The 141275-nt window shown below is 52.4% G+C and overlaps 8 protein-coding genes across 14 annotated transcripts; 6 read left to right on the forward strand and 2 right to left on the reverse strand.

The window, feature by feature from the left end:
• The first annotated feature begins 24703 nt into the window (after positions 1–24703).
• LOC119098185 (coiled-coil domain-containing protein 85C-A-like) lies at positions 24704–30066 on the forward strand. Its single transcript, XM_037221115.1, is given in 6 exon segments — positions 24704–25242; positions 26882–27022; positions 27024–27128; positions 27676–27928; positions 28449–28699; positions 29056–30066. Coding segments are annotated over 6 exon segments (1326 nt in total). The 5' UTR covers positions 24704–24705; the 3' UTR covers positions 29095–30066.
• A 4537-nt stretch (positions 30067–34603) lies between these two features.
• Positions 34604–38187, forward strand: LOC119099966 (40S ribosomal protein S19-like). Its single transcript, XM_037223080.1, has 2 exons — positions 34604–34624; positions 37725–38187. Exons 1-2 carry the CDS (start codon positions 34604–34606, stop codon positions 38136–38138), a joined length of 435 nt encoding a protein of 144 aa, XP_037078975.1. The 3' UTR covers positions 38139–38187.
• Positions 38188–55902: 17715 nt separating this feature from the next.
• LOC119098196 (protein UBASH3A homolog) lies at positions 55903–72982 on the forward strand. 2 transcript variants are annotated; one of them, XM_037221133.1, is made up of 13 exons: positions 55903–55958; positions 56218–56334; positions 57864–58104; positions 58436–58631; positions 61016–61185; positions 61687–61895; positions 62125–62329; positions 62644–62785; positions 65175–65297; positions 65875–65967; positions 69288–69530; positions 69908–70015; positions 71867–72982. In XM_037221133.1, exons 2-13 carry the CDS (start codon positions 56228–56230, stop codon positions 71992–71994), a joined length of 1965 nt encoding a protein of 654 aa, XP_037077028.1. In that variant the 5' UTR covers positions 55903–55958; positions 56218–56227; the 3' UTR covers positions 71995–72982. The 2 variants fall into 2 exon arrangements, with proteins under 2 accessions (XP_037077028.1, XP_037077021.1); XM_037221126.1 differs by lacking the exon at positions 55903–55958 and adding an exon at positions 56036–56086.
• A 2446-nt stretch (positions 72983–75428) lies between these two features.
• On the reverse strand, positions 75429–84793 carry LOC119099972 (menin-like). Its single transcript, XM_037223092.1, is given in 16 exon segments — positions 75429–75542; positions 75807–75857; positions 75924–75955; positions 76516–76726; positions 77662–77743; positions 78062–78180; positions 78702–78790; positions 79108–79243; positions 79784–79887; positions 80667–80679; positions 80681–80701; positions 80703–80821; positions 81199–81437; positions 81965–81996; positions 82054–82187; positions 84648–84793. Coding segments are annotated over 15 exon segments (1470 nt in total). The 5' UTR covers positions 82162–82187; positions 84648–84793.
• Positions 84794–85111: 318 nt separating this feature from the next.
• spn-A (RAD51 recombinase homolog spn-A) lies at positions 85112–91055 on the forward strand. 2 transcript variants are annotated; one of them, XM_037228488.1, is made up of 7 exons: positions 85112–85188; positions 86270–86408; positions 86665–86802; positions 87084–87252; positions 88141–88390; positions 88896–89147; positions 90272–91055. In XM_037228488.1, the coding sequence occupies exons 2-7, from the start codon at positions 86325–86327 to the stop codon at positions 90393–90395; spliced, it is 1017 nt and encodes a 338-aa protein (XP_037084383.1). In that variant the 5' UTR covers positions 85112–85188; positions 86270–86324; the 3' UTR covers positions 90396–91055. The 2 variants fall into 2 exon arrangements, with proteins under 2 accessions (XP_037084383.1, XP_037084390.1); XM_037228495.1 differs by lacking the exon at positions 85112–85188 and adding an exon at positions 85195–85393.
• A 950-nt stretch (positions 91056–92005) lies between these two features.
• Positions 92006–96828, forward strand: Rpn12 (regulatory particle non-ATPase 12). Its single transcript, XM_037229918.1, has 6 exons — positions 92006–92239; positions 93823–93943; positions 94327–94502; positions 95027–95222; positions 95717–95902; positions 96444–96828. The coding sequence occupies exons 2-6, from the start codon at positions 93836–93838 to the stop codon at positions 96579–96581; spliced, it is 804 nt and encodes a 267-aa protein (XP_037085813.1). The 5' UTR covers positions 92006–92239; positions 93823–93835; the 3' UTR covers positions 96582–96828.
• On the reverse strand, positions 96818–105990 carry Rpt4 (Regulatory particle triple-A ATPase 4). Of its 2 annotated transcripts, none has more exons than XM_037229901.1 (9): positions 105928–105990; positions 102091–102221; positions 101681–101800; positions 101115–101350; positions 100511–100660; positions 98956–99089; positions 98501–98591; positions 97821–97983; positions 96818–97336 (listed from the first exon to the last, which is right to left on the reverse strand). In XM_037229901.1, exons 2-9 carry the CDS (start codon positions 102179–102181, stop codon positions 97146–97148), a joined length of 1176 nt encoding a protein of 391 aa, XP_037085796.1. In that variant the 5' UTR covers positions 102182–102221; positions 105928–105990; the 3' UTR covers positions 96818–97145. The 2 variants fall into 2 exon arrangements, with proteins under 2 accessions (XP_037085796.1, XP_037085803.1); XM_037229908.1 differs by having other exon boundaries at positions 105869–105963.
• A 127-nt stretch (positions 105991–106117) lies between these two features.
• On the forward strand, positions 106118–116645 carry Fibp (acidic fibroblast growth factor intracellular-binding protein). 4 transcript variants are annotated; one of them, XM_037236512.1, is made up of 10 exons: positions 106148–106166; positions 106743–106773; positions 107671–107801; positions 108375–108570; positions 110020–110139; positions 111075–111182; positions 112497–112703; positions 114513–114658; positions 116096–116210; positions 116526–116645. In XM_037236512.1, the coding sequence occupies exons 3-10, from the start codon at positions 107747–107749 to the stop codon at positions 116602–116604; spliced, it is 1026 nt and encodes a 341-aa protein (XP_037092407.1). In that variant the 5' UTR covers positions 106148–106166; positions 106743–106773; positions 107671–107746; the 3' UTR covers positions 116605–116645. The 4 variants fall into 4 exon arrangements, with proteins under 4 accessions (XP_037092390.1, XP_037092414.1, XP_037092407.1 ...); XM_037236495.1 differs by lacking the exon at positions 106743–106773 and having other exon boundaries at positions 106118–106166; XM_037236519.1 differs by lacking the exon at positions 106743–106773 and having other exon boundaries at positions 106118–106166; positions 107671–107797; positions 108372–108570.
• Positions 116646–141275: the final 24630 nt, after the last annotated feature.

The raw sequence follows: 141275 nt of genomic DNA on the forward strand, positions 1-141275 counted from the left end.
GCACACACACACACATACACACACAAGCCCACACACACACACACACACACACACACACCACACACACACACACACACACACACACACACACACACAACACATACACACACACCGACACACACCACACCACACACACACACACACACACACACACACACACACACACCACACACACACACACACACACACACACACACATTCATATATATATATATATATATATATATATATATAGATATATATATATATATATACTGTATTCATACCATGTGCATGCATGCGTGCAGACATGCCTGTTTTCCACCCAGATTTCATTCCATATGAGCTCTAAGCTTTGATGTTAGTGTTTTCCCGTGCTCGCGCACGCTCCCGGTGCCGCCTGTGTGTGCACTCCTGGCCGTTCTGTTGCTGCTGTGGGCCGCATATGTGCGCGTGCGTGGCCGGCAGCGCCGACAGCCGAACAGTGTCATTATTCCTAAGCACCGCCATCACAGCGTAGTTGGGGCCCATGCGGAGTGCCTGCGCGACAGCCAACGGCACCAACAGCCAATGAAACTGGCCTCAAACCGAGAGGCTTTGATTGTGAGATTGGTTCTGGCCTGAATCAGCCGGCTTGTGCGTGATAAATGGTGATCCACTTCCGGACAGCGAGTGTCGCCGTCAAGTGGCCACAGTCCGAAGACTGGAAAGTGCGCGCGTTGAGCCAAGATGTCTCGAATACGGCAGGGAAAATGTTGTGTACTTAATCGCACTTAAAGTCTGGAAAGTGCTAAAGGAAACGGCTTGCCATTCAATCACACCACCTGTGTGAAGCATGTGACGAATAAATCCAAATAGTTTGATGGAGAGATGACGTGAACAAGGCGACTGTTTGGACAAACTGTCATGTGGTCTATATGCAGCTTGTGTGCCTATCTTGGACACGATATCTATATTGGACACGGTCACCCAAACGGTATCACTGTATCATTCACCGGTCCAAGATGCTCCGAAGGCAAAATGAAATTGCTGTAACTGTTCTGTGGCTTGAAGTACAAAAATTGCAGTCAGTTCCCTTCATATATGTTATTTTGTCTCGTTCATTCTCATTTATCAGTTACCTTCCTCGCCCTGTCTGATCATAAAATGTTGTGCGACGGGGGGTGGGGAAGTGAGGTAATAAAAAGCATAAATATTACCGCCATGCAAATGATACGGAACCCGCAGGGCCAGGTGTCACTGATAATGTATTAACTGGATGTTAAGAATGTGATGCGATTTTATTTCCCAACGAAAGAAGAATTGGCGCCAAGTAAAACACCGGAAGCGTGCTATTGGTTTTAACAAAATTACCGCATATTTTAGTGCCACCACCCAGTAGCTTGTTTTGCCACTCAACCACATTTGCGAATAAGAGCACCTGCGCGGCGTGCAATGAGTGACGTCGCACAACGCGTGAGTGCTATCGATACACCATGGAGCCAAACATCTTTGGGAACCCGAGAGAACGGGCTTTACGAATGCAATGTAACGTCCGTATTTTATGAGAGTTTAGGACGGAAAGGGTACCATGTATGTCACTCTCGAGCGCTGTAATTCCCAAATCACATTGCTTGGAAATCAATTTTGAGCTAAGTCACGGTTACTCAATCTATGCCCTAGCCATGTCTGACAATTTCAAGTGACGAAATTGACGAATTGGGAACGTGTAACGTTTTTGGTAATTTTATATGAAAGTATTAAAACCACAAATATTTTGGATGTAAATTGGTCGGTAAATTGTACTACACGCCTTTGTAACGTTCACGAGCCAATCTATTTTGTTCTAGCCTGTAGCTGGTTGCATTCGTGACAAGTTTCGCAAGCGTAGCACCGGCCATTTCAAGGTAAACTACTAGCCCACCTATTGAAAGAACGGTATTAATATCGCAATTTTGATCCGTGGACGGAACATTCACCTGCGCCTTTCAGTTGGCTTTACGTCTTTCTCTGCTCTGGTTTCCTCTGCAGCTGATCCTCAAAGCAAACCAACGCGGCCGGAACCATAGCTGGCGTCCGAGCTCGCCACGGCGATGTGTTATACGATCGCCCGCTCCGTCCTTCGTCAAATTTTGCCCGTCTCAGTTCGACGCCGGGCGTTAAGATCTTGGCCTGGCTTTTGATCGCGTTACGCAGGTCTTTGATTCTCTTTGCAATTATCACATATTATGTCCGCCGTGGCAAGTGCATGGGGGAGGATGTAGTTTGTTAGTTTTGCAATTTTACGGAAAAATATGATTGCTCTGAAAGTTTGCATGTGACTGCTGTCAAATTCAGACGGCTGTACTTCTAGTTAAAAATTGGTTGAAATGTGAGTCTTGATGTGTTCAATAAGTAAGTTGAAAGTTTTTACTTAGCAAATTATCGGCCTTCACTGTACCAGGAGGTACTGGGTAGACCTTTCGGTGTAGCTATCTGCGTTTCAGACAGCCACAGCTGCAGTGCTGTGCACTGAATGTCATCCGACTAGAGAGTCTGGATGGCTGGAATGCTTGTGATGTTCGTGGAATTCTCGTGATTCTTGAAACTCGTTTTAAGTAATATTTCAAGTTATACCCCGTGTGCGTCCTGGTAACCCTCTGGGTTAGCCGCTCGTCTTTCGTGCAGCTCTACGCATATTGCCGTTAATCGGGTGGCAGGATAACGGAGCCAGAATTGCTTATTAACATGCGCTCGGGTAGGAGAGGCCAAATTGACCACTCCCCTCGAGAGTTCTTGCGGAATGATTTCCGAATGGCGCGGCGCAGTCGCGCCCAAATTTTGCCGAGCTGTAGAAAATTGAATAGCAGGTCTTTTGGGACAACAAACTTATACACACCTTGTAAGGCTACTGACCTGCGGCAGGTCGAAGTCAAGCAATGGATTCTGCGAAATAATTCCTAGGGGATCATTCAATCTGATGCACCAACAGGGCGTAAAGTGAAGCAATGCATGCAAGATAGTTTCTGAGGCAACACACCATTTGGATTAACACATTAAATTGACCTAAGATCAGGTATGAATGTCAGACCAAAGTCAAAACAAATGGCTTCAAAACCTTATAGATTTTTGTATATAGTAGTTTCTGATGTTCATTTTAAATTATTGATGGCGGAAACCGTATTAAACAGCTTTCATTAACTCTTTAAACGTGAGAATGGGTCACTGACCTCAAATGACCCAGGTCAACATTTTGTTGTTAAGGAATATAGCGCCTAGCATAATTTTTGACGCTTGTTCAAATACAAAACAAAAACAGTGCTGTAGGATTTTGGCCACCATGACCTTCTGAAGGTCAAACAAGGGCACTGACCTTAAATGGGCACCGGTGACCTTTTGCTAAGGACAGGCATCTAAGCTCGCCGTGGCAGCATGAGAAGGTCTGGGAGCACTGAGGACGACAATCTAGAGTTTGACCTTGTTTAACGTCGTTTGACCCAAAGCCATCAACTAAGAACCTCAAATTTTGACACGAGTTCACGAACTGGCCAATACACCCCGTGAATTTGTTGCCTAGATCTTTTACTTTTGGGGGTCTCAGCGAGTCAAATTACCCCCCCCCCCCCCCAAACGAAGGGCATTCAATCGGCCACCCGGGTGCGTGTCAAATAGCAGTGTTTGTACAGATTCGAATTATTTTCCCTATCTTGCGCGTCTTAGCTTTAACGGTATATTTGTCTGAACCTTGCTCACTAGTGCTAATGAGCACGGCTTGGAAACGTCGAGTTTTCTCAATACCACCAACGCTTCCTTGAGACGTTCTCTGACCAGCATCTGCTAAAAATGTCTGATAAAATATTGGAGGTCAATTTATTCAGCGTAATAACTGTCAATTGATAGTTAAGAAAACTAAGAGCTGAGGGTCTTTATTGCCAAAATCAAGTGTACCATCGCGTACTGGGCCAGAGCTTCCTACAACAGACATTCACTCAACGGGGCCGGTCAAATGATGCATTCAATATGCATTCATTATGCATTCAATTGTGGCGCACGATTACATGAAACCCGGGAGCATGATAACCTAAGTAAAGCAAGCAGAGTGCGACGGCACCCTCCCCTGGTGTTTAGCCAGTAAACGAGGCGGAGCAGTGAAATAATAACCGGTGAATTGCTTGTCATTGAAGGAAACAGGTAGTGCCAGATGTAAGTCTTTAAGGAAATTGGTGACTTCATGTGTGACGACAACGACACGAGCTTGAAGAATAAATGTAACATTTACGTTCAAGCAACCACAGCGGAGACACTGAGTAGGTAGAGACATTTAATGAAACTAGATAATCATATAAAGCATTATCAAGCCAACAGCAAACCCACCGCCACTTCCAGTGATCTGTCAAGATGCCCGGTAGGCTCTTTTGAAGTTATTAGCTGTAAGGGAGCGAGATGGCCGGGCCGGGCTCGTGCCGCTCGAACTGAGAGCTGTCCCATCTTTCAGGTCAGACTCGTTCAGGTCAAACTCGTTCAGGTCAGGCTCGTTCAAGTCGGGCTCGTTCAGGTCAGGCTCGTTCAAGTCAGACTCGTTCAAGTCAGACTCGTTCAGGGAGGACTTGTTCAGTTCAAACTCGTTCAGGTCAGGTTCGTTCAAGTCAGACCCGTTCAGGTCAGGCTCGTTCAGTTCAGACTCGTTGGACCCCGAGGCCTTGCTTGCAGTTATTGGACGTCTGGTCGTGTGAAACGTAATTTTAGGTGAACCCTGGCGTGGTATTCAGTGCGGACTAAAAAAAGACGGTTCTTTTTATTTTTCTCTGTTCCCGGCCTCTGGTCACAGAATGTTTAACATGAGTTAACACCTATAGAACTGCCCACCGCAACTGATAACATTAAGAAAGTGCCGCTTCCATATGAGCAGGGGGAACGAACCCTTGTCAGCAGCATTACGCATAGATGTTATGGAACGGGTATAAGCCTAGAAACTTTAGGCACACCGCATCGCATAATTTCGCCTCTTCTAAGCGTATGGAGGTTTCAGTCTCTGCACACCAGTTACGTCATGATTGACAAACAAATTTACAAAGCACAGACGTTACCACGGTACGGCATCACATCCGTGATAACAGTTGTAAGCCATGCTGAGCATGTTCAATTTCAGAATTCGATTCGGAGGGTGATGATAAAAAGTAAAGGCAAATTAACATGTCGGTCAAAAACACCTGAGCGTACTATTTTTCTTCAAGCGCCTTCTGTGATGCAAAATGGTTAAAAATAGCTATTGTTCCTCGCGTTATTCGATTGCGTTGTAAGATATCTTGCACTATTGAAAGGTGACGGTAAAGTGAACATCTTAGGCGGTCTATGTCATAAACCCCGATACAGCTGAAAGATGTCAATCAGCGACTCAGACCACCATTTTAAAAATTATATCTTTATTTTTATATTCACCAGCGCAACCGGGTAGTTCGTCTGTTCGCTAAACACATGATTGCTTATTTATTTTTTTCCATTCGGTGGCTCGTTCAGTGCAGGCTGGCAACTAACGTGATACCCGACATGAGAAGTACACAGGTGCCTGGATTTCGTGGGTCGATTTTGGTCTCGTAGAAGCATTCCATCACTGATATCCAAGTAAGTGATGATCATCTTTCGGAAGTACTCGTCAAACACATGCGGCAAGTTGGGGGCCATGACCTGCTGCACACATGTAGGATCGTATGAGCGAACTCAGGGGCGTGCGTTTGGGCGTTGCCATTGACCTCCCTGAGGCGTCATCTTCCCTGGGTCATGTGTCCCAAGAATGAGGGGCGGCCTGTACCCTGGCACTGGAGCCGAAGGTCCACTGAGAAAGTTGACGCCAGGGGCTCACAATCTGCAATGAGGTCATGGCTTTCTTGGAGTGTCCTTTGCGCGTCCGGTGTTCCCAGTATCACCGTCAGCGTTAAGGGTTTTCCTCCACCATGCCTTGTCTCGTCAAAAGATAACTGAACAGTGCTCGTCGTAGAGTTGTCATCAGAATTACAAAAAAAACGTTACAATGGCTTAAAGCAGTGTCCTCGCGACACGTTCCCATTTCAAATGGGCTACGGAAAATGACCGTGTGACCACCTGCACGCCATCTGTTGCTTGGGCTTTGAAGCGTGCGTTTCACCTCAAAGGCTATAGGTGTAGGCAAGCGCGGTGAAGTGCCACTGGGTTTTTCCATCATGAGCGACCACTTGGCCATGCGTGAAGATAAACGAGGATTAAAACCTTCGAATGCAGTACAGGTCCTACTTAAAATTCCCACACAGCTTATTTTCCACACAAATAGCAAGAGCCAACTTGTTGAAAGAGATCATCCAGACGCTTTGTGGGTCGGAAGTATATAACAAGAGCTATCATCCAGATACTATTTATGTAGCATTTAGGTAGTTTGCAATCCAAAAACCTTGCTTTATCCAGTCACAGAGCAACTTGACGAGCCTCTCCCTAGGAGCACATCTAGATCAATTGGGAGCATGAGGCGACGCTGTTACATAGAAAGAGATTATGGACGTTATTGATTCCACTGGACGTGAAGGGGCGGGGATGGATGCATGCCCTGCCATCTAAACAAGAACAGTTCGCCAGCGGTTTTGCACAGAAGAATGGCCCAGTACAGGTATCCCCACCCCCACGTACACACATACCTAATCATCAGCCAGGACCTACACCGTTGGCCATAGTCACGGCACTAATCATCACAGCAAGAATCAAAGCCCCGTTAGGTAGCCCAATAACTGATGGCAGTCTGTCCGATTCCTTCCGACCTCCTTTATGTTTTCGACCGCCGTGCTACATGCAGGAGTCGTGACCATGCGGCTCCCAGTCTGCAGAATCCACGCTTGGGACCGCCACCATCGCACCAGCAGATGGCGCGGGTGTAGGGTCAGCGATGAAGCCTCCGACTCCGTAAGCGCATCTAACGAAAGCCTCCAGTTGTGTGTAAATGAGACGTGCTGCACATCAGTTGAAATAGCAGCACACGTCTTTGGTTACTTGAAATGAGTGCATTAAATACCATTTATCTGTTATTGAGCAAGGCAATGTATAGAAATTGAAATGTACCTACAATACATGCATTTCAAGAAAATAATTGTTAACTGGAGCCTCGAAACTCGACAATAGATGGCAGTACAAAGCATGTGTGTGTTAACGGCTTTGTGTGTGTTAAGTTCAGGTGATAGAAGTTTGCTTGCAGTGAACGTACAAGAGCGTTCTGGAAAATTGAACGGCTACATATACTTTCGGCGCCTTTTGCGATGACAGCGGTGCTGATCGTTAAGGCTAGATGACCCCGGCTTCATCTCCAGTGCCTTGGCCGCCTCGAGACCTCGGGGGTTTCACGAAAGGCGACTGTCTCAAAACCCCTCGCCAAACCGTAGGCGTAGGAGCGTTTCAAAAAGTGGGGGAGGGGCCAGGCTCAGAGCAAACTTCAGGTAGTTTTTCTGGAAAACAAGCCCCATCACCTGGAGAGAGGAGGGAGAGAGAGGTAGAGATGGGGGTCGTTATCGCTCTTTATACAAATGTCATGGCTGCGGCGATACATATGCATCTAGAGCCATTTTCACTGGTGCACAATCCAGCCTATTCGACTCATCTGTGTCATTCGGCAATTAAGGCTATTCAGTTTCGCAAGATTAATCGTTCATTTCAATTTTGTCTTTCCTGGGGAGGCGAAATTCCACGAGAGGGTAAGCATTTTGGGTCATTGAGGAGGCATCTATCTCCACAAGATAGATGCCAAAATGCGGCCCTGAACATAGGCTGGTGAGAATTTCGAAAGTGAATCGACGGCTCACGGTGCGACGGCTTTTCATGCGACTTCATTTCGCCGGCTGTTTTTTCAAGAGATAAGACTTGCCGCAGCGTTTTCGGTGGAAATTAATTCGGAAGCTTGAAAGTGCCAACAACAATGTGACAAAAGCCATAAACTGAAAATTATCCTTAAAAACCCAAGCCACAGAATGAAGGTCCTTCTGTCGCATATTCTTTATCTGGGCCCTGTTCCCGTCCGCCGCCGGCGGCCGCCGCCCTGGACCGGCTGTCTCCCGCATGACTGACCGCGAACTGATCATGTGGCTGCTTTGCTGCATATTTCAGCATCAGCATTGCTACTAATTGGTGTATAAAACATATGTTGGACGCCTGCAACATTTATTCGGAATCGCCTTTCACTACACCACACCGCCGCAGGAAAAAGCCTCCAGGAAGCTCCCTGCCTTAGGTATGAATGGGCTCAGTGGACACTGAATTGCCCATCATTCTACGTAAATGACTATCTGCTTTTTTGTGTGGGCAGGGGCAAAGCCGGAGGATTGCCAAGGGGGAACACTGGGTTGACAAGAGCCCCTTTTATGGTGCCCCCCCCAAAAAAAATTATCCCGATATAGCTTACTTGTTAACAAGGAACGCGGTTTTCCTCGATTCATTACTATTTTTACTTGTAACCAGAAAAGAAACTAGAAGCTAACGTGGGTTTAATTTTGTTTATATCTTGAAGCCAATACGCTGCAGAAATCAGGCGTTGAACAATCGCATGGAATCAATGGATCCTTTTTAAACGGATAGAATGCAGAAGCTTTGTCAGATTTTTTATCTGGGTTCTGCAGACGTTAAGGACATCGCGAAGGTACATTGTAGATCGACATGTTTGATTCATATTTGAAGATGAAAATGTGACTGCAGATCGAGTGGTCAACAATGTGTTTTAACAAGACCAGGCCGTGATTGGAAATGCTCAACATTCAGTCGGGATCGACTAGTGATACAATTTATGTAACGTGGTTTTTTTCATGCGCGCTCGCAAATAGCACTAGAAATATCGACACCAGGCGTGGCAGTCTCCATTGTGCGCAGAGCGCTAGCCTAGTGGCTCAATTTTAGCTGTGGCCCATCGGTGGGCGAAAATTATGACGCTTCTGAAAAAATCCACTTTCAACACTTAAGCCGATTAGTGATGAGAATTATGTGACGTAACTTTGAGCATCCACACTTCGCAAATCTTAGAAAAAAAACACCTGGACGCTAGGCGTTGCAGTCTCCGCAGCCCGCACAGCGTCGGCCCTGCAATAACACTGAGTTGTGACCAACTGGTGGACGAAAATGATGACGCTTCTGATAGCAGCTCTTTTGAACACTTCATGACATCAAACATACATTTAAAAGGCAGTCTGGGCTGATATTTCACGTGTGCGATTTTTAGATGGATGAGAAGAACGAATTGGCCCTTAAAGCACCGCGAAGTGGTGCTGGAATCTTGTGGTGGGACTGGAAGAGTAAAGTAGAATCTCTATGTTTTGTGTTTCTGTACTTATTAATTTGTCCAGAAGACAGATAAACACGACGCGCACGGTCTGGTGGCACTTGCAGTGGCCGACGCCGTTCGGTTTTACCGAAGCTGCAACCCAGGCCATCGCTGTCCCTGCTCTCGAGGTTGCGGGCAGGCATGTTCGAACTTTTGATGTCATTTGTTTCACCAATCCATCATGAAAAATAAACGTTCTCAGGCAAACATGGGATGACCTTGTTCCTTTGTTTCCTTTTTATCTTATTTCGACCCAATCTCTTCAACAGTGATGAGACCCCCACTTTACTCGACAATAATCAGACCCCTTGTTTCCTTCCTGCCAAAGGGACCATTGAGTAGAACACCAGGGGCACATCATTGTTTCCGGTCAATGGCTGGAGGACAATTTTGCCCGACCGTGAAGTGTTTTCTAGCTATCATTCTGGCGACACGGGGCGGGATCTCCTAGTCGATCCGGTGGCCATTGGAAGGATATACCATATCACATTGCTCCCCTCCCTGACACGGGAGGCCTTCTGACCCGTGCAGTTGGCCTCGGATCAGCACATGAACCATTATTGGCGGTTTCAGGAACAGCATCCCTGATCGCTGCAGGCTGTCCACTAATTGTCACATAGACTCTAGATCCACGTTTTTCTGCGTTTTTCGGATACTGAGGATTTACCTGAACGTAGATTGTAGATGAAATGGGGTCTAAAAGCTTGTGTTAGCATGATTAATCCATGTTCATCTTAAAATGTTAGAGATCCAATCGGAATTGATTGCTGATAAAAAACTATGTCCCATGGTTTCGAACATGCGCGCTCGCAAGTCATAGCAACAACAGCCTCGACGCCCGGCGTTGCATTCTCCGCAGGGCTCGCGGCGTCGGCCCTGCGGCTGTGACATTAAGTGATGGCTAATGAGCAAACGGAAACGACGACGCAACTTGCGGGAGATGGCTGGTGAACTAGATTAATCGGCATGTACGTTCAAGGCAGTGCAAAAGTAAGGTTAACACAACCTTCATCTGAAAAGTGGCGCGCCAGTTAACACTGCTGCCCCCCCCCCCCTTGAAAAGTAGGGGCATGGCCTCCCCTGGTCCCTCTGGTCCCACTCCCATGGCTAAAACAAAAGGCTTCTCCCGGCCCTCCCTCAAAACAATACCGAGACCAGCAAATCCGACCAAAGCCAAGCGGTAAAAACATATATGGCGCAATGCCTGTGCCTCTCCATTGACGAAATTTCGTATTGGCCCTTTCGGCGAGGGGCCACTGAAACCTTTCTTTCGTGTATCATGATATACATTTTCTACAGTACCAGCTTCGAGCAGGCGCTTGAAAGGACACCGCGACTTTAGTTTCAAGGGGCACCACAATCTTCTCGTCTTCCATTCTGATGAGATCCCGGATCGGCCCCTTCGGCGGGGGGGGGGGGATACCAAAACCTTCATTTCGAGAGTCATAATCTTTATTTTCAAATGACATCCAGCTGCAGAGGAGCACCACTTAGGGATCCAAACACTCCGTTCTCCCCAGTTTCAAAATGATGGCAAATGCCACGGGGCCCCGAAATAGCCCTCAAATCTTTATTTTCACGATGAGCCAAATTTCAACGGCGTCGCCACAGGGGCACGCAACTCCGACCATTAGGCCACGAGGTTCCCGAAGGCCCCGGGTAGTCTTTGGGTCCCTTGGGGTTGACGATCAAGGGCTCGATTGGAGGGTCCGAAGGGCAGGCCGGAGGTCATGTGAATGCACCGCTGTCGGTATGACAGGGAATGTCTTGTACCGGTCGGAGACCCACTGGGACAGTGACGGCCTCTATTTCAGTCAGCTGACTAAGACCACCAATACCGAGCGGTCGGTTCTGTGCCAGTCTGGGCCTTAGTTGGCCCCTTCCCCAAGCAAGGGCAAGGCCAGGGCCTGCAAATGTCACGTAGAAGGCCTTTCGCGTCGATGGGAGCCCTTTAACAGTGGAGAGCCCTTTATGCTGGTCAGGACCCATAATGCCTGACAGGTGACCTCATGTCAGCAATCAGTCCAAGATCGGCCAGGGGCACATTTGCTGAATAGGGGCAGATGGTATCCAGATGGAAAAGGGGTCTCTTGCGCTGGTCAAAAACATCGTGACAGCGAGAGGAGATATGAGAAAAGACGATGCCAGGGCTCGCATTTACAATTAAATAGTTGAAAGACCTTGTGCCAGCCGGAGGCCTAAGTACTGAACAAAGGAGCTCTCCTTACCAATTCACCTCATCTCACTTTTTCAATGTGTGCGTTTGAGGGGGGGGGGGGGGGGTCGGTGGTGCTGGTGGCTTGGTGTTTAAATGAAAGAAATGTTCTACCTCTCACGATATTAAGTAAATATCAGATGTGACGTAATAAGCTCACTTATATTTACTGCTGTACTTTTTAGGGCAAAAGTTGCTCTAGACAACATAGCTTCTTTGTTCAGTAAATATGTTCCTCAATGTACCATCGCTTGATTGCGTCATCGTACCTTACACAACATTAGTTGGAAAACATGTGACGGCTGTTATATCTGGAACTGTGTTCAGGAACGCCAGATATGAACGGCTCGACAACTGTAGTTTGTTTGTCCTTGATCGCTGCGTGGTTCATGGAATGGCATGATTTAAATGACGTTATCATTGCGTCATGAATGCCTGGTTGACCTTGAAATAGTCCCCACGAAATGGTCTGCGCATCTTCGTGGACAGGTAGCTCCGAAGCTAAAATGGCTTAGGTCTTAAGAACAGAAGAGTTGTGGACTGCACCGAATGATAATGAAGATGGCTATTTCAGTTCAAAACCTTATACAAAGGTGGAATACTCCCTTTAAGGGCGCGTAGGCGTCGAGGCCATTTTGCGCCCACAAAGGTGGAAGCGAGGGGTAGTAATGTTATCTAGCTCTCTCACCATTGTTTTATATTCAAGTTGCATTTAGCCTGCTTGCATTGACAATACATGATGGCTTTTTAGTTTGTCACACCTTCCTCAAAATTTACGGGATAAAACTGCTTCATGTGTTAAATGGCAACATTTTATCCTATCATATACGAAGAATAAAGACATTTAGTGGCAAGTTCTGGGTTACTCTAGTGTCAAAGGCCCCGCTGTCTTCTCATACAGCATTGCCTCTTTTACATGCCTAATCACAGTTCCCTCAGCATACATGGCACGGGCAAAAATACCGTTGTTTCATGTAACTTTCACGAAACTATCGCTACTGTGCTTTCTGGTTGATAATTTTTGGCATTGCTTGAAATGTTGCGAGTTTACCGGCGTTTGCCGAAAGTAACAATTGTTACGCTATTTGCCTGACCGATATATCATTTTTACGCGTTTTCTGAAACATTAGAAAAACATCGCGTGCTTCCGGAAAGGCTCGACTAAACCGAAATAGGTTCAGCACTAACCGAGTCAGTGACCGAGCCAGTATTTTTCAGTGTGCTCTTTCCCATTAGAAATTTGTATTATATATATATATATATATATATATATATATATATATATATATATTCATTTATATTATATCACTCCTCTCTCTCTCCCTCTCTCTCTCCCTCTCTCTCTCCCTCTCTCTCCCTCTCCCTCTCCCTCTCTCTCTCTCTCTCTCTCCCTCTCTCTCTCTCTCTCTTTCTCTCTCTCTTCCTCTCTCTCTAACTTACACTAACTCCTCATGCGTCCACAATGCGGAACTCAACGGTTTCAAATATACGATCTATTTAGAGTTAATCTGCAGCAGTTCCCCGGCACGTTCAAGTATGTGCCGCCAGTCACTGCTGCTAACAACGACAATCAGAAAGCCATGAGTTTGCAGGAGGCATTTCTGAACGGTTCTGGTTTCAGGAACAGTGGTTCACCAGGTCGAGCAGGGGCAGAACAGTGCAGTGTCATGCACGATAAGTGTCACGCAGCGCGTGCACTGCGTTTGTTTAGGTGTCACAGTTCCGCACCCTATAGACGAGCAGACTGGGACAAAAGATGGAGTTTGTCTGTCCTACACCAACAACGTTAGAAGAAAATTGCTGCTCTCCATCGTTGAACGCTGCTTGTGTTGAGCCACGAAGCAAATTTGAGTGTGCCTCAAACTTGCATTAGCCTTCTCATTTTTAGTCTGCTGGCCTATTACTATTTTAGACTACCACTTCACGTATTTCGTCACGGTGTTTTGCCTGGAACTGTGCCGGGAACCTTTTACGCGTCATCCCAATGTATTGACACGGTCATGGCGCATAATCGTGAAGACGCTTTGCCCTCCCGCCAATTGGCATCTGTCATGCAAAATAATCGGCCGCCTGAAGAACCCAATCGCAGTCGCACACTACATGCTGGAGCGGAAAGGCTGAACCACTCGGACAAGACTGCAGGAACCCGTATAAATATAAGCATGTGGTCAATATATAACACAATGAGTGACGGACGAATCCCAAGCCTGCAACAACTGAGAACCACTTGGTCGACGTCTGAGGCCCTTAGTGCAGTTGGTTCTGTCCTACGAGGCAAAGGTTACTGAACAGTATTAGGCATTTAATTGAATATAATACATTTAAATAAACATAAAACAACAACCCAAAACGTTCTCTGCACGCTTTAGTCAACCTTCATTTAGGGTACGTCATCACTTAACTCTGGGAAGTATATATATATATATATATATATATATATATATATAATATATATATAATATATATATATAATATATATATTGACCATAAAAGAGAACGGCATTTTGTGCTTTGAGTGGTTTCTGGTTTTGCGTTTCGATCTTTTAAACGTTACCTTTAGGCATCGTCTGTTAGATTGAAAAATAGTTCACAACGAGACATGTGTCATCTTTTTACATATGCGTGGCTTAACGGATGCAACTGCTGTCCATTCTTGAAAACTATCTCCAGCTTCTGTTTTACTTTTTCATTTCCCGATAAGACGTCGTGGCCAAATAGTGCAATGTGCTGCAGTCTGCAGAGCCCGTAACATCGCAGCATAACACCAAAACATTTGGATGATTGCATAAAACTCGATCAAAGTCAACAAAACACGCCGTTCAAGTAGTTAAAGCATGCAACATGAATGAAAACAACAGAAAAAAACTCAAGCAAACATGGGATGAACGTTGAGATTGAAAAGTGTGACTTGCTCAGTTAAACGTCCGGGAATTTGGCAATTTATTCGGCGATTTTTTTCAGTGACGAATTCTGATTTGTCTAAAACAGGTCTCAAGATCAGTTATGGCACGAGAACATTGAAAAAAGACATTTATGCATCAATATCATGTGACCTTCAGGGCCCAGCTAGATTAAAGGACGGGGAACTCCATATCACCAAAAAAATACCGGCCGATTTTAGATTTGCAGACATGAGAAAATGCCGGTCGAATTCTAATTTTACAATATCAAAATATTCACAGGACCTAGAACTAGTGTCCGAAGTAGTCCTGACCAGTCAAGGCCAAATGACAGGGTCAAACGCGGGCGGAAAAGCGAATAACTCCATATGAGCATAAAACACCGGTCGATTTTAAGCTTTTCATTACCAGAATACCTACCACAGAAAGAAATAGCGTCCGTCAAAAAGTTCTGACTACTCAAGGTCAGGTCGCGATTCAAGGTCAAACTATATATATATATATATATATATATATATATATATATATATATAGATAGATAGATGGATAGATAGATAGATAGATAGATACATAGAATATTCACCACAGAAAGAACTAGCGTCCGCCAAAAAGTCCTGACCTCTCAGGGTCACTCCTCAAGGTCAAACGCGGACACAAAGCACGGGAACCCAACAGCATGAAAAATCACTTGTCGATTTAGCTTTGCAAGCATCAACATATATTTTAGTTTGTACTTTTTTGCTTCTTGCCGGACGCTAGTAGTTGCGCTTGTTCATGTGGTGATGCTCGCCAATTTAAAATCCGCCGATAATTTTTCAAAATAAGATGTAGTCTCCGTCCTTCTGAGTCCCAATTTGGACTTGAAGGATGACCTTGAGAGTTCAGGACTTTGTTCCGGATGCTAGGTTTCTCTATGGTGGTGCTGGTAAATCTAAAATCGGTCAGGAATTTTTGGGTGATGTGTAGCTCCCTGTCCTTTGAGGCCGCATTTGACTTTGAAGGGTAGCTTTTAGAGGGCAGGACCTTTAGGACGGGTGCTATTTCTCTTGCTTGTCAATGTTTTGATGTTTACAAACTTAAAATCTGCCGGCCACTTTTGTGGTGATATGGAGTTCCCTGTCCTGTGACCTCGCTTTGGACCTTAAATGTCACACGTTATTGCAAAATCAACGTCATTCTCGATATTTCCATGCCATAACTGTCCTTGAGACTTGTTTTTAGATAAATCGGAGCTAAATGAAAGAAAGAATCGCGGGGAAAAATTGTGAACACTCAATTGGACATGACAACGCAGGTTTGGTTTATGTTTTGCCAGACTGTAAAGCAATAACCCGGGCTTTCTTTAGAATTGAGATAACATGAGCTTCTCTTTATAATTCCTACGTGTACTTGGGTTCCAGAAAGTTAGGGGCTAAGCTCGCCGTTGGGTTGGGACAAACTGGACATTTGAGAGGGGCAGTGTTCCGCCAAAAATGATAAAATTGGACACCCATATATACATATATATATATATATATATATATATATATATATATATATATATATATATATATATACATGAATATCGTGTTCATCACCCAGATGAGGAAACAATGGTCACCGCTGAAGGTGCCCGTCGCTCGATAAATTTTTCAGATAACTATTAAGATTTCAGTCAGATAGCGTCATGCTTATAATCTTACGGAAGTTGCTTGAAAAGCTGTCACATGTGAAACGCCAACGTTTTCGTAAAATACCGAGCTACGCTAAGCGCCTATGACAGATAAAGATGCTCACCTTTTTTAGAAAAGTGTGCACCTTCGTCCCACATACGATACCTGATCAAGTCGACTACGTCAAAGGAGGGGGAAATTGATACTCGGTGGACGAATTCATGCCTAATGCAGGCAGGGACGCAGCCAGAGCGTTGGCAAGGGAGGACAGGGTTCATAAAGGGCCCCCTGATAGTATTAGTGCTCCCAAGAAACCCCCGCATATGGCCCATTTATTGTTGAGGGCATGTTTGTCTTGGATGTATATATATATATATATATATATATATATATATATATATATATATATATATATATGTATATATATGTATATATATATATATATATATTCTTCAACTGGAATGTAGGTCAGACGCTACCGCGAGATCAGTTCAGTCTTAGGTTTATAGTGGATGAAGTGACAAAATCACGCCTTAAATAACTGCATGAAATAAATTGCCGGCGCTCTTCATTTTACGATGATCCAGTGGGCTTTTTTACACCGAGAGAACTCAAAAACTTCGTCAGAACTTTTACCGTGGGATGTACATAAATAACAAGGATTTCGCGAATGTAGATTGAAGATCAAAATGGGTCCAACGATTTGCATTAGCATGGCCAGGCCATATTTGCCTGGATACTTTCAACATTCATTAGAATTAATGAGTGCTACAAATTGTGTAACGCAGTTTTGAGCATGTGCGCTCGCATATCTTAGCCACAAAAACCTCGACGCCAAGCGTCTGCTGTCTCCTCAGGCCGCGCAGCGTCAGGCCCGCCCCTGTCATTAAGCCGTGGCCAAAGGACGGAACGAAAATAGTGACGCATCTGAAAGAAGTACCTTTGAACGCTGTTGGACACCAGATCGTACATTTATAGATATTCCTGGCGTTTATTTCACCTGTGCGGTTTTTAGATTGATGACAAAAGCGTATTGGTCTTCACAGCATTGCGAAGTGGTGGTGGAACCTGGTTATGGAACTGGAAGGATGAATATAAGGTTTCGTTTGCCGTGTTGCTGTAACCGCTAATCTGTCCAAAAAACAACCTCATAGTTGTAAAAATAAGATTCGCCCAGCGTAATCTTTGAACGGTACGAAGTTCATTTTGAAAGGACATTCAGAAATATTTCACCATGGTCACTATTGCACGCTCGGCACCCTGCCTCTTGGCGTTACTCGCAGCGACCAACGCCGTTCGGTTTTGCAAAAACTGCGAACCAAGCCATCGCTATCCTTGCTCCTCAAGATTGCGAGCGTGTTATTGAGGTTTAATGACGCACTCAGCTACTGCGGCTACATATGGCGTCGCCAGGCTCTCACCCTGGCGGGGAGGCGGGCACCGCGGGAAATCGAACCTCGTACCTTGTGGTTTCCCAGACTGCTGCAGTGGTTAACGCCGGCGCGTCAATCATTACGCTATCGGCACCCGGCGCGCAGGCTCAAACATTTTGAATGGTAGTTGTTTTACTAGTCAATTCTGCAAAAGTGATGAACTTTCTCAGGAAAACATGGGATGAGCTGATGCTTTATGAACCCATCCCGACCCACTCCATTTAACACTAATGACGCCCTTTATTTCTTTTCGGTACAGGGCCCCTTGAGTACAACACCAAAACACTACACCCGGCGGGCCCCCAATGCTTTTCGGGCCGCCTCAAACACTACCTCTGGCCGACTCGGGACCCCTTCACAACACAGGGCCCCTGTTAGGCGCCGTGGAGCCCCTAGCAATGTACCTCGCTGGCTCCGGCTTTGCCCTGTTTGGGAAATGGGCCCCGAGGCCCTTGTCGCCATGGAGCCGACTGCGCGTTACTAGTGGTGTCTGATCGAAATATTGACCCTTATCGACTCAGTAGGCCCCTGATCACCGCGCCGGGCCCTCTGACTGGCACTTGAGTGCCAGGCCCTGCGGGCCGGGGCCCCTAAATGAGACCTCTGGCTGGCTCTTCGTACCCTTAATCGTAGGTTCCGAGGGTCCCCAGAACCTAAGGAGGGGGGGGGGGGGGAGGACGTGCTCGTGCTCCTTGTCCCCCCCCCCCATGCCTGCGCTACTGAATGCAGGCAGTTTATGGAAAGCTTGCTTTCTGCCGTTTTGGTGCCAGGGGAGACAATTCGAAAATAAGTGATGTAGCAGGTGTCTGCTTTACTCACCAATGAGTAGTAGTAGTGATTCATAAAAAAGCAGCAGAGCAGTCACCCGATCAGTTTGCAGCCAGTTATGCGGTGGACAGCCGGTCCAGGGCAGTGGCCGCCGACGGCGAGCGGGAGCAGAGCTCAGACAAGTACTATTCGAAAGGGGTTCCTTCAGTCTGCGACAATATTGTTACAGGTGAAGCCCCTGTTTTATGGCTTTCACATAGTTTTCGGCAGGTAGCGTGTGAGCCTTGCAATTGGTGGTGCCTAAAATGCTGCGACAAAATCATACATCTCGAAAAACGATCTGCGAAATCCAGGCGCACAAAAACTCTGGACCCGCTTTGGGCCATTGGTTCACATCTGATATTTGGATCAGCCTGTGAAAATGCCGGACATATGAATTGTGGGGGCAGATGTCTTCCCAATGACCGAAAACGCATACCAGCTCGTGGAATTTCGCCTCTCCAGGAGAACTGATGTGGAAACGGACGAAAAATTGTAGGAAACTAGCTGGTCTTATTTTGTAAGTGCCGTGGACGAGTCGAAAATGCAAGATTGCGCACTAGCAGGCAACAATTGTAGGTGTATAGCTGGCATATTGATCATGCCATTTATTTATTTCCCAAATGTTTTAAGTGAATTAAGAGGGAACAAACTTCTTAATCTCCACATCTCCCGCTCCTTGGTTGCCGGGATCATTTTCCAGTAAAAGCTCCCCAAGTATGTCCTGACCCTGCCACCACTCAAACGTTTCGAAACGTTTCTACGCCTATAACTGTCCCCGACCGTAAATGAGCGATCACACCCGCCTGCAACGAACCCTTATGTCACAAAGATCGTATACGATTGGCACTCCCTCCCCCTCCCCCCCCCCCCGACTGTAACTTACTGTAACTCGCTCTGCAAATGACTGTCCCCCTCTCGACGGTAACTGACTGTGGTTCCCTCTGCAGCTGACTGTCACCTCCCGACTGACCCGACGGTGATTCCCTGACCTGATGGTCACCCCTCCCGACTGGACCCAAACGGCATTCCTCCCCCGACTCGACAGTCTTTCCACGCTGTGCACGATTTTCACCCCATACTGAATTCTCCTATTTTCCTGACCGCCACCGCTCCCGACTGTGCCCGATGGGCATCCTCCTCCGGTTGTGCCTGACCATCAATCCTCCCTCATCCCACCTGACGGTCATCCATCCCCGAATGCACAGGACCATTATCCCTGGCCCTTCCCTGACCTACGTGGCCGTCGTCCCTAGATATTTCCAGACTGTTCGTGACCAATCACCGCGACCTCGCTGTTCCCAGTATCCCTCCCTGACTGTGTACGACCGTTCCTCGTGCCATCACGGCCGTCCCTGATCGTCATCCCTTCGTGGAGTTCGTTTCCGTCCCGTCCGGCGCCACGCTGGCCGCCGGTCGTCCCGTTACGCGGCGGCGGCCGTTCTTGCCCGCTGCATTCCAGTCTATGCCCCGCGGCGCCGCGCCGTCGCCGCGAGAGAGCGCCGCGCGCGCCGCCATGTCGGCTCCAGCGAGCGGACGCGCGCGCCCGGCGTCGCAGCAGGCCCGGCCCGGCGGCGGAAGGTCACGGCTGCTGTGCTGACGGCGTGTTGCACGGCATCGGTGTTTTGGTGGGCGAGACGCGGGGTCCGAAGCGCCACGCCGGCCGTTGGCGAGCGCCCCAGCGGGTTTTGAACGGAGCAGAGCCACAGGTGAGCGGCGGACGTTGTTCCGCGCGCCAGCAGGGGCGCTGGTGAAGTTTCTGGAGCGGGTTGTCCTTTGTGAGCTATGTGGACTGAGGCGCTGTGGAGCTCTGACAGGGGGCGTTATAAGTGGCTGGCACATTGTTAACCACAGCGTGGCATCGACTTGCGTGGATAGCTTGAGTCAGTCTTTAATGTGTTGTGCAGATGTGCAAGTCTTAGCGTGCTGTGCCCATCGTTGCTTGTTTTTCCACCATATTGCCGTTCGACTTCGTGACTTGCGCGATCGTGAATGGCACACCAGTTGTCTGGGTGCAGTTGAGTGTCCATCTATTGGAGCAGCATCCGGCCCCGCTGGTGGGGGTGTGCAGACGAAAGTATGGCAGACATTGTGGATTAGAGAGCGATAAGGGGAAAGTGCCTGTTTTGCTGGCATTCTTGGACTGGCAAACACGCCATTTGTCGGGTATTTCTAGTGAGGTAATTAGCAGCCTGATCTGACGGGCCTCCCGTCGAGTTGAGCTCGGACGGGCGAGTCCGGAGAGACGGACCGGAACGGAGAGAGTCTGCAGCGCCTGGGGCAGTTTTGTCGGCGCCCCGGGCAGGACCTGCCCTCCCGTGAGAGAGAAGGCGCCGCCGTGTGCACTGGTACTGCTCTCGCCTTTGAGCGGTGAGAGCGTGAGCAATGCGGTCTGTGAGCGGTGAGATTTTAAGCAGCGGGGTCTGTGAGCGGTGGGAGTGAGAGCAGCGCTATCTGTGAGCAATGGGAATGTGAACAGTGCTGTCTGTGAGTGGTAGGAGTGTGTGCAGCGCTGTCTGTGAGCGGCGAGAGCGTGAGTAGCGTGGTCTGTGAGCAATGGGAGTGTGAGCAGCGCTGTCTGAGCGGCGGGAGTGTGAGCAGCGCTGTCTGTGATCGGTGAGAATGTGAGCGGCGGGAGCGTGAGCAGCGCTGCCCGTGAGCGGTGGGAGTATGAGCAGCGCTGTCTGTGATCGGCGAGAGCGTGAGCAGCGTGGTCTGTGAGCGATGAGAGTGTGAACAGCGCTGTCTGAGCAGCGGGAGTGTGAGCAGCGCTGTTTGTGATTGGTGAGAATGTGAGCGGCGGGAGCGTGAGCAGCGCTCTGTGAGCGGCGGGAGCGTGAGCAGCGCTCTGTGAGCGGCGGGAGTGTGAGCAGCGCCGCCTGTGAGCGGTGGGAGTGTGAAGCAGTGACGCCTGGGAGACGGCGGGCCGGGCCGGGCCGGCGCCGGCGCGGCCGGGCCGGTCGGGGTCGGCCTGCTTCTCGCCGGGATCTGGTGACCGGACGCCGCGGCCTGGCTGACCCACTTCGGTCGGAGGCTCGCGATCCTGGCGAACCTGACGTCCGGCTGCGGGAGGCGCCGCCGATCAGCGCCCAGACACGGCGGCCATCTGCGGGCCGCGCGCGCTGTGTGACCTGTTGGACACGGGGCGGGCGAGAACGGTTGTGGGAGTACGGAAGGGGGGGGGGGGAGGAGAGTCATGTCCGGGTTAGAACTACTAAGCCAACGGTGCTCGCAGACGGGACAGAACCGCTGGAGTACGATGAGTCACGGACGTCATGGAGTCGGGGACTCAGGTGGTACTAGCATGGGGAGAGGCACGGAGGTAATGAAGGATAGGTACCCGACGAAAATAACCCCATACAAAATCAGCGAATTTTGACCCATTTTATTCAAAGGGCGTCAATCTCTGTTATCCAGTCATGCTTACGGGCGCTTGAATTGAGGCGCCCCGTAGACTGAAGACGAAGGGCCCTCCTACCTTTCCCGGGCAAGGGTCCCGTGGGTAGAGAACTAGGCGACTGGTCACCTTTCGTAGTCAGGGGCTGAAAGGGCCTTTCCTTCCTACTTGCCGGCTACCATTCTGGTAACACAGAGACGGTAGGTTCCTGATCGAGCCGGAGGCCGTCAGAGGCGATGTATTTTTATATATCGGTCACCTCTCTGACATGGGAGCCCTGCGGCTGCGGCAGTAGTTGGCCCCGGATCGACGCAGTAGCCCTCACAGGGTCAGAGTGTCCTAAAATGAGCAGAGGTATCCCAGCTCGCCTTATCGGCTCCCTGGCCGGGACGGGCATTGGGCCCTCAGTTCGTTTCTTTGCCCGTTGGACTGGCACAGCGCCCTTTCATTATCTCAATGTGTGCCTTTTCACCGTCATTCATCATAGCTCCTTGAATTGCCAGAGGGCCCCGACCAAAGTTCAGAAAATGGGCCGCGGACCGATTTGAAGTCCCTGGCGAATACAGGATCCCCCGTCTGGCACCGTTGACCCCCTGACCGACACATGGACACATCAATGGTTCATTGGCTTCGACGAATGTGAGAGGTCTTGTGACTGACATTAGCGGGCTCCGCTCTTGTCCCGGCGTTGGAAATAAGGCCCCCCAGGCCGACAGGGCCCACTGTTCGGTATAGTTGGTTCATGACTGACACAGGGGCCCTGATTACCCCAGGGCGACCCGATCTGTGCAAAAGGTCTTTCGCCTGAGCCAGGGGAGGTCACGGGTGTGGCGCGATGAATCACGAATTCGCAGCCCGCAGGCAACACGGGGCGTGACAGCCGGGGAGGAATTCGTTGGGGTGCGCTGCATTCGTAGACACGGTCGGAGGCCTGCCAACCAACCGCAGCGCCGCGTGCAGCGAAGACTTTCAGTTTCTTGTGGGTTGCGAATAGGAGAAATTCAACAAAAATATACCATGACAATGAGAACCACTTGCAGCGTTGCGATAAACTGAGTACCGAGCATTGTTCTTGGCGTGTAACGAGGGCTACTTGTGTAAAAAGCGAGCATGGCCAGACATCTTGGGCATGGCATTTGCAATCAGTATGTGATCGCAGCAGGCGTTGTGCAAGCAAGGTGCAGAAGTTTGTATGTTTGCAATACAATAAGTAGCGGCGAGCATGCCATCCTTGGACAGCCAATCACGTGTAATCATCCGCCATTGCATCAGTTCGGAGGTCGGTGGAAGGGGTGAATGTGCACTTGGCTCGAGAGGCAGCCCGATGAGACTCGGTGCCCCCTCGGCCTTCCACCGAACCCTTTCACCTCACCCTCCGGGCGTAGATCTGGTCAGAGGCCGACCCGAAGCGCCTCGGACGTGCCAGGCCCGTGCTCTCCACGGACCAGCGGATCTGATTCCGCAGCGTCGGTCACTAGATCTGGTGAGGGGAGCAGCGGAGTCGGCCCCATGGCGCGAGACCTGCTGTGTACATCGCCAGGTGTCGCGAGGGGGTTTGTTTGTTGTTGCAGCATAGGCGTCGATGCCCAGGTGTTGGCCTGGTATGGACGGGTGGACCTGTTCCCAAGTCCTGTGTAAGGTCAGCTCTGTCGGTCCTCAGGTCACGTGGTGCGCTGTTGCGCCGGTAGCCGGCTGTCGTGTGGTAGGACGTGTGCTGGTGTGTGCCGGTGTAACGTCGGTCCTCATGTTTGGTCGAGGAGCGGAACGCTCAGTCGGCCCCAGTCTCCGAGCCACTGCGCCGCTGTCGCCGACGTGCCGCTGTGTTGGTGTCCAAAGTCGGCTTGGTGGGGGGGGGGGGGGGGGGGGGGGGGGGGGGGGTAGACTGTCGCCGTCAGAGTGCCCTTAGATAGAGTGCAGGTCATTGTGAACACTTCAGCGGATCTTGCCATCACGTTTGACCAAATTCAAACCCAGGCGTCACTGTTTCCTGCAGTACCAATGCGTAAAATGCATTAATTTCAACTCGTTTACGAAGAGGTCTATTACACTCGTGAATTGTAGGTGACAACAGTTCTTTGTTTATGTTGGGCGATTTATCGCAACTGGATCTCAGTTAGGGACCCATATACAATTTATTACGATTCGACGACAAAGTGTCGTGCCTCGTGTCAGCGCTGTTGCATTCAGACGTGGCATCTGACCCGCTGTCTTGTTCCGCTGAGCTGACGCCGCTGCAGATAGACGTGACCTCTGACCCGCTGTCTCAGTTCGCTGAGCTGACACGTCTGCAGTCAGACGTGACACCTGGCCTACTGTTTCGGCCCGCTGTGCTGACGCTGCTGCGATCAGGCGTGACCTCAGACCCGCTGTGTTGGTCCGCTGAACTGACGCTGCTGCGGTCAGTCGTGCCCTGTGACCTGCTGTCTCGGTCCGCTGAGCTGACGCCGCTGCAGCAGACGTGACCCCTGACATGTCCCTGTCGGCCGCAGCGCGCCGATGGCCTCCCGGGACGATGTGTACCGGCGCATTCCGAGTGGCGCCGCCATCCACCAGCAGCCGGCGCCGCCGGCGGGCGGCGAGCTGACCAAGCCGGTCGACGGCTCGCCCTCCAAGCTCTACTACCCGGCGCAGGACCCGCGGCGGCGCGCGCGGCCCGCCGACTCCAAGATCCCGCAGCCGCCGCACAAGGCGTACGCCGGCCGCGACCCGAGCCCCGACAAGCCGGCGCACGGGCACCGGCCGGTGCACAAGCAGTACCAGAGCCAGCCGCAGGTGTTCGGCTACGCGCCCCCGCTCGGCTTCCCCAAGACCAACCCGATGGCCACGCCCGGCGACAGCAAGCGTTACCAGCCGAGCTCGTACGAGCTGCCGGAGCGGGCGGCGCCGAAGCGTGACCCGCGCGAGGACCGGCCGCGCACGTGTCCTCCCGAGCGGACGGGCCCGCCGTCGGCCGAGCTGCTGGGTCCCCCGCCACCCGGCCGGCCCGGCCCGCCCGGTCCGCCCGCCAGGATCGGCCCGCCCGACCGGCTGGGCCCGCCCGAGAGAATGGGCCCTCCGGATCGCGTGGGCCCGCCGGAGCGCATGGGCCCGCCGGAGCGCATGGGCCCGCCGGAGCGCATGGGTCCCCCGGAGCGCATAGGCCCACCGGAGCGGCTGGGCCCACCGGAACGCATGGGCCCACCGGAACGCATAGGCCCGCCAGAGAGACTTGGCCCGCCCGAGAGAATTGGCCCCCCGGAGAGGCTTGGCCCGCCTGACAGCCGCGAGCGGCTAGGCCCGCCGGACAGCCGCGAGCGGCTGGGGGCTCCGACGTCGGACCGACCGGCCGGCGAGCCGCAGAAGTCCTCCTCGGCGTCGAGCAGGTACCCGGCGGCGCCGGAGCCGGCGCTGTCCGGCTCGGCCGAGCCGCGCCCGCCCAGCTACCCGACGCAGCTGGGGCCGCGGCTCTCTGACGACGAGCTGCTGCGTGGCTCGCCGCGCGACCTGCTGGCCCGGTACCGGCACGCCGAGGCCGAGATCGCCCGGCTCATGATGGAGCATGGCCATGCGCTGCGCGAGCTGCACCGTCAGATCCAGGCGCAGGTCAGTGGGCGGCGTCAGCGGCGCCGGCGGCGGGCGGCGGGCGGCGGACAGCGCCCGCCGCGGCAGTGATGCACGTAAGGCGCGCAAAGGGCGACGGGGAAGGTCGTTTGGAGGTTAAATCTTTCCGAGCAGCACTTCTGGAGTACCGATAGCGTAGTAGTAGTTAATCTGCTCGTCTGGGAAGCCAGAGGTACGGGGTTCGACCCCTGCGGGGCCCTCCGTTCCTGCCAACGCAAAAGACGCGCGATGCCACGTAGCCTATGCAGCTGAGTGCGTCGCAAAGCCACAGTAGCAAACTGCTGGGGAATCCTTACCAGGTCACTTTCGCATCAACCACCTGCGGCAAAAGATTGCTGCCCACCTGAAAACACGCTTGGTTTCTGAGGGCGCTCGACAGCACAGCGAGGAACACCCGAGATGGGGCCCACTCCGTGTAGCAGGACCATCTGACCGACGGAGTCGTGACCTAGTTACGGAATAGTCACGTGGACGTGTTTTCGTCACTTAGACGAAACCAAAAAAACCTCTGGGGCCATGCCCCCCCCCCCCCTCTCCTCCCCTTTCCTGCAGATGGTCGGGCCCCGGTACTTTTTGGGCACGTTAAGACGTCGGAATGGATCCTGGAACGGAAGAAAAAGAAGAGAAATGTCACCTTCAGGTATCAGTATAGGGTCCTGAATTGCGGAAGGTCCTCCGAATCCAAAAGCAGGGCTCTGTAGCGACAAACACTGGCTCCATTGACTGGCCCCCGTAACCCAATTTAGCCCCTTCCTGGATTAAATGATGACTGCACCACCGCGTGGTCTGGACGTCACGTGCATGGCCTGAATGCCGACGGGCTGGACGCTTGAGACAAAGTACATTCATATAGGGGGAGATAGTTGGGTGGCTGCAGGACAGTGTATCAGAGCGTACGCAAAAGTCCCACCGAGTCCCATGGTCCCTGGTTCCAAAGGGTGTCCACAGGACATGTTTGAAATGTACTGTGGAGCAGGTAAATATCCCGTCAGCTGAAATGCTCCTAGGTAAGCATGTTTACAATCTACTTTGATCACTCATTCGTGTCTTTCCCCGGAGCCACCCCTGCTGACCCTGCCGACACGGGTGTGCCCTGTGGCCGTAACGCCCTACACGGCGCTGTGCTGTGCTGCTGGCCCTGTGACGCCGCACACGGCACCGTGCTGTGCTGCTGGCCCTGTGACACCCCACACGGCACTGTGCTATTCTGCTCGCCCTGTGACCCCCACACGCCGCTGTGCTGTGCTGCTCGCCCTGTGACGTCCCACACGGCACTGTGCTGTGCTGCCCGCCCTACACGGCGCTGTGCTGTGCTGCTCGCCCTGTGACGCCGCACGCGGCGCTGTGCTGTGCTGCTCGCCCTGTGACGTCCCGCACGGCGCTGTGCTGTGCTGCTCGCCTTGTAACGCCCTACACGTCGCTGTGCTGTGCTGCTGGCCCTTTGACGTTCCATGCGGCGCTGTGCTGTGCGACTCGCCCTGTGACCCCCACACGCCGCTGTGCTGTGCTGCTCGCCCTGTAACGCCCTACGCGGCGCTGTGCTGCGCAGCTCGCCCTTTGACGCCTCACACGCGGCGCTGTGCAGTGCTGCTCGCCCTGTGACACACGCTGCGCTCAGCAGGCGGTGGAGCAGCGCTCGGTGCAGCAGGTGCACCGGCGACTGCAGGACGAGAGCCAGGAGCTACGCGATCTCTGCTGCTTCCTCGACGACGACCGCCAGAAAGGGCGAAAGCTGGCGCGCGAGTGGCAGCGGTTCGGTCGCTTACACTGCCAGTGTCATGCGCCAGGAAGTGTCCGCTTACCAGAGCAAGCTGCGCCAGCTGGACACCAAACAGCAAGAGCTGGTCAAGGACAACCTGGAGCTCAAGGTCAGACGACGACCTGCGGCAGCTGGGCTGCTCCGCCCACGGTTCGCTGTATGGCCGTGGTTGTAGTAGGCAGGTCGCTGTAGAAATTGGGTGGTGTTGTTGCTTGGTGCGTAATTCTGACCTAACGAACGGCAATACCGGCCATGTGTCTGCGTCGCTTGAGGGTTTAAGCTAGTGGGAAGGGCGTGAACACTGTGGACATGTATAGCGTTAGGCACGCGTGGCTTTTTCGATCCCAGTGCTACCTTTCATTTGTAAGGGTTTTGAAGCTTGCCTGTAGATCCCCGTCATTTGTTTCCTTGGGCGACTCAGTGGACGACGTATTCTCTTTTCCGTCGATTTAAGAGCTGTGTCTGTAAGTATCCATCCGGCGATGTATGGCGTCCCCTGCAGCAGCGGTTCCGTTACTCCTCCGCCCCTGATCCCGCCTCTGACCCCGCCTCTGACCCCGCCCCTGACCCGTCTCAGACCCCGCCTCTGACCCCACCTCTGATTTCGCCTCTGACCCTGCCCCTGACCCCGTCTCAGACCCCGCCTCTGACTGCAGGAGCTGTGCCTCTACCTGGACGAGGAGCGGCAGGGCCACGGCTCGCTCTGCAGCAACTGCGGCGCGGCGCTAAACCAGCCGCGCGACGACGGCGACGGTAGCAGCAGCAGCACGGCCGCCGACGAGCCGGGCCTCTCGGCGCACGTGTACCTGCCGCCGCCCCCGGCGGCCGACAACGAGCGGCCGCGCCGCACTGAGAGCAGAGAGCGCCTGCTCGAGGAGAGCATCCAGCGACAGCGCAGCCTGCTCAACGGTGAGGCTGCGTCAGCCGAGTCGGGGCGGGCGGGGCAGGCGGGAGGGCCGACTGGCGGAGAGGAGGAACGGGGTGCCAGAGAGGTGGCGGATATCTGAGTGAGGTAGACGGGGGTCTGAGTGAGGTAGACGGGGGTCTGAGTCAGGTGGCCGGGTGTCTGAGAGAGGTGGTCGAGTGTCTGGGTAACGTGGCTGAGTGTCGGAGCGAGGTGGATGAGTGTCTGACAGAGGTGATGGAGTGTATGTTAAGGTTGGTGTGGGCGCTGTCTGGAACTTGTTTAGGCCACGCGCCGAGCACGCGATTGGTAATGATGGGTTTCGGGTTTGGGGGCGCCCCGCCGCCTGCGATCATGCGCGAAGCGCTTGGTAGTGGAATGTCCAGAAAGTAAATACGGAAATGAGGATATGAAGTGTACGTACCAGTTTCTGCAGCGCGGCCTGTACCGAGGCACCTGATCGGACTTGCGTCGTCGGCCAGCGGTCCCGTCCACGCTAACCTGCCAATCCCTGTGTGTGTGCAGAGCATATCCTGCAGTACATCCGCGGCCTGGAGCGTCGCCTGGAGGTGGCCGAGGAGGGCGGCGGCGGCGGCGGCGGTGACGGCGGACCCGTCAGCCGGCCCGACGCCGTCGTGCAGGCCATGCGCGTGCTGGAGGTGCAGGAGCACCTCGAGTGGGAGTCGGCCTCGCTGGAGCGGCCGCCGCAGGAGCAGGAGGAGGGCACGCCGCGGATGGAGGACCCCGAGAAGGCGCTCCTCCGTCAAATGTGCAATGTGAGTACCGCGGCGACTACAGCCCACAATTCATCGGCAGCGATGCCCTCTTGAAGCTGTAGGCGTAGAATCGCTGTGGAAATCGACTTAGAAACGGTTCGCCCACCCGTCTTACGTGCTAAGGACCTTTCTCCGTCGTAATGGTCTCCCCAGTCGCGCCAGATATGCAGTCTATATGTAGTCAGCACGTCTGTGAAGTATGCATAACGCACACCGTTCATCTATGAGTAATCATTATTATCTTCTAGACGGAATCTAGCAGGCCCACAGACTCGGTGCACTGTAGCGATGGACCCTGGCATGGAATGGTTCGACGGAACTCCCTCACTTCTCGCTCATAAGATTCTGCTTCTCAGGTCGTGTGGAGGAAGCTGGAAGACGTCCCCAACTCGTGATGAGGAAGCCACCACCCCTGTTGTTGGGGTCAACGCGCCTAAATACGAGCCCCTGGTCCGAGACAGCCTGTTGCCAGCGGCCGCCTGCTATCAGGCTGCAGTACGTGTAGTGGGCGCAAAATGACCCCGGAAGTCGGCGCGCCCTAAAGCCCCAATCATCATCACCAGGAGTTGGGTGCATCACCGCCGGCGCGCCAATGATTGCGCTGATTTATCCGCACAAATCTCCGTGAATGGTGCAGTGTGAGCTGTGGCAGCTCGAGAGCGGCTGCTTATGGTCCGTCCGCGACTACATGCCGTCCGGTATGGTGACTGTTAATTAGTGTTGGTATGCGCGATGCCCATCAGGCTCATGCAAATACGAGTGTTGGTATTTGTGCATGTTGAATTTAGTGGTGCAACGCCACTGAGTAATGCTGATGAAGGCAGAAAATTAGTACAAATTAATATTTTACGTAATGTCTGTGCATTTGCTGTTGAATGGAGGGCGTCCAGCGGGATGAATGGTGTGAAGAGCGTTTGGATATAATTCGAAAGCGATGGCGCAAACCGACGTGGATTTTCAGTGGCGAAATAGGTTAAGATTAGGCTCGTCAGGTGACAATCTGGCCCATTGATGATATTCTGCGCAAGGTCGTGTCTGCGGGGGTAAAGTACGTATTGTTTTGAGGACGCGGCGACGAACTCTGTGGCTTGCAATGCTGATGTCGGGCGACAGGCTGGCTGGCACAGGCCATGTTGCCGGTCTCACCGCGTACCAGCCGGTTTCGCGGACATGAGACGAGCGCTGCCGCGGAAGCAGACGTCTCCAACTGTTGATTCATTCGTATCGCGGTGTTCGATGTGTTGCGTTGGATGTCTGCTGTTGACGTTGAAGAGTAGCAGACAAGTTGTAACCTGTTCCTGTAATTATCGCGTAGGGTGAGTAAATATGCAGATGTACAAATGCTATAATACAAGACTCAGCTGTAAGACAGCCTTTCCGGCAGAACACGGACGGATCAGGATAAGGCCGAGCGGCAGATGACTGTCGACACGTCACCACACTTCTGCCAGATGTGCCTGGTTCAGACTCCGGAACACAGACTGGAAACAGGCTGATTCGTTAGGGCTGCCCAACCGCCGGTGGCTGAGTGTGTTCGCCGCGGATCTCATGCCATGATTGGCGCAAAGCCCCTCGTTAACGGGTCGGAACAGAAGGGTCAGAAGTCGAAGAGATCACGGCAGCTATCGGTGGTCACTGCTCCAGTTGTGAACGCCAGGACTTCCTGTCCAAACCACATTTCTTGCGTCGAGAACCGGTGAATCGCCCGCAGTCTCCGTACACCAATCGGGACATGTATTTTATCATTAAATGGTGGTCGACGGGTGCTTGAGACGTAAGCACTCAGGACATATCCAGGATCTTGCTACATAGGGAGGAGCAGGGGGGGGGGGGGGTCGCCAACCTTTGAAAACAACGGGTTATATTCGGGCGGAACTCGTTTTCCCTATTTTGCGGGGGTGACGGGAAGTAAGACAGGCGACTCCACTAGAGGGGGCGGGGCACGTTCCCGTCCATCCTAAAAAGGAGTTCAGCCCCTCCCCCCATCCTGGCAAAGCATTGCATGATTTCTTTCTCTTAATGTAACCAACCAGGTGCGTTCATGTCTATTCATAACTTTCCAGCTTTATTTTCATGATGTACTACGAACAGCTTGTATTTGCAGCTTGCGGTACCGAGTATTTCCTAAGCAGTACCTGTTTCGCGTGCTCTGAACCCAACACACGGCAGGAACGTCGCCAGGAATGCCTTCATACCTTTGTATGCTTTCGCCATTTACAATGGGTTGTATGCAGGAATACAGCCAGAGCCTTAGTAAGGGGAGGCCACAGGGTTGATAAAGGGCCACGTGTTGGCACCCCACCCCACCAAAAAAGATCGACAGATTGACCAACTTTATTTCTAACGGGCGCGATTTCGGTCATTTCATTTTCATTCTTATCTTCTTCATCTTGAACGGAAGCCAGAAAAGCTGCTGGAAGAAGCAATTTTCTCTGTTGTTTTTTTGTCAATAAACTGGGAAAATCAGGCGTTAGATGACTGCATGGAATAAACCACCGACATTTTTAACTGTGTAGTTGATAAGTGGACTTCGAGAAAGGAAAGTTAGGAGAATTGGAGAAAGCCGACAGAACTCGGAGCCAGAGGCTTCGCCATAATTTTTTTCGGATATAGAGATATTGAGAGTTCTGTAACTTCGTCTGACAATGGAGCGAAAGGTGATCAAACATTTGTATTAACAAGGCCAACCCATGTCCCTCTGGGAATGTTCAACCTTCAGTCAGAAGCGTCAAGTAAAGAAGTTATTGCCATCGTTTTAAATATGCGCGCTCCGAAGCCGAAGCAAAAATCGATGTCGGGCGTTGTAGTCTCCTGGTTCAGCGCGGGGATGCAGCGCCGCGCTGCCGACGCTGGCCGACGCGCCGGTCCCGTCGCTGACACCAGGCGGTCATCAACGGGCGGCCCAAAACAGTAAGCATCTGAAAACGATACCGTTGAACGCTTTATGACATTAGCTCATGCAGTTAGAAGGCAGTCGTGGCGAGCGTTTCATCTGCGTGATTTTCATATTTGATTTGTATTTATAACAGGAGCGGACCAGCATTGGCAGCTCTGCGAACTGGTGCCATAATCTGGTGGTGAAACTGGAAAAATAAAGGTAGAATATCCATTTTTCGTGTTGCTGTAACTGCTGAGCTGTTCAGAGGAGACGGCTTCAAATTATACAGCTGAAGGTCCAATGTCTGGATAGTACGCATTGATTTTGAAAGACTTTCAGAAGCATTATTTCGCGACGGTCGTTCTCGCACCCTGCGCCCGTTGCCTGGTGCTCAGTGCAGCGGTCAGCACCGGTCGATTTTACGGACATTGTGACCCGGATCATAGTTGTTCTTTCTACTAAGTTGAGAACGCGCGGGGTCAAAAGATTGCATGTTTTCTGTTTCACAAGTAGATTCTGCAAAAGGGAGGACGGTCTAGGCAAATATGACACAGCCTTTTCTTGCTGTTCATTCCCGAGAAATGGCCTCCAGGGCTCATACCGCCACAGAGTCAGCTGTTCGGTGCTGGTAGCCTCTGGCCGACACGGGACCCCTTACCAACACGAGACTCCATGCCAAGCACTGTGGGCCCTGACCGACACACGGGCCCCTCATCGACTCAGGGGCCCAACCATTGTAAATTGCGAGCCCAGCATTGCCCCTAATTGGGAAGTGGGCACTCAGGCCCAGGCCGTCTGTTTGGTACTGGTGATGTCTGGCCGACAAAGAGGCCCTCATCGGCGCAGGGGCCGCCATCGGCGCAAAGAGCCGTTTGAATGGCATTTGGGGGCCCGGTTCGATGGCCCCGCACCCCTATTACAACCCGCGACAAGGCCCCTAATGAACGGGCGGGGGGGGGGGAGGGCGCATGCCCCTGTGCCTTCCCGGCCTGCGCCGCTGTTTGTATAGCGGGAACCCGAACGTCGTCAGAATTATCCTCGGGGAATATATCACCTGAAGATGTACAAAGGTGTTCACCATAAATAGCTCCCGTGATCGAGCACGGAAGGCAATGAGCCCCTCGGCTATCTCCGTACCAGTGGGTCCCATGGTCAAAGGGGATTCTAGGGTTGTGTCTATAGTATGACACGCCCCTCGCCCTGAACCATCGCCACCATGGGGTAACCTCTCTGGGAACGAAAATCGCTGTCAGGAACGTCATTTTAGGTGCTTTCAGGGTATTGGGTTAGCATTGGAAAGGGGAGCCTGAGCCGTCCCGTCCCCAGTGCTATCTTGACCGCCTTCCAAGTGCCAAATACTCCCCTGAGCCCCCCTCAATGCTCCCCTGTATTTCCTCAATGCAAACAAGCCAAATAAGAACACCGAGTGAGAAAATATAAAAAAACTTCCAGAAAGACATCCAGACTTGTGTTCAACTCCATCTTTTCAGTTCCATACTGGTACTGGTTCAGCTCAGCTCCATGGCTTGAAGAATGGGTTATCTGTAGTCAACTTTGCTGTTTTGGGGCATTTTTGGTGACCTTGGCCTGACCTTGGATCTTGGACCTGACCCAAGGTCAGCATTTTATGTAAAGCACATATTATCGTCCATGGTGCATGATGGTCAAGGGTTTCGTGCAGACCAGTCTCCTAGGCCTTCGACCGAACTGAAGGTAACCATGTTCTGGGAAAGACAGGCTTTTGACCATAACGCGATTGGTAACGGATTTGTGTCGGTGGGTGTCATGGACGGGGAGCACGCGGCTTTCTGCAACCAACTCAGGTGCTTTTAGGGTATTTGGTTCACGTTACCCACGGCCACTATATTCTGGATCACGAAGGATATTGACCACGGCGCATGGAAGGGCAAAAGTGTTACCCTCAGAGCGTGGAATTGTCTGATCTGATTTACCCAATTTGTAATATTTTCTTGATCTTTTACCTGACCGGAGGTCATTTCTTCTTTCTGGAGGTTCTGGGGCAAGTCAGTTATCGACAAAGTGGAATCGAATGGTGAAGGTTTGCTGCCGACCGGCCGCATAGGCTCCGAACAGGGGTTGTTGGCCGTTTAGTCCCTCCGGCCCCCTCCCCAAAACAAATGCGTTTGACACAGATGCGCCACTTTGACCATTAATTTTTGACAACAGATACGGAATATTTTTCAGTCCTAGTTTAACATTTGGTTTTCTACCACCAAAAATCCCAGTTCAGTATATTAAGCCAAAAGTTTCTTCCAAATCTTGACCATAAAGGTGTCATTTGTACGTTTTGAATCAACTTACTGGTTATCTTTAGCCACAAAGAAATATTTTATAGCTCCTTAATCAACAAAGTAACCATAACTCCGTATATAACGTTCCGATTGCCCGACTTAAGTTAAATATAATGCAGCAACGCTGTCAGTATTTGCCGCTCTTCCTTTTGTGTGCAGGGTCCGCAGGCAGGCGAGGCACGTTTGTACTCGGAGTGATAGTTAAATGTGTTGGTGGCTTATGCCCCGCATTGTGTCATGTATACTATTGCCAGTGCATAAGTCTTTCTCCTCAAACAGTTATTTGCATTTTATGTGGGACCGTAACTGTTGGAGCATCATTTTGTGGTGTTTGTGGAAGTGGTAAAAGTCCGTAGTTGGGTTGGCAAATGCGACCGTCACCGCATATTACCTTTTAGCGTCATCTTATAGATTGGCCAACACCTTGCAACAGATTAAATCTGTCTCAGTGTTTTGTTGTGGTGAGGTCAGCATGTATCTCAGTGCAAAGTGCTTGCTGAAATGGATGCTAGTTGGTGTTTTTCGTGTCCATTTCGTGCATCCAATCTGAGGGATCTACTGGACACACTGTTAATAGGCAACATGAGGATCTTTGGGAAGTTAGGTAGCTGTTCTGTATTTCAGTTTTGGAAGTGTGTCACTGTAGATTTTGGAGATGGCAAGAACTGCTGCCTAGCCACTATTGAACTCAAAATGAAATAAAATTGGTCGCCAATGTGTCACTTTGCTGGCAATGTGAGGTTATTTGAAATATTTGTTGTAGATGCAATGCTTTCATTACCACTGTGGTTGCTAGCAATGCACAATTGGTTACCAGAAGTGCAGTCCTCTGAATGTATACACCACCAGATTCATAGGGAAAATCTGTGTGTGGCCTAATGCTCATGTGTCAAACTTGGGCCCATGTGTGTCAAACTTAGGCCTGTGTGTTTCAAACTTAGGCTTGGCTGAAATATGCTTGGTTGTCAGATTATGCTATGATAAGGCATTTTAGTAGCATAATAGCCTGAAGTGCTGTTGTAGCACCATTCCTTGAAACATTGACTCATATGCTCGGAAATCTGTAGTAACCATGCACTAACCTCAGAACACTGGTATTAAAGTTGACAGGCACTTTAAGTTTTGCTGAGGTGCTCCTGACATGCTGAACATGTTCAGCATGTGGCTTTTTTGCAGCTTGACTAGAAGTACTGTTTTTTTGTCATCTGGTGTACATGATTATCAGAACTGTTTTTTCGGTCATCCGGTGTACATGATTATCAGACCTGCATAGGATGCTTGATAGTTATGACAGAATATGAAATTTGTCTAGGTATCATAAATTGGTATAGCCAGAAATTGTCTATATGAGATAAATGTTCTGTACACAAAATGTTTACAAGAGTGGGTTTTGCCTATAACCCCCAAGATTTGTTGATGTCTGAATGTAGGGGGTTGGTGCTGATACATTCTTGGACCATATTTGAATTAGACATGTGCCCGAAGCTCTAAAAAGTCTGAGGTCCCAAGGCACCATGGCTATGGGGCCCTATAGGATCCAGGATTCATGTTTACAACCTGGGCACATATGGTTTTGAATGATTTTCCTAATACTTCTATTTATGAGTTTTTGGTGTGTATAATACCTTGCTCATTGTTCCATGTTGCATGTATACTTTGCCCAACATAATAATGCTGTACCATTATTATTTGTGTGCAGCCTACCTGTTTCATTGTCCTTTACACACTTGTAGTTGTTTATTTGGGCTTCTTGGTGAGTTGACTATGGTGGCCATGCCACGGCCAGACTGTACACACTGTCTTGTTCCCCACTGAAAAAATCATGCAAATTATAGGTGGTGGTGCAAAATGACACAATGACATGATGACAGTAAACAAATGGTCTGGTATATTCGCAGTAGGATCACAAGAAATTTCATTCTTTCACATCATCAGTTATTCAGATAGCATCATCACATCATTCTAGATGTCACACACACCCTATCTTTTCTTTGCCTTTTGGTGTTAACAGTCACCAGACAACAAAAATCTTACCAAAGATAATGTTTGGGTTACACTAAATGCCTCTGGACGTGTCAAATCTTTTGGCTGGTTGATCAAGGTTTCAGAGTAATACATGTTGTAACAGGATAGATTACAAAGCAGTCAGTGTTATTGCCTAAGACTAGGCCTGCTGGTGATGAAAAGATGTCATGTGTTGCCCAAAACATGTGTTGCTGTTTCCATTGTGTGTAGATGTGTGGGTATATGCAAATGTCCAATTCAATTCAAGTGTTGTTCTGTGCGGCATAGTTCTAGCCAGTTTTTTGTGGAGCATTGAAATGCAGGGATTGTGGTGGCTAGCGCTGGATATATTTTAAAAATTCTATAAAGGAAATATAGTCCACCTCCATTTGATAGATTTCTGACATCAAAGGTCATGCTGAGCAGATTTGAATCTTGACCCCACCATAAGTGTCTGAAACTTGGGCATTTCTTGGTGTTTTTAGCACCAATACATTTTGTTCTCCACAAATATATATTGGAAGGAATTTTAAAAAATTGTTCTCTGTTGGTGATGTTAGATTGAGGCAAGCTGTTCCTGAAACCTCGACAGCAGCGCACGCCACACTCACAACTTAATGAGGGACACTGCTGGTGGGTTACAGCAAATCTCTACCATATCACACACCATGTTTCCTTGCAATGCACTGGTTCCCAGGTCCGCTGCTGCTCGCCAGCACACGTTCAACCCACCTACCATCCAGCAATGACGCCCGGTCTGGGTCCGCACTCAAAACATCCACAGCATTTCTTGACAGGCTAGGGAGAAGCACAGAGAACATCTTGTATGTGTCACAATTCAATGTTTCTGGGTTGCACATAGGAGTCATTGTAACACAATAAAACTGATACAAAAGTATGTGATGTCATGCTAACATGTACCTCCATGTATAGACTGAATTAATCATTATTGGTGAATAAATTATTTTACTTCTCGTAAAATAGCATTTTATTAAAGTTGCATTTAAAACTCAAAAATGGATATTGTATAAAATAAAATGCATACTTATGGTGGGCACCATACATTTGATAAACTCCTGTTCATCAGGATTTGATTCAAGAGTTATGCATGCCACATTGCCTTGCATTTTATGCACCACCTGCTTAACCATATCCAAGCTTGAGCAACAACTAGACATGTTGCCCCAGTGAGAGTTAAATTGGAAGTTCACGCCATGATTTGGACTGCCAGTGGGGGTTGGTAGGCAGGTGCTCTTATCCCGCTGATTTGGCGAGGGGCGGACCCATCCACTGGTCAGTGCCAAATGATGCAGTTGAAGAGGAGACATGAAAAGTGACTATAGTGACTTGTGCAGTTGGTCTGTGAGATTTGCTGGAGCTATTTTTCAGAATGAAAGCCATCTTTTCAGTGTAAGAAATGCAAGTAGATTGGTGGCTATATCCCATCAGAGGATTTCCCAGCCAGTGATGTGTACTGCTTGTCCATAATGTTGCTTCGATTTTAACAATGTGTTCTGTCTTCCAGATGCCTTGCACAGGGGTGAAAGATGTTGATCAGCAGCAGTTTGTCATTGACATGGCTGCATTCCTGAAGAAGTAAGTTTTATTCATGTACTTGCCCCTGTACTAGTTATGAAATAATGTTTGTACTGCTTAAGTTTCATTTTAAAATCATGGGCTGCCACTTTTTGTGGTGCAAGTCACTGACGTCCCCATTGCAAATAGTATGTATGTGTTCAACATAGTTTAGAATTCATCTGTTCATTGCACCTGCTCATATGCTGGGGTTGGCTGTGAGTGCTTGCCTAACTGACATTTCTGCTCTCTGCAGTCGGGCAAGGTGAAGGTTCCCGACTGGGCCGACATTGTCAAGACGTCGATCGCGCGCGAGCTGGCACCCTACGACCGCGACTGGTTCTACATCCGGACGGCGTCCATCGCGCGCCACCTGTACATGCGCCCCAACGCCGGCATCGGCGCACTGCGCAAGATCTTCGGCGGCCGCAAGCGCAACGGCGTGCGACCGAACCACTTCCAGGTGTGCCACGGCAACCATCTGCGGAAGGCAGTGCAGCAGCTGGAGGCGCTGAGGATGGTGGAGAAGACGCCCGAGGGCGGCCGGCGGCTCACCAACCAGGGCCGCCGCGACCTGGACCGCATCGCCTCCCAGGTGTACCGCAAGATGGCCTCCCTCCACGTGCCCACCCAGCCGGTTGTGATCACGGCGCCGGCCACTGAGGATTGATCTGCGCTGTTCCGACCTGGTGAGAGCTGTAATACATGCGCTCGCGAGACTCCCGAGTGTAAACGGCCGGCGGGGGAAGCATATGAGGATTTCACTGCAGTCATGCGCGATTCCGTCATCTGTGGGCTACGCCTGGTCATGTTATATGGCCAACCGCAAACAATGTAAGGGCTTGGTTTGCTGCACTGCGACAAAGAGCAACTCGAATATTCCCTTCCAAGAGCCTAACCCTCCAGTCGCAAAGACGATAAACGTGTCCGCCAATGATCCGCTAAAAATCATTCTAATATCATTTTGGAACATGAAAACAGCCATCCATCAAGCCTTGCTAGTGGTGCTGCTGGTGGTTGACGGCGATCAATTCTTGGTCGAGTGCGTGTACCAAAGCATCTGTTTTACAAGGCGGCGACGGTGTTCGCCAATGTCGCGAAGACGATAAACGTAGTGAGCGTAGTACATGCCATTAAGACACATGATGTGGCTTTGGGTGAGCAAAATGGTACCAGACGGGCAACAATTTGCGTTTAGATGCTACTTCAGCGGTCGCGACAAACTTCTCATTTTTGTTCACGAGTGCGAGGACATATAGGCGTGAGCGGCTTGAACTAACGATGTGTCATCAGACTTAACCTCTATAGATACCGCCCCTTGCGATCTCACGCTGCGAAGCGCGGATGCTTCGTTACCAAATTTAAGAAGGCAGCATGTGCTCACGGTGGAACTTCAAAACGGATCCTCAGAGCACATAGCCTTCTTTGACGGATGCCTGGCGGCTTATGCGGATGGTTCCAAGGCGGGTGCATGTGTAGGCTGCGTTTTTGCATTTGGCTCCGTAACATGGTCCTTCACGCTACGTGCACACACGCCAGTTTTCTCGTCAAAGCTCGAAGCCAAAGCTTTCTTTTATAGAAGTGTGGTATAGTGAATTACATTTGATTTTTTCGGACTCCCTGAGCAACCTCCTGGCTGTCTGCGACTTTTACACGTCTAGCCCACTGGTCCAGGACATTCAGTCGCGTCTTGTCACTGGGTCAGGCAGGAAAAGTGGTCGTACCGTGTTGGATCCTGAATCACGTAGGGATCTGCGGAAATGCTCTTGCCTACGCAGCAGCAAAGTGCGCTACGAATGGCACACGCATTCCTGTAACACCACTACCATCTCAAGACAAGTACCCTGCAGTGTCATCGGTGATACAGGAGCGATGGCAGTACCACTGAGATGCGCTGAACGTCAACAAGTTGAAGTCATTCAAACCTCGTATCGGGCTAAGGCAGCCGTGTTTTCGCGACAGTGGAAAGGAGGACATTGCCATTTGCCGGCTGCGCGTAGGCCATGCATGCTAGGCACTGCCACCTGTTTTGAGCTGTCGACAGACCGCGCAGCAGTCGATGCTGTGACCCGCTGACTGTGCGTCATGTGCCCGTCGCTTGTGGTCGCCGGACTGTAACATGGGTGCAGCTGTTCGGACACAATGCTCAGAGTCATTCACTTAATGACTTTTTAGGAGATGATTCGCGTGTTGTCGATGCTGGTCGAGTTTTCCAGTGTCTGATGTAGGGTTTTCAGTCATCTTTTCACCACAATACCATGATTGACTACCAAGACCTCGTCAAGATCTTACAGGGTGACTTGTTTGATAAACCGGCTTGCTGTGCGGTGCCGCATAGCGTGATAGTGCTGAGCGCTGCATGAACTCCATCGCCATCATCACATTTGGGAACCCACGCGGGTCGTACCGATCAGTGCGTCGGTACGTCTGGTTCTCGTGGGAGCGGCAGTCCCCTTTGGCGTCCTTTCCGCGCTGAGCCGCAAATCGGACCGCGTGAGAAGTGGCGGACTGGGTCGGGCGAGACCAGGCACCTTCAGTCGACATCTATGGATTTGCAGGGCACGTTTTCGGTGACTTGCAGGTATTATCTGGAAAGCACGGAAGCATTGGTGACGTATATAAGTCACAGGGAGCTGGCAACGCGCCTGTATAGTTCCAAGTGCAGTTTTTTTTAGTCCAGAGCGTATTGTGTCTGAGACCGGCCTCGGAAAGGCGACGTCGGCCGTTTTGTTCTTCATTGGGAACTGACGCACCTGCGGCTCAAGTAACCTTCAGATCAATTACTGATTTGTGGGAACTACATTTGACGTACAATCTGCCTCGGTTGCCGATGTGTTGCCATTCCAAATCGCCCCCCCCCCCAAAAAACAACAAAACGAGCAGAGCCCGAGCGCGCGGGCATGACTGGCCGAGCACATCGAACCACATTGCGGTACGATTAGCGGCGCGATTGTCCATCAGATGTCGCTGGTCTTTTGTCGCTGCAGCGCCGGGACGTAGAAACCGTGCCCGGTTTTCACGCATGGCAAAAGGCTTTTGCGTCGTTAGCAGTATTGTCTAGTTTTACAGTTGGCATAGCCGGGAAGCACACATTTTGTTTGCGTAACAATTACGGTGAAATCATGCCCATCAAATAGCTTGTAAGCTATGCCCTCATTCAACCTTATCCTTACAGCGTCTGCGAATTGCACCTTTGGCTACTGTGGCCAGTGTGGAATCGCGAGCAGCGGTTGCACGGATGTCGGCTCCCGGAAGGCATGACGGCGGGGCCCGTCAGCTCAGATATTGCTCTGTGGTTCATTTAAAGCTTTGTTGTTCAGCCATGTCGCTGGCACTTACAATATTACACGGGATGTCTATTTGCATCATAAGCAGATTCGGTAGTAGTTTCGCGTCATTCTTGGTACCATATAAGCTCCCTAGTACACCGCATATAGATCCACCGAGACCGTTGCGGTGAAAGGCGTAGGCTAGATCTCGCAACGACTAATTCGTTTGGTATCGTGGTGTCAACCAGGATTAACTTTTTACTAAAGCAAATCGAGTTCAATTTTTCATGGGTATGGTATGCCAGTGCCAACAAGGTCTATTGTGGGCATGACTATCGTTTTGGCAGCCTTTTTTACAGCGCATTTATTACAACGCATCGTGTTTAGAAAATGTGTAACAACCAGTGGAAAAATTTCCGTCAACATTTCAAAAGCTGTCTGTTTATCCCGTGAGCTGAAAACGCTACCGAATCAAGACTGGACATTTCTCACTGGGAAATCTAGGCGAGTCGCCAGATCACGTTCTTACTTTCTACTCACGTTGCCCATGGTACGGCACACCCACAGCGCACTGAAACGGTACCAATGCAGTCAATTGATGCGTAACGGAAAGAAAACCAGCGGCCGGCACAATCGGAACGTGTAGAACATTTCGATAGATGAAAAGTTACGGATGTTAAAGCGAATGTTTCAGCATTTGTCGGGACTTCGGGAATGTTTCCTATTTGTATGCGACTTTTCACTGCTTTAAACAACGAGGGTGCAGTTGGTGCGGAGGGAAAACCGTCATCTTAAGACCCAAAGCGCTCTAGTGCCCGAACTTAAGTAATGGATTATTAAATATCCCGACACTGAAAGGAGACCAGGAACGAAACACCAATAGACGGCTGTCTAGTCGCCGGCCGCCGTCGTCGGCCAGCGATTGGTTCGCTCCGACACAGTTTCGCAGCCGGGTGCCACTGAGTCGCGCAGTTCATCCCCACAGTTATGATATTTTACCACAACTTCGCCACAATGCTCATGTACATCAAGCGGACATAAGTTGACCACTCTATCATGCGTCGTTCAGTCTGAAGGCTTTCACTGGTGAAATGTTCCCGCGCTCGACCCTTGGTCATTGCGGCCATCAGGGACCGCTCTGCAAGCGCTATGATGCAAAGACGTGTAGACAACATATTTATTAATTGTTTGAACACAAAAGTGAACCGCTTACGACGTGGCAAGACATCAGATGCCAGCATAAAACCTATGACGAGAACAGCGAATGCCTACCGCATTGGACCTGTCATACAACGAACAGCGACTAGGCGCAAAGTATCACAACGCTTGACATTGCGCCAAGAGTTCCAGCTTTCACGCAAATGCATCCAAGATTGTCTGGATTCCACCCCACCGAGGTTCAACAAAGTGACGGACCAGTGCCGCGGAACACGTGTGGCATTGAGGTGTGGAACCCTGCGGACGACAGGAAACGTAAATATTTTTGGATGAAACAAACGGAAGGCCCGCTGACAAAGAAGGGAAATTTAATTTACAGGTGGTAAACACCTACTCTGAACGCCTGTCTCCTGATCAGCAGTAACGATGCAAGCTGATGCTAGCATGTCGTTCCCCATTCCCATTTCCATATCGCACGGCTTAATATAGATGAAACCTGTCATGTTTTGGGACCTTGCCTACCGCTCCCCAGCGACACATGCCCCGTCTTCGGTTCCGCCCTCCACATGAGGCGATATCACGCAATCTCTGAAAGCACTAACACGGCAAAACGCAGCTCTCCGAATATATCCTGTCAACCCGATGTAACGCTCCATTATTGTCGGATGCCGTAAAATGGGCACACACCATTACGTCGTCACACGCGTGATTACTGACCTATCCACTATATAGCGCGCCAGCTGAAGCGTGCGCAGCCCGAATCCTCTCTATCTTCACACTAACCCAGCTGCTCCCAACACACGCAGCAGCGCAATATGCATACAACGCTCAAACTGAGGCGCGTTATCGTCGGATGGACCTCAGCACATGCAATCTGATAAGCGTGGTAATTCAGGGGTTTCGTCCGACGTACGTTACTGGATCTCCTGAAAACGTTTGGTTACAGAACGCATCTGCGAGAGCGGACACATAAGTAAACCTCTAAAGCTGGGTTACGATCCTAGGCCCCCACGTTGGCACTTTGGCCGTTGCCGGACGCGCGTTTGCGTCCCCGCTCCAATGCCACACGTCCCACACCGCTCACGGCTTGGGGTTTGTCCGACGACCCACACATAGCGTCGGGGTCCAGCTCCGCAGCTCGCAGGCCCACCGGCACCGCACGTTCTGTTCCTTCACCTGTCCTGGGCGGTCTGTCGCTACCCGGGAGCTCTACCGATCGTCGGTGGCCAGGCGCATCACGCCGCTCACCACGTCCTGGCGCAGCTGGGAGCCGCCGGGCGCGTCCGCCATCACCCCAGCCTCGTCCGTGCGGTCCACGCCCTGGCGGCACATCGGGCACGTCTTGTGCGTCGGGTTCCACTGCTCGATGCACACCGTGCAGTACGCGTGGGGCGCACGCAGCGAGGCGTCGGGCGCCCGCTCCAGACAGATGCAGCAGCAGCCGTCGTCGGCGTCCAGCTGGTCCAGCAGGCGGGACGAGGTGAGCGCCGCGGTGCCCAGCTGCGCGCGCGGCACCGCCGCCAGCCAGGCGTACTGCTGCGCCAGCGTGGCGCGCGCCTGCAGGAACTGGCGCAGCGTGAGCGGGCCGGCTCCCCTCGGGCTCGTCGGCGGCGCTCACCTTCTCGCAGACGACGCGCACCGTGCCGCGCCAGAACACGGGCGACACCGCCGACGACTCGTCCACGCGGAAGCGCAGCCGCTTGCCGCTCTCGTCCCGCAGGTGCGTGCAGAGCGTGTTCAGCTCGTCGACGTGCTGCAGCAGCTGGTCATAGGGGATGGTGGTGACCTCCTGCAGGGGAGCCGTGCGGCGCAGTACGCCGTCCCGCACTCGCGTGACTGCATCTGTCAGCGGGGCTGACACCATCTGGCCCATCACCAGGCTGCAGTGGGCAAGCTGCTGTGGCAAAAATGTCCATGCATGGTCTAAGTACACCCTGCAATGATTTGTATTACAGGCACACACATCTAGTTAGATTTGGAGCAGTACTGATTGCTGTTGAACATGCATGACATTGGGTGCTTGGGGCCCAATGTTATGAGGTGGCAGACATTGAGACAAGCACAGATCTGCCAATTTTTTCAGCTTTCCTATTTTAACCACCAAATTTTAAAAGCAAACATCAAGTAGCCATCCTCCACCTCATCAAAGGCTAAGGAACAGCACATACATGCTCTTCTGCTTATACAAGCTTTTAAAGATTTGGTGTAAGCCATCAAGATGGTGATAAACTCGCTAACAGAAGTCAAGAATGACGCCATTGAAATACTACACACCACACTGCGAGAATACTTGTGCACACAGCTCCTATTTAAAAAATAAATACAACATGGTTGTGGCAGAAAGTGCACCAGGTTTTCTGACTGAAATTCTGAAAAAAACATGATATTCTACTGCATGACACCTATCTTCAATTACAAAGAAACATCTTGCATCTGCAGCACATCTGAAAGAGTCTGGAAATCCAGCTTAACTGCAATTGCCATACAAGGTAATAGGATGAGGGCTCGAACAGTTAAATCCCGAAAGTACCCTTGCAGGAATTCATCACACATACAAAAAAATAACTGGGCAAGAAGAAGACTTTGAGCTTTGATCATCCCATATTTTATCACCTCTGACAGGAATGACAATTTCTCATCTTAAATGGGTGGTCCTACCAAAAATCAAGTAGTTTGTGAGGCCGTTTCCCCTACCCACCGACACAGACCTAACATTGAATAGAACACGAACCCAAGAGCGTACTCGGAATCAAAAAGTGGCTTTGAGTATGGTCCAATGCCAACACGCATGACGTGCTTCGCATCATCGCATCGAAAGCAGGTGTAGCCTGGTACACGACGCTTGTGACGTGAACGGGATCCACCTCAACGCTTACCTTGACAAACTTGACAAACTTGAGTGACTAGACTGCTATGTATTCATATAAGCAGACAGAATGCTGACAAAACCAGTACAATTGTACGCAGTAGCCATCCAATCACACAGTACAACACATCGTTTTAACACAATCCCCCAAATCCACCCCTTGTTGTGGCAAAGGTAGTAAGCTATCGTTGTAAAAAACTTGCGACAGCTGCTCCAATTACACTGCAAATTTGAGCACATCATAGTTTGTTTTTGCCATGCATTTGGTTCTGCATGGTGAAAAAATACCTGACATGTATATAAACAAAATATATCTCTCTATTGATATATATTTAATGCATTAAGCTTGTGGTATTTTGGAGCACATTGACGTTATTGTTTTGTGATCTTGTGGGAACATCGTCACACCGGTAGTTGAAACTGACGCAAATGCGACGAGGGTGCGTGTCTCGTTTTCCCTTGTTATGTTCGATTTGTTTTGGTAACTCCAGAAAGGCGGGCATTTGGGGTCTAGTCGGCCGCGTGGGTGTTGGGGCGTGGGTCGTGGGGCGGTGTTTGTGCGCGTAGATAGGTGGATGTGGGTCTGGAGGGGGTGGTCGGTGGTTTGGTGGGTCTGAAAGCTTTATTAAAAGCCCTTAAGCCTTTTGGAAGCCCTTCGCTTACGGTACGAACTTTGAAGGCTGACTTTGGTAGGTTCTGTTTGCCATCAGGGGCGACGTATACCATTGGGTGCCCCATACCTGACCCGGTTTGGTTTTGATTTTTTGGTTTAGAACCCTTTCGACCAGAAATGATCATTTCAGGACTATGGGATGAATGAAATTGGTTAGCGGTGCGGCGGGCTTGTATGCTCCTGGAGGGGGAGGAGGGGGGGGGGGGGGGGGGGCACGGGGGCAGGATCCAAAAGGGGGCCACGGGGCTATGCCCCCCCCTTTGGCTCCGAAGGGGCCCATTGGCTCCGAGGGGACGCATGGCCGGCCGAAGAGGTGCAGTTTTTTTCAACACAAAATGCAACAAAACTGGGCGTCTGAACTTTCAGGTGGCCAAGAACAGGTATAGGTGAAAGTAAAGGGCCTATGAGAAGTAAAAAAAGTTATTCAATGATTGGAAAAATTGTGAGCTGAAAATTTGAAGCCTTATTATACTGTATAGGAGCCCCATGGCGTTTCCGGGGATCTATATGCCCACTTGCAGGATCATTTCGATCGTTAAGGAGCATTCAACGTTGCCCTTCGTTCTTTTTTTGCATTTTCTCTGAGGGCCCTGCGCCGTTGTTGGGGCTCTTCCTGTTAGCGTGCCGGGGCATTCTTGTCAATCACAGGCCCTTCCACTGATTCTTTCTTTTCGCCAGACAGTTCCTGTGAGCTATAGCCGAGGTCCCATATCTTAACCTGCCGGGGTATTCTCGGTTGCTCAGGGGCCCGTTACGTGGGTCTCGGTTAACCTACCGGCACGCTTGCGACAAGTTCATTGGCCCTCTACATTGGTCTAGGGCGTTTCCAATTCTCTGTCACTTGCTTAGGGACCTACACTCTTGTCGGGGGCGCATCTGATGGCCTGCTTGGGTACACCCAGTCGTTCGGGGACCTTCCACACTGGGTCTTGGGTACTTCTTTTCTGAATTGGGGGCTCTACGCTGTTGTGGGGACCCTTTTTGTTAACCTGCTCGGGCACACTCGATCATCTGGGGGCCCTCTACATTTGGTCTTGGGTACTTCCTATTTCGATGGAGGGCCCCACGCTCTTGGGCCCTATATGCAAACCTGCTCGCACGCACTGAATCATTCAGGAGCCCTTTGCGTTGGGTTCTTGAATACTTCCGAATTGAATGGAGGACCCTACGCTCTTTTGGGAACCTTATCTGTTAACCTGCTTGGGCACACTCGATCATTCGGGGCCCTCCACATTGGGTCTTGGGTACTTCTTAGTTGAATGGAAAAGGCCTACGCTCTTGTCGGGGGCCTATCTGATAACCTGCTCAGGCACATTTGATCGTTCGGGGGCCCTCTACATTGGGCCTTGGGCACGTGCTATTTGAATGGGGCCCTACGCCTTGTCGGGGGCCTCCACTGTTCTCCTCCTTGGCCACACTGGATTGCTCGCGGGCCCTGCACATTGATTCTTGGTGTTTGAATTTAGGGCCCTCTACTCCCATCCGGGTCGTCTAATAACCTGTTCGGGTACACTCAATCTTTCGGGGCCGTCCGCATCGGGATTTTGGTGCCTCTTATTTGAATGGAGGGCATTACACCCCTGTCGGGGCCCCTTCTGATAAGATGCTCGGGCCAATTCGATCGTGGGGCCTCTGCATCTGGTTTTGGGTACTTATTTTTTTAATGGGGGGCCCACCATTCTTTCCGGGACCCTGTCTGTGAACCTGCTGTGGCGCACTGGATTATTCGGGGCCCTCACATCGTGTCGTGGGTATTTCATATTTGAACGGAAGGCCCTACGCTCTTATCGGGCATCTGTTGACCTGCTCGAGCATCCGAATATCCCTGGGCCCCTGCACATTGTGTTTTGTGTACTTCCTATCTGAATGGAGGACCCTACGCACTTGTCGGGACCCCATCTGTTCGCCGCTTCGGTCACACCAGATTGTTCGGGGCCTATTTATTGGATCTTGGTGTTTGAATTTAGGGCCCAACGCTCCTGTCTGGGCCACCTGATCATCTGCTCGGGATGCTCCATCCTTCGCGGCTCTCCGCACTGGGTTTTGGCTACTTCTTATTTCAATGGAGGGCCCTACGCTCTTTTTTGGAACCTTACTTGTTAACCTGCTCGGGCGCACTCGATCATTCGGGGGCCCTCTACATTGGGTCTTGGGTGCTTCCTATTTGAATGGAGGGCCTCACGCTCTTGACGGGTGCCCTATGTGTTAACCTGTTAGGACGCACTCGATCGTTCAGAGCCCTACACATTGCGTCGTGAGTATTTCTTATTCGAATGGATGGCCTTATGTTCTTGGCGGGCCCATCTATTCATGCTCGGGCCGGTGGCGGATGCAGAGGGTGGGGTTGGGGGGGAGAGGCACGGGACCATTCCCCATGGGCCATGCCGATGGTACCGAAAGGCTCCGAAGGGCCCATAATCCCGCCGGACAGATGTAGTTTTCTGACAAAAAAGCAAAAGCAAAAAGTGGACGCCCTTTGGGCCTACAGAGCGATCAATAACCATGTTAGCAAAGAAATGAGTTCATACGTAGACGAAGTTTATTCATTGCTGATTGGAGAAAGTGTTGCTTAGGGGAAAATTTCGGGGCTCATTACGCTGTCCAGAGGCATTAATTACGCTGTTGGTTGCCTGGCCCTATATGTCCACTTGTTGGGTCAGTCTGATCGCTAAAAGCTTTCCACGTTGTCCTCGATCTCTTTGCATTTTCTCGTAGGGCTCAATGTGCTGTTGGATGCTATCTGCCTCCATGTCTGAGCGCTGTTGATCGATCAGATTTTCCTCCACGGATTCGTCCCATTCGTCCGAAAGGCTCCATATACCTTTCCGGGTGCCCATGTCTGGGTACGCACAGTCGCTCAGGTGCCCTTCACATAAGTATCAGATTCTTATCCACTTGGAGGGCCTTGTGCTCTTGCTAGGGCTCTTATGAGGTAAGGCGCGGAGACACTCGGTGCTCAGGGGCCCTCTACTTTGATCAAGGTCGCTCTTCCTTTGGTCTCATTTGCGGTGGGCTCTTCACTCCTATCGAGGCTCGTATTGTTAACCTGCCCATGCACTCTGGATCGCACAGGGGTATTAATTCATGGTCTTTGATAATTCCCCTTTGCTCGGAGAATCCTTTGTTCTGGCTGGGCCTTATTTGTACGCCTGCCTGGACACTACCGATCGTTTAGGAGCCCACCACGTTTGTCTTGCGTTCTTTTCGCTTGCTCTGAGGGCCCTACACTTGTGAACGAAAGTTACTTTGCTGTCCTCCTGTGACACTCATAATCGCTCAGGTTCCGTCCCTATTAGCCTTGGTGCCTGCGCCTTAGAGCAGCAGTCGAATATGCGTCGATGAATGTTTACGCGCGATTGCCGAACGTAATTTCGCATGCCGCCGACGTCGTATTATTTCCATTGGCCATTGAGTGTGTGACATTATTTTACTAGTGCATGATGTTCTTAACTTAATTTGAATGCTTTGATATGCTGTCCTTATCAATCACAAAGGAAAAGCGGTGTGTCGCGAGGGTACAGGATGAAGCAAGATGGAGGATAAGGGTGACTGATGATGTTAGCACACCAGATTTCCTATTGCAATTCCAAATGGTCCAAATTTGACGACTCATGACCCTAGGTCAGGCCATAAGTCGTCAAATGTTACAAAGTCTAAGATTCTTGCTTGCAAATAACTTATAGCTCAGGACCTACCCAACCGATCATTGCCAAATTTCCACCGTTGGATGCTCCATGCCTGATTCCCTCCTGCAGTGGCAAATTTGGCGACCCTCGGTCAGATTGGAAGTCAAATTTCGCCGAGTCCAAAATTCGTACCTGCATACAATTCATTCAGGAACTGTTGCTCCAATCATATCCAAACCTTCACCACTTGATGGGACACACCTAGCTGCTGCAATATGTGCCATGAAGCCCTACGCTATTGTTTTTGTAGTGTCAAAGTGCGCGGGAAATTCATTTCCATTTTTTGCGGTCGTGCACATTACAGCAATAACGCTTCTACACGTTCCTTGCGTCAATGCAAAGGCATTAGCGCGAATACTGCGAATGCAGTCTTCTTTTATGGTGAACAAGACACACAGCATGTACACTGTACAAGAGCTATTTCATTCGACACGTTTGGGACGGCCGCAATCGTCGAATCAAGCACTGACGGCGGCGCACACGGCGCATGACACGGCGGCGCACAACGCGAACTGTGAAGCTCAAGGTTCCCGTTGACTGAAGCATTGGCGCCTTTTCCGTCAGTTTTGCCCCCGTTTGCTTCTGGGACCTGTACCCCGTGACAGGCTTTACACAGAGTGCAGAAAGTATTTCCCCAAGAAGGATTATGAGGTCATCTATCTGTCACAGCGGGACACTGGCCAAGCCGGTCCATTTCGGTCCAGGTTCAGCTCGATTCGACGGACTTCTAACCGACTTAAAACCAGCAACCAACAAAATACTGCTAAGGAGGCGTGCACATAACCACGACAAAACTGTATTTCCATACCTCACAATAACCAACCCCGCACCGTCACGTGTTCCATGACCAATGTTCTGCTGATCGTGGCGACACCATGTACAATTCAGCGCGTGATTTTTAACACAGCACCTCCGCTAAGGAGACATTCACCTCGTAAGACCGGCCTAACCAAGCTGCAGTTTTCCTTGGGAACAGACATAAGGAAAATACATTATTGTAAGTGACGCCACGCTTGCAGCTTCAACAGAGAATTAGGGAAAATGGCGTACAAGATAGTGAGGTTTGGCAGCCATCGGCGTGGTAGATTCTGAGCTATAAGTTATCCGCAAGCAATAATTTTGGACTTCGTGTGAAGTTGACCACTTTTGCCCTGACCTAGGACCACCAAATTTGGAAATGCAAGAGGAAATCAGGTATAGGGCATCCAATGGTGAAAGTTTGGCAGTGATCGGTTTGGTAGGTTCTGAGCTGTAAATTGCCTGCAAACAAGAATTTTGAACGTTGTGAAATTTGATGACTTAACTTGACCTAGGGTCACCAAATTTGGAACTGCAGGAGGGAATCAATTATGGAACATCCAATAGTGAAGATCTCACAGCGATCGGTGCAGTAGGCTCTGAGGTATGAGTTGTCTGCATTTGCATGTACAATTTTCCCTTCGCGTTTTCCAGGTGTTTGACCTCAGGTCAGGTCGGGTGATCACGCGAGTCGTTTTGGAGAACCTGCGTGTCTGCGTCATTTGCCGGTCTTTTAGACCCCTACCTTCCTTGATTGATGCTCAGCGCACCTGTCAACAGCACTTGCAGTGCAAAAGCATGGTTTCGGGATGGACGCCGCTATTTCTGATACATACAATGTATGAGTTGATTTAGGGTATAAACAGCATGATTTTCCGAAGCAGCATCCTTCTACTAACTTTTCGTTCCAGTTTTCACGAGAACTGTGTGATTGCAACGCAATTTTTTATGCCTGAAACGTAGGTGACGTCTACTTGGAGAGTTCCGACAGATGGCTTCCTAATAGTAAATGCCCCCGCCCCCCCCCCCCCAACCAAAAATTACCGAGTATGGCCATTTGTTAATGAGTGCACGCTTTTACGTTTTTTATCTTTACCTTCTACAGTGGGAATAGAACCCAGAAGCTACCGCGAGACCAATTCTGCCCACGTTTTGCAGTCAATCAACTGAAGAACTCATGCGGTAAACGACTGCATGAAAATGAATCACTGGCGCTATTCTTTTTACGGTGGTCCAGTGGCCTTTTTCTAGGGCGATAGACCTCAGAGGCCTTGTCAGAATCTTATGCGGGCTGCACAGAGATGCTAAGGAAATGTTCAATACTCAGTCATAGTTAATTAATGATGCAAATTATGTGACGTGGCTTTGAACGTGCGCGCTCACAGAGCTTGGCAAAAAAACACGACGCCGGGCGTTGCCGTCTATTTGTGCCGTGCGCGCGGCAGCGATCGCTGTGGAATAACGCTTCCGCATGTCTTATGAAATCAGCTCGTACCATTGAAAGATTAAGCTTAGCTCACGAAAGGCAGGATATGTATAAAAAGTAGAGATTCTACCTTCACTCCCCCATGCACCACTTAATGGTGCTGTAAAGGCCAATCCGTTCAGTTCATCAGTCTAGAAATCGTGCTTGGTAGAATATACGCCCGGCTACCTTCTATATGTACGGTATGAAGTCATCAACTGTTCAAATATGCTTCTGTCAAATATGTCATCATTTTCGTCCACCCGTTGGCCACGGCTTAGTGCTCGCCGCGGAGCCAAAGCCAGCCGAAGAGCGGTACGAATTAAATTTCAAGACATTCGTAAGCGTAATTCCGCAACGGTCGTCTCGCGCGCCCGGCACCCACCAGCTGGTGTTGCATGCAGTGACCAGCGCCGCTCGGTTGTACGGAAACTGCAGCTCAGGCTTTCGCTGTCCTTGCTTCCGAGATTGCAGGCGCGCAGGCTCAGGGGTTTTGATAATTTGTTTCACTGGTCGATTCTGTAAAAGAAGAGACGTGCTTAGGCGAACCTGGGATGGCCTAGTTCGTTTTTTAACTCATTTCGACTTGCTCTTTTGAACACAAATGAGGCCTCTTATTTCTTTCCGGGTGGGGGGCCTCTTGAGTTGGGCGGTAGGGGGCACCGTTCTGTTCCCGATTAAAGCCTGAAGGGTCATTCCGTCCCACCGCGGGGTGTCTTGCGGCTGCCATTATGGTAACACGGGGCGGGATCCCCGACCGATCCGGAGGACCCCTTAGAGGGATACATCATATCACATTAGTCTCTCCATGACGCGGGTGGCTTCTGACCCGCGCAAATCGCGGCCGATCCCGGATCGACGCAGGAACCCTCATTGACGCAACAACATTCCTGATCGCCGTAGGTGATCCAATAATTGGCACATAGACTAATTTGGCTTAATGGGCCCGTGTTGGAGTTGGGTTGGGGGACCCACCGCTCGGCACTGGGGGCTCTGACTGGCAGAGGTATCTTCCATTGCCTAAATGTGAATAATCATTGCAAGTTGTCATGTTTCCTCTCATTGTCAGAGTCCCCTGACCAAGACAAGAAACCTCTGTCACTCGCGGTTCCGTCCCTGTCCCTGTTGAGTATATTTTTCTCTGACCGACTCGAGGCCCCTTGTTGACACAGAATACATGGTTCGGCATATATACCTGGTTCGGCAATACCCCTGAAGGACACAGGAGCCCCGCATTGTTGCAAGGGTCCCGCCGAACGTAAATCGCAGGCCCGGCCGTGCTCCTGCTTGAGAAATGGGCCCCAAAGCTCAGACCGGCGCGGAGTTGACTGTTCGGTGTTGGTGATCTCCGGCCGAAACAGAGGAATGCTCTTCATCGGGGTTCCCTAATCGGTGCACGAGGTCCTCACACTGACATTTGAGGTCACGGCCCTGCAGGCCGTAAGTCTACAGGTAATGAGTCTACGATAGGCTTTTCCTGATTGGAGATGGGTCATTTCCAGGCCTGGGCTTACATGGACGTTTCTTATCTGGAAATGGGCTCTTTTCAGACCTGAAACGGGGCCCATCATAAGTTGAATGCGGGGCCCAGGCGAGGGTGTGGGGCTGGAGGTGGGGATGGAGGCACCGGCGGCACATATGTGCCCCCTTTGGTCCAGACGGGCCATTAGGGCTCCTCAAGACCGACGATCAGGACCCTCAGAGTCAGACCCTCAGTCTTGCGCTGATTAGGGTACCTGAGGCAACGAGGGCCCCCAGTTGATCCGCAGCCACGATTTTTGAGCAGTCTGCCCCGTGGCAGCCTAAGGCCTATTTCCAGTGGCAGGACCGTCCTGAGGCCCGCGACTGTCAGTCAGAGGACCATTTGCATTGTTCGGGATTCCTGAGGTAATGAGGGACCGCTGTATTGGTCACGGGGGCCACAGTACGCGTGACAGGGGACCCTTTCTCGGCAAGGGCCCAGATTAGGCCGTGATTCTGTTTTTTGTGTAGGGGCAGGGACGTGACCCCGAACGTCAGGGGGCCCTTAGGGCCCGGTGGTAACGAAAGGAGATAGGATAAACAGCAACGAAAGGGCTCATAATGAGACAATAAACGGGCCCTGTGTGAGTCACAGGCCCAAGAACAAACATCCGGACCTCCATCCACTTTTGGTCATGTGCACGATGAACCGAACTGAAGTCATCTGCCAATTATTAGGCCCCTGTGTGTCGGTAAGCGATATTTTGGCGTTAATAAGACCCCCTGCGCCGATCCGGGATCGACTGCTCCGGTCTGAGGGCCTTATGCGTCCGGGAGGGGACCGATGCATGATGCATCCCTTTGCGGCCCTAGCCGACCTTCTTATCCTCTATCTTACTTCATCCTGCATCCTCGCGACACCCCGCTTGTCCACATGGGACAGGCTGCATGTGTCAGCCACGAGTGGGCCGAGAGCCCGGTGGGAAGGGGGACCTCGAGCGGATACCCAGTGCATATGCGTCAGTTAAAGCTCGGCGGTTGGCCCCCCAGGCGCATGCACGTTTGCCCCACTGTTCACCATTTTCCTTCATCCCGTAGCCCTGAAATGATCATTTCTGGTCGAAAGGGCTCTAATCCAAACAACCAACCAACCAACCAATCCTTTGCTGATTGACTAGGGGGACCGGCCCCCGCGTCTCTAGAATTAAAGCCGGCAAGTACCTTGGGTGGCGAGTTAGAACGGGAAACGCCCTTCAACACGTGAACGGGAAAGGGAAGGCAATAAGGCCCACAACGGTTTACTTACGGGTCTCCCTGTCCACGAAATGTAAGGGATTTCCTAAGTGTTCAATCCGCTGAGTTCAATCAATCCGCCTTAGTGTTCAATCCGCTCTACAAACGCATTCGTCGGCATGACGGTGGCAAATGAAGGAAGCTGTGACTCTCGAGATAAAATGAGCCAAGTCTCGTGATTTTTCGTGATGTCTTTTTACCGGGAGCCCTTTATCCAGATGTGTGCCGCTCGCATCCCTTCTTACCAAAACTTGGCCTCTCCCCTGGTTTAAGACACAGATTGTGGGATCTGAGATAGGCTCTTCTCTGGGTAAAATGTTTAGATGAGCCCTTTCCGGACCTCAGATGCCCACTTTCTCAGTTTATAGCGTGTCATTTCATGATTTAAGAAGGCCCCTGCTTGTGTCTTCAATGGTCCCTTGCCAGACCTGAAAGGGCCCTCTCTGTGCTTGCGATGGACCCCACCCAGACCTGAGACAAACCCCCGTCTGAGTTTGCGACGGACCTGTTCTGATCAGAGGCGGGTCCTTTTGAGTGTACAATGGGCCCTTTTCAGACCGAAGGGCCCTTCCCGTGCCTGAAACTTTAAAGGGGTTTCCTGCCTTACAAAGAATCCTTTCCACACCCGAGATGGGCTGTGCGGTTCCTTGGATGACACGCTAACCTCTTCAACAAAACCGCGAGGGGCGCCATTGGGGCCATCTGACATATGGGGAAAAAGATAGTTTTGGCCCTTACCTCATGGGGAACACTTAGCCTCGCGAATACACCGCCACTGGCTGTGTGAGCCTACGATAGGGCCACTCCAGACCAGAGATGGGCCCTTCCCGGGCCCAAAAGTGAGATAGATTTTTTCCGAGCCTCAGGTTTCCCGTTTCTCAACTGATACGGAGTTCTCACGTGATTTGAGACGAGTCGTTTCTGACTTTACGGTGGACCCTTTCCAGACTGGAGAAGGCCCTCTTTGAACCCACGGCGATGAGCCCTTTTCCCGACCTGACATGGGTCTTTTTATCTTGCGATGAGCCCCGTCCAGACCAGAGTTAGGCCCGTAACGCGCCTGGAAGTGACCTGATTGTTTTCCCGTCTTGAAACAGGCAATTTCCAGCCTAAGATGGGCCCTTCGCGGGCACGAAACGATTCCCCTCCGAGCTTAAAATAGACGCTTTGCGGTCCAGACAGGGTTCCCAACGCTTCTTTGGTAACGTTGAAGCGAGCACTACCATATATACCGGAGGGCCCTTCTGGGCTACCTGAGATTACAGGGACGGGGGGGGGGGGGCAAAAAGCTACTTTTGCTCCTCCTCAAAAGATGGGGGGCAAGGTCCCCCACTGCCCCTTTCCCCTTTCGGGTACGCCGCCACTGGTCTGATCCCGCCCGGTGTTGCCCGGTCCCGCCTGGTCACGTTTGGCTTGGGTTAGTCCCGTCCTGCTCCGCCATGCCTCGTGACGTTCCATTCCGGATCCGTCCTGTATTCCGTGTGATCCCGTTCTGTCCCAACCGGTTTGGATGTATTCATAAATGCATAGTGAACCTACTAATATCAACTTTGCTTGATCTACAAGCTAGATTTAGTTCATACAGGCCGCTTTCAGGGTGCGCGAGGCCTATGCTGGCGATGCCGAACTGTGCGAGGGCTAATTCTGTGCGAGTGAGGTCCATCTCCATGGAGACCACATGCGCGCTGCGAACAGACCAACAGACTGCCGTAAACCACCGATATACATCTATGCCACAGGCGCTAGTAGGTGTGTAATATAATGTATTTGCGCCATATCCTTATACATTACAACGTCACTATGCGGAAGAGTCACCCATTGGTACGGCTGGAAAGAAGGTTGAAACGCGACCACAAATGTGTAGCGTTGATTCACCGGGTTGACCTTGACGCGCTGGTGTTGCTCCGTCAGCGTGAGAGCCTGGCGCATGTGATTATTTAATTTGCAAGGTGACATCATATGATATCCCTGCTGTCTGGCTATTGACGGCGTTTTCTGTTAAAGTGAGACACAAATCTGTACTATAGCTCATCAGTGAGTTTTTGTGCAAGTCTTAATCATCTGATGCCACTCATTTCAGATCATCAAACATGGCATCACTCCCACCCAGAAAGAGTTCAACCCCATCAAAAGGGACAAAGCAGAGCCTGTCGTCTTTAGATGTACTTCTTCAAATGGGATTTCCTCAAAACAGAGCGTGAGTACAAATTGTATGGCATGCAGTGGTGGCAACTGGTATAATCTTTGAAAATGTTGGATGACAGGTACCTGAGACCAGAGGAGTGCACCATGAATTGATTGCAGTTTGACATTGTGCATATATATACATATTATATATATATATATATATATATATATATATATATATATATATATATATATATATATATATATATATATGTATATATATATAAATAAGATGGTTACACTGTAGTATGTCACATTATGCTTGATTTTGCATGGTTCCTGCTGGGTTTTTTTCTAACCCTAGTGACAATGAGTTGATCACATGTTATGCATATTTCCTGCATTCTTGCAAGTTTGCTGTGTGTGTTTTTGTCAGTGAGTCAGCAAGCTCTCATTGTTCCTTACTTTCTACCTAAATGTTACCATAGTGTGCTGAACAACAAATTTATATGCATGGATAAGGATGTTAATATGACCTCTTGGTGTAATTATTAAAATAAATCTTATAGCATCATTGTTTCACTGTTTTCTGCTCTGCACACATCAGCCAGCTGATTTCAGGTGATTACAACCTGCCAAAAACTTTCTTGCTACCAACTGTGTTGGTGGATTTGTGCTTACCACACTCTTGATTCTGTCAAGGATATAATACATGTGCACCAAGAGAGCAATTATAAGTGCCATCTCATGCTGCAGTCACTACCTGGTGATGCACATCATCTGAGAGAGTATGGGGGTAGCTGTGGAACAGGATCCACCAGCTCTGAGATGCAGAAGTTCCAGCCTGGAAACAGCTGCAGTTGGGGTTTGCTGCCAGTCAGGAGTGGTATTAAATAGAACCTTGAATAGATGTGAATTCTTGTTACCAACAGCTGGATTTTGGGCAGGCCTTCTTTGCAAGTTAGCCTCCAAGATGCTGCAATAATGAACCAGTGATTTTTGTGAACTTCTATGGACATTCACAGCATAATATCTGAAAAAATGACATGAATGCTGGAAGAAAGTTTAGGGGGCAGCTTTAACAGCTGGGGAAACTTGGAAACATAGTTTTCATAACAAGCCCTGGGAAGCATTATATTTTTCATAACAAGCCATGGGAAACACTAGAGTTTTCATAACAAGGGCTGTGCTAGCAATGAAGTTCTACCTTCCTGCAGCTAGACTGCATGTCTATCACAATTCTGCTCAGGAACCATCAGGTTGTGTCCATTTTTCTGAACTGAGCTGTTTTCTAAGCAGGATGTCTCTCATTGACTGTATTCCTGCCCAGAGCACCATGGTTGCATTCTTTGTGCTTTGGGTTAACTTCAGTCTCTTAAATATATTTTAATGTAATATGTATGCAATGTTAACACTGTATACAATTATTGTTTATGTCCAAGGTTTTTGTATCCAATAACCCACACCATAACTCATGGGCACCAATGCCAGTTCAAGGCCTATGTCCATTTGACTTTCAGTTGTCTGGCTGTAGTGGCTTGGGGCCAGTCTCAGTGCTACAGCGCCCCCACCTCTGTCACGCTGGTCCTCCCCACCCAGTGAGAAGGCGCTGGCCGCCACCGGAGACCGGGGCGTGCAGTTGGCCTCTGACTGGCTGCTGGCGCACGTCAACGACCCGCACATAGACGAGGGCGACACGCGTGACTTCTACCTGTACATGTGCCCGACGGGGGCGCTGCTGCAGCAGCTGACCCAGTTCCGGCGCCGCGTGCTGACGCAGTGCGGCAGGAACGGCGCCCACTCGCTGCTGCCGCACGTCACGCTGGCGGCGCCGTTCAAGGTGCGGTCGGCATCGCTGTTCAGCTGTGTCTTAAGCTTTTGCTTCCATGGACGGACGGCAGCTCCATGGGTTGACGCGCGTGTATACGGGTGCGGGCTCGTGAGCACAACGCTTGATCTCCAGTTCGATTCGTTGCCTCATGTAAGCGTCGAGTCGGATGATAGCTCCTGTATGGTGATTCTGGCCAGCGCCTTACCGTGAGCGCGCTGCCCGGATCGACAGCTGCCGTGTGGAGGCTGTGCTGTGTGTATAATACCGCACAGCCCAGCCGCTGTGCAGCGCTGTGCGGGGTACGACCGGCGGCGCTGACCGGCGCGGCCCGACGCCGCAGGTGACGCACCGCCAGGTGGGCCTGCTGGTGGACACGCTGGAGCGGACGGCGGGCCGCTGCCTGGCCCAGCTGCCCGACCGGTGGCGGCTCGAACGCTACGTCTCGCAAAACTACATGGGCCTCTTCATAGAGGAGGCCCAGGCCGACGTGCTGAAGAAGATGACGGCGCAGCTAGCCCGCGAACTGGCGCGACACAGTGAGTGGTCCCCGTGGTTCCCGTGGCACAGCACAGTGAGTGGTCCCCGCGGTTCCCGTGGCACGGCACAGCGAGTGGTCCCCGCGGTTCCCGTGGCACGGCGCAGTGAGTGGTCCCCGCGGTTCCCGTGGCACGGCACAGTGAGTGGTCCCCGCGGTTCCCGTGGCACGGCACAGTGAGTGGTCCCCGCGGTTCCCGTGGAAGGGCGCAGTGAGTGGTCCCCGCGGTTCCCGTGGCACGGCACAGTGAGTGGTCCCCGCGGTTCCCGTGGCACGGCACAGTGAGTGGTCCCCGCGGTTCGCGTGGAAGGGCGCAGTGAGTGGTCCCCGCGGTTCCCGTGGCACGGCACAGTGGGTGGTCCCCGCGGTTCCCGTGGAAGGGCGCAGTGAGTGGTCCCCGCGGTTCCCGTGGCACGGCACAGCGAGTGGTCCCCGCGGTTCCCGTGGCACGGCACAGCGAGTGGTCCCCGCGGTTCCCGTGGCACGGCGCAGTGAGTGGTCCCCACGGTTCCCGTGGCACGGCACAGTGAGTGGTCCCCGCGGTTCCCGTGGCACGGCGCAGTGAGTGGTCCCCACGGTTCCCGTGGCACGGCACAGTGAGTGGTTCCTGCGGTTCCCGTGGAACAACGCAGTGAGTGGTCCCCGCGGTTCCCGTGGCACGGCATAGTGAGCGGTCCACGCGGTTCCCGTGGAAGGGCGCAGTGAGTGGTCCCCGCGGTTCCCGTGGCACGGCACAGTGAGTGGTCCCCGCGGTTCCCGTGGCACGGCACAGCGAGTGGTCCCCGCGGTTCCCGTGGCACGGCACAGCGAGTGGTCCCCGCGGTTCCCGTGGCACGGCACAACGAGTGGTCCCCGCGGTTCCCGTGGCACGGCGCAGTGAGTGGTCCCCACGGTTCCCGTGGCACGGCACAGTGAGTGGTCCCCGCGGTTCCCGTGGCACTGCACAGTGAGTGGTTCCTGCGGTTCCCGTGGAACAACGCAGTGAGTGGTCCCCGCGGTTCCCGTGGCACGGCATAGTGAGCGGTCCACGCGGTTCCCGTGGAAGGGCGCAGTGAGTGGTCCCCACGGTTCCCGTGGCACGGCACAGTGAGTGGTTCCTGCGGTTCCCGTGGAACGGCACAGCGAGTGGTCCCCGCGGTTCCCGTGGCACGGCACAGCGAGTGGTCCCCGCGGTTCCCGTGGAACGGCGCAGTGAGTGGTCCCCGCGGTTCCCGTGGAACAGCGCAGTGAGTGGTCCCCGCGGTTCCCGTGGCACGGCACAGTGAGTGGTTCCTGCGGTTCCCGTGGCACGGCACAGCGAGTGGTCCCCGCGGTTCCCGTGGAACGGCGCAGTGAGTGGTCCCCGCGGTTCCCGTGGCACGGCGCAGTGAGTGGTCCCCGCGGTTCCCGTGGCACGGCACAGCGAGTGGTCCCCGCGGTTCCCGTGGCACGGCACAGCGAGTGGTCCCCGCGGTTCCCGTGGCACGGCACAGCGAGTGGTCCCCGCGGTTCCCGTGGAACGGCGCAGTGAGTGGTCCCCGCGGTTCCCGTGGAAGGGCGCAGTGAGTGGTCCCCGCGGTTCCCGTGGCACGGCACAGTGAGTGGTTCCTGCGGTTCCCGTGGAACGGCGCAGTGAGTGGTCCCCGCGGTTCCCGTGGAAGGGCGCAGTGAGTGGTCCCCGCGGTTCCCGTGGCACGGCACAGTGAGTGGTCCCCGCGGTTCCCGTGGAAGGGCGCAGTGAGTGGTGCCGCTCCGCGGCCGTCCTCTGGCTGACCCGGTCACACTGGGCTGGTGACCAGTAAGCCAGAGGAACATGGACATGTTCTGCGCCAGGACACAGCTCTGTTTCCACTCCCGTCGAAGGCCACGCGATGATGTGTGCCGAACCAAGGCTGACCACTGAGGCAACAGATGTGCAATCTTTTGATACCCGGCCAGGTGGCTGTTGATAACTACTTTAGTGCGTGGCGTCATTCTGTTTGCGCAGATCGCACAATCAGGGGAAGGTTGGCTGGTGTTCACATATTTTTAGCAGCACAGCAGCACAAGCACAAGGACTGAATTCACAAGGACTGAATTCTCTTTTATGTTAAGCTGTTCGCCGCAACATGCACCGTTTGCACATACTGCCGTGTGTTGGAAATTCTCCTGATCGTGTTCCTGCCTGACGCGGAGTTGTGCGATGTGGAATTTCATGCCCTACTTTATATTTTTGTTCCTCGTATTATCTAGTTCGTGGCCCTTATTATGTGGTCTGATAAGCACCGCCAATATCATTTATTTTGCTTCCGTTCGCTCTATGCATTTTCTCGCTCGTAGACGTTTATATTTTTGACGTACATGTTCACGGCGCGGCTGCATCTAAGCAAAACTGTTTTATGCACGTGACGTGTGGCCTGCTTTCAGACATCAAGCTGGAGGCACAGACCAAGTCGCTCCACCTGACCCTGGCCTACCAGTTCTCGGCGGCGCACTTTGTCCAGCTGGAGGAGCTGCTGACGCTGGTGGACCCTACCAGCGCCTGTCTCTGGGAGCTGCGACTGTACTCGAGAGATCCGCGGTTAGAGGGGCGAGAGGTCAGTGCATCCGGCTTGAAAGTGTGGTATGTGTTGTGTGTGTTTAGGGGAGGCCCGTGTTTCCCATGGACCCGCGCATCTCAAGAGACATCATGCCTGATGTGTATGTGATTCCGGTTGTTCCGGTCGTCAAATGAAACGTTTCATTGGTCCAACACTTCGGTGTGAGCCATTGTGTTGTCGAGCTCGTGCCGTTATGCCGCTGCGGTCTGATGTTCCCGGCCCTGTCCGCCAGCTCCCTGGCTTGTCCCCAGCGCCCTGCGTTGTCCCTGGGCTTCCTGCCCTGTCCACCAGCCTCTAATCTTGTCTTCGGCGCCCTGCCTTATCCTCGACCTCTGCCCTGTCCACCAGCTTCCTGCCTTATCCTCAGCGCCCTGCCTTATCCACCAGCCCTTGTCTTGTCCTCGGCCCCTTGCCCTGTCCACCGGCCCCTGTCTCGTCTTCGGCCCAGCCCTGCCCTGGCCGGCCGGCCTGCCGTCTGACGACGCCTCCGCCGGCCAGGTACACAAGGTGCTGTACGCGCACGTGCCGCGCGAGCCGGACGAGCTGGAGCTGGTGGTGGGCGACTACGTGTACGTGTCGCGTGACTCGCTGCAAAGCTCGCCTGACGGCTGGGTCGAGGCCACCTCCTGGCTCACCGGCCAGAGCGGCTTCCTGCCGCACAACTACATCCAGCCGATGGCCGAGTCCGACTCCTGGACCCTGCACAGGTGGGTGGGGGACGGCCGGCGCTGCGGCGCTCGCCGACACCGGCCGGCGTCGGAGCGTCAGCCCGCGCGTCTGGCGGCTGACGCGGGTCGCTGCCGCTGGGCACCGATAACGGCGGTAACGTGTCGTTATGCCAGTGTGTGTGTGTGTGTATGTGTAGCACAGGACGGTACCGATAAGCCGGTCGGCGGTGCAGGTGCATACGTCTGTATGTCTGCGTGTGCGACACAGGGCGCTGCCGATGAGCCGGTCGGCGCTGTCGGAGGAGCTGGACGGGCCGCCGTGCCGCCGCCAGCCGCTGCAGCACGCCAGCAGCCAGGAGCGGCTGCGGCAGTCGCTCTCCTCGCTCGGCTCGGACACCTCGCTGCAGGAGACGGCCGAGCGGCCCCGCTCCGTCTACGACAACGTGCTGGTGACGGACGACCCGCCGGCCCAGGTCAGTCTGCCCTGTCCCACTGACCCGCGCAGGGGTCGGCGGGCGCTGGCGGCGCTGTTCCGGCCGCGCGCGGAGGTCGGTGGTGAGTCGCGGGAGGTGTATACGCAACACTGTGACTTAACCCTGGAAAAGGGTAGACATCAGTCATTACCTCAGCATCCAGTGTGTAGGCACCATGTGTTGGCCCCGCACCGACTGGTCGTGTACGTACTTGAAAAGGAATCCTTGCGTTCAGTGTTAAATCCACGAGCTGAGTTCGTTTGGGACGGTGTTGGCACGCACGCATCTGACGCTGGCCCCGTTCTGTGAAACAGGCGGAGCGGCCGGCGGCGAGGCCAGCGCCCCTGGCGGCGTCGGTCGACAGCTCGGCACCGCGCCAGGTGTGGGTGGCGCGCCACGGAGAGCGGGTCGACTTCACCTACGGCTCGTGGATCCCGTTCTGCTTCGACGAGGGCGGTGAGCGGCCGGAGTAGGGGAGGTGCCGGCGCGTTAGCCCGTTGCGGACAGAGCTAGCCCCTGAGACTTTCGGTCCGAGGCCGCCTCCGTTAGGATCCATTCCGGGGCTGGGTAGCGTCTGCACTCGAGTCGGAGTCAAGCCTGCAGTGTAAGGTCCTTAGCTGTAAGTCGTTCTACGTGGCCCACGCCGGCCGCCTTGTAGGGAGCGGCCGGCGTGACTCAGGCTTATCGAATAAGCCCGGGCCGCCGTCAACAAGGCTCCGGACACCCCAGTGTGTAACGTTTTACGGAGGAGCCTCCGGGCATCACATTCACAACCATTCTCTTCATTAAAAACTCGCATAGTTGCTAACTTGTTGGGGACCACGTAGGCGGAAACGTAACCGAATGAATCTTCATACAGCAACATCGACCAATGCTACACTTGAGTGTGGCATGGTGGTACGTGAACCGTAGCTTTTTCGTTTTTTAGATGTTATATGACTGTCTTCAACATACTTAAATGGAGTGTGATATCCACTGCAGAGTTTCAAACTTATTTGATTTAAATGCATTGGCAATGCATGGACTAGTAGCAAAACCTCGAAATGCATTACAGTGGTTAGTACAAATGTATTTGAATTTGGTGTAGTAATAATGAGAACTCATTAAATGTAATCGCAGCAACTTAAATATTGTGTTCTATCTTGGCATGTGTCGTTTAAACGCCTAAAGCGTGTTCCTCTCGTCGACCATTTACCACACGCTTATTCCTTTTCTCCCGAGGTGGTTGTTCTTCAATTAGGCAGTCGTGTGGTACTTTGTGATATGCGTTTGAAAAGGAACTGCGGCATTAAAACAAGCATACGTTGTGTTTTCTTCGACTACGTGCTGTTCATGACATACTAACATGTATGGAGCTACTTCGAAACGCTTCTCGCTTTCCTGTAGGATAGGTCAGACTTTAATATATGAGGACGCGCAGGAAATGTTTGTAGCACAAACGCTAAGGCAGGTACGCTTATCGCTATCAGTTTGTTGTGTTCTGGAGGGTCTGTTTAATGTATTCGTGCGTGATGCTTGTCGACTGCGTCTTACATTGGGTCATAGCGACTGTGTCGCGATGATTTGCTGCAAAATGCATCAACTTCCCATTGTAAAGACGTGGCGCAAAATGGCTGTTTCAGGAACTGTCCGCTGGAAAGAACTCATAACATGTTTCTTCCAGGCGACACTGAAAACCTACGCGGCATCTTAACCAAGTGCGAGTTTGGGGGGCACACGTTGCCCGAAGCGATCATTTTGAGGATAGTTGTTCGATATAGGCACATACAGGGCACAGCTTTTTTCCATATGCTTTCCTGTCCGTTTATGAAACGCGTGCCAGCTTTTTAAACGCATTTGTCGGTTTACCTGCATAGTGGCAAAGCCTTCATAGTGCAGTTGGTCACGCATCATTATCTGCTATGGTTGAAGCGATCTGGCAGCAGTCCTGAAAACGCCCAAGAGCGGATGATGGATTCGTTTGTTGGATTACTCTGGTGGGATTGCGTTCCATAGTGCACTGCAAGTGCATTAGTTAAAAAAAAATGTGATCATCTATAAACCAGAACAGTAAAAATCGCGCATTTTGTATCGTCGCGTGGTGAACTCGCGATTCTCGAGTTGTAGTAAGAAAGATCCCGTGTCTTCAGTTTCATTGCTTGTTGCCACGAATTGTTCCCTAAACTCAGGCACCAGCCATGTTTCAGAATAAAAACATGACTGACAGACACCGCTGGGCTTTATTTTGCCCGCAACTCCAGTAGTGGCTTGTCCCATAACCAGTTGGTCGTTTTCTGTGACAGCTAAAAGAGCTGCCCAATTTAACTGACAACTCTTGCGATGCACAAAGAGAGAGAGAGAGAGGAGAGAGAGGGAGAGGAGAGAGAGAGAGAGAGAGAGAGAGAGAGAGAAGAGAGGAGAGAGAGAGAGAGAGAGAGAGGAGAGGAGAGAGAGAGGAGAGGAGAGGGAGAGGAGAGGAGAGGGAGAGGGAGAGGGAGGGGAGAGGGAGAGGGAGAGGGAGGGGAGAGGGAGGAAGAGGGAGAGGGAGGGGGGAGAGGGGAGGGAGGGGAGGGGAGGGAGAGGGAGAGGGAGAGGAGAGGGAGGGGAGGGGAGAGAGGAGAGGGAGAAAATAACACGCATTAAGTGAGATTAGCATTCTATGTTTGATACATGCATGCAGGGCAATAATGATTTGCGTAAAACGTGACCAGTTTAAGCACTGTGACAATCAATTCGGCATGTAATGCAGGCTACCAATGCCTTTCAGCACATGCGCCAGTGCGGCGGTCGACTGTACTGAATGATCCCGATCTCCCATCCGTTTGGGTGAGCCGGCGCAGCATCACAAGTGCCGCTGTCGTTGCAGGGAATTACGTGCAGAAGGACCTGAACATGCCGGTGACGCTGCGGACGCGCTCCGACGGGCCCAAGGGCTTCGCCAAGGACTCGCCCGTGACGCAGGTGGGCCGCGTTCAGGCCCGCCTCACCGGTGAGTTGACAGACGGCAGCCCCGCTGGACACCGGCGAGCGCCGCCCGCGTCGGCGCCGACTCCGGGCATGGCTTGGCTCTTGGAAGAACACGTGCTGGGACACTCGAGCTCTTGTTCGAGCAACAGTTTTGAAAACGTGTGCAAATGAACCATCGGTGCGACTTACGTTAACGTTAGGAGTCTTACGTTAACGTTAGACTTTGTTACGAGTCGTTAACGTTACTCGAGCACCTGCTTCCCCGTTTAGTTGAATGATTTGGTTGAATAAGTCTGAACTCATCAATCCACTTCATGCGAGGCCTTTGTTGTCCCGGACTTTTGGTTTGTCCACGGCAGAAGCTCGCTTTGACTGTCGCGCACATCAGACACTTGCGCGCATGCGCACACTTGGCCAGAGGAAGGCCGCGGTGCGTTACCGGCGTGGTATAACAGGATGCTGCGGTGCCAGTTGTGACGCCACTGCCACTGTCGCTCCGTGAAGCCGCCGCGCGAGACATTCGCAGTCTCGGCGCGGGGTGAGGCGAGCTCGCCTGCCGCGTGCTGTTCCTGGCTGCAGAAGTGTCTGGCTCCCCGCAGGGGAGGCGATGAAGCGGCACAACGTGCAGGTGCATCACGTGTACTGCTCGCCCAGCCTGCGCTGCGTCGAGACGGCCTACTTCATCTTGGCAGGTACCGTGCCGCCTGTGGCCTCACACACCGGACGAGAACGCCGCTCAGTCGGCTGCCGGGGACCAGCGGGAGCCCTGCCGTGACCCGGAGGGTCCCTGCCGAGAACCGAGGGCACATGCCGGGGACCCGGAGACCGCAGCCGGGATCCGTAGGATCTAAGCCGGGACCGCGAAACCCCCGCTGGGACCCGGGGCTCCCGCCGGGGTCTGGTGGACCCCAGCCGGGACCAGGGGACCTCAGCTGGGAACCTCGAGCCCCAGGGAACTTCACCGGAGCCGAGTTAACCGGCCCGGTATCGGGCGTACCCCCGTGACTGTCGCCTGATACCACGCACGGTCGCCTGATGTTACGAGGGCGAGAAACAACAGGCCGGCAGGGTTCCCTGTTGGTGTCAACATCGAGCAAGGCGCATCAGCTATGGGTAAATGTGGTAACCTGCGACCTTTCGCTGTCGACGAGTATTACGTATATATATATATATATATATATATATATATATATATATATATATATATATATATATACGTGGTAACGCAGAAATTGTCAGCGGTGGAGCAAAATATTTTATCAACTGAGATTTTCATTGGCGCCGTGTGCATGGTTAATGTTGGAACGCCCGATGCCACTCCACTTTACATACGCCTGCAGCTGCGGAGACCAGCTATGTGTATTGCTTGGAGAATTAGCACGGTAATTGAGGCACCAAACACCCCGCTCGCACGCGAGAACCACAAGTGGTCGTCGCTGGCCGACTGCTTCCAGATAGCCGATTGTGTATCGCTGAGGCGTCCATACCGGTCCAATGCGCACTGCAGTCCAATGCTGAAGTGCTGGCATGCTTTCGGCCGACTTGCCGTGCGTTTGCTCCAGAAGTATACAATAGCTAGCACGCGTGCCCTGATTGAATCTCGGTGAGTTTCATAAGGATCAGAGCTTTGTGAAGTCACCAATTTAAGGCTAGCCTGACGCCATTAGTTGACCGATTAGTCCCACTTATATGATCACGTTTGCTGACTGCGGGGCTCGGAGCCACTCAGCTCATGTTGGTTTTAGTCTGGACAGGTATGGCCTGCGGCCGGTGGCATCGCTGAAGGTCAGGTGATGTCAGAGGACGGGACGGACCGTGCCGAACGTTGCGGCACGTTAAATTTCACCACCAAATTCTGACGTTGCCCTTGAGTTACGCGATCGGGTGGTAGGGTCAGGGCTCGCACAACAAGCACTGCTCAGCGTGAGCTCTGATCCCAGAAATCGATCCATTCAAACGGTTCGAAGCAATCTAAAAAAAAACAACAAACATATTGCATGTTTGTCACATTGGGGCGACCGTGAAACTCCAGCCGCTGAGTTGTAATTGCGTTGGCACGTGATTGTTCCAACTTCCGGCGGGCAATACGCATGGATCCGAGTTTGCAGGCTCCATGCCAAGGTAATAGAAGCACGAGGTAAAGCCGAGTCGAAGCCACAACACAGACCCTGTTGGGTGACGTTCGCCAGGTGGTGTTTTTCAGATCATAATATTGGGAACAGCCTAGTTAAAACGATATGATCCGATGCAAACTCGTTGGGCCAGTTTCAGGGCTAGCAAAACACCACCAGATGCAGTTGATATTCGAAAAAGGCCCTCTAAGAGTTGTAACAAAATCGGTGTGGACAGAGTTCTGGACCTTCTACCAGAACCTGAGACGACATGCCTGTTAGTTTGTGGTAAAGGATGTCGGCTCACTGGCTGTGCCCATAAGTCTTGGGAAAGAAACGGATATCTTTCGGACGCGCTGGTTATCGTGCATGCTTGTTGCTGTCAACCGTTCATTAACGTAATATTCATGCGGACATATATGCATCATACGTCATTCGGCACCGTCAAATGTGAGTCGGCATTGGTCTTTGCGTTGGATGGATGAATTCTGCGTGGTGTCAATCAGCCAGCCAAGCATGGGTCATGATATAATGATTTCGGTGAAAAGGCTGTGTATTCGCTACAGTACGGATAAGTAAAGCGAAAACTACGTGTCATACTTGCCCCATCGTGGTACCGGGTTCACCATAACAAATCACAGGTGCCGCGCACAACACAAAACAAAAGACTGCGAACTTAACATCGAAAATACCACAGGGCCATAGTTGACAGCTGACGTAATCGTTTCATTGTTCGGATGGCTGCCCAGTGATTTCATGCTGGAGCATTTCATTAATACACTTTCAGCAATTTCTGTATTTCTTCGTTGTAGGGTGACTGAAGTTACTGTCTGATGACGTGTAACTTTCAGAACCACTCGTGCTTCGTTTCAATCATAGTTTGTATCGGAAAGCGCTACTCATCGCGGTGATTATCACTGTTACGAGTGCTTGTACCCTGGAGCTGGTCGGGGTGCTGCCGGTGCTAGCGGAGCTTTTTTTGTCGTTCGCGTTAGAACCTCCCATGGAAGGATCCAACGATTTCATGCGCCAGGTGTGTACGCTGCATTCCTTTCGGTCGTCCCCTTTGATGTGATCTTTGTTGCAATTGTCCGTATCGCAGTACAGGAACGTGGTCTTGTGCATAATCATTCCGTGAATATAGCATTTGTTGAGGGTCATATTTTGATACAGCGTCTGGTTCAACCATAAACAGTGCTTGGCGAAGTACTTGTCGTGCATCTCGTTATATCCGCAGACTTGGCCCTCTGTACAATTTACCTCCTTTGGTGTTCCATGGACGCAGTCCGGCAGCTCTTTCCAGCCTTTAAAGTTGTTGTTAGGATCGTCCAAGACAGTCTGATTCATGCTCATTATACCCATGTGAAGGATGGCTGCCATGACATTCTTAAATTTCTTTTGAACGCCAGGAATTTTCAACATTTTGGGAGAATGACAAGTCAAGCACTGCAGTGCAAAGGAAACGGTTACGATGCATGTCAACAAAATGATAAGTCTAGCAATGAAACTCATTGTGCTTGAAGTCTGTGGAGCCGTCAAATAACTCAGCTGCCAGGATTGTGTCTGAAATACGTAACAATTCAGTAATTGGAATTCTTCTGCTTGGGAAATTAGAAGCACGTGCGAAGAAATCTCGCGACACTTTTTCATCTTATCATCTTCAACAGAAAGCTGAAGGGACTGGCGCAAATTTGGGCCATCATCATCGGTCTGAAATGGAGGACATGGTTCACCTTTAAGATCTGTCAGAAGGTAACGAAGCACATTTGAATGGCGTGCACTATGCACATAGGCGTGCTTTTCTGTCTCATGTCAGAATCCCCTCGAAGCATCACATGTTGCGAGAGATCCGCAAAGGTCTCGACATCCGCATTTTACCGGGTGAACCTGTCTACCGGCAGGCATGGGCATGCAACACCAGCTGCCGCTGCGCATCGAGCCGGGCCTGTTCGAGTGGCTGGTCTGGTATTCCGACGGACTGCCCTCGTTCCTGAGCGTGGCTGAGCTACAGAGCTGGGGCTTCAACGTGGACGCCGGCTACCGGCCGCTCGTCACCGTGGAGGAGCTGCGCGAGCGCAAAGAGAGCTGTGAACAGTACTACCAACGCAACCACTTCGTCACGCAGCACGCGCTGCGCACTGCAGGTGGGGTCGGCCGACTGGTGAGGCGCGGAGGCGTACGGGACAGACAGACACCATGCGGTGGGGGGGGGGGGGGGGGGGGGGGGGGGGTATGGATCTTTTGCGACGGTTTTTCAAGCCTGGTGTGATTTGTCAAAACCTGAAGCTGATTTCTGCTGCAGTACGTTCGCCATTGCAATGTAGGGCCATCATTTTCCTTGTGCGACCACATTGTCGAGCCGTCTCCATTGGTACATCCTACGTACACTGTTGTCCCGTCGCAGTGGCGGCGGGACCGCAGTGTCTGCCTGTCGCTGCTGTGTGTGGCGTGACTGCAGTGTCGGGCTGCTCTCGTTGCTGCGCGTCCTCGTGCCGCCGCTGACCGCCCGCACCCCACGCAGCGAGCGGCAACATCCTGCTGGTGGGCCACGCGGCCACGCTGGACACGTGCACGCGCCAGCAGACGGGCCACCAGCCGCGCTCGGCCGTCGAGCTGCGCGCCTTCCTCGGTGAGCGGACCGGGTGCCGGCCGACGGGCTGAGGGGACTGGGCCGACGGGGCTGACGACTGGGGCCGAGCACCGGGCCGGCTGGGCGGCTCGGGGCGGAGCACTGGGCCGACCAGGCCCGCGACTGGGGCCGAGCACCGGGCGAACTGGGCTGCTCGGAGCGGAGGACTGGGCCGACTAGGCCCGCGACAGGGGCCGGGCACCAGGCCAGCTGGGCGGCTCGGGGCGGAGGACTGGGCCGACCAGGCACGCGGCTGGGGCCGAGCACCGGGCGAACTGGACCGCTCAGGGTGGAGGACTGGGCCGACAGTGATCACTCGGGTGTGGCGCTATTGTTGTCGCCCCGTGAAGCGAGAAATACCGAACCAGAGTTGTCATCGGCCAGCTCAGTGGCGACGCGGCACTGGTGATTCATGGTCTGTTTAAATTGTGTCATGTATGTCTTGGCTGAGTGGTGTCCAGTGTCGTATGCATTATGCCGACAATCAGGGGGGGGGGGGGGGGGTACAAAGGGGTGGAGATAGAGAGGGCTTTCGTCTCTCCCCATGGTGGTCTGGGGCCCAAAGTTCCGGTTGACCGAAGACGGCATTCGGGATATGTGAGACTTTGAGATACTCGCCAATCGGCCAAGGGCCCCCGAAACTGAGAGGGGGCCTGTGATACTGAGAGGGGGATTCCATATTGCACAAGGGTACTGCCCGATACTGTCGGGCAGGAGTCTGAGAATATCTGTTGTCCAGGGAGCTCCGATACTGGACAGGGGCTCCGTGCCGGCCAAAGACCCCATCAGCCGAACAGGAGCAGAGCCCTCCGATCTCGATTATTCTCGATATTATATTCTCTTTCGTCACTAGGAGACCTCTCAGACAAAAGTAGGCCTTCCGTCAGGGGCTTCGGGCCCAGTCAGGGACCCGCACCAGTTAAAGCCTAATTCTGGGACAGTGACAGGGCCAAGGACCCAGAATGCCATACAGGAAACCTCTGGTGCTGCTTAGGGGCACTCGGAGAGTCGAGGGGCCCCACTGCGGGGAGAAAGGAATTCGATCCTGAAAAGGGGAGCCCCGATGCTGAACAGAGATCCGTGCCGGCCTGGGCCCCCATTAGCCTGACAAGGACAGAGTTATGGTCACTGAATGTCGGTCATAGAAGCAAGCTGGAAGCGAGTTATTGTGCTGTTAGATAGCACGTTAAGTGTTGATTTTTAACCTTCCAACTAACGGCGGCTGTTGCTCAATACAGGGGCCGAATGTCCTGGAACCAAGCCCGTGCCTGGTGATGCCTCCGAGCATCCATCGGTTTGGTGCCAGCTGATACTGAGCCTAGGCTAGGCCCACATTTGAGGCATCAGTCTAGGGGCCAAAAATTACTTTATTGTGAAATAAAAATATTTGTATGCTTCAAAATGGATGCTTCCGGTTTTTGTTACCAGCCGTCCGTACCAGGCGTGGAGACGCCAGAATGAGACTCATCAGGGGACGGGGCTTAACTGAAGGCCTGGGATTGGCCGATGAAAAGCGATTCGCGGCCAAAAAGTCTCAAATTCTTTGACGGAGGTGACATCAGGTTTTGGGAAGTGAAGCCCAAGACTCAGAGAAATTCGATAAAATGGAAACAAATATAAGACAAAACAGGAATATGTGGTAACTTACTGACATAGTGAATAACAAAATTGAATGATGTCACACCCTCAAAGTCAAGTTGGTCTGATTTGGTGATTTTCGAGGAGTATATTTTGGGCCCTTGGGGAAGGCGGAGACCACGTCTGGCAGTAGCCCCCGGCCCTTGGAGAATGTCTGCCCGTGCCGACAACCAGCTGGCACTAATCAGCCCGTCGCTTCTGTTTCATCACCAGGCAAGATTCCCTACTGCAGCATTCTGGCGATGGAGGAGACATCCGGCGGGTGGGAGCTGAAGGACGCTCTGTTCCCCCCGCTGACCCACTCTTACAACCAGCGGCTGGACCTGGCCCTGTTGAAGTAGAGGCGCGGCCGACGGCGACCTGAGGTGGCGCGCCCGGCTGACTTTGTGCGGCCGTTCCGCCGGTGGGAGGACGTCAGCGCCGGGAGGTCCGGCCGCCGGTGCTTCCTCGGCGACGTGTCGACTGGCACCAGCGGCCGCCGGCCGTGGCCACCTCGCCCACCCAAAGACAACCTGCTCAGAAACTCGAACTCATGGAACTGTGTTTAGCGACTGCTGTTCAGCGCACGCGACCCTTGCGGCTACGGCTCCTTCGCCGCGGCTGTGACGCAGTGTCATGTTGAGCTATTTGTGTTGATGTTCGCCAACGCTGCGCTGTTTCCCGTGCTCTGCGCCGCTGCAGTAGTGCTGCCGTCACCGGCGCGTGCTGTGCAGGTCGTGCGGACGTTGCCGCGGCTCTGATGGTCTCGCTGGGCGCCGGTGGGCGGCCTGGCGTTGGGCGCGGCGCAGGCCGCGGCCTTTCCCCTGTTGTGATGCGGCGAGGTAATTCCCCGCGCCTGGAGGCTTTCCATGTGTGCGCTGGGGTGGAGCGCTACTGCCGCTGCGTTGTCTGTTGTGCGGCGGCCTCCAGCCGGCACGTGCCGCCATGCGGGACCGTCCGTGGGGAGGGGAAGGGTCATGTCATCCAACGGCGCACCGTCCGTGGCCGCATACGCCGGTCGCCGCCGTGGACCAGACGAACTGGAGAGGTGTGAGGCTTGGGCTGGATTGTTGGAATTGTGGGTTTGTTGGGTTAGTGTTCGTTGTAAACCGTTCGGACGGTGTTTTGATGTAGCAGTGTCGTTTTTACGTGGAGCGTCAGGCCAGGGGCTGATCATTGCTCCAGTTGAATTTCCATGCAGGGGTCAGACCGTCTGAGACGGAGGTCTGTGTTGGAGACTAGCACATGTCCACTCGGCGGATGCCACCGTCTGAACCGATGTTTTGAAACGGTATCACTGCTGTTGGTATTGTGGACCACAGCAGCGCGTAAATGTATGCTAATTTATTACCCTGGGATTTCATACCGGTCCTCAGCCCGAAGTCGTCTCGCATCCAGGCCAAGATGCGTCCGGGACTCATGGGTCATGCGCGACTCGTGCGTGTCGGCGGTCGAACCCCGCGGAATGCAATCCACAGCTGTCTGGCGTCGGCGTGCCGGCATGAGCTAAAAAGACGCGGGTTGTTGGACGGAGAATGGGAGATACGAGACTTTTCCCAGCTCCGTAGGGTACACGAGCGCGTCCTGACGAATCTGCAAACGCCCGCCCAAACCCCTTCAAACGGCGCAGTCAGAGTGCAAGTTTATTTAGGGTCTCAAATAAAAACATTGATATTTATTAACCTAAAATACTCTTAAGTTGATTGCGAGTACGAAGTATGGTACGTGCGAAATGCATGGCAATCTGCCAGTACCTTCACAGCGAACAAAGTCCTATCAATTTGTTTTAGTCACGATTAAGCGTGCACAATACGTGCTGTCGAAACGTTGCAAAGGTGAGATATTCGCAAAACAACACAGTATGGCCAACACAAATGGGACACACGCAGTGGTCTACCACGCAAAACTGGTATGGCGGAGAAAAGGGGCCACCACGACCACATGCACGAGGGTGGTGGGATCTACTGGGGAATGATACGCTGTACGGCGTGGGCGCTCGTCGGGCGCGCGCGGGGGCATACGTGACGCGCACTTGTGTACCGCGCCAGGCGGCCTTGCTGGCACATCACTCCCCCCACATAATCCGGCAGAACCACTCCCTGTCGCTCCGCGCCGGACCGCAGATTACGTTGGAGTCTGCACAGCAAGCGCGAGCGCTGACAGTGCGGATGCGTGCAATGATTCGTGGCGACCTGTAGTACACATGACAAAAGAGCCGGTGAGCACGACACACTGCGCCACCTGCGCGCCCTCCAAACACGCCTCTCCCGGGACCGTGGCTGGCATCGATCTACCACACAGCACGCACTCCGCCGTCTGCGGGTCTTGGTCTGACCTGACTTCACCACGGACCGGACACTGGCGGCGCCCATCCATACAGAGCCAGTCACCACCACGCCCAATCCGCTCGAACGTTCAGCCGGCCCAACCGCCGGCCGGTTGTCCGGGGGGGTTCGGAGACGGCGCTGCCTCTCGCTACAGCCGCCGCGCCACGCGTCCTCGCGCGGCCGCCCCGCGGTCCACAACAGTCACCCAGCCCGTCTCACAGCCCTCCATCGGGTTCAGGTACCAACACAGCCCACACAGACCCCGCACGCACACGTGGCGGTGGCGGCCGCCTCGAGATCTGCCGGCCGCCCGCCCTGCCAGCGAGGCTCACAACCACATCCTGAAGCGGAGTACAGCGCCCACCATCATCATCATATACACATACCGGCACGTGCACGCCTAGACTGCAGAGATAAAACCGCTCAGGAGTGCGCGATACGAAAAGCAATATAAAACAGAACGGCCGGTTATTGTACAGTACGTGCGAAGCCTGTGCGATAAGCGTGCAAGTTTTCGCACAGACCACCCTACACGATACAGAATAAACAGCCAGTGCAAGCGTACTTCGCTCCTAAAACGGAAAGAATACTGAAGTCCGTCCATACAGCGGGACGGTCCATCCCTGAAGCACAAAGCAACCAATCCCCGGCTGACGGCCACCGCTGGCGCGCTGCACCCTGCCGCGAAAAGCGTGTCACCCGACTCACACAGCAGACCGGCTCATTCCTGAACTGTACATGTATCGGGCGACCGCTTGGTACGCATCGCAATTGGCCACATTCTTGAAGTCACGCATCCAAGAACGTCTCCAGCAACCGCACAAGCCGCACGTGGACACTGCTGAGGGTGCCGTCGCCCCCAGTCAGGGAGTTACAGCAGTGAACGGGGGTGATCCGTGCCCGGTCATAGTTACATTGGCGCTGAACAGCACGCCGGCGATGATCCGAGCACGCAGTCAGCCGGGGGCTCACGGCGGCACCTCTTCCGATCATCAGTCTGAGCCGCGACCTGCGGTCAGCCGCCACCCCGGGGTTGGCTGCATCACTCCGACCCCAAGCCCAACAGCCCGGCGGCTGGCTCTCGCCGCACGGGCCAGCCGTCCTGCCTGCGACAGTGGGATCGCCGGCGCTCCACAGACAGCCTCATATGGAGCGGTCACGGTGTTCGCGCGCGATTCCTCTCGGGTGTAGGCGTTTGGCGCGAGCGTCGCGCCAAAGCCCATCGTAACAACAACGTCAGAAAAATAACGTTCGCGAGTTTCTTGCGAGATCAGGACGTCACAGAGCGCGCCGGAACGTCGCCCGCGCGCCCAACAGCGGCGCTTCGAAGCGCCGCAGCGTCGGCCAAGTCTCCTTCGACGGCCGCGGCGGCGAGACGGCCGAGAATCGCCGCCGCGCCGCGCCCCTCGCCGCCAGACCGCTCTCCGCGCCCCGGCGCGCGGCCACGGACGGCAGGGCCCGGCGGGGGCCTACTCGGCCGCCGGCGCCGCCTCCCGGCGCTGGCGCTTCGGTCGGCGGCCGTCCTCGTCGTCCCTCCGCTTGGAGGAGACCTGCGACTGCGCAGTCAGCTGCAGCGACACGGCCTGTCGGCGACGGGCGCGGCGTCACGCGCGACTCGCGGTGCATACGCGCGCACGGCGTCCAGGGGAGAGCACGAGGACAACCCACTGGCGTCCAGCGGCACGGTGCTGCTCATCGTGACATAGAACACCCACGCGACGGCCGACAGAGCGACAGCGCAGTACCACCGCGCACGGCAACGCGGTGGAATGAAGAGAGCGGGAGACCGATCGAGACACAGAGACAAACCATCGACCAGTCCGACACCACGGAGGGGCGCCGCTCACCTGCGGGTTGAAGCGCTCCGAGGTCAGCAGGTCGCGCAGACCGGCCATCTTCTCGGAGCCGAGCCGGACACGGTGCGGCCCGGCCGGCGGCGGCTGACGCTCCCGCTCCAGCTCCGCCTCCTTCGAGGAGCCGTTGCTGGCCGGCGGCTCTGCGACACGCGGCGAGCGGCGGGCGGTCAGTGCCGGCACACACTGGGATCGCCGACGGGCACTGTAGAGTAACGCGCCACTTTGGCTGGGACTAGAACAGCCTGTGTTAGCTAGACCGGTGATAGATGGAAGGCAAAACCAAAGCAAACTGGCATGCAGTAAATATAAGCTCTTACTACGTGATCACTGCTCACAATTCAGATAAAATGCCGCTTTTAGTTTAGAGCGGAAAACACTCTAGCCTAGCGTCCGTGGCTTTTATGCAAAAAAGAGCTTCACGGAAAGCCAACAAGCAAACATCCAAATAACAACCGCACAAGAACCATGTAACTTTTACACGGAATGATTTGGCCTTGCCATTGATACCACGCTTTGTGCGGCAAACATCTTTTCACCAAGGCACTTAATACCATAATGGCAAACACTTCGTGCACCAACGCACCCCCGCCCCAACCCCGTGTACCTGGAGCTGAGCAGCGACCGCCTCCCGTCCCGTCCTTCCCTCCCCCCTCCCCCCCCCCCCCCCCACCACGTAGAGCCGTCGCCTTGCCTCACCCACCGGCGGCGGCGACGTCGACGGCCACCCGGCGGCGGACCTCCGGGTCAAACTTGGAGACGCATCCGACCATCTGCTTGGCCCAGCCGATGTGCAGCACGGGCGTGGAGCTGCCCTGCTCCCACTGGCACAGGCCATCGTAGAAGCGCAGCAGGTGCAGGTAGCAGTGCGGCTCGCGCAGCAGGCTGTGGGCGCTGATGCCCGAGCCCACCTCCTGCCGGCGCGCCGACGGCGTCCAGCGTTAGCCAGCGGGAGAGGGCGCCACAGACGGGACCGGTGCAGGGCGTCACTGGCGCCCGGAGCACGTCGGCATCTTAGCAGGGCGACGTAGGCGGGCTATAATCCGTGTCGGAGGGGAGCTCAACTTCTGCTTCTGCTTAATGACTCCTGCAACGCACCTGACAGCACGGGACAGAACAGAACGGGACAGTACGGAACAGTACAGGACAGAACAGGACAGAACGGGACAGACCGAGACTGGACGGGACAGAACGGGACAGGGCGGAACAGGTCAAAACGGGATAGGACAGATCAGGACAAGACGGAACAGAACATGACGGACGGAACGGAACGGCACACAACGGGACAGGACGGCACTGGACAGAATATAACGGGACAGAACGGGACAGGACAGAACGGGATGACATAAAAGGGGACAGGACAGAAGGGGACCGAACGGACAAGACACGACAAGACAGGACAGGACAGGACAGGACAGGACAGGACAGGACAGGACAGGACAGGACAGGACAAAACAGGATGGAACAGAAAAGTGCAGGGAAGGGCAGGGCAGGGCAGGACAGGACAGGGCAGGGCAGGCCAGGCCAGGCCAGGCCAGGCCAGGACAGGACAGGACAGGACAGGACAGGACAGGACAGGACAGGACAGGACAGGACAGACAGGACAGGACAGGACGGGTCCAGACAGTCAGCCGAGCAGAGGAATAGAAGACTACCTCCTAGTCGAGGAAAGTGACGACAATTTCCACTTTTGCAACGCGGCGAACAAGGGAGAGCGGAGGGGCACCTGTTCATAAACATCAGAGCACATTACGGAAAAACATGGCAGGCGGCGCGAAAAAGCATGGTGAGAACCTGCCTGTCGACCTGACCGAGTCATGAGACAAAGGAAGCTAAATCAGAGACCGACCTTGATGATGTGCGGGATCTTATCAATGGTGATCTCCATCAGCTCCTTGTAAACTTCTTCATCATCCCGCGAGTAGTCGTAACTGAAAGAAGCACAAGCGGATATGCAGAAAATGAAATGTAATCAATAGTTCGTCCGCAGTGGCGGCCAAATTGAACACCAAACCACATATATCACCAAAGCGTATACGAATGTACCACAGCATCCATATCCAAACGAAACAAACATATTGCATTTGTGTGCAGCTCAAAAGCGAGGTTTCCGCGAGCTCAATCCACTTAAGCCAGCTCGGAATAACCCATCGTTCCTAATGAGCGAGCCGCCGATTCGGAGCGAGCCCCGCCCTCCAGCGCAGGCGCGGCCCGGGGGCGGCCGGCAGGGCGCCGCGGCGCCGCCTCACTGTTTGAGCGCCTCGGAGGCGTTGGCCCAGGTCTCCAGCGCCTTCTCGTACTGCTTGCCCTTGTAGTAGTAGTCGCCGAGCGTGGTGTACGGGTACACGTGCCGGTTGCCGTAGCGCTCCTGCGCGGAGCAAGGTGGCGGTCACGGACGGCTCGGGGGTCGGCGGACGGACGGTGCAGACAGGCGCCCGCCCGCGGCGGCGAAGACGGAGGCACTGGCCAGACGCCGTCAGCGGCATGCGATTCGACGGTCACACCGAAACAGGGCCAGACGGGCCCGACCTTCACCACGCCGGGCTCTGTCCTTCGCCCGGTTTGCAGCTGACCACGAACTACTTCGTTTGGCAGTGGGACTTGCATATAATCAACCAGCCATGGCAGCGTAACAATGGTGTGCATGTCCAAACATAAACTTGCGTCCGACACGGGGATATCCTGTCTGTTGGTCGTTCCGCCGGCGCGTCTACAGCCGAGACAGGGGACCAGCACGTCAGTGAAGGGGGCGACACACCGCGACAACACGCGCCATTAGCCGGCCCAGGCAGCCTAGGGTCGCAAGGACGGCCTGAGTCAACGCTCGCGAGGGAGCCCGGGTGACTGGCGGCGTGTCCTGGAGAGAGGCGAGGCTAGCCAGCTACTGACCCTGGCCACGGTGACGGCCTCGTGCAGCAGCTCCAGCGGCTTCGGTCGGTCTGGCGTCGGGCTTGCCTCCTCCAGCTCAGCCAGGTTACCTGACGGGGCAGGTCAGGGGTCGTCACAACGTCAGCAGTCATCAGAGCCGTCAGCGCAGCGTTATGTACCCCCTCCGGTTCTGGCAGGCTAGGTCACGGGCCAGACGTCAGACTGCGGTCACAGTAAGACCGCGGTCTGGTCCCTGACCCCTGAGTCAGACCCCTGACCCCCTGGAGACCAGCGACAGCTCACACAGCCCAGCTGATGTAATACGCCTTCCATGCCAACGCCACAGGCGAGACTTGATACTAGTGAAGATGGTAATGGCCTATGGTTATGGGGTATGCTGGTGATGGCCACACCGTCACTACCTTACCTATGGCCATGGGGTAGGCGGCGATGGCGCCGCGGTCGTACAGCAGCCAGAGCAGGCGCTGCTGCAGCAGGCTGAGCTCCATCGAGTCAGCCGCGCCGCTGATACTGGGACTGATGGACGTCACCACGGCTGCCACCTGGTGACGACCCACGGAACCACAACATTCAGTGCTGACCGACAGGATCAGGTCACCGTTGACACATTGTACAAGGTGTCCGACGGCGTCTGAAGTGTTCGGTATCTGTCTGCAGTGTTTGAAACGTCCAGCGTCTGGGTACATACCAGCAGTATCCAACATGTCTCCAAGTGCCCCTTGTGTCTGCAGAATACCTTAGTTGTCCGCGCAATGAACCCTCGCGCTGGTTCACGCGTTACTGACAATGGAAGGTGCACCGGTGAAAACCGGCTCCGGGTTTCCCTCGACGTCGGAAGCATACGCAAAACCTTTAATCATCTGGCCATGCATGTCTAGGAACTAAACCACATCTCCGCAACTGAAGCGATGCACCTCCCGATTTATGAGACGGCTCACCACGTGGCGGTCGTTCTCAAGGCATCTGTTCCAAGCCACACGTCCGGAGCGTGGCCGGCAGCTCAGCCACCAGCTGGAGGCCGGGGACAGGCGCCCCCCTGCACGCGCCCGCACAGCGCCGGCCGCGTCCGCTGCCAGCCGTACCTGCATGTGTGCGGTGCAGACGACCGCGCTGCCGTTCAGGTAGAGCCAGCTGCGGCCGGAGGAGGCGCTGATCGGCTGGCCCCGCTTGTCCTCGTTACCCTTGCCTGCCGACGACGGACGGCGTCAGCGGTGACAGGCGCCGGCCGCAGAGCCGGTCACATCGGGCGTGCTCGGACAGCTTCTGGATGCACCCACGCTCGCCCGTGGCCAGCATCGATTGACACATGAGACACCGCCCTTGCGCCCCCCAGCTGATAGCGCAGGATCCGATCACTAAACACACCCGGAATAACCAGCCTCAGCCGCACCACCACTCATCACACGGTTGAGACAGCCTATCCAGCCTGGACACACATCCGTTTGACCAGTACCTGAATGACAATTATGGACATGACCAGCAACGATGCGATCCTGAGCATCCTCAGCTGACCTCTGTCGAACCTCACTCAGGCTTGTAATCGGAGACATCCCAGCGGTTAGCCTCGCGGACGCCGTGCCGGGCCCATCTGTGCCGCGGGACGGCCGACCGACTCCTCCAGGTGACATTATAATTGACCTTGCCAGGTGACCTCGGGACTGACCGCTCCAGGTGACCTCGAGACTGATCGCTCTAGGTGACCTCGGGACTGACCGCTCCAGGTGACCTCGAGACTGATCGCTCTAGGTGACCTCGAGACTGGCCGCTCTAGGTGACCTCGAGACTGGCCGCTCTAGGTGACCTCGGGACTGATCGCTATAAGTGACCTCGAGACTGAACGCTCGAGGTGATCTCTGGACTGACGCCGCCAGGTTGACTCTGGGCACTGAGCCCGCTGGGTGGCCTCGGGACTGACCCTGCCAGGGGATCTCTGGACTGACGCCACCAGGTGACCCTCTGGACGACCGTGCCATGTGACCCTCTGCCGTCTCGGAGCCGTCCGCGGCCGAACACGACCCAGGCGTGGTCCTCGGAGAGCGCCAGCTGCACGTCGTCCAGACCGAGCAGCTGGCAGGCGGCCACCACGGCCACGGCCACGCCCAGGCAGTCCAGGCGGTTACCTGTCGGGCCACCACGGACGGCACGGTGAACAGCTGGGTGCACACAGTCCCGACAGACCACCCGCCAACACGGACGAGACGGGCGCTGGCAAGGCCAGCACAGGCCAGTCCGCCTCCGGCACAGGCAGCGCAGATCGCAGCTGCCTGGCTGCCAACATGGCTCGGAGGGCTGCTGGTCACACGCGCGCAAATCGGACGACGAGCGACCAGACGCGCGCAAACAACGTGGCTTCCTCCGCACAGGCTGCTGACATGACGCAGGCACGCGCCCCGCAGGTCATGGGGAACGGCTGTTGACGGGCCTCACGCAAGGACCGACAGCTGGCTCAGACTCATGGGCCTGGCGCGCCTCCACCGCCTGCCGCGGCCCCCCTCACCAGTGAGGAAGCTGTAGATGCTCTGGATGTGCGGCTTGTCCTTGTGGTAGCTGCGCGCCAACGAGAACCAGATGACGTCGGAGACGCGCTTGACCAGCGCGCGCGGAGTGCCGGCGCCTCGGTCGAACGCCTCCAGGTCGACGGCGTCCAGCACCAGCGCGCAGAACTTGGCGTGCAGCGCGAACACCGTGTCGTACTCGAGCGGCGGCAGCGGCACCGAGTCCGGATCGCCCACGTACCTGGCGACGGCGGGGGGACGGGACGATGACGGGGAACACTCAGCCGCGTCGGCAGGGTGAGATGGCGGCGCGGCGGCCGGCCCACACCCCGCCTCAGTACTTCGGCGGGCGAGCGGGGATCACAGGCCGCCATAACTTGCATGAGTACACTGAGCAGTTCATTATATATTATCACCATGCCATTGACCAGAAAGTCATTTAAAGGAGCAATGTTTGTCATCAATTGTTTCTCATCAAACTAACAGACCGTCTTCATAACCATATGCACACCAACCATAACCCATTTGCATAAACATAACATTCGTCTGTCGACATACATTCACATGCCTGTGCACATACACTCACCTGTCTGTTCACTGTGCATCCGCCCAAATTTTTACCGGTCCAAAATGTCTCAACCAAAGATCATCACACCTCATTTCTACGCTCAAGCCTACTCGCAGGTCAGCCCAACAGGACCACCAAACCGCTCGTGACCCCCCCCCCCCCGCCCCCCGCCGGAGCCCCACCCCGGCGACGCTGCTCACTCGTCGGTGACGTCACTGGGCGCGTCGGCGTCCGGCCGGACGGCGGTCAGCGAGTGCTCGATGGCGCCGGCCACCACCGAGAGCAGCGCCAGCGACGGCCGCCGCTTGTCCAGCTCGAGCGCGAACAGGCGCGCCGCGTCCGCCACCGAGCGCAGCGGGAACAGCGCCTGCTGTTCCTGACTCAGCACGCGTCTCATGGTCAGGGAGCCGGAGGCGGCGGGCGCTGGGGAGGAGGCGCACACGTGAGCAGTCTGCTCTTGCATACTGGCTGCTGACATGAACAACCATCATACATATAGTGAAATACAGACCATTTTATCTTACTTTTTGTCATACTTATTTTATGTTACTTGAAATTGTTGTTTAATATTATTCTCATCAGGGTGACTTGCATCCTTAGTATCCATTAGGTCTCAAAATCCAGCCAACAGTACCTTTTGTGACAACCAGCATGAATACATGCAGCAACTACAGTGACATTAATAGGCACCCAGGACTAATAAATAGCAACCTCATGGAACTAAGATTGTCTGCTGCATTCAGAGCTTCTGCAATTGGTGAATAGATATTTCTGTGCCCACCAATCAGCACACTTTTTGAACAGCTGCAGTCAGTCTCAAGCATGCCTCATAACCTGATTTGCTCAGTTTCAAGGATGTCTGTGTGGCCTCTTTGCATAAAAATGCAAATGAGCTGATTATTTCACCAATTAGCCCAACTCTAATGCAAGTTTATTTTGTTTGTCAGCTGAGGTTTCATGCCTGGTAAAACACACACAAATGATGGGATTAAATGTACCATGTGACAAGCCATGACTACAGCATGCTGTTGCAGCAAGAACTGTGGGTGCTGCTCATCAGTACCCTGGTAATGTCATTTCTGTAGGGTGGGTAGGGAAAGGGATGACCCCCAATTTTTTTCTTCATATCACTGCATTCAGGAAGTTACATAGCACAGCCTATGGTGATTTTTGTAAAAGAATACCATTCAACATTAGAGCAAACAAAAAGTTTTCAACATATCACAAAGCAACCTATCACCCTGACTGGGGTAGAAGCCGCCACTGGGTTAGACTCCCACAGCACCATCTGTCAGGACCTGTGCTGCCTTGAGCTGGGTCAGCCACACTTCCCTGCAGGCATCAGTGAGGGCTTGGGTATAATTTCAAACCATGCACCAACATGGCCTCTATCCATACCAAGTGGAAGTTAAAATTGCAGTTGTGCCATGCCCAGTACAGTGACCTTTGAAACTGAATTCCAGGGATCAAATAATTTGAAGATAATGCTCCCCTGCCAGAAAAGTAGTGAAACACTTTTTGGCCTTGGATAATAAACATGTTTAAACAATGAAAAGAGCAACAGAAAAACAATGCAAACACAATCACTTGCCCTTATGCTGTCAAAATGACATCTTGGCCTTAACCTGAGATGGGCTGCTAGTCATCAGAGGATATCACACCCATTTATTTTCCACATCATTAGAGCAAAGAGGAAAACCGCACATGAGATCCGTTATGTATGATGCAGCTTTAGTCAAGTATTCTTGTAATGCATATACTACCTGTCCATTGGGCTGTCTCACATTTAATTCATCAAACACCTGAACTACTCTGAGTAAACAAAGGTGGCATTATATTACAGAAGACAAAGCAAAATGATCTTTGAAAAATAATCATTGGACCTTTTTGCAAAAAACCAAGTACAAACCTGTATTCAGAAGATTTCTTGACTTACTTCAATGGACCATGCACCCCTCAAAATATAAAAGATTTCTTGACTTATTTCAATAGACCATGCATCTCTCAAAATATAATGAATATTGCATCATGTTGCCAAAGGCAGGGGTGATACCAAAATATCGCTATCGAATATATACCTGCAAAGCCCAGTTCCCAACATGCCACAACTCTGCTCTAGTGAGGTCTATATTGTACTTTGCTGTTAAAGTAGCCTGCCAGCTTCAATGTTAACAGTTTTGAGCAAGGTTCTGCATGAGTCAGAAGTGGGAAACTAAAACAGAAAGAAGTCCAGTGAGCCAGATGAGTAACTTCTACCAAAGCAGGTATCTACAGGTAGGATATAGATCCAAGTAGAATATAAGATACAAGCACTTTCATTGTCAGGTACACCCTTAAGCCATCACCACTGAGGATTGTTTCACACTTTTAGGATTAAGCAGCATTGTATATCATTTGTTGTTAGAACTGAAAACAAAAAGGGTCAAGATTGTGAACAGAAACTGGCCTGAAATGTGTGTTATGCCCACTTTCAAACCAGAAACCATTGAATCAGGGCCAAGACGAAGAAATTTGGCAATGTCTGGAAATCAAAGTGCATACATTTTCTGTTTGGAAGCTTACACTACCTTGGGATTACTTGTTCTGTCAGTGATCTTATTTCATTGAGTACTTAGATTGTGGAGTATGGTTTGATTAAAAGCTGTTCAAAATGCATCAGGTTCTGTACAGTCTGGGGAGGATTCAGGAATCACGCTGCACAGATCTTGGTGATGGTGTTGTGATGGTTTGCAGCTAATGTAATACATACAGGCACCAAAATGAAGGAATGATGCTTCAAGTAAAGCGGCAATCAAAGGCAGCATATTAAAGCTTGCAATTATCCTTGCAAGTACAACGTGAAACGCATATACCTTAGCGAATTGGCATCCCAAACCTACCTACCGTTCTTTATTGTCCCTCCACCGCTGTGGAAATCTTTGAGGGTATAACCCCGGCAGAAATCGAGCTAGGGAAATTGCGCACTAACGGGGTAATCCCACGCAGCCGGCCTTTTTATGACCATCTGCACCGGTACCCGCTGGTATGCACCGGTACGCCAATTACTCTGCCGCTGCGCAATGCTGGGAGAAATGCGCAAATCTTTTGAACGATGTGCGTCATAAACGTGTAAAATATGGGTTTTTCCATTGTTATACTAGTTGAAATAAGTTGGATGTGACATAAAACCTGGAATTTTGCCGCTATGTATGCTGAAATCTGTTTTAAAGCTCAAATTTTATTATTTCAACACAAAAAAGTAAATTTGGTAATTTTATTGTTCAAATGTTGACTTGTTTCCTGTATATTTTAGGCTACTTTTTAGGCACACTTAGACTATTCACATTATTCGATTTTCGGGCGCGCTGGTGCATGTTTACTGCGTGGTCACGAAAACACTTCGACACGGGAAGCGCAATTTTTGAAGAGGCTCGTGGGAATTGGTGTATGTTTTGAACGACGGGTGCCTTCGTTTTTGCATTAAAAGTGTGGACTCTTTACTTCGTGCCTCATTATTTGTTAAACTGATGTGTTCTTAGCACCTTTCATTATTCTGTTAGAATGGTTTGCTACATCTTCAGGCCATCTCAATATAATCTTGGATAGGGAAAGCACCGAGCCGGGATTGTTGGGCATGATTCATGATTCAGGTGTGTGATTTGAAAACATTCATGATGTGGGATCACTAGACATGATATAGGTTTACTAAAATGCTACTGTTGCTTCAGTGTAGTTTGGTCCATTGTGCACTCATGGTGTTGAAGCAGTACAGGGTAAGGAAGCTGAATCTGTAATGAAAAGAAGCTACAGGTGTAGCAACTATTAACCAACACACATGAGTACCTACCTTGGTCCTTACCTGTCATTCACTTAAACTTGGTTGCCTTTGACTTTCACTTGCTATGGTTTGCTATTTATTTGTTTTTTGCTTTGTTGGTTTATTATATATATATATATATATATATATATATATATATATATATATATATATATATTATTGGTTTATTGCTAAGGGTGCCTGAGGCTTTGGGAGGATAACCATTCTGGTGATAAAATACAAGGCTGTCATTGCCAGTTTTTAAGTGGTTTAGGAGTGACTGATAAACATGGTGGTATAATTAGCCCTGGTTTTTCCTATCAGAGTCATTAACCATTTGTCATTTCCACCTATTACCATGCACCTTGGTGGTTTCATGCAGTTCATTAATTTCAGGCAATTTTTATTGTGCAGATCCATCATATGCACACTTTTTCATAATATCATTTTTTGTGTGTTTTTGTGAGACCTTTTTGGTAGGTATGCGGGCATTCAAAAGATGCTACTTGATGACAATGTTCAATTGCTCATTTAGATAGCAGAACGAGACATTTGTCATTGCCATTTCTTATTGCCCAACACCAGCTAGTACCTACTCGCATCCTATCATGTGCATCATCTGTTTGCTTCCTGGTTGGTTGTTGTGATTATCTTTATTTTGATGCATTGGTTACCATGCTACCAGTGCATTATTTTTTTATCTCCTCAGGAGTGTGAGTGGATTTACTGTGTTACAAATAACAGAGCAAAAGCTGAACGCCAAGATGGCCCTGGCCCAAGTAGAACAAGTTGTTGCAACAGCTGAAGAAGATGAAGACTTTGGGCCATTGCTCATAAACAAACTAGAGGTAAACATGTGTGTTTTTGTTCTGACCTTTGCATATCTCTGAAACTGATATTCTTGCTGAGGTCATCATGTTATTTTTGTATTTGTGTGCTGGGAAAACAGATGCATTTGACATTACCAGTGTGCCTAATCACATACTGACTATTATGCAGCTCAGTGAGGTTCACATTCCTGTCAACTAGCTATGCTGTGTAACTTTCATGCAATTGTCTATAATGGTTTGTCTGTAGTTGTCATGCTATGTAATTGTCTTTCAGAGCCATGGCATAGGGGCTGCTGATGTCAAGAAGCTTATGGAGGCTGGATTCCACACTGTTGAGTCAGTAGCCTTTGCCCCTAAGAAGCAGCTCCTTGGAATAAAAGGGATAAGTGAAGCCAAGGCAGACAAAATATTGGTAAGAACTGGGTTTGAAATATTTCCTGCTCCTAGCAATGGTCAAATTGGTCAACATTCAAAGTTTAAGTTCTTCCTAGATATGGGGCAAAAAGTTTCCCTTTTAAAACAATCAATGCATGCACGGTATCTTTCTTTTCTTCAGCCGGACCCAGTATGGTCTGGTCCGGTCCGGTTGCATGCGACTGAATTACACGTCCCGGTCCGGTCCGACCTGACCTGACTTATTTTCAAGCGGGTCGTTCCCATCGTCACATCACACCGGCGCCCCTCTCCATCCAGGTGGAGGCGGGTAAACTGGTGCCAATGGGCTTCACCACGGCCACGGAGTTCCACCAGAAGCGGTCCGAGATCATCCAGATCACGACCGGCTCCAAGGAGCTGGACAAGCTGCTGGGCGGCGGCATCGAGACGGGCTCCATCACGGAGATGTTCGGCGAGTTCCGCACAGGTCAGTGGCTGGGCTGGGCCGGGCGGACGGCGACGGCGGCGGCGCGCGCCGCACGCGCTGGCGCCCGTCAGCTCGCCGACTGCAGAGGCGGCTGGTGCGGCAACGAGGTGGCTGGTGGAGGGCGGGGGGCGACGCTGCTGGTAAACGCGCGCTTGGGCCCAGGGGCGCCTGCCATAGAGAAGATTCACGTGGATGATTCTGGTGGGCTCTGCTGCTTGGAGTCACCTTCCGCGGTACATTTGTTGAGTACGTGTGATTATATCTGCAGTTGCTGGACTCATTGCGCTGACTGATTTTTGGTTATTGATGCGATTTTTTGTGTATGTCTGGAGAAACACCACAGTAACAGCACCAGGTTGTCAACTTTCTCGTGGGGTGTCCAGACGCTGTGCCTGCCTGATGCCGTGGTCGTTGGATACTAAACCGGTTGTTGTGAGACACTGTTGTGCTTATCTGACGTTATAGTTGCTGTAGAGCAGCGTTCTGTCACAGAGCTGGCCCTTATTGAAAGGATGTGTGACGACATGCGCGTCACATCCCTTAAAGATAGCAAGTTGACCACAAGTACCTTCCTCATGACCTCTCGTCGTGAACTTCGCGATTATTACGGAGACTGTTAAACGAACGCCGTCCAGTCAGCCGGTTACATGAATGGGTCCTGTATTTGTACGCAGTGGTCCCTGTCCCTTCACGATTTCACACAAACATTATGCCGTTCTCCACCCCCCCCCCCCCCCCCACCATACGGATGTCATCACGAGTCAGCAGATTCTCTCAGCAGCGCCCTGTCGTCAGCTGTCCGTGCCTCTGCCGCTGGTACCCCCCCCCCCCCCCCCCCCCGATCGCCCGCGGACCCGCCAGCTGACCGCGCGGCTGCCGGCGCCGCAGGCAAGACGCAGCTGTGCCACACGATGGCTGTCACCTGCCAGCTGCCGGTGGACATGGGCGGTGGCGAGGGCAAGTGCCTCTACGTGGACACGGAGGGCACGTTCCGCCCCGAGCGGCTGCTGGCCGTCGCCGAGCGCTACGGCCTCAGCGGCGCCGACGTGCTCGACAACGTGGCGTACGCGCGCGCCTACAACTCGGACCACCAGACCCAGCTGCTCATCCAAGCGTCCGCCATGATGGCCGAGTCCAGGTGACTGGCCGGGAGAGACTGGCGCGCGCGGCCGGCCGTTTCCGTCCGCGACACGACGCGCCCCGTTTGTGTGTGTCGCCGGGTTACGTCCGTGACCTGTGCGGCCCAAACGGTTGTTCATTGGTTAGGCGGTTGGTGTGTGCCCGGTGGTATTGCCAATAGGGGCCCCAGCCGACCTTCCACAGCCGTGACCCATGCCGACCGCATGGACGATGAAGACTTCGTGAGCCGTGCTAACCCCCTGGAAACGTGGACGTGGTTCGTGGCATGATGAGCCAGTGGTTCGTGCTGAATCCATAACCCTGCTGAACTCCTGGCCTGCACTGCCATGTGACCCATGTATGCCCCGAAACCTGCCCTTGCTCGCTGACTCATGCTGACTCCGTAACCCGAACTGGCCGCACAGCCGTGCCGACTTTGTGACCGTCTCCGTGACCCGGCCGATCGTGCCGGGCGCTGACCTTGTAACCCCAGCTGACCCCTTGCCCCCGGCTGACCTGGGCAGGTACGCGCTGCTGATCTGTGACAGCGCCACCTCGCTGTACCGCACCGACTACAGCGGCCGAGGCGAGCTGTCGGCGCGCCAAATGCACCTGGCGCGCTTTCTGCGCATGCTGCTGCGGCTGGCCGACGAGTTCGGCATCGCCGTGCTCATCAGTAACCAGGTGGTGGCGCAGGTGGACGGCGCCGCCATGTTCGCCGCCGACCCGAAGAAGCCCATCGGCGGCAACATCATGGCGCACGCCTCCACTACCAGGTGAGGCCCCACCAGGGGTGGTGTTCGACATCACGGCGCGCGCCTCCACTACCAGGTGAGGCGCCACCAGGGGTGGTGTTCAACATCATGGCGCACGCCTCCACTACCAGGTGAGACCCCACCAGGGGTGGTGTTCAACATCATGGTGCGCGCCTGCACTACCAGGTGAGGCGCCACCAGGGGTGGTGTTCGACATTATGGCGCAGCGCCTCCACTACCAGGTGAGACGCCACGAGGGGTGGTGTTCAACATCATGGCGCGCGCCTCCACTACCAGGTGAGGCGCCACCAGGGGTCGTGTTCGACATCATGGCGCGCGCCTCCACTACCAGGTGAGGCGCCACCAGGGGTGGTGTTCAACATCATGGCGCGCGCCTCCACTACCAGGTGAGGCGCCGCCAGGGGTGGTGTTCAACATCATTGCGCACGCCTCCGCTACCAGGTGAGGTGCCACCAGGGTTGATGTTTGATTGGTCGGGGAGGGGGGGGGGGGGGGGAGACGCGTGTATGCGTAGCCACTGAAGCGTCCCAGAATTCATCCAGTTGGGAGTGCAGCAGGTAAACATAAATTCGGGCTACCCGAATCATGACTCTCCTGCGGCATTCGCGCACACAGTGAGTTGGCTGTTAATCCGTTAGCCTTTGACCCCGAACCCTGACATTTGACCTGCCCGACCGATTAGTCAAGCCCGGGGTGTCTGGACGTGGGGCTGACCGCCACCTCGGCCTGGTTCGGTGCTGAGTGGCTTGTCTTGAGCAAGGGGAGGAGCAACAGGCAGCGACCTGCGAGGTAGAGGTGCGATAGCATGGACATGCATCGACATCCCTGCCACCCAAGTGGCCGAATATAGGAACATTGCGCCGCTGGGTTGGAGGTCTGGCTGTGATTGATTTGGAGTAGGCGGAGAGGACCAGGCAGCTTGTCATGCTGAGAGCCTGAGACATCGACGATTTCCTTGACTTGCTGGTGTGGTGGGTGGTAAGTTCATCGCTGTTCTTTTGCAGTGCGGCAATGTGAGCAGTCATTAGAACGCATCTTTGCACTGTAACTACACCAACACACATTTTCAACTACACCAACACACATTTTCCTGTCGTTATTCATGTGATCGACCCCGTTGCCAGGCTGTACCTGAGGAAGGGTCGGGGCGAGACCCGGATATGCAAGATATACGACTCGCCGTGTCTGCCCGAGGCCGAGGCCATGTTCGCCATCAACGCCGACGGCATTGGCGACGCCAAGGACTGAGCGGCGCGCGCCCGGACAATGTGTCTGCTCTGTACGGACGGCCGGTGTTTGGCTCTCCTTGGACGCTGGAGCGTGTAGACTCGGGTGCCGCCGGTGGAGCCGATGCCGCAGGGAGACACCGGACGCGACGGTTCGGGAGGACCGCGCGTTGTCACCCTCGGGCGCCATGGAGCGCCGGGCGCCGCGGCAGCCGTGTCCAGTGACGGTGATGCTCGGCCTGGAGACGGAGGATTTGTGGTGTAGGAATTGAGGTATATTAGGCTGTTCCCGGGCCCGCTGTTTCAAGGAAACGGTGAGTGGGACAGAGTGCCGGAGCCGCTCGGTGCACATGGAAGCTTGATCTGTAGCTTTCCATACGATTGTGTGCTGTTTGCCACGGTTGGTCGCACCCACTTTTGTCTGATGTATAAACCGAAAATGTTTTTGCCGAACAGATGCATTCCTCCCAAACGTTCACTGGGCTCAGCTCGGCCACCGCACTGTGCATAGTGTTCTTGATGTCTGTGTGTCGGGCGTACACCCGTGATGTGTTCCGTGTAGCCAAGGAGCTGGAAGGCTGCACTCTGCGAGTGTCACGTGTTTTATGCATCTGGGAATATAGAGAAATCCAGGCACGTCTGTTTTCGTCCGCGTTGTACTGTCAGTATCCTTTTCGTTATTCTGGTCTAAATATAAATATAATATTATATATATTTCGTTATTCTGGTCTAAATATATTATGGGCGTGCGTCATTGACGAAGTTGATGCCTCGAGTGGTGTGACTCTCGAATGAAATGGCACGCGGTGTCGTGTGGGACGGGAGGGTCACGGTTCTCTGATGTCAGTGTGGGCAGGTATGCGAATGTTAGAAAACAATTTGTGTAAGGAACATTACGGAAATAAATGGGTGGCATAAGCGGCTGTACACAGGCGCGACCAGACGCCTGCTGCTCAGCATTTCACCCGAAGTTGTGCTGGGGTATGGCCAGGGCTAGGATATGGCCTGCACCGGGCTGCGCAAGTGTTGATTCGCATGCAGGTCATGTGTGTGATTACATTACCATGGATGACATTTTCTGAGAACTCTGCGCGATTGTCTGGGCGGCACGCTCAGGCACAGAATCCGGGTCTGTGGTGTGAATCGCGATTAGGCGGGATCTCGCGCAACGATTATGGCCGTCATGCGGATGAGGTCCAACCATACTGGTGTTCGTGGGAAAACTTCGGCAAGATGCCGAATGTGAAGATACGGTGAAAAGGAGACAAAGATGAAAAGCAACAACAAATAATCCATCTAACTACGCGAAGTGGATTGCTGAGACCGAACCGACTCTAGGTACTGTTGGACGATAGAACCAAGGATGCGCATACTAACAGGGACAAGGGCACGAATGCCGAACCAGACTAACAAAAACGTCGGGATTGCCCCTCTCTCGGCCAGATCTTGCGATCTGTATTGATACTCTGTGCATAGAGAGAACCTGCGATACTGCAGAGTGCTCCCCATTGAAATTGTTTTATATAGCGCACTAATTTTGATCGGAGCACTGCCAGGATAACGTCGCGTCGCGTTAGATTTAGTTGACTCGACCCACAGGCGGTGACTGCCCCAAGTGGCTAACTCAGCGCATACGACGAAACAGGCCGGCTGAATCCTTGGGCTGAATGAATAGGCTGAATTTGTTATTGTGCTGTTCGTAGGCGCTGGAGTTTGAGTTCACAGGCGTAGTGAGGATTACTTTAGGTTACGGAGGTGCCTGTGCTATTCTTGAAGGGCTGAATTTAGTTGCCAGAAGTCCAAGACAAATGCTGGTTTGTCTACCAGGAAGTGTAAATTAAAATCTTCTGAAACCAGCATAGTGTGGTAAGTCTGAGCTGGGGTCGCGTGTCAGTCTTTGTTTGCCGGTTCTCGAGGATGCGGTGGTAGTTTGCCATGAGCCTCAGGAAACAGGCTGCAGAAAAGGCACATGGTTATGGATCATGCAACAGTGAGTAAAATAGATGATTTGCAATCAATTTTCAACATCACAATGAAATTTCCTTTCGGATGCCTGTGCAGATGATTTTATTAGTGGCATAGTAAAGGCTTAGCTGAAATGGCAAAAAAATGGAGGTGTGACACACAATGTATGTGACAAGCTAGTGAGCTCAGTTACATGCACACCACACCAAACATCTATGATGTTGGTGCTCCAAGCCTGAAGCATGCATGTGATGGAAATAATGTTTTAGAGGTGTTTTGATGGAAATAATGTTGAAAGTATTGTAGCATCATTACAGAAACATTGGCTCAACATGTGCCAAAATTGGTGGTAACCATGCAAACTCAGGGTCTTCAGAGTCACACAATGTACATACTGAAACTGTTGCTGAAATGTGACTGCTATATTGGGCATGCTTACTATCACCTGCATTTTATACAGTCTGGCTTCTAAGCTTTGGGGTGATAGCCTTTCTTTTGTGATTTCTCTCCTGTCAACATATGTAGTTTCAATGTTTAATTCATTAGAAACTAAGGGGTTGGTAGGGGGGATCATGCCTTGCTCCCATGCCCCACATTCATGATCCAACCAGAAGAGTTTCTCTCCTGACACACAGTTCTTTGGTAATATTCTTGAATTTCTTGCTATAGAGCATGATGCTGTGGAGAGTTATATTGGATGACCATTTTGAACATAACTCACGAGCAATGCCCATGTGCTTCTAGTCAAGAGCTACATACTTTGTGTACCCCAACCCCTTTCCCATCCGTTCCACTGACAATACCGCAGATTGCAGATGACAATGCTGCATGCATACCAGTATAAGAGCATTATGAATAAGTTAATGAACAATTATTTATAGAAATTGGTAAGAGTAAATCATTACTTTGGTACTTAAAGTATGTGGAATCACTAAACATAAACAGTACAAGAGTGAACTGCACTCATCCTGAGCAGTTCCATAATTTAAATTGTGTGATGGCTGATTGTCAGGGTGGGATCAGAATGCTATGGATGGCATGTGGATGCACGCATATGTGTGCACATATGTTATGACTGCATTTACAGGTTTAGTCCCAGTGTATGCTGTGCCCATGTGTTATCACAAATTGCAAAGCTTACTTTTGTCTGAAGTCCCATGATGTAGATAATGTTTGATATAAATGCAGGAGACTGACATAGTATTGCCTGAATAGCTGATGTCTGGACTGCAGATAGTGGTACTGAGCATGTATGTGGTGGTAGGTGATGGTGATATTGAGTATGCGTGTGTTCAAACAAATAAGATGGTAGGGTCAAAATTTTCCAGTGCTCTTATGTAAGAATCATAGCATTTCAACACTCTGAGTTGGCATACCTTGGAAACTGTGTGAAGTGACAGCCTTGATTCAGTGGCTGGTGGTGGGCTGCTGTGATTTTTGCTTTGCATTACACACACAAGATGTTTTTTTGTTTTCTGTTTCAGATACAAGCTTCAAATGGCTTCCCTTAATGAGGTGGTGAAAATTCACCAGAGCCTAGTGAAAGAGTGGTCATCAAAGACCAGGAATCTCAAGAAATGTGAAGACTATCTTACAAAGGCAAAGGTAGTGCTTGGTTTACTTCATTTCTTGTCCAGTGTCATTAATACACTGCAGCATTATGTCAATAATCCTGTACAAAGTATTTGCAATGTGCCTAGTATGTATATAGTAATGACATGTGAAGTACAGAGCTTTCACACAGGACAGGACAAGAGGCAGTGTGACATCCTTTGCAAGCACAAGTGCTGCATCATGTTGTGACTATGTTACCTCCCAGAGGTGATCAGTAGCCAGCTGGTGCCAACTGGTCTGTCGGTGTCATCAACAGTTGGTGCTGACCTGGTGCAAGATTATCTCAGCTGTTGACGCTCCCTATAACGCCCAAACAGGGGCGACGTGTCTGACCGTGCCACCACCCATGCCGACCGCCCCGCCCTTGTCGCCAGCTGGCGCTGACCCGGCTCACCTTCCTGCCGACGTCGCACGCCGAGGCCTCCAAGCAGGAGCTGATCATCGCGCGTGACGTGCTCGAGATGGGCGTGCAGTGCGCCGTCGAGCGTCACGACATCCCCGCCTTCGAGCGCTACATGGCCCAGCTCAAGTGCTACTACAACGACTACAAGTGGGTGACCGCGCGCGCGCGCACCGGAGCACGCGGCTCGCTGCAAAACGCTGCAGATGACGTGGCCGCGGGGATGGTTAAATTGTGCTGCGTTGGTGCCTTTTGCCCTGAGAAGGGATGTTGACATGTTGACTCAGACATGATGACATGATGTCAACAAGGGATTGTGTTGACATGACAACATTTCGATGCTAACACAATGCGTTATGTGAACACACTGTATCAGTATGGCGGTAGGGGCGCTGGCATGTCACAATAATTTCTGAGCATATCTTAGATCATGTGGGAGTCTTTGCCCTTGGCAGCGTGAGGTATAGCGTTCGTGTTGTTTGCTATTTCCGACAATGCCCTGCCATGTTCATGTAATGCCTGGATGTCATATACATTACTTATAAGTAGTGAGCTGTCACATTGTGCTCGGTTCGCTGGCTCGCACTGCGGAAGTGGTCCTGCGGTGCTAGCCTTTCCAGTCCACTGAACAGACACCACCGGCGCTGATCCCTACTGTTGGTCACGTGCGGCAGGGGCTCACAGCTGCCCGAGTCGGCGTACCAGCTGCAGCTGCTGGGACTGAACCTGCTGGCGCTGCTGGCGCAGAACCGCGTGGGCGAGTTTCACACGGAGCTGGAACTGCTGCCGTCAGACGCCATCCACAACAACGTGTACATCAAGTACCCCGTGGCCCTGGAGCAGTACCTCATGGAGGGCAGCTATAACAAGGTACCACCGATGCCGTGAGCTCAGGCGGTGGCGGGACGGGATGAGACCAAAGCGTGCCCGCGGGTGCATGACGGCCTCTGTTGTGGAATGATTAATATGTGTCCATGGCTGCTGTTGTAGAGTGATAAATATGCTCTCATGGCCACCGCTGTTTTAGAATGATTGATGGGTTGCCATGCCTGTCACAATCATAAAAAGATAGATCCTTACCCTCCGTCCGCTGCGAATGTCATGCTGATTCCCCACTACACATATGCTGAGATAGATGAGATGGTATCGATGTGACAGTTCGTTGGCATATATTGTAACCAGGACACTGCGGTGTTAAGCCTCTGTCTCGCTGCGTACCGATGTGTGGCTCTGTTGTGACGTTCCGCCTGACTTTCCTTAATGGCGTGAAAACTCACTCCCACGACATCACAACGCGTCGGCCCACGCGTGCGCGAGGCCGGCACCCCGCCCAAATCACCGACCGCTGGCCGCGCGCGCCGCAGATCTTCCTGGCCAAGAGCAGCGTGCCCGCCTTCCACTACCGCTTCTTCGTGGAGCTGCTGCTGGAGACGATCCGGGAGGAGATCGGCGCCTGCATGGAGAAGGCGTACGAGCGCATGACGGCCGGCGAGGTGGTGCGCATGCTCGGCCTCTCCAGCAAGGCCGAGCTGCCCGTCTTCGTCACCAAGGTGAGACCCGCTGGGCAGACGGCCATCGTCGCCGGCCGCTGTCTGGCGACCACCCGAAGGCGCATACAAATGTGGCGGCGATGGCTCGGCTTTGGAAGGCCGCGCGCTTGGCAGAGTGGGCGAGATATAGGATATTACGCGCCCATTTGATGTGTGAGCGTTGCATCCCGCTTGCATTTGAGGCATCGCTATCGACGCGGTTATTCTCACGCTCGCCATGCCTCCGCGGGGACACGCGATGCGACAAATTACCGGTGATGACGCGCCCAGATGCATTTTGAGTTCAATTCCGTTAGCTTAGCCTTCATTGTGCCCGTGACAGCGAGTACATGACTGGTTACTTATACACGACTTATAATTACTTTGATTGGTGCTTGGTGCGCCGCTTTAACGCGTTGCTGTTGGTTGCGGTGATGCAGCGAGTGCGCCGTCAGTCCGTGCTTCTCTGAACCCGCTACGTGCCCCTGTGGCCCCAATACTGCGCCCCTGTGACCCAACCCCCAACCACGTACCCCTCTGACCCCACTACGCACGTGCGCAGCGCGGCTGGTCGACGGACAGCAGCGGCTACGTGGTGTTCCCGCGTGAGAAGAAAATCAGCCACGAGGAGGGCGTGGCCTCGCTCGAGCTGACCGAACAGACCATCGAGTACGCCCGCGAGCTGGAGATGATCGTATGATGGGGCGGCGAGCCCGCCCCACCCGCGGACTTGGTGACCAGCCGGCCGGTCGGCGGGCTCGGCGGGCTCGGCCGGCCACTCAGCGCCGACGCCGGCGCCGGCACCACCGGCGCGCCGGTGGCGCGGCTCCGGACCTCTCCCAGTGGCGCCAGGGTGCGCGTGGGACCGATTGTCGCCGGTTTGTGTCGCGACCGATGATGGTGCTTCGTGCTGAGCGCCGGTCGCGAAATACATGCTTAGTTCTGTTCGTATATCTGTATTTGGTAGACATGGCTGTCTTTCGCGGATCTCGCGGCTGCAAAGTCACCGCAAGAAGCGAACATATCGGTCGTCGAGATGTATGAGAAGGGCCGCAATCGGCGGTTCTTAGCCGGCGGTGCTTTGTTATCCACCGGCAGCACGTCCCTGCGCACTGTCACCTGCTGCGGCGCTCTCCGCCCGGCTCAGCGGCCACCGCAACCACAGGGCCCGGCTCCGCCAGCCCTGCTACCGAGCACCTCCTGTGACGTCACTCAAACAACCGTGACGTCACAGACCAGCGTCACGCAGCGGCGGCGGCCGCGCCTAGAGTGGCTTATAGTCGAGCTTGCTCTCCAGCTTCTTGTTGTCGGCCACCTTCCTGACGGCCTTCATGAAGTCCTCGTCGACGACGTACTCGCGGTCGGCACGGATGGCGAACAGCCCGGCCTCCGTGCACACGTTACGCAGGTCGGCGCCGTTGAAACCGTCGGACAGCTTCACCACCGCCTCGTAGTCTGCCGGCGGACGGGCGGCGTGAGACGGGGCGTGCAACGCAGACAGCGGTATGCGGAGTAGAGCACACGGGCGCTCTGAGTAGGCGTGCGGTCGTGTCACACCGGCAGCGGGAGAAGCACTGGTCGATGGGCTAAGGCTTTCTAAGCCATTGGCGGCGCTGGTAGTGCACAATGGATCATCATCAATGGCCATAGCCGTGATAGTGGGCCACGAGGCAGTACGGTCACCAAAAACTGAAACACACTCAGCCAGAACTACAGAGGCAAAAACACGGGGTGCTGGTCTGGGCACCAGACCGGCGCTGCCCTTGATGCTGTCGTGTCACGGACAGCCCCCCCCCTTCAGCTCGCACCGCGCGGGGGCGGCCGGGGCGCCAGACTGACTGACTGACTGACTGACTGACTGACTGACTCAGACTGGCTGACTGACTGACTCAGACTGGCTGACTGACTGACTCAGACTGACTCAGACTGACTGACTGACCGATGTCGCCGTGTTTGGTGATGGGGCCGGCGTGGATCTTGAGGATGTCGAGGCGCGCCTGCTCGTTGGGCAGCGGGATCTCGATCTTGCGGTCCAGCCGGCCGGGCCGCAGCAGCGCCGGATCCAGCGTGTCCGGCCGGTTCGTCGCCATGATGATCTTCACCTGGGGACCCGGGCGGGGCGCCAGCGTCAGGGTCCGTTCGGCTATCTCCTCGGCGACAGAGTGCACTGGGTGTTCATTTATCAGGCGCTGTCGCCATTCAGCCTGTCTTCATAGTCTCGCAGACACAGAGGAGCCGACCACACCCTAAGTCACACACCAACTCTCGACGCGGGTTATCCCGATGGCGATGATTTGGGCTCAAGGGCGCGCCGACTAACCTGGTCATAAGGCGCCCATACATACAGGGTATCCCGTGTCGGGGTATCCCGAGAACCTGAGGGCTGCGAGCTCCCGCCTGGTGTCAGAGCTGAAAGGTACCCGTGCCAGATAACCGTCGTTCGGGTCAGATTCCCGCACGGTCCAGTGATGACGCACTCCAACCACTGGCCCTTGGCTGGGCGGGCGGACGCGGCGCAGCACCACGCCACGCCGGGCGGCAGGCTCTCACGCGAAATAGACGCCAGCCTCAGCCCGCTACCCCGCCCGCCCCGGCACGTCCGCCGCCTAGCGCGGTTACCTGTCCCAGCGAGTCGAAGCCGTCCATCTGGTTGAGCAGCTCCATCAGGGTGCGCTGGATCTCCCTGTCCGCGGACGTGCCCTCGGAGAACCTGGCGGCCCACGCGGCGCCGGTCAGCCTCGGCTGCCAGCCGGGGTGGCACCACCAGGTGTCGGCCGCCGCACCGGCCGACACGCGTTCCCACAACGGCTACCCTCCTGACGTGCTCTTTCCCAGCTCAGAGCTGGAGGTCTCGTTGGCGTTTCACCGCTTGGGAACAGCTGGATATCGAAATGTCAGGTAGGCTGATCTTCATTTTAACTACATTTCCTGGAATATCCGATGTTTCCTTGCCGTCTCTCTTGACACTATATATAAGGCGTCTTTTAAGCCCGCCGGGTGCCAGGACACGGGTATATCGCTGAGCAGTGGCCCGCGAGTCAGCACCAGCCCCGGCCAGAGCCGCGGCCACCCACCTCCGGCCGCCGATGGCGTCGATCTCGTCCATGAAGATGATGCACGGCTGGTGGTCCTTGGCGTAGTTGAACATCTCTCGGATCAGTCGGGCCGACTCGCCGATGTACTTGTCGACGATGGCGCTCGACACCACCTAGCGGCGGGAGGGCGAACCAGGGGCGTTAGCTGGCGCCCAACAGGACATTCGCTGCTTCATATGCATGGCCAAGCCGCATAACTGAAAAAGGCCTGCACTGCCTTGTGGTGCGAATCAAAGCACACGACATTGCAAATGCCCCATCTATGCAGACGTTTACCCAACGTAAATCCCTATGCCGGTTAAAATACATGCTAGAAAAGTGGTAAACTGTTGCAGCGCGCACAACTCCCCGCACGTACCACAAATTCAACGATAAATGTCGCCATAGTAGCTCTGAGCTTTCCGCGCGGATGATACACATTGCAAAACGCAGTCTTAGATCACCGTGTCCGTGATTAAGACCGGACAGTCCGAGCCTCCGCGTGCCACCGTAGATGCACGGCACGCTACTTTTGCGTGTTCTCACGGAGCTCTAACGAGGCTGGATGACCCGCTCACTCACGCCACTAGCGCGATGTATTGTGTGTCAATATCATTAGCAATTCTCCCATCAATCATAACAAATGCACTTCTGATCCAGGCGACCAAGTACGCATAATTCGCCACCGAATGAGCCGTCCCGCGGGCGCTCAAGAGCACCACACCGCTCCAGCCGCTTTAGCCGAGCCCCCGCCCCCCGCCCACCCTCGAAATGAGCCGGAGGAGCCGAGCGCCGCTGCGTGATGGCGACACCCGGCCGGGACAGGACAAACGGGCCCCGACCCGGCCCCAGAGACGGACCACCACCGACGGCGTCGGCCAGTACGGCCGTGCTCCAACTCGGCATGAGTCGGACCACCGCCCCAACCGGTCACACGTCATCAGGGCGAGCGCGTTAGACAGCCGCTAAGACGGCCGGCGGGGATGCTGACGCCGTAACCCGGCCCGTCACGTCCGAAACATCCCCGCGCGCTCGCGTGTTCGTGGAACAGCCACCGCCCACATGATAACGGGACCGGACTGAGGACGACATGTCCGGGCCGGCGTTCGGGCGGCCCAATTCGCAGTGGAAGTGCGGTGTTAAACACGCCAATCTGGACCATCCAGCGTCGTCGAATGTCGAGGACAGTTTTCGTCGCCCCATGAACCAGACACAAGTTGGCACAGGGCACGAAGCTGATGCCTTCGGAACGCTCGCATGGTCGGTTGCCCTGCAAGGCTCGATAGCTCATCCCAATACATGACGAAATATTGCATTTGTTCGAAACATTGGGTTTGTTCTCTACTAAAGGCAACATCTAAAATACGGGTTCCCCTAATTCATCCCGAAAATGTACAATGATACCAAGCATCGTCTGAGAAAGGCGTCACCATAGGCTGTATGCTATAGGGTTTCGATCTAATGGAGGAGCCAAACCAACCTGGTCGCAAGGCACGCCTGAGACACGGACGAGTGAACGGCGGCGGGGCGGAACGGGGCGGGGCGGCGGGCCCACCTTGAGGAAGTTGGCGTCCAGCTGGGCAGCCACGGCGCGCGCCAGCAGCGTCTTGCCGGTGCCGGGCGGCCCGTACAGCAGGCAGCCCTTGGGTGGCGTGATACCCACCCGGATGAAGAGCTCCGGGTTCATCAGAGGCAGCTCGATCACCTGGCGGCAGCGGCGCGCACCGACGGTCAGCAGTTAGCAACCAGTCAGCAGTCAGCGGTCGGTAGCCAGTCAGCAGTCAGCAGTCAGCAGTCAGCGATCGGTCAGCAGCCGGTCAGGGGCCGGCTGGTCCGGGGAAAGGCTGTTCTGACGTATTTAACTCGACTTTACAGCACAGAAAGACAAGAACACGGCTAACAGATCGATTAAACGTAGCGACAGCATCGTCGGTATGCCAGAGCCTGCACGTCGTCCATTCTCATATCCTCACACGAAGACCAAGGTTTGCAGTTCTAAACGTGCGAAAACAGCAGTAATCAGCCACGCAGCGCGGCACCGAAACACGCGCACGTTTACGCATCGCGGATCTCCCTGATACAGTACGCTGAGGAGCGGCCTTCCATGCGGGCGCGGCCCGACCGACCAGCCAGCTCTCGGCCCGGATCAGGGAACGCACCTCTCTCAGCTCGCGGATCTGTTCACCCAGCCCGCCGACGCTGGAGTAGGTGACGTCGCCGGGGTCCTCGTGCGACATGTTGTACACCATGGGGTCGACCTCGCGCGGCAGGTAGCGCATGATGGTCAGCGTGGTCATGTCGAGCGCCACGCGCGTGCCCGACTTCAGCTTGGTCTTGTCCAGCTGGCGCCGGCAGCCGACCACGTACCGCGGCCCGTTGGTGGCCTTCACGATAACTGCCGGCCGCAAATGCAAAAACCCGGTTGGAAAACGACGCCAGGAATCCCACTCAAATGAAATAAACGGCATTCCATCTCACCATACGCTCAGAGGGCATCCTGGTGATCACCAACGAGATCTGGGAACACGGCACGGAGCCAGCCGGGCAGCTACCATCATTGATTACGACCAACACAAACTTGCTCCCAGCATAAGGCTGCATTATTTCCGACCAGTCCAATTATGTTACAGGAGCACATCAGCGACATGTTCCGTCTGCTTGCTCCCGCCGTGCTCCGCGGGCGCCGTGACGGATCGGTCGGCGCGCGCCGTGGGGCCCGGCTCACATTTGTCCTCGGTCAGCTGCTTCAACACCTCGCCCACGATCTGGCCCACGCTCTGCAGCGCCTTGAGGTCGTTCTCTGACTTGTCGTACTCCTTGGTCAGCTCCTTTAGCTGCTCACGCACTGCAGTCACACACCAACGGGTCAGAGTGACGTCACACTTACACTACCCCCGTCAGCGTGACGTCACTCTTCTCACAACACACTCCCGCCGGCTGAAAAAAATAGCGAACCCGGCCAGTGGGATGCCCCGCCCTTGTTCCTCCGGCTCGTGTTACGTCACGACGGCTGCTGCAAAATACTACGACACGGCTATTGCAAAATGCTACGACACAGCTGCACGACAGCGTTGCCTCGGCAAGATCTCCGCGGTTAATAGACTTCCGTATCGCGATGGCTAGAGTAATACGTACTCTCTTTCAAGCGACCTTCCACCTCTCTGTGTTCCATTAGCTTCTTCCTGTAGTCCTGTAGGGCCTTCTCTCTGGCTGGGTCTGCAGCCATGTTTTCTGTCTGAGTGAGCCTTTTTCAGTTCTATATGCACCTAAAACAGACGCAACGATGAAAGTTATCCACGCAAAATTAGTCAGCAAGCATAACCATACTGCATATCCCAACTACGTAAATTTGCAAAGCATAACACATAAAACCCACACACAAATAGGTGAGGCATATGGCCACTGAATGACTTACATGCGAACGCCGCAGTTGGAAAAGTGAAGGCATGCTATCATTAGAATGACCGTCCATCCGTCAGTTTCTGACTGCTAAGAATGGTCATACTGTGGGCTGCTGCTTCAGGACCGGATATCCCGTCACTACACCAGTGTCGGACAAGGCCTGGTACCTCACAGTGGATCAGCAGGCCGCGGGTACAATGTGACGAGTATAGTGGCAGTGAACAGTATTCACAGCCATTTTGAAGGCCTGATTTTGAATTTTGAAGGTTTAGATACTGTGGACTGGATCCATCCATCAATGTGCAGTCGAGTATGTATCGTTGGTGATAGGTCTCGAAACCGGCGGCTACACCACATTCTCGTGTAGCCGTCGGTTTCACCAGATTCTGGTGTATGGACTAATGGAGTTTATGCAGATCAGGTAAACATTTTTTTCTCTTTCTGAAAATGGATTCCCACCAACCAAGTGGGTGAAAGCCGAGTCAAAGCACATGCAGCCCCCGACATCGCCAGACACCTCTGGTTGCTGTGTATAGGGACTGAGAGCCTCTGAGCACGGTCCATAACGGCCATCAGCCTGCTTTCCATGGTGACCAGGTCCTGAATGCATGAAGGTGTCCGCAATCATGACAGATTTTCTACAGCAATATTAATAAATTTGCAGTGCACAGCCTGCATTCCTCTTTTTGCTTTTCACGGGAATGCGACACATGCCATCAAACAACTGCGGTTGTTTTCAAGCTGACCAGCCATTGATCAGCTATTGCTAGGAATGGCCAGCTTTCCATGGGGATGGGGAAGAGACTGTTGGAAAAGACATGCCCTGGGCCCAGGGATCCAACTGTTGATCTGGGATGCATTTATCCACCCTATTTACCATCCAGCCACTATTATAGGCTCCACATGAGCCTAACTGATTACAGTGGTTTTTTATCATAAATTGTACTTGAATGCTTCACAAGTGCACCCCACATCTCAAACCCAAGTTCTAACTTCTTGGTCATGGTACTTGTGCTGTTCAATGTACATTTGTCACGCTGGAATGGTCAAATAGAATATGTAACTGGTCTGTTAACCCAAATTCACCATCTCAATGATAACAGAGATTCTGGAGAAGAGGTCATTGCATGACAGAGCTGTCATAAATACATGACCCTCTAAAATGAATAGCCTTCTCAATGTTGCACCATTGGAAGGGCTTAGAACAATTCCCCAGCATCTGCCTGGCCTTAGGGCATTAAGGATGGTCTTGGGAGATCAGCATTGGTCTTAAGATCTTGCCATACTTCCAAATTGATTCTTATTTATTGAAGAAAGATGGGGAATGCATATTCCATGCCCAAAAGTCAGACAAACTATGACATCCAGTATCAATAATTATAACCCAGCAATCATGGCCTACTTTGCGTGTGTGTCATTGGGGCTTCATAACACACTCAGCTGCTGAGGCTATATGATTTTGTCTCCTCTCACCTTGGTAGGATGGGTGGGCACCAGGGAAATCAAAACCTGAACTGCTGGTTTCCCAGACATGCAATGGTTACTGCAGACAAATCAACCAATACACTACCACCACCCCTATGACATACTTTCATTAAAGGAAGGTGTGTTTCACTGAGATGTATTCCATTCATGAGACCAAGCAGCACACAACTATCACAATGTATGGAACTAGGCAGAAACAGCTAGCTGTAACCAACCTTGGTATGCCAATGGCTGTGTTCACTGGCAATATAAGCACTCAGGGGCCACTATGCTGCCATTTTTTAGTTAGACACCCCATGCAAGAGACAAGGGTGTTAACCATGTTACAATGATGCACCTATACTGTGCCTAGTTCACAGTTCAAATAAATTCAGTGACAGGCATTGTGCCCAAGCCCCGCAGACTAACAGACATACAAGCCATCAGGATCTCTCCCTGATTCATCAAGCTTTTGGCCAATTGACCAGTATGTTGCAATACCAATGCTACAGAGTGCCTTGTCAGTGAACAGGTGCATGTCCCATGGTTTTGTCCCCAATCCTGTTGAATGAGCAACATGCATTTTCTGCCACCCATCAATCAGAACTTCTTTGATTTGCATGACCAGCCTCATGATAGCTAAAATGCATAGTGAGTGTTCTGGCATTTTTGCAACAGTTCCCCTCTGGTTCCCTTGGATCCAAGTGAGCTTAGCTAAAGTTGACCATGCAGTCCCGATTTAGACCCTTTTATTGTTCTCTGTGAACCTTCAGTGGTGTCAGAGCTATCTGTAGGATCATATCCAGTGAGACCTGCAGCGAGACCTCTCCCACAGCAAGGTTTGCCTGCTTTCAGATTAATCACTAACTCTTTTAGAGGTTACAGAGATCCAACGTCCCTCGACAACTTCTATCTCTACATCGGCATGTAAATTAAACAAAATATTGACCATTTACTGTCCACCTGATACCAGGCTGCTAGTGACTAGCAAGGTGCAACACATTAGATTTTGTGATAAGAAATGATAGGTATAATTTGAGGAAAATGCAACTTGATTTACATAAAATGCAGTGCATCCTAGTTAAGCAAAGGTTTCATGTTTTATGATCACCATCTCTCCAGGCATCACAATCTCTAAGCATCATAGAGGTTAGTGAGAAATAGACATTGGGCCAATGATCAATATTACCTATGTCCATAGCTTGTTGCAAAGGTATGGGCTGACACTATTACAAGATGAAGCCATGTCCAGCAAAGTCAGCTCAAGAAAGTGCTAACTATTGGTAAAGAAATTGGCATTATTAGCAGTAATGTCTTGCACCAATGTTTTCAGGAGCAGTAGTTTGTTCAAACTACAATACACTGATGGCACAGCATACACAAATCACAAATCACAATACATATGCACAACACAAGTTGCAATGCACATGTTCAATATGGTAGAGACATAACAATGCCAGTGCATGCACACTACAGAGCCCAGCACTCAATAGCTTGGTGCACAATTGTCAGCAATTTAAGCTGACACAGCAATAATCTTTTCTTGCCTTATAATGTCCCAAGGTCAATTTCAGGGAACATACTAACAAAACATTATCAGAAACAAACATAGTTTGATAATTTTGCTCAGCTTAAGTGCTAAAGTTACATTCAGCATGCCACTGCAACATAGGGGTCTGGCACACTGGATGTAATTTTAGCAGCTTAGCATGCATGTGCTAGATTCTGAAATTCAATGTCACTTGAACACCATGTGCAATGGATGGAATCATTGCAGGCTGGCCTAAAGCAGAATGGGGCCAGCTTATCATGTTTATCTGCACACAACTTAAGGGAGAATATCAAGCATATTTACTGCTCAGGATACAAACAACTGGTTTAAATTATTGCACTGCATTTCAGCCACGAAAAACCAAGGTCCATTCAACTTGGGGACTCCTTTCTCATTGAGATGACCCACAGCATTGACAAGTTCTAAAAACATAAACAATAACATACTTATTAGTAGCCTGCACATAAATCCCAACGGGCAAACACGTGATTATACCTGTTAAAAGACCAAGCGACTTGCGATGCATACAAGCGCCTAATTGCTGAAGCACTTACTTTGTAAAAGGTTAGACAACGAAACACCGGCGTCCCCAACGAGGATACTCCTACTTCTGATACTACAATGAAGAACACTCACTTGCTCCTCCTTGCGCCATAATTGTCTTTTAACCGCGTCAGATATGGAAGCTCTTTGATCCGCTAAGAATGGCGCTGCAGCTACATTTAGAAATCTTGTCAGAACTCGAAATAATCATGGAATAGTACCTGGGGCGCTGGGTGTATCCTGTGGAGGGGTAGGCTGTTGAGGAGTAGCAACACCGAATATTCTTGCATAATAGAAAATGCATGCCTATAGTTTATGCAACCAGTATCGGTAGACTGCGATGTTGTGCACAAATCCATTTTCAAAATACGTAAGACTAACAAATAAATAATTGCAGTAAAACAATTCGATCCATGGAGGATAATGAATGAAATATATGCCAACACAATCCGTTCTTCACACAGCAATTAAAATTAGGAACATCCAGTATGTGCTGGTCATCTATTGGAAGTGGTGTCATGTGTTGGATGCCCGAAAGGGTACATTTGTGCATGCCATGCAATGCACAAATCTCAGTAATTGTCATCTCATCTCAGTAATTGTCAAATTTGACAATGCCAGTGTCATATGACTTTAATGTTGTCTTCATTGTTTGGACTTAAGCCTTGACCCTTGGTCCTGCTTTAGTTTTGTCTGAAACAAAAAATAAGTCAAGTTTTGTGTGGTCTGGGCAGGTACCAGTATATATCAGAGGGTGCCAGTTCTTTGCTATGTAGGTACCTTGTGTCACACCATTTTTGGGTATGATTAGGTTATCACTTTTCAGGGAAGCACAGCAAACAGGGCTGAGAAATCCAGTAAGTTGATCGATGGTACTTAACCAATGGGTGACCCGCCCAGGTGTCATTTGGAGCAAAACCACACACACGAAACCACATACAAAACCACATACACAGCAAAACAGTTAGTCACAGTTATGAACTAGGGCACAGCAAGTTTAATAACAAGTTGTCAGGGGGTTTGAATATACAGTTTTAAGTAAAAAAATACTGAGATAACGGAACAGACAAGCCAACAAGGGTGGTGTAGATGGCGAGGGTGGAGGAACTAATGTTTGCAAGTGTTGGCATGTGTAGAGAACAGTGTTTGCCTTATTGAAATATATGCACTTTTGCTATCTTTAATGGTCCATTTGCTATGAGCTCACAACAAGTTTAGCAGGAAAGATTTAGAGCAACAATGTGCATTTTGATGCACAACAGTAAGCCTTGATATATTATGTGTGTTAAGTCAGTCAACAGTAATGATAATCTAAGCTGACTGGCAGCAGTAATTTCAGTCATCAGCCAGTCACCATTAACTGAGAGTGCATTGTGGACCAGCAATTGCCAGAAGGTGATATTTGTTATGAAAACAATACACACTATGTGTAGCTTCAATTCATTTATGCTGCCCATGTTTTGACAGCACAGCTACCACCTGGTCTGTAGAGACCCTGATGATCAGTCAGATAAGGTACCCTAGTTGGTTGCTCTCATCAGCCTCATACATTTTGTTGCAGATAGACTAGTAGTTTGTTCAACAGTTACCAGTGATGTTTACAAATGATTTAGTGTTGTGTTTATGTTTTTGACAAGATCATCCAATATTTCCTGCTGTAAAGCATCTGGTCTGTATGTTAGCTCCTCTCTGATGTGCTAAGCCTGCATGTACACTGACTGGCATTTACACTTGGTGCATCTTGTTTGTTGCAGGACCTGTGCGCCACTTACTTGACATTGGTTTAGTCTCCAGTGATGTTCCTTCCCGAGCTCGATATTTTCGTGGGCAATGTTTTCATTATTGACTGGGAGATCTTCAAGCTGTGGCTGGATGGACACTGAGTGTAAGTTTTTATCGAGTATAAGTGTTTATCGGGGGATGATGATGAGCCCTCGCCATCTCCTGGCACTTTTCCACGTTCGTCGGCATGCGTCTTTCCGTCGATCCCACGCCCTGCATGGAATCGTCAATACAAAGCGCAAAGGCACGTACACTATGGGTAGCAGCATTGTAGGGGTTCTGCGTCATCCGCTGTGCCGGTATTGCGCGGGGTCTGGCGAAAATGAGTAATTCATTTGTTTGCAAAATAGTCTGGGGGACAATTATGGCCCTAATGAATTACATCTCCTTCACAATTATAAAATGGTCATCCAGTTGTGTTGGACTGCCTTGCCATGTGCCTGTATGTATCCACCTAAACTCCCCATCTGACCTTTGTTTTATCATTTCCACCTCAGGTCACCCGACCTTCCCTCCTTTGTTCCACCTCACGTCATCCCTTGGAATTACCATGCCATCTCCCTGTCAGACCATTTATCTGACCTTTCCTCATAGTCCCTTGAGGCGCCCTGCTAGCTTCCTGCGCTATCTCTGTCCCAGGTCACCTGCCCTGACCTCCCCTGCCGTCTCGTCCCAGGTCACAGCGCCGTGAGCCTGCTCCAGCAGCGGGGCACCTTGTTGGCCGGCGCCACGCTCGACATGCTGCACGGCGACGTGATGGACCACTACCGCAGCTTCAGCACGCTGGAGCGGCTGCTGGAGGTGCCCACGCTGTTCGTGGAGCAGCGCGTGCTGCAGATCAGCCCCAACGACCAGATGGACATCATCGAGAAGTGAGCGGACTGGGCTGGGACACCCTGCGGGCCTCGGCGCGGCGCCGCCCTCGTAGCTCGTCAGACATGTGATAATGCAGTGTAAGGTTATTGATTGTTAGGTAGATCGTCGCTGCTTGTCATTGGCGAGACAAGATGTTGATATCACCCCGCCGTGGCGTGATTATCGACGGCCTTGCCGACCAGAAGCCATCGCATACAAATTTCAGTGCGGTGTGCGCTGCAAGAATGTGGACTGCAGGACTGCATGGTTTATCTCCTCAGTCGTTTGCTGGCGTACGCAGCGCTGTCACCAGTTTGAGTCGGTGGCACGATCGATCACACCATGGTGGTTTGGCCGAGCTTGAGGGATGCCCCCATTGCGGCGCTCCCTAATCCTGTAGCAATTCCGTGTGTGCCGTAAACTGCAGTCCGATGCCGCGGTCGCGCGCCTTATCTCGCCGCGCATAAAACTAATGGCTGTCGAACACACCGACTAAATTCTGACCGAATTGCACTTTAAGCTAGTCTCCCAATCTTTCGGTCGTGCTTAAATCTCCCTGGAGCCACTTAACTTGGATTCAGTGGGAGCTGAGGCTCGTCCAGAACAGGCGTTCAGAATTTTGCACGTTTTATGACGCGTTTACTTCATCAGGATACTCGCCTTGACGATTCAGTGGGCTGTTCGGCTCGCGCCTTAAACCGCTAACAGCTTTCAGCCAGCTTATCGCGGTGCGCCATGGCTTCTTGTCGTTTCATGTCTCGCCCATCTTGATGTTGGATGGTTCGTGCTTCACCGTAGCAAGATGTTTTTGGTGCCCACTGACTCGGCTTGGATGGCGGAGTGTTTGCAGCTTCCAGTTGCGTGGTGTGAAGGCCAAAAGCAGTCTGACATGTGCTGTTGACGAAGCAGAAGGGGTAGCTAGCGCCTAGCGTAAGGAAATCACGGCATATTTTGTATATAAAAATGGGATGCATCCTAGTACCTAGGACTGCGGCACACAGGCATGGGACACGTAAGCGCATGTCCCGGCGGTGGCATGGACAGCCAAGTTTTGATGCTTGCTTCAAAACAAGCCCATTGCTAGCTGTTATTCCTTGTTATTACACTTAATTTTTGTTTCGTTACTTATTTCCGGAGGTAATGATACTCCGATGTGCATTCCGAAGGAAGTGTGTTTGTGTTCTGTGCTAGGTTCGCCTATGGTAGGGCGTGCGAGTACTGTATTAACAAACGCGGAAGACAAGGCCACCAAACTCGACGCATTACCTCGAGAACGATAATCATGGTTTGCAATCCTGGTTCAGTTACGTGAGGAGTAGCAGCGTACACTGTTCTCTCCCCGACGACGGCTGGGCTGCGGTGAACTCTTGCCACCGATGGGTTGAGTGCCCGTGCGTCCCCGAGCTCGCTAATCGCCACGCTCCATCCGAGCCGGGACTGCAGGGTCACGTGCGCTGTGTCGCCAGGTACTACGATTTTGACGACGCCGTGATGCGGGAGCTCATCGGCAAGAAGCCCTCCTCCAAGCTGCGCAAGGAGCTGGACGACGTGTGCGACAAGACGGGCGTGCTCGTGCGCTCCTGTCGGTCAGTGGAGCCGACGTCCGGCCTCCCGTCCGCGGCTGGACCGGACCGGGCTCGGGGAGACCCTGCCCACGCTGGGATCTGGCCGGGATCAGTCGCCTTTCGGCGCCGTCAGCGGGCGGAATTTGAGTGGCCTTTGGATAGTCACTGGCTGTGTGTGGGGGTTTTAGTAAGTCATTTGCTTCGTGGTCCAAAGACACTGCCCTTATAAATGAAAGCACCGTCGCGCACTTCGCTGCCCTCACATGATTCGCGTTTGTGTGGAAGCATTGGATACCTGGGAGAAAAATTTTTGACGAAAGGAGTGCCAGTACTATTTCCTATTGTGGGTTTATTTTGCATGTTGTTTCTAACGTGTGATTTTAAATCGATTTTGAAGATGTGCCGTCACATTTCGCTTAATGGAGGTCTCCGGCTTCTCGTCTGCATGCTCTCACGCCTAAGATAAACAAAACATGTATTGCGGTATAATGCGGTAGTGTCGTCAAGCAGTAACCTTATCAGCACAGCATGTAGCGGTGGAAAGGTGGCGCTCTATGTTATGGCCCAAGCCCATCCAGTTTATTTCAGTTTCCCTCGCACACGAAGTCAGTGTGAGCCCGTGCCGTCCTCTTCACCCCCACGTGTTCACATCACGGTGCCGCCCCCGCCCGCAGCACACCTGCCGACTTTTAAGTCACAGCACTCCGCTTATTTGCTTGTGGAATGAAATACGGCGCGTGACATCTGCCGCGGGTTCACAAAGGTCACCTCCCGTGCGGCGGCCGGCCAGTCACCTGTGACCTTTGATGTCCGCTCCGAAAATGGCCCCACGAGCCTGCACAGAAGCCGCTCGGCCGTCGCCGGGCGTTACGTTTGATCGGTGGCCGACGCGTTGATCCGCTGCTATCCGGCGGGGTGGCCGCGCGCCCACTGAGTCCATGGCCCGCCCTCCGCAGGCGGCAGTTCGACAACGTGCGCCGCATCTACAAGCAGGTGGACGAGATGACCGGCAACGTGCTGGACAACATCCGCCAGCAGTTCCTGCTGCCCGACCCCCTGGCCCGGTCAGCGACGGGACGGGGGCGGGGACGGGCACGGGCACGGGCACGGGCACGGGCACGGGCACGGGCACGGGCACGGGAACGGGAACGGGGACGGGGACGGGGACGGGGACGGGGACGGGGACGGGAACGGGACGGGAACGGGAACGGGAACGGGAACGGGAACGGGAACGGGAATGAGAACGGGAACGGAGACGGGGACGGGGCGGGGAAGGAAACGGGGACGGATCTGGATCCGAATCCGGACACGGACCCGGGACCGGGTGACGTATTGGTAGCTGGGGTCGGCTGTCGTCGGGCAAGAGATGACTGCGGGTTTCCTCCCGTCTGGCGTCTGAAGGCCTGGCGGCAGTGCCAGTTGATATTGTGACATCTAGCATGCGGCTGAGTGGGAGGACGTTCGCTGTGATTGAGTGGTTCGGCTGAATTTCATCGAAGCTGGCCGTCAATCCCGTTGTTGCGTAGGGAGCGCTGCAGCCACAGCTCCCGTCCGAATATGATTTCATGTTGGTCTGGACCATTTTCAGAGGTGATTTGTGACCCCTCCATCAGTTTTCGTCAAACCGTATTGACTAGCGTCTGTTGGGACTGTGATGCAACTGTGACTTATATCGACGAGTGGCAGCCAAGAAGTCCAATTTATCCACTCCGAGCAGTGTGAGCAGTGGAAAGTGTTAACAATACGGCCGGCACTATTTAGTATCACGCTGTGGTCGCTTGGAATTAATTTTAATTGTGCGGCACCGAAAAAATTTGCAACGAAAGTAAGCAGGCAAGCTCACGCTGACAAAACGGATAATTCACGCCAGCAAGCTCTTTTATGTGGCCGCTTTTATGTAACGTGAACGTTATATTTCCGACAACCACATGCTAATTGGATTGCAGGGTGTTACGTAAGTCGGCCTAGTGTTCATTCCATAGATACGTGGCGAGCTGTCTAGTCAGAGTCCGCCTGGCTTGGCACGGCGCAACTGTGGTGAACCGCTGCATTGGGTGACCCAGACATAGTGGTGTTTTCAGCAGTCCTATCCGTCCAAAGGGCACATGCTGGTGCTCCTATTTCGAATCATCCGGGGGAGCGAATGTATCATTATTTGTACAGATGGCCTCACAACCGCGTTGTTTCGATCCGGAGCCCGTGGAATCCAAGTCCGCCTAATGATGGACGTGTCCCTTCATCGACTGTTGGACGCTTCCATCGCAATAGCTCTAGCCGTATCTTACAACGGCTATCGCGGTCATGCTTGTCGCCGCGGATTTGCAATTCTTCAAGCGATCAAGCGAAAAAACTTATCCCGCGTTGCTCCCTTCTTGCAGACGATACGCGGCCATCTTGTTTTTGGACTGGGTCCGATTTGAGACGCACAAACGGAAGCTGGCGCACCTGACTTTCAACGACTTCTTCGTGTGCGCTGACGCCCTGCTGCGCCACTGGGCGGACGAAGAGTGCGAGCTCGACAAGGAGTTCTTCCAGGACCTGCGGGAGATCAAGGCCATGCTCGACAGGGAGAAGGAGGCTAAGGCGTACGTGCAGGCGCCCCTGACACGGGGCCACAGCTGGGAGCGCGTCCGTACATTGTGACACGATTCAGCAGTATCTGGAGAAGTTCATGTAAAAAGTCCAACGCTTTGGCACTTAAACGTCCTCGTTTAGTGATTTTCAGTGTATCGCAGGTGTTCCGGGCGCGCCTAGATGTGTGCTCCCGCCGCCCGAACTCAAAGCGAACTCAAAGGCCAGTTTCCTTAATGACGGGTCAGTGGCCAGGTCGGAAACACTGACGCGTTAACATCGGGTCCGTGGTCCCGGACGGCCTGTCAGCGGACTCGGAGACTCGACGGGTGGTTCCCGCTTGATTTCTTGCACAAGAACACGAGTCTGGCACTTATGAATCACCCCTCGCGCGCAGTGTTCCATAAATGACAGCGGCACCCACACGCCCTATCCGTACATGAACCTCAGATCGAAAAGCCCAAACGGCGTAGTTTGCCAATATTTGGTCTCAGAGTTCTGTTGTGAAGAGCTAGGCTCTAGAGCTAGCTCTTGGTCAGTCAGTGGTCCGTCAGTTGCTTGCTAAACCCGGGGTGCGTTTGACTGAAGATCGCGGTGCGTTGTCTTCGCCGGCTTTTCAAGTGAACTGTTTCCCGTACTGCCAACAGTAACAGCTGAATTATTACTGTCTTCCATCGCTTTTTTCTCATGTCGTCCAGTCTCACCTCCACAGGAATACTACCCCAATGGTACAAGATCATATCCTCAGCCTATCGTAAGGACTGCGCTGACCTGGAATGACTTTCATGGCGTTCTTAAACGATGATGCATTTGTCCACCTTTGAACATGATCTCTCGCAGCCACGTTCTGAAAATTAGGTGGCATCGACCCCAAAACGGAAGATTTCCCGGGATGAATTTCCCCGTCATTGGTACCAAACGACCTTCCTGATAATCTTCCAACATTTGGGATGATCATCCGGGATTGTCGCCCGGCCAAACGCGGCCCATAAACCATGACAGGCGGGTGACCAGAGCTGAAGCGGTGGCGCGCTGCAGTCTACACTAATTTCAGTAATGTCTCTGTGTCGGTGACCGGATCAAGAGGCCTGACGGAGCGGTGACCGGGCACGGAGGCCTGACGGGGCGGTGACCGGGCACGGAGGCCTGACGGGCGGTGCCCGGGCATGGAGGTCGGACGGGACGGTGACCGGGCACGGAGGCCTGACGGGGCGGTGACCGGGCACGGAGACCTAACCGGGTGGCGACCGGGCACGGGGGCCTGACGGGACGGTGACCGGACACGGGGCCTGACGGGACGGTGACCGGGCACGGAGGCCTGACGGGGCGGTGACCGGGCACGGAGGCCTGACGGGACGGTGACCGGCGTGGAGGCCTGACGGGCGATGACCGGGCACGGAGGCCTGACGGGGCGGTGACCGGGCACGGAGACCTAACCGGTGACCGGGCACGGGGCCTGACGGGACGGTGACCGGGCACGGAGGCCTGACGGGGCGGTGACCGGGCACGGAGGCCTGACGGGCGGTGACCGGCACGGAGGCCTGACGGGGCGGTGACCGGGCACGGAGGCCTGACGGGGCGGTGACCGGGCACGGAGGCCTGACGGGACGGTGACCGGGCACGGAGGCCTGACGGGACGGTGACCGGGCACGGAGGCCTGACGGGACGGTGACCGGGCACGGAGGCCTGACGGGCGGTGACCGGGCACGGAGGCCTGACGGGACGGTGACCGGGCACGGAGGCCTGACGGGACGGTGACCGGGCACGGAGGCCTGACGGGACGGTGACCGGCACGGAGGCGTGACCCGCCGTCCGCCCGGCAGTGTGACGCTGCGTAAGCTGGAGGGCGGCAGGCTGTCGACGGACGCTGCCGGCGACCTATCGCAGAACTTCCGCTGCCTGTTCCGCAGTCTGGTGAACATCGCCACCGGCCTGTACCGCAGCAGGGAGCTCAAGGACCTGTTTATCGGTGAGACCGGCGGACGGGCCGTGCTGCCCCACACGAGAGCTGTGTGGCGCTCTGTTGCACACCCTTCGGCGTGACCTCTTCACGCCCTGTGAATGTCGAGGGGCATGTAAGGAAACGCTGCGGTTTAATGATTTGCGAGTGAATTCGTTGGGTGCAACATTGAAATAAGGCTGGACCGTTGGATGGGAAAATGTGAAGGGCTTCATCTCTCAGTCGTCTACGCCGGGTGCCCAGATACGCCTTCTTGAGCTGCCAATGTTGGCTGCAGTTTGACTTCATATTAAGATGCCGTCATTAGTAGTTTTGACGCAGATGTGGCAGTTATTCTTTCACTCTGACTTCTTTGTGGTCGTTTATACAGTTGTGACTAATGGTGATGTATTTTGACATCTGTCACTGTCACGATGATGGCCGCGTCCATGACCACCCATTCTTCTCCGATTGACTCATGCATGGGGGGTTTCTGTGTAGCTTCTTCTGCTATCTTGACCATAATGCAAATATTTCATTTATTGATTCAACATCATTCAACCTGTTGAGAGCGTGTTCGACGGAGTTAGCAGCATGCCTAGCCACAGCGGTACGTGAACGATCGCTACTGTCCGCACTGTTGGACGTCCTTGCTACCGCGACGCTCCAAGTTGTCCCAATTTCTGGGTGCCATGAGACCTGAACACGCAACAGTTCACAGCCCTCTTCGTCTGTGACGTTACCTCGCTGAACCCTGCTGATGTATGTTTCGTAATCCCGTCACGAGCCGACCCGCCGCCGCTGCGACCGGCCGGAGCTGGCCGGCCGCTGCCGGCGGACGGCCGTGCCCCCGGCTGCCGGGTGCGAGACGCCCCCCCCCCCCACCCCCCCCCCTCCCCGACGGCTCCGCCGCCGCGCCGGATGATCTCCATCCAAATGTGTTGGCTCGAGGTGCCGCCGGCGCGGCCGGCCCGGTGACCGCTCGGCCCGCTCGTGTCACGCGTCGCGCCGTCGGGGACGCCGATCGGGCTGGATTTACGTCGCCTAATGGGCCGATTAACACGCGCCGTCTACCGCTGCGCGAATACAATCTGCATACGAAGACGCGCAGGGTACCACTGCCCGGTCGGCAACGGCGTCTCGGGCGCTTTCTGCTCGCGGAAGGGGAGCTCGCTGGAATAATTTTCCCACTACCGCGGGGCTTTTTGCGGCGCTGTTCTGATTTCCTTTGTGTTTGGGATTCTCTGTCCGCCGCTTCTCATCTCTGTCCGCCGCTTTCTGGGAAAACTTGCTTCGCATTTTGTTCCTTGTCATGCTCCCCGCACGTGACATTTATATCTTTGTTCCCTGTGCTCAACATGCACGCGCGATTACCGCAGTAGGATGGGAAGAGCCGCAGTCTTATGAGAAATCGTTTGTTAGCGCTAAGCCAGCCGACGGCTGTGTGACCTTTGCCAACCGCTGCAGACTTGCAAGAAAAGGTGGTGGAGCCGTGTAAGAGCGCGCGCTGGACACTGCAGGACATGGACGCCTTCCTGGCAGCCATCAACTTTGACGTCTCAGAAATCGACACTTTCAGAAGGTGAACAATGTCGTAGCTTAGAAGACATTTTCTTCGGTGCGTCGGGATCGAAGGATTTTCTGACTCGACGCGTGTTAGTGCAACGTCCTGTTCAGTCCTGATCGCTGAGTGGGTTAATGCTGAACTTTGTCACGCCCCCATTCGATACTTTACAACGATAACAGTGGTATTATTCCCACCTACCATCCAAAGAAAGGATCTGGCAGCGCCGTGGTGGCGCTACCCGCATGCTGCCACGGCGCCTTGCCAAGGGGAGGTGGAGCCGGCAGCGGCGCGGCGTCGCTGCCCGCGTGCTCACGGGCCGCCCCGCCGCAGGGAGACGGACCTGCCGATCCTGTGGCGTCGCTACCTGCGCGCAGTGGGCCCCTGCGTGCTGCAGCTGTTCGCCAGCTGACGACGGTCTGCTCGCGGCCGGCCGGGCGTCAGCTGACCTGCCCTGCGGGCGCCCGCTGGCGGCGGCGGCGCTGCGCTCCTCCTTCACCGGAGCCGACGGCCGACCGCGGCGCGGCCGCACCGGGCTAGCGGCGCCGCGTCCCCGGGCCCGGCGGTGCTCAGCGAGCGCGGTGACGAGCGCGGTTGCCGGTGGATGGCGTGCCTTGCAACTATCGACGGCGAGGCGCGCGGGAGACGGTGACCGTTTGACCGAGACGTCATCTGGGACGCACGGCGGCGGCCACCGATGCTCGTGCGGGACTTTAGAGCGCGCACGCGAAGGTTGTGGCACGGTCCTGGTTCATTCATAGCGCACACAACTTATGCATGACGTCAGGGATATTCGATGGGTAGTGTTAAGACAGAAACGCGGTTTGTGATTGTGAACCTTGCTGTTCCCAATTTTCCGTCGTCTTCGGAAACGTGCAATAACGGTTGTCGCGGGAGCGATGCATGAGAAACGCAGAAAGACCAGCGAATTTTGTTAAGGCGGTAGTATTCTAGTGTTACCATCACTGCATATTCGATGGCGTTGTGGAGATATTTGCATACGTTCAGAACCTCGCTAGGATGTGTTACGAATACACGATTTCCCCGCATTGGTTTGGTTGTGATTGGCGATGGGAAACAACTCGTGGGCACAGCGATGCCTTACACTAGCGTGTATACAGCATCGTTGGCCGTTCAATGCCAAATTTGAACTACTACGCTTTGACACTGTGCTGGTGGATTTACCTGGGCGATTTGAGACCCGACCTACGGTCAGTTGGCAGAAAATAGCGCGGAGTGGGTGTTGCAAGCATGTGTGGAGCAAGGTCTTTCTCACTGGTGCACACAAATTGCAGTCTGTAAAACAGTAAACATGATAACATGCCATCGAATATATCACCAACTGAATCCTGGAAGGATGCTAAGCATTTTCAGCACCGTCAGCACGCTGTGGGAGACATTTTTCAGGCGCCATGGTGTTTCGGCCGGTTTCGGCCGAAGTGACGTGTGTGGGCCGGCATTACGCAGAGTCCTGATGGCGAAGACTAATGAAACAAATCTGTCGCCGGCGCTCTGACACATTGCATTTTGCAACAGAGCGCTGATGGTGGATATTAATCACTGGGAATATTTTAGTCCACCTGCATCCCCGGTGAGAATTGTTTAACGTGCGGTAGTCATATGAGTTGTGTTCTGGAAAGTGCGAGATCCACAATCAAATCGCGCTGTAGGAAAAGGAGGCATGTCCACACACCGCACTGAACACAACGATGGTCATCTTCAAATGTTTCCGTTCATCAAGTGTTTCACGACATTTTAAAGCCGGCGATGCAACCTCGCTTACATTGAACAATGCAGGCGTGGTTGCATCGCCACAGCTATGCGGCACAACCCTTGTTTTAGCGGATCACTGACACTCTTTCCTGTCAGTATTCAGCACATGCATACCCCTCGGCCCGGCAGGCTAGGGCAGCCCGACGAACGCTGTCTTGCATGCTCACAAATACATACGGAGCGTTGGCATTCCGAAAGAAGTCTGCCCTTTTGCTTGTGGAAACCTTTCCACTATGAGATCTTCGTAGACTTGTAGATCGCATTAAGTAATCAACAAAACTTCAGGTTTGCATGCTGCATGGGAACTGTGAAGCCATTCTTTAATGTTTTCCTGGAATTCTATATCGTCGTAATGTTTTAGCGAGAAACAGTAAGCCGGCGTGGCATTTATAAAACGGCGAACCAATAAATCAACAGCAAACAGCGCGGACTCATGGCAAAGCTGGACAAGATGAATATCCACCCTTACCAAGATGAATGAGACTAGGGAATGACATGCAACTTCTCCCAGAGCATGTTTTTTCTGCATCTAAACACCAATCTCAAGTGCCCATCACATCTGAAAATGGTCCTTAGCACAATGTCATGACCCTTACCGGCGTTTTCATCAGCGAAGTCATGCCCTTATTTGCCTTACTTGCCGTCCGACACCTTGCATTAAGTCCTGTCTAATCCTTTCCTTCTCTGAATAGTTGTCCTGTCCTGTCCTTCTCTGAATAGTTGAAGGATTCAAAATCAACTGATGCACGGCGAGAAACATTCTCGTGATTTTTCAACGCCACCCCAAATGGCGGCCTTAAACATCAAGGTGGCTCCGGCCTCCAGACAGGGTGACCAAGAGGTCGTAGGAAATAAAACACCTCCGAAATGTCATCTCCGGCTGACATCTGGGATGACATGTCTGAAGAACCGGCCGCCTTTTCGCAAGGTTAGAGTCCCGGCTAAATCTGCTGCACTCTCACTGTCAGGAAGTCTGGCTCCTTGGTATTTATTCCGACATGCCTGACCGCCGACATGCATTATTCAGGATGGCTGGTCAACTAGAGGCAGCATATCTGCTGTGTGGCTTTTGAGCGTTCGTGGCAAAATGGAAGGTAATGGACCTTTCGCCTCGTCGTCCTGCTGAATCTAACTGAAGTTGAAAACTAGTCCCAGGCGTTCGGATATAACTGTTGTTTCTCTTCTAAGGTAGGTTCCCGATGGTCAAAATTTGGTTATCTTTGTAACATATATTAAGGCTTTTCATCATTGTAATGAGTGTAAGCCACTATGTTAAACATTTTTCAATCCGACTTTCAGGCCCAAAGACGCGTATATGGAGGAATGACAAAGCCGGCGTCATATTACACATCAGGGACACAGTTTTGCAACATCAGTTGGCGTGGGGGATGGGGGGGGGGGGGGGGGGCGGCAGTGAAAAGCGGTGAAACTTACCCCAAGGACGCCCACAAACGGGTTTCTCTACGGATGGGCCTCTTTTTCTCAGAGTTGGGTGAGAGAGTAAGTTGGGGCGGTTGGGACCCCAACTGAACAGGAAACTGCGCCCCTGTGACAGATGGGTGTCAGGTGTCTGCCAAGACATAAACGACAGCTCAGAGACAAATATGAACCATATGTTAACGGGATATTGCGATTAGTGTTCTACTTCCCGACTTCGTCCATCCAAAAGATGCCTGTGACTAAGATACTTGTGAAATTAACCAAGGCAATTTTTCGGGACAAGACAAAGCGCCCGTTGATCACCGGATCGCACTGTGAGCCGTCAACAAACGCTGCGTGTTTCTATTGGCTTTCCTCCCGTGCACAAAGCCAGACCCAATAAGCCGCGAAGCAAAGGAATCGGCATCGTTCGTTACCCAATTTCGTCACCGGTTACCGAATCGTAATCGTTACCCAATATGCAAAATGCGCTAGCCAAGAACTGGCGTCGCAATGACGATGCAATTTATGTAGTAACTGGTCTATATCAATAAGCCGCACACACACAAAAACATGCTGATCACCGTTCAGACGTTGATGGCCACACCTCCATCTTTCCACTTATGACTTTCTGGCAATGTTAATGGAACTATCTTGCCGATGGAAATAAGTCTGCGACATTTACGTATTGGCCGGCACTATCGTACCACCAGTAACATAAAGTTTTGGGTGTGCCAATTCCCCTTGCAGTCATCTCCAAGATGTGTTTCATCTCCGAGGACTGCTAGTCACACTCTTCAAATAGCATCTTTCTCCGAATTGAGCCACCCCTCCACGCTCGAGCACTTGGCCACCAGCCATCCCGGACTGAACTCTAACAGTTGTGGTCTCATGGCCTCTGTGCATTGAAGCTGCACTCCCCGCGTGGTTGCATCGATAATTGAACGCCAATAGTGGCGGCACACACACACACACACACACACACACACACACACACACACACACACACACACACACACACACACACACCACACACACACGCACGCACGCACGCACGCACGCACGCACGCACGCACGCACGCACGCACGCACGCACGCCACGCACGCACGCACGCACGCACGCACGCACGCACGCCACCCACGCACGCACGCACGCACAGTAGCAGACGTAGTCAGAAGATCATATGATACACTGTCGGGCGTGAGACACATGGCCACGACAGCACGTGCCGCGGAACGCATCATACCGTCGAGCATCCATAACAGACACATATTTGAAAAAAATCCTTTAGCGGAAACGGCGGGCACCAGGAACTCATATGGCGAGATAAGCCTCAAATCATACGATCCTTCATCATTTCAACACTAAAGGCTGGACCACGTGAAATGGGACGCATATGAGTGATAATAAATAAAATGTAATAAATGCATGAACTAGGACACACACTGGCTGGCACGGCGACACTAAACATCGCTGGGGTGTCTGCAGCGCCGATTCGACTCAGCACATTGCGCACAATGTTAAGGTCATGCTGCACAAGTCTCGCGCCAATCTTTAAAACAGAACAGTGGAATCGGCGATGCGTGTAGTCAGGGAAACCAGATGACGCACGCGCTTCCACAAGCACAACTTTAAAACAGAACAGTGGAATGGCGATACGCGTAGTCGGGGAAGCCAGATGACGCACGCGCTTCCACAACCAACGGCGTTTAAACTTGCGTAGATCGTTCCTCGTCGCGATCGATGGGACTTCGCTGCGCACGACTGTATAACGCTGCCGAACGCAGCGATGCTGCGAATATGGGCGATAAAGGGTGTTAATCAGTGGGATGGGCTCAAATCTGCGACCAGCCGACGCACGTGAGGTCCGCAGCAACGCAGGGAAGTGCGTGAATAGGGCACGATGGAGTCCCCCGGCGGCACCGTCTACGTAAAAAACTAGTCAAGTTTGAATGCGTGGCCACGCCTGTATCGCACTTGTCCGATACACGGCCAAAAGTAACGTTGTTGATGGGGTGAGATGGAAAGATGGCTTTTCTGTGAGGTGAAAGCGATCGGTTTGCACTTTGAAAGCTCACTTTTTATTTTTAAGCATTTCTTCAAGTACACATATAGTTTCGATACCTTTGGAGAGCAGCAACAGCGCCTGGAGAACGAATCTACCAACACAAATGTAAGGCCGTCAACATGCATGATACCAGGAATTGCAATATAAGACGGTACACTTGTCGTAACAAATTAAGGCACTGGGACGATGTGATCTAAGACGGCATATCGCTACAAAATAGAACAGCAGCATCGGTCTACAAAGATACCCCTTTAGGACCTTTGAGCTCACAGGTACCAAGGTAGATGTCCTCCCGTTCAGCACCATACACTGGTCTCCCACACGCGAGTAAGTATCAAAGCACCTAAGCGCGGTGCCAGACGGATGCAATAAGTGACAGTTTTGATGGAAAACGAAAAAAAGAGTCTGAGAAAAACACGAGCGTTGCTCACTGCCGAGAATGCAGGAGTATGTAATCAGCCTTGACGACGTCTGTCTGGTGCCCATCAACCATCGGGCCTCACAAAGGTCTGACGAGGCAGGTGAGGCTCGCGTTACAAGAACGCCTGGCCAGCAAATCTTGCTGCACCGGTAGCATCAAACACGAAACACGGCTCAACAGCCGATCCCATGTCACGTGCCAGCGCCGACATTGGAACACAAAGAGAGAAGGAAAGATGGAATATGACTGTTGGGATCATGTCTCTACCTTTCTTGCGGATATACTCACTTAGCGGAGTAATGTGTGCACGCTTCGATGTTGTCAGAAATTTCCCTTGTCGAAATAAAAAAAAGCATCAGAGGCACTGCAAACTTCCCAGCACCCTTCCCAGCATTCGGATGCTGTGCCTGTCCGGTCCATAAGCTCAGTGGACGTTCAATTCTTAAGGCTTGCCGCAGATAGTTTTGTGTGACACAGAAGGCTCAGTGAGATTGCGCTGTCGTAAGATGACACACCCGGCGAAAAGTCAACGACGAGATCAGAAAATCTGGCCGCAAAGGCACAATTAATCGTGCCATTCTCCAACGCCACTCGGCCGCAGTCGCGTGCTCCAGCTTCGCTCAAGGGCGCAGCACCCCTGACCCGGACCACTCCCGACTTGGCTCCGGCGAGTGGTCTAGCCCACTCACCTTCCCTTGACAGTCCGAGTGGCGGTGGTGACCGTTTTTTTCCACGGTCCTGTTTGAGCAAGCCCGAGTACACACACACTGAGCTATTGCTTTTAAAGTTACCGCGTTAATGATTCAAGCAAAAACAAAAACGAAAACAAGAGTAGCATACGCGGCGTACATCACCTGTGACACTCGACGTCTCTTTAACAACGCCGCATGACGGCCCAGCAGCTATTAAAAACGTGACGGAGGATGTCTGTAAATATGTTCTGCAGCCCGTTGCAAGCAGGGGGCTGTCGACTTCCCATTCAGATATTTTTAGACTCCATCCAACCTCGATATCCTCTGGCCCAGCGGGTACGACGAGGCAAAACTCGTTCAGTGGATCAACTGATAAAACAAGCCTCAGACTTTACAGTCATTCTTTGTCAATGCATGAGGTAAAATTGCAATTTTCCACACGTTGGGTTCTCAGTGAATATGAACAGCACTATTCATCCATCAGAAAGCGGATAAAACCTCCGAGCTTGTTGGTCTTGTCCGCAAACTCTGACGCTTTACAAGTTCCATAAACTTCAAGCCTGTTTGCGGACGTGGCTCGGCATACAGTCACGCCTGTTCGTCGTTTGCCGCCCGGCGTCTCAGTGACTGTTGATCGCGGGAGTTTCGCCCTCAAATCAGCTGCACCACTACGGGCGCGCACCGATATCCAACGTCAAAGGCTAGCAGAGCCTTGAGACGCCGCGGGTCCGGTTCGGTCCGGCCCGATCTGGTCTGGTCCGATGAAGCGATGATCCAATGGTCCGATGCTCCGATGATCCGATGGCCCGATGATCCGATGATCCGATGGCCCAAAGATCCGATAGTCCGGTGGTGCGGTGGTGCAGTAGTGCGGTAGTGCGGTGACCTTTGGCCGGCGCCTGGCCCGACCACCGAGGCTATGGCTGCCAGTGCAGCCAAGCGACGGGCGGCTGCGGCCGTGACAGCCAAGCGACAAGCGGCTGCGGACAGCAATACCGGCTGATGAAAACAAATCCGATAGTCAAGCGACAGTTACATAACCCACCGGGACTAATCGCGGCGGCCATGTGGGGGTCCCTCCACAAAACACGACGCGGGGCGCCGACACCAGCCGCGCCTTCAGTTGGCGACGTCCTCCGCGGCTGACCGGTGCCGGAAATAAGCCGTCCAGACTGCCGACGTCCATTTCCGGCACATTCCAATGCATGCTGCACGTGTGAAGACTGGAATGTGCGGGCACAGTAGTGAGCTCCGCCAGCAACGCGAGGTCCGTCATCAGCTACAAACGGGCTCCAGGGGCCAAGTGCATCAGCTGCCAGTAAGACGCACTGTGACACGCCTGCCATTAGCTAGGAATGCCAGCTCATGTTTTCGAGTCACATCTGTGATAGCGCTTCTAACCAGGGCTTGGATGATCACGGTGCTTGAAAAGTACTACTCGGAGAATCTGGCTATGTGGACACGTTTACGCCTCAAGTGTTGAGATTCCGGCCTGTTTCAGAGCGTGATGTGCTGTACCGTAGCGTTCATCCCAAACCACAAGCGCATTTGTCAACGGTCTCGCCAGACCGCGGTCAAACGCAGAGATATTCATGTGGCTCTTGATAACCCATGGCTGGCTCTTAATTGTCCCATCCATCCTTCGACGGCAAGAGAGATTGTACCAAACTGTACAGAGCGCTGCTTTTGGTGGTAAAATAGCACCAATGCACTCTACCTGACAGCTTCACACATCAGCCTCAGAGTCCAGAATTCGTAGAAACAACGTTACCAGCAGTTATCCTTGGAAATTACGCGCGCAGGTATTTACTTCAATCACGATTGCCTGTCGAACCGTAGATTTAGCGAGCTAACCGGCTGACAAAGGAGTTTGACACGACACCCATATAATATTGTTATCGGACAATAAGCGATATATTTTGGAGCACCTCTCTTACCTTCATTTGCCTCCATATAGAATACAATGACAATAAAAGGCGTTTTGCATCACACCTGTCAATCCGTCGGTTTGCTAAATCTGCGTTGTGGGCAGGCAGTGTGTGAGGCTTACGGCGGTAATACCCGGGATCTTACTCCAAAGACGTTGTTCCTCTCAACAGTAGGAAGTCCCGGACGAATCCTTGACATGCATCGCTTCCACGTCCTCCGCTGATCTCTCAAGGTACAGTTCGGATATCCATAAACGAGCCTACGAGATCGGCAGGGCTTTCTAACGCTACTACCAGAGACGTCCTCCAAGATAGATCCCTAGAGTCGTACAGCACCTTGAAGAAAGCGACGATTATCTACGTCTTTGAAGCCGGTGAGCTCCTCACGACACAAACAAAGCTCACAGCGACCTACAGCTTTACACTGACCCCAAATTGTAGCCGAGCGGCGAGCATTCCAAGCCATCGGTTTCAAATGCCACGACGATTTTAAACTCCGAGTAGCAGACTGATCACGTTCGTCGCAAGATGCTGAGGCCAGCCACGCTTCTTTCGACAAGTAATAAGCCTCGTTATTTGGTATCTAGTAGTGTTGACTATGTCAATTGGATGAGAAATATGTGGAATGTGTATCAATTTGTCATCACTGATCAGTGGCGTCATCACTGATATTGTACATATAGTTTGTGACATATTTCTGTCCACAGCTAAAAAATATCCTGATTAAAGCTGCTAGGTGTGGAAGCGTTCCACAGTGTCCCATTTAACGAACTAGGGACGGCATGGTGGAGGCGCGGAAGCTCCTTTTCCTCATCGTAAGAAAGTGTGTTTTTCAATTTTCCTGGTATTTGGAAGCAGACTGCCAAAAGTGTCAGAAATGTAAGGGTAGCGCAACATAGCCCGCATCTCATGCAACTGGCTGTATGTCGTAAGATCTCTTTACCTGAAAAGGCGTGTCCGCCCTTTTCAATAATTAAACCGTCGCAGCGGCCAAACTGCGCGGAACGCACCGATTTTAAACATTCACGATCATCAAATGTCCTCTTTAGCACCGCATTTCAAAGAGCTGACAGCTGTTATTTTAAAAAACGCAATACCGGCTACTGGAAGTCTGCTATACTTGAACTCGACCTGTAAAATATGGAAGCAATCCCGCAAAAACGTATCCGCACTTTCGGACTGAAGAAAAGTTCTGCTGAACATTTCCGTTCCATCATCATTTCATGGCGCTGTGTTTTGCGTAGCGTTTTATTTGATTTTCACCTTGACACTGGACTGGCCAAAAGACAAGGCAGACCTTTTTCGGTATGCTGTCTCATCTCAGCCGTGTCAAAAATTAGAGGAAAACAAAAGTGATGTAGTAAATTTGAAAGGCTTCTTTTTGCGATAGGACATCATCACGTCTAACGTCCACACCGAGCAGGCTCAATGCAAAACACAGAAGATGAAAAGAAACATGCCTGAGCATCGTAAGTCGATGTTCCCCTCAGACACCAAATCGTTGAGTTTCACTTTTGCGAATCACTGAATCTTTTTGTATATTAGCGCTGAGCCACACAACCTGAGCGTATGGCTATCGGTCATCCCAAGGCGATGGTCATCTCATCTCAGTTTGCCGAAGATCAGGAACATTAGAAGCGCAGCATGGCACTAAATATGATGTTATTTTCACAACAAAGTAATTAATTAAACTTCCACAATGACCACCATAATGCAAACAGCGACAGATACTAAATAGGAATGGGCATCCACACAGCTATTGTCCCGTCCAAAAATGTCCCTCCTGTCATCTTAACCGTCTTGCTAACATCGAAACCTTAAAACAACTCATTTCAAGAAATATCAAAAGCACCACTTACTTCCGGGGCAGAAAGTCCCGCCTGACTTGCTGCCGCATAAGGCGCTGCGGATCTTGGCAATACCGCTCAGCATTGCGGCGCAAGTTGACGCTGCTCTTCTCTACCAACTGTTGACTAAAGTGCTGAAGTAGTCCCTCCATGTTCATCAAAAGCTCGTTCATGTTAAAGCATATTGTGTGCATGTACGGATGAAATCCCTGTCGGGACAGACGCTCCCGCCATGCAGGGACGCGCGAGCTACGATCAAGTTAGGGGGGGGGACTCCAAAATGTCAAAATGGGCCCCCTTAGACTAGATAGTGGGCCCCTTGTAAACTGAAATGAGCCCTTTAAGTCAGTAATAGGCCCTCTACAGGTCAGAATGGCCCATAAGTTCAAGGCATGGTGCGTTTCAAAAAGTGCATGTGTGTGGGGGGGGGGGGGGAGGGAGGGGCAGACTCAGTGTATACTATAGGAACTTTTCACTGGGAAGTAGAGGAGGGAGGGGGAGGGGAAGGGTAGAGATGGAGGATGTTGTCCCCTCTCAATTCACGTAAATGTTTTCGAAAACAATTAAGTGCATCCGCCTCCATTCTAGATGTAAATCTACAACTGTTTCCCCACTTATACACAATCTTGCCTATTCGACTCATCTATGCCATTTGGCAAACAAGATGATCCAGCTTCCTAAGATTATCCTTCCATTTCGACGTCGCTTTCACTGGGTAGGCGAAATTCTACGAGCCGATGGGCATTTTTGGTTATTGGGGAGAAATCTGCCTCCATACCTTAGATGCCAAAATACGACCTAGGTACAGACAGGCCAGAATGTTGAATGCGAATAAATGGCTCGTAGTGCGCCAGAGGTTGGATGCGCCTCAGTTTCGTCGGCTGATTTTGAAGAGACAAGATTTGTCACAGAATTGCAGGTGGAAACAAGTTCGGAGGCTTCAAACACCAACTGCCAGAAACAAGGTGACAAAGGCCATAGGACCGGAGCTTGTCCTGTAAGAAACCAAGTGACAGAATAAAGAGTCTTCTTTCGGATGTTCCTTGTCTAAGCCCTGCTCCTGTCCGCCGTCGGCGGCCACTGCCCGGACCCGAGCTGTCCCCGAATGCGAAATTATCGTATGACTGCTTTGCTGTCTGCTTATGGATCAGCATCACTACTTATTGGTGTGTAAAGCATGTATCAAACACCTGCTACGCTACCTATTTTCAAATAATCTTCCCTTGCACCACACCACAGCAGAAAATAAACTTTCGGTAAGCTACTTGCCTTAGGCATAAGTCGGTCCATCGGGTAATCATTTGCTTCTCATTTGCCTCTCATATCATATCAATACTTTCAAAAAGTGATGAAGCTTGGTTAAGGTAAGCCAAACTGCAGCTACTGCCATCTAGGGGAGGATATAATTTCAGCTACATCTGTTGACGCAACTTTTGTGCTATTCTCAAGTCGCTAGTTCACTAAATGGAACATCGTAGTTGTGGACCAACTTGCCCATACAGCGTGACGTCAAAGTTTCAACATGTTCCCTTTACAAACTCACGCTGCAAGCGGTAACGAATACAGACCAGCACTAAGCTTTGAGTTTCGTCTAACTGGGATGGTCTGTTTAATTTGCTTTCATTTTCGCAATTTCGTCACCAAATAGCTTTCAAAAGCGTCTATTTTTTTCGCCGATCATATTCTGAAATCGGTAGCTTTTCACCCCTGTGGTAGACCGCTGATAATCTTCCGCCTTGAAAGGAAGCAAAATCCGTCCCTCCTACCACCTCAGGAACCACGAAAGCGGAAAGCATGAGACTTGCAGGAGGGGTGAAGGTTACAAGAAATTCTAGTTTGCAAATCTGATGACTCAGGTTTCAGGAAGTGCTCCAAGTCAACTAAGGTTAAATGTGCTCACACTGACCAATTCGTGTTGCCTGCGTTCTGATTGGAGGAAATCTCCTCGCGTGATAGGTAAATGATGAATATAGACATTCAATCATCACTAATGTTGTTGATAATATTTCCAACGAAGGAAACCCAGAAGGCATCAGTATTTGACCTCATGCTATAAGGTATTATCAATTCAACGCACCTGTCACTGTCAACACACAATACATCAATTACCTCAAAAGTTACAGCGCAATCACTTTATGTCGCTTAAAACCAATAACAAATTCTTCAACGATACGCTAAGTTTTCATCTGAAGACGCACAAAAACATGCGTGTCATCTTCTTCGCTAAGATAAATTTCCGAAAAGCGGAGTGGTCGGCTTCGCTCTGCCCTTCGAGGGCGTTTGCTCAAATGCCTATCACCATCTTCAGAGCATCAGACAATTCGCCGCCTTTCGCCGTCATAAGCTTTGTTGTGCCGGCTGATACGGCGCCACACGAGAAGCAGCTGAGTCTCGAGGCGTTCGACGCATCGCATCGCATCTGGGGCTCTCCCACCCGATCTCCGTCCCAGCCAGAGGGCTTTGGTCCGCGTGAGCGCACCAATCTGTCTTGCCCGGTCAACCAGGCGATAATTCCAGGCACGCAGCTGTGATGAGCAGGGCGCGACACGTCCCGGCAGGCAGGCGGGCCGCGCGTGGGGATATCGCGGCGCTCCTCTTGAGCCGACTTACACGGACGGGATATTAAAAGATGGTCTATTTATCCTTCAGGAGGTTCATTATTTGCCATGCAAACCTCACAAACCACGTTCTAAATGCGTGGTGAAACAAGCCTGGTGGCATCCGAGGTCTCCCCCGCGGCTTCCGTCAGCCGCAGTCTGCGGCGGCGCGGCTCGGCGCTGACCGACCTCCGCCAGCCCCGGCACTCCGGCGCTCCGGGGCGCGTCACGGAGGTCGCCTTGCTCCTGGACACACCATCGGAGCGCTGTGCGCGCATAATGACGGAGGCGGCTGGGCGAACCGGCCGCCGATGTCACCAGCATCAGACGCCGAGAGGTGACGGGAACGTGGGGGCATCATCACAGCTGCCGTCACGATGGAGGAGGGGAGCCCAAGCGGGAGCCCAAGCGGGAGCCCACGCGGCCATTGGGAGCCCACGCGGCGCACGCATGCAGAGTCAAGAACGCCTCCCCCTCATGAAATCGACCCCACCCCCACGCGCACGGCTGAGCGCGCCGCTGCCGCAGCGAGGCTCTAATAAGGCCTGACCGGCGGGGCCGGGTATAAGGCGGCTGGGTGGGACCCCCGAGACGCCGACGCCGCCGACCGTCGCGGCGTAATTGCCGCTGTCACCGGCCGCCGGCTGCTTTAATTGGTCGTCGCCTGTGCAAAAGAGTGGGAGGATGGGTGGGCGGGAGCGCTGCGCCGCACGGCGTCTGCGGTGGCCGCCGGCCTCCGCCGTAGCGCGGTCCATCGGCGACCTTCGTCCCGGCGGCGCCTGCCCCGCGGGGCACTATGGCCCGACTCAGCGCGGTACGAAGTCGGACGACACCAGCCGGTCTGGCGCCCTGGGGAATGCGGCGACGCACCACATGTGACAAGCGCCTCGGCAGCCTCAGCTTTGACTGGTGGACGGGAGTTCAGCTTCGCGCGGTAGCGTAATGCATGGGCCACGGTCTGCCTGAGCAGGCAACGGGCGGTTTTAGTAGCAGCAAATACGTGCAATAATCAACTGGTGACCAGTAACTGTGAGGTAATTTGTTTGTTTCATTGCAAAGCAATAAGGTTCTTAATGAACACCAAATCAAACCAGTGCTGACTCGATTTGTTAGCGCATGCCTTAACCAGAACACCCGTCATGTACCGATATTTGCGGGTTTATGAAGGAACTGACCATGTCATGGTGTGACAAGAGTAAAAAAAAACCTACACTTTGGCAGCATTATAGCAATGCAACTATTATCATCGATCATGTACATAACTTGCGATTACATCTAAATGTAGGTGATGTTCCAAACGGAACCAGCTCACTTCGATCAATGAAGAATATGTGATTGCCCCGCCAATGACAGCCGAGTGACGGCAAACTGACGCAACGCACAATGTCGCGCGGATTACGACTCGCCACGCGTTGACAGCAAACTTGCCACTTCGGTACTTGACTTTCAGAAGTCGCTACCAAACATAAATTCGCCTACAGTTGAGACTCGGGCTGATGGGGTGCGCGCCATCGTTTTGTCCTTTTGCCTGGGGCGCGGGAAATGCCGGGCCCGACCATTTCTCTCCGCCTTTTCAGCTGTCTGCGGGACGGCCCACTGAAGAATCACGTCCATGAAGCCGCCCGGACTGAATACAAAATAAATTGTAAGATTGATATTCAAAGAATCGCCTCTATGCGCTGATGATATCTATGGATCACTGTGACAGCCAGCGTGAGGGAACATTAAATAGCGAAGAGCAATATGGTCATGATAGAAATGTGAAATGTGCGTGAGCCCCTTTGTCACTGTTTTTCTTTTCCATTAGTCGAAATTGTCGTCGCGACGCCTGATTCTCGAAATGGATCGAGTCAACCATCAGTGGCAGGACGCCTGATTCTTGAAATGGATCGAGTGGGCCACCAGTGGCGGGGCGTTTCTCTGGGGGCAGTTTTCTCCAAGCCCCACGCTAATGGCTTAGTCACATTCCGGTACAGTATTGGCCAAGCGAGATGAAATAGGCTGTTTTCCTTCCAGCTCGCATGACGTGTTGCGATTACGCCACCAATTCATCTAGCCGTCACCTACATTTCCTGGCCACGGACATTCTGTCATGATGTTCACCGCACGTCTATCAGCAGCGGAAGTTTTTCTGAAGATGCCACTGTTGCGACGCAGCACCCCGGTTAGCAATGATAGTGAAATTCGTTTTATGTCATGGATCTCCTCGAGCCAAATATCTGGACTTTGACTGGACTGGTAAAACAGGTAAAGCCCAGTGGTGAAATCTGAAGGGGAAATTATGCTACCCAAAATATCGTTGGTGCTGTATACAATACGATTCATGCAGATCTGGGCAGGGAATATTTCCGTGCCTAATTATACAAATACCAAGCGCAGCCTCAACCTGCTCTCACGGCATGAAAATTATATATGTATACGTAATTATGCATACGTAATTACTTATGATTTACAAAGACTAAAAAAAAGAACTAGGGCTTCTCAGTATTTTGAGGCAGACGGCTATGCGTGTTTTCTTGGTTTCAGATGTATCGAAGCCATTTACCAAACCTTCATCTTTATTTCGCCACAACCCTGAATCGCACAGGTGAGACTATGGAAATTCACAGGAGGTACATCTGGCCGGAATCACGTTCACTATTTCGCATTTATCATACACGACATGAGTCAATATTCGGACCATCGGCGTTACCACTTCGTCACTACGCTGACGTTCTGTCTGCTTAGCCCGAGGTGTTTGCATTTGACCAGCAGTGATGCATATCTTCGACATGCTCACATGATGTGACTGTCGACATGCCAGAGGGTATGATCTGCGACGGTGTCTGGAGTCTTAACTTAGATTAATAGATTATCGTTGAAAGAGATTTCTGGGCTGTTTATGCCAGCCGATTTCAGGACGAAGTTTGACTCGCTGTATGGGATTTTTTCTTCAGTGCTTAAGAAATGTAACTTTAAAACACACTTCAGAAACTTGATAAATCCGCCGAATCTCAGTTCTGAGAACTTCTCAATCTCAATGGCTACCCAGGCAACACAATCTACTTCAAATGCGGTACACAGCAGAGAAACCCAGCCTCAGGCTATGTTTTCAGCCATGCAGTTAATGTTATTGTCAACCAAATATTGCAATCAAATTTTTTGAGCGGCATTCAAATAGCAGAGAACACAAAAGTAAGAATATCGCAGTATGCAGACGGCGTCGAGCTCTTTCTTGGCAGATCGCCGACTTGCGTGGATGGCGCATTAGATGATAGGAATAATTCCAAATTGCCTACTTGCGATGATGGCGCATTAAATCACAGGAGTAATTCCAGATGGTCTACTTGCGTGGGTGGCGTATTAGATTATGGAAATAATTCTCCACGTTTTTCTGGTCCAACTGCTGAACGTACAAAACACATCATGTCGTCCAGCTGGCGCTCCAGCCCGAGACGACGTTGAGAACAGCACCGGCATGAAATACATGTTCCAAAGGAAGGTTTTGGAACAACATAATCGAGCAACAATAATAGCTTGTCACAAATTAACTTTCTGCCAAAGTTGCGACACATAGAAAGGGAGTTTCCCAGTAGTGTAGAAGAAAGCTCACTGTTTTGGGAAATATTACGGTGATTAAGTCCCCACTTACTTCTAAGTTAGTTTATTTGTTCACCGCGTTACCGAACGAACCTCCAAAAGTTTATAGTGCATTGAATGTCCTTTTCTTCACCTTCTTGTGGGGATGCCAGCGAGACCCCATACAACGTGTCAGAGAATTTCAAAACTTGTGAAATGGTGAGTTGCGCATGATTGACGCACAGATGTTCGCAAGTAATATGAAGCTTACGTGGCTGAAAAGACTACTTATCTCGGATGCAGTGTGGACACAGCTATGCTGCAAATGGATAACCATCCTTTCAAAATGCATTTTATGTACGTTGTAGGCAAAAAGCTGCAAAAGGCTTACACCAAAATACAAATCCCTTTTGGAAAGACGTTTGCGAAGTCTTTAAATGGAATTAGCCTTAGCCTTGACAACGTTTCTTGCATGCCAACATTTTTTCCGAACAAGCTGCTTTCTCTGACCACACCAAGTTAAAACCCACGATCATACGCGAGTGGGGCCGAGAAGGGCTGCGATTTTTTGCTAACCTAGTAAACTAGGACATGGAAAGGTACATACGAAACAAACCTCAGGTGACAATTTTGTAATAAGAATGACATTCTTATGTTATAAAAACGTGATGAGAATTCCTTCTCAGTCCAGTCAAAAAACATTCTCTAATATGGCAGCAAACCCCATTGTGCAATTAATAATACATTTGGTAAAGTGCTTTCCTAATTTGTGAAGATTAGCTTATGATTAATGATACAAATATAAACGAAGTTAAATACGGCCAGCAAACAAACACCAGAAATAAGACGGAGAAGAGACATAGGATGTTCGAAAATAACGAGATTGCAGAATGAAAAGATGTGACACTTTTCCTCGCCGGTTCACAAATTTTCCATATAAATTTGCTGATCGTATTCTTAAAATGAACGGCTGTTTGAAAATAACTAAGATAAAAGAAGATGATTGCCGCGTACCAACAAACGCCAAAACCTGTTGTTCCCGGCTAACGTAGAAGCAACAAAAATGTTTCTAATTTCATTAGCAAAACTAGTTATTTATGAGTCGCGTTATGCGCAAATGCAGCTTGCTGTCGCTAAATTGAAACACAGATTGAAACGTGATATCTTGCTGCTAAACTAGTTGACTAGCAGGATTCATTCGAAAAGAAACAAATATTGACGAAAAACGTTCGTGTGATGACAATAACGGGCAGTCCATTCTCAGTGTCAGATATTAACCCAGTGATAATCGTGAACCACCGCATGCTACGTGCTCGCGCTTACATGCGCCTACGCATACGCAGGACACATACACACTGCGAAGTGCGCTCACGCACACCCACACCCACATGCAAAAGCATTAACAAATTCTCACCCTCACGTGTTTTCTCTGCTTCTCACTCAGACATATGAGCACACGCTAGCCGCGGCGGGTTTGGAGCGGCCTGACGCCATCGCGGTGTGTGTCGCTTCGACCCGACACCTGGGCCAGCGCCGACCTCTGTTGGGGTCTGTCCAGCCCACGTCATGTGTAGCCGCTGGGGGCGAGCACGTGCTTGCGTGTGTGCGTGCGTGCGTGTGCGTGCGTGCGTTTGTGAGTGCGTGTGTGTGTCATACGGTGACTGATGACATGCTTGTAAATAAACTAGTCTTCAAAAAGTTGGTAATTGTCTTTAAAAAAGTCATAAGTTAAAGCGTCGTATTGTTAAAAAGTTAAAAGGCATTAAAACGTTAAAACGCCGTATTTCGAAAGCATCCTTTTGCGTGCTGGTTCGGTCCAACGTTTCCACGCCCAGATAAAAGGAAGCAGCAAAATTGCGTGACACCACTGCATTCTTCGACTAAAAGTTTTCACTAGGCCAGCATGGACATACAGGTAGTCGCGCAGTGCTTAGCATATGTGTTTTGTGAACAAGAGACGTGAGGATAAGCGCAAATAAAGTGAAAACTACGAAATAAGGGGTCCTGATTCTGTGATTGGGTTTGATGCTCGTGTTAATAATAAACAATTGGCAGCCTTCAGCACATTCGACATCTGCGCCATTAATCCGCTATCAACAGGTTTGGCTTCATGTTGTCATTCGCCTCTGGCGGGTACGTTGCATCAGGCACCGTAGGGGGCATATGTCAATAAAGGACTGGACTGGTGGTAACAACTTGAGCGCGTAAACAGGCCCGCATTCACTTCCATTTGGCTTGGTGATTTGGGAGAAGCGAAGCTTTGGAAGCAAATGCCCTGAGACCAAGTTAGCAGACGCCTTTTCACTTTTTGTGTTTCTTGGCCCAACTTCTGCAAATGGCTCCAACTGCCGACTTCAAAATAAGACCTTGAGAACTTGTCCAGTCGGAGAACTCGCTCCTTCTGGTTTCATGCCGCAGACAAAACGTCAGGAAACTTTCTCGGACTTCTTGGCAGCACAGGCGACAAACACCAGACGAATTCAGAGGCGGCCACTTACTTTTCGCTCGGTAGTTGACGCAGTCTCTAGCGATACAATCATAGGAAACAGTTGTGTGATGCCATCTTGGAGCGGAACTTTATACGTTGTTCTTTTTGTAAGTGGTGTGGACGGCGATCATCCGACAGGTGACGACCTCTGGCGAGCGTTCTGGCCAGCCGCACGCGTCTGGCGCGGGAGCCGGCCCGGCTGGACCGTCAGCTGGCTGTCACACCCCGGAGCGATTCAGCCGGCTGACGAACCCCAGACTGTGGGAGCGTCTGTCACGGGTACGCCCCGGCGCCTAGCCCCTCCGCTGAGTCTGCCCCCTCGCCAAACAAAGCAACACGCCGCCGTCCAGTCTCTCTGAGGCACGCGAGCCGTCTGCCCCTTCGGCTTGCTGGCCTTCGTGTGGGCTAAGCGAGCCTGGTGCTGCTGGCGGCACCAAGCCAGCTCGGCGGCTGGGTCGGACTCCAGACCCAGTCCGGTGTGCGTCTGACACGCCTGACCCCTAACGTACGTCTGACACACCTGACCCCTGACGCAAGTCTGGCACACCTGACGTCTGACGTGCATCTGACATACCAGAACCCTGACGTAAGTCTGACATACCAGACCCCTGACGCAAGTCTCGCACACCTGACCCCTGACATGCGTCTTACACGCCTGAAGCCTGGCGTACGTCTGACATGCCTGACCCTGACGTGCGTCTGACATACCTCATCCCTGACGTACGTCTGACGTACCAGACCCCCGACGTACATCTGACATATCAGACCCCTGACGTAAGTCTGACATACCTGACCTCTGACGTACGTCTGACATACCAGACCCAAGACGTACGTATGACATACCAGACCCCAGACGTACGTCTGATGTAACAGAACCTGACGACATACCTGACCCCTGACGTACGTCTGACATACCTGGACACACATGACACAGAGCTCCTAGCGCAAAGAGTACGGTGCGAGTACAAGTACGAGTTGAGCTTTTGTGTTTTTATCCTGCATGGACAAAAGTACAATTTCAGTGAAACAGGGATTTACCCTATGCCGCTACAGTGCGAATGGTGTCACTGGTTGAAAAAGTTGACGTCACACGTCAAATTGATTTAGTACACGCACAACCGTCACTCGATGAAGTGTGAATATCCCATAGAAAATGCATCATCCTTGGAAACGGAGCCAATTTAGCGAAGCATGGACTTACCATTAATCAGAGAAGCGTGATCAACCATCGCATTATTGGAAATGCTGCTTTGGGTAACGTGAAATCGCCTTTGTGTGTTGCCATTGCTGATGAAACTCTCAAAATCAACTTAAGAAATAATCACCGATGTTTTGACGTCAAAAAAGTGATTTTTGACATGTACGTAAATGTATTTGCATCTGCGGAAGAAATGCGCTCTGACCTCCTGGAAATGTCATACAGAGGTGAACAGTGTGTTAAATCACGATTTCTTTCCACATTGGCATAAGGCCATCGGTAAAGGTTCAGGAGGAATAGAGTGGCTCCGACCTTTCATAACACATTTAGTGATGGATGGTATTTGTCGACTTCATTCCGACGCCTAGACAACAGTCATAGAGACGGGTCAACGCATGTTATAGCAGGTGTTCTCCCTGTCCTGATTATGTTCAGGATCGGCGCGTGATCTGTCAGGAGCCACCGGGACGCACAGCCAACTCCCCTTCACGTCAGCCCTGTCGCAGTGACGGACGGAAATGCGGTCCGAGCACACATTTCACCAATAGACCTGAAAGCAAAGTTCCCCGATAAAGCGAGCCAAAGTTTGTACTAGTTTTGAGGGAAGACGCGCGCCAACGCAAGTACTAACGCCACTTAATGCTCAGCGCCCGCCATCTTCGGTGGGTTCGCTCGGTTCATCAGCGCGCTGGGCGGTACGGCCCCCTGCTGATTCCACACATGACTTGCTGACACAGAACGCGTGCCGTGTGGGGCGAGTGTGAACAAGGCGTGAGCTGATCAAAAGCTACCGTCAGTGAAGTGGGTAAGCATGGGACAAGCTTTGTAACGTGCGATCGTGACAGTGCAGCGATATGATATAATGGAACGTGATAGTACCTGTTCAAGGTGTTTTGTACTCGTACACATCATGTATTTTGTGCATTTGTGACTATGCATTTTGCGATCGAGCATGTGACGGACTTTTGCTGGGTTTCCGCCGACGAGCCGACTCGTCTGAGCGGCGTTAGCGTTGGAGCTCGGCCGGCCATTGACGTGCTGTGCTGCGTGATGGTGCTCTCAGAGACATTGTGAAAAGTGAGGCTTTGTGAAAAATTGTGTGGAGATTTTGCTTCGCAAATATTGCGTGGGTGAGTCATGGAAGCCGATTCTTGGATATTGCGACATCTAAGCGGTGAATTGTGGTTACGTGTTTTGTACCTGGATGCGGCGAGTTTGCGTGCCCATTTTTCCGCTTGCGCATGCCACGGAGCCCAACCGAGCCTGCCACCCGATCAGCGGCACTTCAAAGCCGTGTTGGTGCTCTTTTGCGACAGAGCGAGCGGCTGTAAAAAAGTGAGTGCCATAGGTTGTTGATTTAGTTAAAGAAAGTATTCCCCATTTGTATGGAGTTTTGGACTGAAAGAGCCTTCTTGAAGGTCATTCGGTGCAGTTCACAGCCCCGCCCTTCGTAAGATTGCAGCTTCTAAATTCGAGCTGCACGCCCGCAAAAATGCGCATTTGATTTCGGGGAAATTATTTCACATCACACGGGCATTCGTGGCGCCATAATGACGGCATTCATATCCATCCTGCCATTCCATTGATCATGGGTTGATCAAGGCAAAGAAAATATCATTGTCGAGTCATTCATACCTGGTGTTCGTGAACACGATATCCAGATATAACGGCCGTCAGTCGGCTCTCAGTCAATGTTGTACATGGTGCGGTGACGCAATCAAACGACAACATTTGAGGACTATATTTACTAAACAGAGAAATTATCTTGGCCTTTATTATAGAAGGAGCGTATTTACTAAACAGAAAATTGTGCTATCTAGAGCAGTTTTTCCATTTGGAAGTGCACCAATAGATATAAGCGTGCTAGTTTCATCTCATCTGATGCACATCTGATGATCCAATACCTCCAAATGTGGCACATTCTCTCTAAGTAATTGCGCCACGCTTGCTTTGCGATGCCACATGATAAAGTGCAGATATCACAATTTTGCCCAGTTTTTGCTTGTTTTGTGCTGCCGCCTGACATCGCTTTTTGTTTTGTTTCGTTCCCCATTCCTTTCCGCTGGTCAAGGTAACCACTTTTGGATCACCTTAGGTCTCATGGCGCATGCCGTTGATGCTTCTTGCTAGGTCGTCGTCCGGCAGGTCGGTGTAGAGGCGGCGTCTCGTACAGAGGTGTATTCACATCGAACTCAGAAAGCACGCTGTTGCCCCCCCCCCCCGTCCCGCCCTCAGGGTCAAGCACGCGATGTACTATTGATGGAAGCGTAACGGCCAATCGGAAACTAGTTATTGCCGTAGTGTCCTCTGGGCAAAAGCCCATCACATGGGAGGGTATGTGCTCGTCGCTGCAGGCCCGCTAGCGACAGCGGCGCCAGACGGCGGCCGGCGGAGACCGCGGCGGTGGGTCACGCTCCGCTCACGTGACTACGGGTCACCGGCCGGCGGGTAGGACGCGCCACCAAGCCGGCCGAGCTCACTCACAGCGCCATCTCCACGTCGCCCGCCGTCCCCGCGCACAGCGATGCCTCATCTGATAGTTGAAACTACTCCGCCACGGCGCTGGCGAGGTCCCGGAGGACTTTATGCGTAGCATTGCCTGCGAGATTTCGCCTGGCCAGCCGCGGTCGGCCGCGCCGCTGGCGCCGCCGGCCGGACTGGAGCGCACACAGCCACCACGTGACAACCGTGAGGCCCCGCCCGCCCACAACGGCGCAAGCACATATCACACGCCCTTCATTTGTGCTTAATTGCTACCGCGCCATTATTGTTTCCTGGAGCGGCGCTGTATCAAATTTCCCACTACTCTACTTAACAGGCCTTTGCCTAGAACGCCCCTCCCCCCCACACACTGCAACGGATTGCGTTGTCTTGGAGACTACTAAAGCCATTCAAATATTTTGAGACGCGTATGCTTACAGGATGTGTGAGTAACACGAGACAACTTCGCCCATTATAGTTAAAACCACACATGTTCATGTAAAACGCATAACCTACAGCTTGCAATAAATGGGAGAAACAGACCAAGTTGTCGACATGAACGGCGTATGTATTTCGGCTTCCAGGGGGACCAAACTACATAACAATATTCGGCGTAACGCACACCCCGGAGGCATACCGGTCTAATGCCGCTGCCCCAGCGAGTAGGGGTTTAATTTTGTTTGGGCCACATCTGCGGCGGCGACCAAACAACTACACGTTTAAATTACCAACGAAGAGAGGCACTTCGGTCAGGGTGTACTTTCCTACCTAACGTTAGAAAAAATCATTGTACACCATTCGTCGTGTTTAAGGCAGGACATATCGTAAATAACCACAAAACAGGTAGAATCATGCTCCTACCTTCGAATCTCAATAACTTCGATGGCGGGCTCCCGAGCGCCGCGCGCACCGCACCGCCTGGACTCCCCAGCGCCGTTTCTGCGTTGCCGTTGCGTAAATACAATATTTCTGCTTACCAAGAACTCTACAAAATGTACGGGACCAAGGTAAACCATTCGCCGTGTTTAAGGCAGGACATATCGTAGATAATCACAAAACCGGTAGATTCATGTCTTACCTTCAATTTTTTTATAAAGTTTACGAATGGCAAGATCCCGAGCGCCGCACAGGGTGCAGGGTGATTGTGTGGGTCCAATGTGCGCATCAAGCAGCACAAGAACATAAAAATGTACGGGCCAAGTACAGCTCATGATTTGCTCTCGACGCAGGATGGTTGCTGGGATTGGGTGGGATTAGAAATGAAAAGCTAAATAAAAGCTCAATATGGCGTAGAGCATGATTCTACTGTTTTGAGATATTACGATCCGCCTTAAACACACGAATGGTGTGCAATGATTTTTTCTAACGTTAGGTAGGAAAGTACACCTTACACCAGGCACTTCGTTTCGAGCGACCTCGCTTTTGCGTGGGTCTGCAATGAAATCCTGCAATCAAATACGCATTCTGTCAAAGGAACACTATTCGTGTCTGGAATATGCCAGCACGGGTCAATGCATCACGGCCTGCATTTGGCTTTCAACCAGCTGAACGCGCCGAATGTGACCGTACCTCAATGCCAGTGCTTGATTTGTTGCCGTCAGACCTAGCATGAAGGAGCCAGTGCGTTTCCAATGAGGAAAATATTGCCAACTCGGAACGGGTCAGCTCTCGAAGGGTCGTTAGCATGGTCCTAGGCGAGCACCATGCCAGCACATCACACCAGGTTGTGACAGATATGTTTGATTTCGGTTTTCGACACCAGAGTACAGGTATCAGAAAGGTTTGTTAAGCTTTTTATTAGGGCAAAACATGCAAAAATGTATACACTTAAATTGAGAACAAAATAAGTGAGGATTTACCATTCTGTTACCTGCAAAATAACAAGGACCCCATGATTCAAGAAGTCAAAGACGGCCCATGCAACTTCTGGAGTTTATCCGGAGCTCTTCTGGGCACAAGCACAGATTCGATTCGTTCCATATGTTCCATTCAATTTTTGTTCCATTCAAATATTTAGACCAAATCAAGGATCACGCCAAGTTTCTGTGGATCACGCCCGGTAAGAAAGTGTTGGACTCATGTAGTTCCTCCTGGTATGGGTGACATTTTCGTAAATTCGTTGTTGGAGGGGGCGGGGGAATTCTGGCCAATAAAGCTGAACCTAACCTGCCCCCAAATTCTGACTTTTCCCCGAATTTTGGTCACTTTGATTTACGGTATTGATGTAAAAAATTGGTCGGTTCCAATTGTTTTGATATTGGGGATGCCTTTCCATTGAAGCCGATGTGCTAGTAATAATGATCACACATGATGATATCGATGCTGATGCGTTTACCAGCATTACGGATACTTGCTGCATCTCAATGACCCAGCGTATCCTTTGTTCATATGCATCGGGGGGGGGGGGGAGGGCCTCAGAAGAGTACTGAGAGGCTTAAAGGATTGTAGGTCCCACAGTTGTGTGGGGTTTTAAACTCAAATAGCCATCTTGAAAACTTTCGGCACTGTTCACCACCCTGCTCGTCTTAAAACCTAAGTACCTTTAGTCTCTGAGCCATGCGTTCGCGAAAACGGGGAGAGTATTTCGGGGAGAGTATTTCAGTCATCTTGAC

Source organism: Pollicipes pollicipes, unplaced genomic scaffold, assembly GCF_011947565.3.
Source record: "Pollicipes pollicipes isolate AB1234 unplaced genomic scaffold, Ppol_2.1 Scaffold_2555;HRSCAF=2994_pilon_pilon_pilon, whole genome shotgun sequence".
Classification (NCBI taxonomy): Eukaryota; Metazoa; Arthropoda; class Thecostraca; order Pollicipedomorpha; family Pollicipedidae; genus Pollicipes; species Pollicipes pollicipes.

Excerpts from the sequence above, each read along its gene's own strand:
- Fibp (XM_037236519.1), top strand. The coding sequence starts at position 107,713 with ATGTTCCTTCCCGAGCTCGATATTTTCGTGGGCAATGTTTTCATTATT. Across the intron at positions 110,140-111,074 it reads GTGCTCGTGCGCTCCTGTCG|GCGGCAGTTCGACAACGTGC; the intron begins GTCAGTGGAGCC and ends CGCCCTCCGCAG. Across the intron at positions 116,211-116,525 it reads GAAATCGACACTTTCAGAAG|GGAGACGGACCTGCCGATCC; the intron begins GTGAACAATGTC and ends GCCCCGCCGCAG.
- LOC119099966 (XM_037223080.1), top strand. The coding sequence starts at position 34,604 with ATGTGTCACTTTGCTGGCAAT. Across the intron at positions 34,625-37,724 it reads TGTGTCACTTTGCTGGCAAT|TCGGGCAAGGTGAAGGTTCC; the intron begins GTGAGGTTATTT and ends TGCTCTCTGCAG.
- Rpn12 (XM_037229918.1), top strand. The coding sequence starts at position 93,836 with ATGGCTTCCCTTAATGAGGTGGTGAAAATTCACCAGAGCCTAGTGAAA. Across the intron at positions 94,503-95,026 it reads TGCTACTACAACGACTACAA|GGGCTCACAGCTGCCCGAGT; the intron begins GTGGGTGACCGC and ends CACGTGCGGCAG. Across the intron at positions 95,903-96,443 it reads TGCCCGTCTTCGTCACCAAG|CGCGGCTGGTCGACGGACAG; the intron begins GTGAGACCCGCT and ends GCACGTGCGCAG.
- Rpt4 (XM_037229901.1), bottom strand. The coding sequence starts at position 102,181 with ATGGCTGCAGACCCAGCCAGAGAGAAGGCCCTACAGGACTACAGGAAG. Across the intron at positions 100,661-101,114 it reads AGATCCGCGAGCTGAGAGAG|GTGATCGAGCTGCCTCTGAT; the intron begins GTGCGTTCCCTG and ends CGCTGCCGCCAG. Across the intron at positions 98,592-98,955 it reads GACGCCATCGGCGGCCGGAG|GTTCTCCGAGGGCACGTCCG; the intron begins GTGGGTGGCCGC and ends GTGGGCCGCCAG.
- spn-A (XM_037228488.1), top strand. The coding sequence starts at position 86,325 with ATGGCCCTGGCCCAAGTAGAACAAGTTGTTGCAACAGCTGAAGAAGAT. Across the intron at positions 86,803-87,083 it reads CCAAGGCAGACAAAATATTG|GTGGAGGCGGGTAAACTGGT; the intron begins GTAAGAACTGGG and ends CTCTCCATCCAG. Across the intron at positions 88,391-88,895 it reads GCCATGATGGCCGAGTCCAG|GTACGCGCTGCTGATCTGTG; the intron begins GTGACTGGCCGG and ends TGACCTGGGCAG.
- LOC119098196 (XM_037221133.1), top strand. The coding sequence starts at position 56,228 with ATGGCATCACTCCCACCCAGAAAGAGTTCAACCCCATCAAAAGGGACA. Across the intron at positions 65,298-65,874 it reads CGTTCAGGCCCGCCTCACCG|GGGAGGCGATGAAGCGGCAC; the intron begins GTGAGTTGACAG and ends GGCTCCCCGCAG. Across the intron at positions 69,531-69,907 it reads GCACGCGCTGCGCACTGCAG|CGAGCGGCAACATCCTGCTG; the intron begins GTGGGGTCGGCC and ends CACCCCACGCAG.